The sequence below is a fragment of the Elephas maximus genome, chromosome 3 (assembly GCF_024166365.1).
Source record: "Elephas maximus indicus isolate mEleMax1 chromosome 3, mEleMax1 primary haplotype, whole genome shotgun sequence".
In the NCBI taxonomy this organism is placed as follows: Eukaryota; Metazoa; Chordata; class Mammalia; order Proboscidea; family Elephantidae; genus Elephas; species Elephas maximus.
Window position 1 is genome coordinate 15,009,673 of NC_064821.1, and position 144,179 is coordinate 15,153,851.

Genomic DNA, 144,179 nt, shown 5'->3' on the forward strand with positions numbered 1-144,179 from the left:
GTGATGAGGAACCTGTACACGTATAAGAGGCAGTAATTCAAACATTACAAGGGGATACTTCAAGTTTTAAAGTCAGGAAAGGTGGGCATCAGGGTTATATCTTTTCATTATACTTATTCGATCTGTATGCTCAGCAAATAATCCAGGAAGCTAGACTATATGAAGAACTGGGCATCAGGATTGGAGGAAGTCTCTTTAAGAGCCTGCGATATGCAGGGGTGACACAACCTTGTTTTTTTAAAGTGAAAAGGACTTGAAGCACTTACTGAGGGAGATCAAAGGCTACGGGCTTCAGTATGGATTACACCTCAACATAAAGAAAACAAAAATCCTCACAAATGTAACAATAAACAACATCATGACAAACGGAGAAAAGTTTGAGGTTGTCAAGGATTTCATTTTACTTGAATCCACAAGCAGTCAAGAAATCAACAGACATTTTGCATCGGGCAAATGTGCTGCAAAGGACCTCTTTAAACTGTTAAAAAGCAAAGATATCACTTTAAGGACTAAGGTGGACCTGACCCAAGCCATAGTGTTTTCAATCACCTCATAGACATGCAAAAGCTGAACAACGAATAAGGAAGACTGAAGAATTAATGCCTTTGAGTTATGGTGTTGGCGAGGAATGTTGAATATACTATGGACCGCCAAAAGAAGGAACAAATCTGTCTTGGAAGAAGTACAGCCAGAATGTTCCTTAGAATTGAGGATGGTGAGACTTCATCTCACATACTTTGTACACCTTATCGGCAAGGACATCATGGTTGGTAAAGTAGAGGGCCAGTGAAAGGGAGGAAGACCCTTAATGAGATGGATTGACACAGTGGCTGCAACAATGGCCTCAATCATAACAATGATCTTGAGGATGGCTCAGGACTGGGCAGTGTTTTGTTCTGTTGAACAGAGGGTTGCTATGAGTCAGAACCAACTCGAAGGTACCTAACAGAAACAACAACAAAATCTGAGTAACATAATCAAGTGAGTAGGGTAGGCATTGTAAAGTTTGATAATTTTTCTCTTGTACTTTTTTGCTTCAACTCCTTCTAGCTGATTTATTGATAAGACTACATCTGAATTTTTTCTTTTCTACTTAGTCATCACATCTTGCTGTGTTCTTACTCATGTGGAAGCTACACACAGAAACATAGTTGAATAATAACACATCGCTGATGTCTTAGAGGGTTGGCAAGAAAACCTTTCAATGTTTCTTCGGGAAGAAAACAGTTTTTCTTTGAAGAAGAACTTTACTTTGAAAAGGAGTTGTGAATGTGGTGGGAGAAAAGGGAAGTTGGCAGGGCTAGGGAGATCACATTTTCCACAAACGCACACACACAAAAAGGGGGGCCATCAGTGAGAATCATCTCTAAGGGTGTGGGAGAATAATGAAGGTCTCACAGGAGAATCAAGAAGCTCTTGAGAGCCTTCTATTCTGGTCATCACTGGGGCGAAAGAGGGAGATTGTTTTCAGCAAGCTGGAGGACTAATCCCCACCCTGACTCAAGGTATCTTCTAGTGTAGACCTTCTTCCATTGACATCCACAGAGCACCTTCAGGCATGCATCACCTGAGACCCTTGTTCATACTGCAGGGTCATGGACATTATCCAAAAAAATACTGACTTTGAATCTCTGGGGAGATGCCTGAAGGGTGAGATGATTAAATAAACACTTCTGGAAATTCTTATGAACTCTGAAGTCTGAGAAGGGAGGCACTAATATTAGAAGAACATGGGAGAATGTATTTATAATATAGAATATAAAAGGACTTTCCTCAACTTTACTTGGTATGATATCTATATAAACTGTACACCAAGGTTCATTGCAGCACTTTTCACGATAGCCGAAAGGTGGAAAAAACCAAAATGTCTATCAACAGATGAATGGATAAACCAAATGGGGTATACCCATAAAGTGGACTATGACTCAGCCATAAAGAGAAATGAAGTTTTGACGCATGCCATTACACGGATGAATCTTGAAAACATCACGTTGAGCAGAATGAGTCAGTTGTAAAAAGACAAATACTGTATGATCTCATGTATATGAAATAAGCAAATATACAGAAAAGGAAGAATTATTAGTTGATACCAGGCATGAAGGGGAAGGGGAAAGTTTTGCTTGCGGCCTGTTAAGTTTATGTTAAAGGTGGTGGAATAAACTGGAAAAGGATACGGAGAATGGTTGCACAACTTGAAAAATGTAATCAATGTCACTGAACTGTACATACAGAAATTATTGAGATGGTGTAAGTTTTGTCGTTTCTTTTAATAAAAAAAAACATTATATATAATGTAGTATATAAAATGTATCTGTAGTTCTTACAGTGTAGCAATCTAGTAAAAACACATATACTCATCACTAGGTTAAGAAAGAAAGCATTACCATCACGTAGATACCATTAGAACAGCTAATCACATCACCCTTCCTATATCTAGTGATAACTACTATCCTAAATTCTGTATTTATCATTTTCTTTGATGTTTTTCTATTAGGTTGGATTCTATGAAATTTCAAAGTTGATCATTTATACCTTATACTCTGGCATTTTCAAAGTATTCAATAGTATATTTTTATCACTGTTGTACCCCATTGTTCTTAAGTTCTGTAAAGTCGTTTCTGACTCATGGCAACCCTATGTACAACAGAATGAAAAACTGCCCAGCCCTGCGCCATCCTCACAATTGTTGCTAGGCTTGAGCCCACGGTTGCGGTCACTGTGTCAATCCATCTCATTGAGGGTCTTCCTCTTTTTCACTGGCCCTCTACTTGATCAAGCATGATGCCCTTCTCCAGGGTTCAGTCCCTCCTGATAAAATGTCCAAAGAATGTGAGAGAAAGCCTCACCATCGTTGCTTCTAAGAAGCACTCTGGTTGTGCTTCTTCCAAGACAGATTTTTTGTTGTTGTTGTTCTTTTGGCAGTCCATGGTATATTCAATATTCTTCTCCAACATCACAATTCAAAACTGTCATTTCTTCAGTCTTCCATATTCATTGTCCAGCTTTCGTATGCATATGAGGCAGTTGAGAACACCATGGCTTGAGTCAGGTGCACCTTAGTCCTCGAGGTGACATCTTTGCTTTTTAACACTTTAAAGAGGTCTCTGGCAGTCGATTTGCCCCATGCAATGCATCTTTTGATTTCTCGACTGCTACTTCCATGGCTGTTAATTATGGATCCAAGTAAAAAGAAATCATTGACAACGTCAATCTTTTATGCACTTATCATAATGTTGTTTATTGGTCCAGTTGTGAGGGTTTTTGTTTTCTTTATATTGAGGTGTAATCCATATTGAAGGCTGTAGTCTTTAACCTTCATCAGTAAGTGCTTCAAGTCCTCTTCACATTCAGCAAGCAAGGTTGTGCTATCTGCATAACACAGGTTGTTAATGAGTCTTCCTCTGATCCTGATGCTCCCTTCTTCTTCATATAGCCCAGCTTCTCAGATTATTTGTTCAGCATACAGATTGAATAGGTATGATAAAAGGATACCCTGACACACACCTTTTCTGACTTTAAACCATGCAGTATTCCCTTGTTCTGTTTGAATGACTGCCTCTTGATCCATGTACAGATTCCTCATGAGCACAATTAAGTGTTCCAGAATTCTCATTCTCCACAATGTTATCCATAATTTATGATCCACGTAGACAAATGCCTTAACATAGTCAATAAAACACAGGTAAACATCTATCTGGTATTCTCTGCTTTCAGCCAGGATTGAACTGACATCAGCAATGATATCGCTGGTTCCACATCCTCTTGTGAATTTGGCTTGAATTTCTGGCAGTACCCTGTCCATGTACTGCTCTAACTGCATTTGAATGAACTTCAGCAAAATTTTACTTGTGTGTTATATTAATGATATTGTTTGATAATGTCCACATTCTGTTGGATCATCCTTGTTGGGAAAGGGCACAAACATGCATCGCTTCCAGTCCATTGGTAGGGTAGCCGTCTTCCAAATTTCTTGACTTAGACGAGTGAGCACCTCTTGCACTATACCCCTTTGTTGAAATATTACTTGGTATTCCGTCAATTTCTGGAACCTGGTTTTTCACCAATGTCCTCAGTGCAGCTTGGACTTCTTCCTTCAGCACCATTGGTCCTTGATCATGCACTTCCTCCTGAAATATTCGAATGTCAATTTGTTTTTTTTTTGGTTACACCGACTCTGTGTATTCCTTCCATCTTCTTTAGACACTTCCTGCGTCATTTAATATTTTCCCCATCGTTGTTGTTGTTAGGTGCTGTCAAGTCAGTTCTGACTCTTAGCGACCCTATGTACAATGGAACAAAACACTGCCCAGTTCTGCACCTTCTTCACAATTGTTGTTATGCTTGAGCGAATTGTTGCAGCCACTATTTCAAAACCATCTCATTGAGGATCTTGTCTTTTTCACTGACTCTCTACAAAGCATGATGTCCTTCTCCAGGGACTGATCTATCCTGATAACAAGTCCAAAGTATGTAAAACATAGTCTCCCATCGTTGCTTCTATTTTACCCATAGAATCCTTCAATATTGCAAGTCAAGACTTGGATTTTTTCTTCACTTCTTTCAGCTTGAGAAAAGTAGAGTGTATTCTTCCCTTTCGGTTTTCTAACTCCAGGTCTTTGCATTTTTCCTTATAATGCTTTACTTTGTCTTTTGAGTCACCCTTTGAAATCTTCTGTTCAGCTCCTTTACTTCATCATTTCTTCCATTCATTTTAGCTATTCTACGCTCGAGAGTAAATTCAGAGTGTCCTCTGTCATCTATTTTGGTCTTTTCTTTTTTTCCTGTCTTTTTAATGACCTCTTGCTTTGTTCATGTATGATGTTCTTGATGTCATTCCACAACTCATCTGGTCTTCAGTCATTAGTGTTCAATGGATCAAATCTTTTCTTGAGATGGTCTCTAATTTCAGGTGACATATACTCAAGGTCATAATTTGTCTCTCACTGACCTGTTCTAATTTTCTTCAGCTTCAACTTGAACTTGTATATGAGTAATTGATGATCCATTCTGCTCTCAGTCCCCTGACGTTGGTCTGACTGATGATATTAGCTTTTCCATAGTGCCTTTCTACAGACGTAGACGATTTGATTCCTGTGTATTCCATCAGATGAGGTCCATGTGAATAGTCACCATTTATGTTGTTGAAAAAGGGTATTTGCAATGAAGAAGTTATTTGGTCTTGCAAAATTCTTTCACGCCTTCTCTGGCATCACTTTTACCACAAAGATCATATTTTGCAACTATGGATCTTTCTTTTTTGTTTCCAATTTTCACAGTCCATTAACAGTAATTATCAATGCATCTTGATTGCATGTTTGATCAATTTCAGACTGCAGAAATTGGTAAAAATCTTCAATTTCTCCAAGTTTGGCCTTAGAGGTTGATGGGTAAAATTAATAATAGTCATATTAACTGGAATTCCTTGTAGACATATGGATATTATCCTATCACTACCAGAATTGCACCTCAACATAGATCTTGAAATGTTCTTTTTGATGATGAATGCAATGCCATTCCTCTTCAATTTGTCATTCCTGACATGGTAGACCATATTATTTTCTGATTCAAAATGGCCAGTACCAGTTGATTTCCACCATCACAGTATGACAAAATTAACAGATGCATTGGGACATTATGTAGGATGATATAAAAAAAAATAGTTCCCTCTCTGATGTAAATGAAACTTTTGGTAACTAACATTTTGCTATTGTGAATAAAGTTGAGTATTTTTGCACACGTTCCTGGTGCAAATGAGCTAGAGTTTTATACTGGGATGGCCTTGTTGGCTATAACATTGAGCCTATTCTCCATGTAATTTCAAAGAGTTTTCCTAAGTCAATGAGCTGGTTTAAGCCCCCATTAGAAGTCCGTGTTGCTTCATGTCGTCACCAACACATGTTCATTTATTATGGCAATTTAGAGGGAATAAATTATTATTACATAATACTATTTATTATGAGGTTTAGAGTTCTTTCACACCCTATATTCCATTTATTTTCCCTTCTTTGGGAAGTATATGTTTATGGTATTTCTAATGAGGTCTTTATTTTTATTGAATATGGACCCATTCTCTGTAATACAACTTATTTATAAATAAAACTGTCCATGATTTGGGGGCCAAGAAGGTGGAGTAGTCAGAACCTCTGGTGAACCTCTGACAACAAAGACCTGAAAAAGCAAGTGAAACAATTATATTTTTGACAAGCTAGGAGCCCTGAACATCAAAAGCAAAGTTAGAAAATGGACTGAGTGGCAGGGGGAGGGAGAGATGGTTCAGAAGCGGGAGGAGTTGCAAGACTTGAATTACTGGGAACCCACAGACACCATTCCCAGGAGTGACAGCACCAGGCTGGTGGTAGGGTACCAGCAGCAGTTTCCTCAGGAAGAAACAGGCAGCCTCAGAGCCTACTCGCATGTCCGCAACCAGAGAATAATGGTGTTCTCAGCAAAAGCTAAGTACTTGCATATATTTTACCATCCCCCCAGGCTCCAAGCCTCCTTCAGCGGCTGTTGATTTCCCTGGGCCTGAGATAGGCTCTGCTGAGTGACCTGAGCCATTCTCTCAGCCTTGGAAAAGGAATAAATTCCCAACTGGGAAAAAAGATAATCTGCCAGCTCCACTAACCTGGGGAACTCAGGACAGCAGCAGCTCCTGTCCAAGCATAAATGATCCATGGACTTTGAACACCTTTCCACCCTGCATAGACTTGTGTGGGGCTATTTCAGGAGAACAGGCCCTTGTTGGCAGGTTGCAACTCTTTCAGCTTTGTCGTGGACAGGTGGGTGTTTGATGTTTGACACCACTTTGCCTATTAAACAGCCTCCTCACCTACCCACATCAGGGGCTTAAGGACAGGTGGCTCCACTCAGGAAATCCAGCCACCCATGACAGGGGTCCAAAGATAATTGGTACCTCCCAGTTCTTATAACCAAAAGCACTGGGTGCCCGTGGTCCTTCTGCAGACCCCACCCACATATGTGCTTTAGGGAACAGGGATGCACTTTCCTCACAGACCCTCAGGGGATGGTTGTCAGCCCTCTGCCTTATTTAGAGTGTCCCCCTGCTGCAACCAGATACTGGTAAATACACCAACCACCCCTTCCCCTGTAAGACTGTAGGAGAGAGCCTGTACCACACACTTGATGATCAGCTGCCTGGACACATGAGCTGAATCCATACAAGAAGGGTGCATGGACTCCTAGACTGATAAAAAAAAAAAAAAAGCTCTAGCCATCTGGTGACAGGACGTTAGAGCTTCAAAGGCAAAAACAATCAAGGTAGCTCACTCAAGCAACTTATTTGGGCACAACAAAACAAAACAAAGCAAGAAGCTAGGAGACAGTAAGCAAACATAAAAGAAACTAATACAATAACTTATAGAAGGCTCAGAGACAACAGTCAATACCAAATCACATAAAGAGGCAGACCGTGATTGCTTCAACAAGCTCTCAAAACAAAAAATCAAGGGATTTTGTGGATGAAGGGTGCCTTCCTGGAATTACCAGATGCAGAATACAAATGATTCATATACAGAGCTCTTCAAGATATCGGGAACGAGATCAGGAAGGAGATCAGGCAATATCCAGAACAAGCCACGGAACACACAGGTAAAACACTTGAAGAAATTAAAAAGGTTATTCAGGAAAATAATGAAAAATTTAATAAGCTGCAAGAATCCATAGAGAGAAAGCAATCAGAAATTCAGAAGGTTAACAATAAAATTACAGAATGAGACAACTCAATAGAAAGACTGAGGAGCAGAACTGAGCAACTGGAAGGCAGAATTGGTGAGATTGAAGATAAAGCACTTGGCACCAATATATTTGGAGGAAAATCAGATAAAAGAATTAAAAAAAAAAAAAACGAAGAAACCCTAAGAATCATGTGGGACTCTATCAGGAGACATAGACTATGAGTGACTGCAGTACCAGAACAGAAAGGGATAATAGAAAAAACAGAGAGAATTGTTGAAGATTTTTTGGCAGAAAGCTTCACCGATATCATGAAAGATTTCTGTCCAAGATGCTCATTGAACAGCACATAAGGCAGATCTCAAAAAAAGGTCACCAAGGCATACTATAACCAAACTTGCCAAAACCAAAGATAAAGAGAGAACTTTAAGAGCAGCTAGAGATAAACAAAAAGTCACCTACAAAGGAGAGTACATAAGAATAAAATTAGACTCCTCGGCAGAAACCACGCAGGCAAGAAAGCAGTGGGATGTCTTACAACTGCCAGCCAAAAATCATATACCCAGCAAAACTGTCTCTCAGGTATGAAGGTGAAGTTAAGACATTTCCAGATAAACAGAAGTTTAGGGAATTTGTAAAAGCCAAACCGAAACTACAAGAAATACTAAAGGGACTTCTTTGGTTGGAAAATAATATCAGATCTCAACCCAAGACTAGAAAACTGGGCGGAGCAATCAGATGTCCATCCCGACAGGGAAAGGACAGGAGTAAATCAGGATTAAAGACAATGTTCAAAACAAGGCAACAGCGATGTCATTGTGTAAAAGAGGACAACAATACAACAATAAAGAGGGACTAAGAAATGTAGTCATAGATCTTTCACATGGAGAGGAAGACAAGGCGATATAAGGAAAGAAAAGTCAGGTTTAAACTTTAAAAAATAGGGGTAAATATTAAGGTAACCACAAAGGTGACTAACTATCACATTCATCAAAATAAAATGCAAGAAAAAAATAGAGACTCAGCAGAAACAAAATCAACAACGAATAACAGGAAAAGACAATACATAAAGATAAACTACTCGGCACAAAAAAATAAGTGGAAAATAGAAACTGTCAACAACACACAAAAAAAGACATCAAAATGACAGCACATACCTATCCATAATTATGCTGAATGTAAATGGACTAAATGCACCAATAAAGAGACAGAGAGTTGCAGACTGAATTAAAAAAAAATCTGTCTATATTCTGAGTACAAGAGACACACCTTAGACTTAGTGACACAGACAAACTAAAATTCAAAGGATGGAAAAGAATATATCAGTGTATCAAGCAAACAACAATCAAAAAAGAGCAGGGGTGGTAATATTAATTTCTGACAAAATAGAATTCAAAGTTAAATCCACAACAAAGGATAAGGAAGGACACTAAATAATGATTAAAGGGACAATATGCCAGGAGGATATAACCATATTAAATATTTATGCATCCAATGACAGGACTGCGAGATACATAAAACAGACTCTAACAGAATTGGAAAGTGAGATAGGCAGCTCCACAATTATAGAAGGAGACTTCAAAACACCACTTTTGGTGAAGAACAGGACATCCAGAAAGAAGCTCACTAGAGACATGGAAGATCTAAATGCCACAACAAAAAACTTGACCTCATAGACACATACAGAACACTCCACCCAACAGCAGCCAAGTATACTTTCTTTTCTAGTGCACACAGAACATTCTCTAGAATAGACCATGTGTTAAGTCATAAAGCAAGCCTTAGCAGAATCCAAAACACTGAAATATTACAAAGTATCTTCTCTGACCATAGAGTCATAGAAGTAGAAATCAGTAACAGAAAAAGCAGGGAAAAGAAATCAAATACTTGGAAACTGAATAATATCCTGCTCAAAAATGGCTGGGTCATAGAAGACATGAAGGATGGAATAAAGAAATTCATAGAATCCAACGAGAATGAAAACACTTCCTATGATATCCTTTGGGACACAGTGAAAGCAGTGGCCAGAGGTCACTTTATGTCAACAAACGCACATATACAAAAAGAAGAGAGGGTCAAAATCAAAGAATAATCCTTACAACTTGAACAAATAGAAAAAGAAAAAAAAAGAAACCCTCAGGCACTAGAAGAAAGGAAATAATAAAAATTAGAGCAGAATTAAATGAAATAGAAAACAGAAAAACAACCAAAAGAGTTAAGAAGACCAAAAGCTGTTTTTGTGAAAAAGCCAACAAAATTGATAAACCATTGGCCAAACTGACAAAAGAAAAACAGGAGAGGAAGCAAATAACACAAATAAGAAATGAGATGGCGATATTAGAACAGACGCAACTGAAATTAAAAGAATCATATCAGATTACTAGAAAAAATTGTACTCTAACAAATTTGAAAACCTAGAAGAAATGAATGAATTTCTAGAAACACACTACCTACCTAATCTAATACAAACAGAGGTAGAACAACTAAATAAACCCATAACAAAAGAAGAGATTGAAAAGGTAATCAAAAAACTCCCAACAACAACAACAACAAAAAGCCCTAGGCTGGACAGCTTCTCTGCAGAGTTCTACCAAACTTTCAGAGAAGAGTTCACACCACTTCTGCTAAAGGTATTTCAGAGCATAGAAAAGGATGGAATACTCCCAAACTTATTCTATGCAGTCAGCATATCCCTGATACCAAAACCAGGTGAAGACACCACAAAAAAAGAAAATTACAGAAATATATCCCTCATGAACTTAGATGCAAAAATCCTCAAAAAACTTCTAGTCAATAGAATTCAACACATCAAAAATAATAATAATAACTCACCATGACCAAGTGGGATTCATACCAAGTATGCAGGAATGGTTCAACATTAGAAAAACAATTAATGTAATCCATCATATAAATAAAAAAAAGACAAGAACCACATGATCTTATCAACTGATACAGAAAAGGCATTTGACAAAGTTCAACACCCATTCATGATAAGAACTCTCAGCAAAATAGGAACAGAAGGAGAATTCCTCAACATAATAGAGGGAATTTATACAAAGCCAACAGGCAACGGCCAACATCATCCTAAATGGAGAGAGTCTGAAAGTATTCCCCTTGAGATCAGGAACCAGACAAGGATGCCCTTTATTACCACTCTATTCAACATCGTGCTGGAGTTCCTAGCCCGAGCAATTAGGCTTGATAAAGAAATAAAGTGCCTCCAGATTGGTAAGGAAGAAATAAAAGTACCTCTATTTGCAGATGACATGATCTTATACACAGAAAACCCTAAAGAATCCTCAAGAAAACTACTGAAACTAATAGAAGAGTTCAGCAGAGGATCAGGATACAAGATAAACATACAAAAATCAGATGGCTTCCTCTACACCAACAAAAAGAACATTGAAGAGGAAATCACCAAATCAATACGATTTCCAGTAGCCCCCAAGAAGATAAAATACTTAGGAATAAATCCTACCAGAGATGTAAAAGACCTATACATAGAAAACTGCAAGACTACTGCAAGAAACCAAAAGAGAACTATGTAAGTGGAGAAACAAAGCTTGCTCATGGATAGGAAGAAATAACATTGTAAAAATGTCTATTCTACCAAAACCTTTCTATAGATACAATGCAATTCTGATCCAAATACCAATGACAATTTTTTGATGAGATGGAGAAACAAATCACCAACTGCATATGGAAGTGAAAGAGGCCCTGGATAAGTAAAGCATTACTGAAAAAGGACAAGGTGGGAGGCCTCACTCTACCTGATTTTAGAACATATTATACCATCACAGTAGTAAAAACAGCCTGGTACTGGTACAACAACAGATACATAAACCAATGGAACAGAATTGAGAATCCAGACATAAATCCAAGCACATATGTGCAGCTGATAATTTGACAAAGGCTCAAAGTCAGTTAAACGGGGAAAAGACAGTGTTTTTAACAAATGCTGCTGGCATAACTGGGTATCAATCTGTAAAAAAAAAAAAAAAAGAAACAAGATCCATACCTTACACCATTGAAAAAACTAACTCAAAATGGATCAAAGACTTAAATATAAAATCTAAAACAATAGAGATCATGGAAGAAAAAATAGTAACAATGCTAGGAGCCCTAATACATGTCATAAACTGTATACAAAACATTATTAAAAATGGAGAAGAAAAACTAGATAACAGGGAGCTCCTAAAAATCAAACATCTATGCTCATTCTTTACGCACCTCAACATAAAGAAAACAAAAATCCTCACAACTGGACCAACAAGCAACATCATGAAAAACAGAGAAAAGATTGAACTTGTCAAGGATTTCATTTTACTTGGACCCACAATTAACAGCCATTCAAGCAGCAGTCAGGAAATCAAAAGATGCATTGCATTGGGTAAATCTGCTGCAAACGACCTCTTTAAAGTGTTGAAGAGTAAAGATGTCACCTTGAAGACCAAGGTGTGCCTGACCCAAGCCATGGTATTTTCAATCATATCATTTGCATGTGAAAGCAGGACAATGAATAAGGAAGACCGAAGAAGAATTGATGCCTTCGAATTGTGGTGTTGGTGAAGAATATTGAATATACCATCGACTGCCAAAAGAACAAACAAATCTGTCTTAGAAGTACAGCCAGAATGCTCCTTAGAAGCAAGGATGGTGAGACTGCATCTTTCATACTTTGGAGGTGGAGAGACACAGTGGCTGCAACAATGAGCTTAAGCATAACGACAATTGTGAGGATGGTTCAGGACTGGGGAGTGTTTCATTCTGTTTTGCATAGGGCCTCTATGAGTTGGAACCAAATCGACAGCACCTAACAACAGCAACATGGTCATCCAAAGACTTCACCAAAAGAGTAAAAAGATTATCTACAGACCGGGAAAAAGTTTTTAGCTATGACATTTCTGATCAGTGTCTTATGCCTAAAATCTACAGGATACTGCAAAAAATCAACTACGAAAAAACCCAATTAAAAGATACGCAAAAGATATGAACAGACACTTCACTGAAGAAGACATTCAGGTAGCTAACAGATACATAAGGAAATGGTCTTCTTCATTGGCCATTACAGAAATGCGAATCAAAACTACAATGAGATTCCATCTCACTCCAACAAGGCTGGCATTAATCCAAAAAACACAAAATAATAAATGTTGGAGAGGTTGTGGAGAGGTGGAAACACTTCTACACTGCTGGTGGGAATGTAAAATGGTACAACCACTTTGGAAATTGATTTGGCACTTCCTTAAAAAGCTAGAAATAGAACTACCATACGATCCAGCAATCCCACTCCTTGGAATATATCCTAGAGAAAAAAGAGCCTTTACACGGACAGATATATGCACACCCATGTTCATTGCAGTACTGTTTACAATAGCAAAAAGATGGAAGCAGTCAAGGTGCCCATCAGTGGATGAATGGATAAATTATGGTATATTTGCACAATGGAATACTATGCATCAATAAAGCAAAATGAGGAATCTGTGAAACCTTTCATAACATGGAGGAATCTGGATGGCATTATGCTGAGTGAAATTAGCCAGTTGCAAAAGGACAAATATTGTAAGAGACCACTATTATAAGAACTGAAAAAACAGTTTAAATAGAGAAGAAAATATTCTTTGATGGTTATGAGAAAGGGGGAGGAGGGAGGGAGAGGAGTTTTCACTAATTAGAAGATAAGAACTACTTTAGGTGAAGGGAACGATAACACATAATGCAGGTGAGGTCAACACAACTGGACTAAACCAAAGGAAAGAAGTTTCCTGAATGAACTGAATGCTTCAAAGTCCAGTGTGTCAAGGGCGGGGGTTTGGGGACCATGGTTTCAGGGGACATCTAAGTCCATTGGCATAATAAAATCTATTAAGAAAACATTTTGCATCCCACTTTGGAAAGTGGGATCTGGGGCCTTAAATGCTAGCAAGCAGCCATCCAATATGCATCAATTGATCATAACCCACCTGGACCAAAGGAGAATGAAGAACACCAAAGATAGAAGATAATTACTAGCCCAAAAGACAGAAAGGGCCACATAAACCAGAGGCTGCATCAGCCTGAGACGAGAAGAACTAGATCTTGCCCGGCTGCTACTGAGGACCGCCCTTACAGGCAACACAACAAAAAAACCCTGAGGTAGCAGGAAAAGCAGTGGGATGCGACCTCAAATTCTCATAAAAAGACCGGACTTAATGGTCTGACTGAGACTAGAAGGACCATTGAGGTCATGGTCCCCAGACCATTTCTTGGCCCAAGATAGGAACCATACCCAAAGCCAACTCTTCAGACAGGACTATGGGATAGGAAATGATATTGGTGAGGAGTGAGCTTCTTGGATCAAGTAGACACATGAGACTATGTGGGCAGCTCTTGTCCGGAGGGGAGAAGAGAGGGCAGAGGGGTCATAAGGTAGCCAAGTGGACATGAAAATAGAAAGTGGAGGGAAGTAGTATGCTGTTTCATTAGGGGGAGAGCAGCTAGCAGTATATAAGCGAGGTGTATATAAATTTTTATACGAGAGACTGACTTGATTTGTAAACTTTCACTTAAAGCACAAAAAAATTAAAAAGAAAATACACTGTCCATTCATGTTGCTATTTTTGAGGGGCTCTGTTTTCAGATAAAGTGGTCTGTTGTATCTATTCCTGCATCAGGATCACAGGTCTTTATTATTATAGCATATCTCTCACCTAAAAATAAGTTTGCTGTCTTAAGGAACATACCCCAAGCAACAGCCGGTTATAACCACCAAGGTACATTACATGAGAGGTAGACTGATTATTTGATTCTTTGTAATCTAATTCAACAATATTGGTAACAAAGAGCCATGATCTCAAACTATAGTGGAAAACAAATGTATATTGAACCTACTAATTTGAAATTGAGAAAATTTGGTAGAAAAATTTTAAAAAGCATGTAAAATGTCTGTTACATGTTCAGTCCATATTGATTACAGAAAATGTATTAGAAAGGGCTAAATATAATATGTACAAACCTGATAAACGTCTAATGAGTAATGTATAGAAATAGTCGTTAGTGTGCATTTTTAAGGATACATTCGCTATATTTGTATTTGTATTGGTAATTCATACACCCATATAAACGCACTGTACTTTTGAGCCTGCATGTGGTATCATTCTTCCTGATGTTGTTAGGACAGCAGTTCTTTTCAACGTACCTAATGAAAGAAGACTAGAGTCAATTACAGAAGGTAGGTGTGTCCATGTGTGTAAGGTACTTGAAATGGATGTGAGCAGAAGGAGATAGAGAAAAGAGGAAGTGATGGGTATCAATGCGTATTCCTGGCCTCTCAGAATGAGGGAGTCAGCCAAAGTGAAGCTCTTCCTTCTCTGAGACTTACTCCGTAAGGATTTGCAAAAGAATTTGACTAATGAGGAGCTTTGGATATTGAACGCTCTAAGGTTGCAGAGACTATAAATAGTCTGCCTGTGGCCATGCACGCAACAACCCTGACCAGGCCAGTAGGTAGCACATTTGAGCCTTGTCTCAGGGACCATCACTTTCCACAGGAGGCTTCCTGGCCCATCCCCTCTCCTCTGTGCTCCATCAATACAGAGCTTCCATTTTTATCCTTCAACTTCCTGGGAGAACTGAATGTCATTCCTTAGTGCTGGCACCAAGGTAATTTGACACCTAGTTTATCCTTTGAAAATAGGGAGAGGTCTTTGTCTATCAGCCTATTTGGGGCAGCAGTGAGTTGTGTTCTGGTAGAAGAGGAGCAGAGTGGAATCATAGGTGAGGTCCCTGCCTAATTGTTCATCACCTTATTGACATACTTCCTTGTACATTTGCAGCAGTACTTGAGCAGGTCTCATTCTGCTAATCATCTACTCTGACCCTCAAGCTCCATGAATTTTTTTCCAACCTCAAAAGAAACCTGTCCTTGCTCAATTTTTATAAATGTTTTAGATTCTTTAAAATTTTCCTTTATTTCTTTGGCAGGGGGCTGGGGCATGTGGTCAGCTTCTCCTTATCTTTCAGTACTTGGGTCTTGACACCCTTTCGTGGGGGGGATCTTTGGCCTTGGCCCCAGTACTGGGCTCTGAGGACTCAGAGTGGAGTTGGAGAACCAGGTTGACTCCACAAGCTACATCCCAAGTGTACCAGTGTTCTATTAAATATTTTAAAGAAAATACAGCACAGAGTAATAGGATAAACACCTATGTACCAACGCTTCCAGAATTAATGAATGTTGACATTTTGCCATTTTTTTTGTTAAAGTAACAAAATGGTACACATAAAGAAGACATACTCTTTATAGTCCCCTCCATTTCCCTTCTTTGCTTCCTAAGAGGCAACCACAGTCTCGAATTTGGTTGGTCTCCAGTGCAGTTTAAAGTGTGTGTGTGTGTGTGTGTATAAAAAATATATAATTTTTTATATATACCCCAGTAAAAATGCCCATCACCTGGAAAAAGCATAAATTGTGATGTGATCGAGTGGAATATCTTAAGGTAGTTAGAGTTAATGAATCAAAACAAAGAATACCAAGACTGATAAATTATTAAATGTATTATTTTTAAGGAGTAATTAGAGTATATAAATGTATTAAAGCAAAACAAAAACACTGCTTATGGATAGCATCATAATAAATATATTGAATACACAGGGGACTAATGCATACAAGTTCTGTGTTGTTCACCTGGAGGAGGGAAAAATATTGAGATGTGAAAAATAAAGGAGGATTTCAAATAAACATGCATTAGTTCATTTAAAAAAATAATGGAAACATGGCAACATATTTTTTAGATAATATTGTGTTTTTGATGAAGATTTACATAGCAGGTTAGGTTTCCATTCAATAATTTCTACACAAATTGTTCAGTGACATTGATTTTAATTTGATGGTGCAGAGTGGTGAAAAACCAGGATTTTATTATTTTTCTCTGTACTTCTCAGCATGCTTGAAATGTTTCGTGATAAAAAAAATGTAAATTTATATCTATGTTATTTTAAAACTTACTTAAATTTTCCCTTCCTATACCTGTCATTTTAGACAAGGTACTTTTTTCTTCTGAGTTTTCATTATTTGTGTTGATACATCTAGATCTAATTTATTCAATTTAATTGCTATATATTTTATAATATATCATTAGAGATGAACATTGATATCATTCATATTCATTGGGGTTCTTTCTTCCCTTTGCTTTTTTACATGAGGAAGAGTCCCAGTGGACTTTTACCATATCTATTCCTCCGTAAAATTTGTAATTATCTTGCTAGGTATGTCCTTTCTCTGTCTACTCTTCCCTGATTTTTGTGCAACAATTACTCAGTTCTATAATAAGCCATCAGGTTATGCCCATGCAGAACAAATCAGAACAGGAAATATTGAGACGATGTCATTTGTTGAACACCATACTTGATGGTTTTGTCTACTCATTTTCATCCTTACAAAATTGCAATAAGGTTTTATGATGGTTCCTATCATACAATGAGGTGATGGAAGATTCTCAAGGAGTTCTAAAAATATCTTTGTTGATAAAGCAAGTGCTACAGGCTGGATTAAAGTCAGGAGTGTCTGTGACCGAATGTTAAACCAACTGATTGATGCTATTAAGGTTGCTGGAAACCCTGGTGGCGTAGTGGTTAAGGGCTACGGCTGCTAACCAAAGGGTCGACAGTTCAAATCCACCAGGCGCTCCTTGGAAACTCTATGGGGCAGTTCCACTCTGTCCCATAGGGTCACTATGAGCCAGAATTGACTTGACAGCTCTGGGTTTCATGGTTTCTGGTTATTAAGGTTGCTTGTTGTCAGAACTTCATGCTTACAGCCAGAGCCTCTTTTCAAGCAGCCTGGATGTTTGTGTTGGGAGAGCAGAGTTTGTTTGCCTTGTGCCATTAAGCTAAAAAAACAAGGATCCTAATGAGTTGTTCATTTTTGAAATAGACACTTTCACAGACTTTTTCTACAGCATTGGTTTATAAGAATAAAGGGGAAATGTATCGAAGATGTAGTCGATCAACTGTTACCTGTTTTAGAGATCGAGATATCTTCAGGGGTCTCATCTTAATATTGGAAAAATGGGAGTGTCCTGGAGTTGATCTCAGTACACAGCCTCAGGATTCCCAAAAGAACCAGTGCCCATGCTTCCTGACCCAGGTTTGATGGGGCCAAGCCAGGAACAGAAGGAAAGAAGATTCAAAGTATCACAATTGATTTTCATATTACCTTTTCTAACATATGCTAATTATACAGTGTAGACTATGAGTCAAAACATAAAACGGAGAGGGAATGGATGAAGCTATTGAGCAGGGAGGGGTTATTCGAATACTCTGTCATAAAAAGGGAACGAGGAAGGGAGGAACAGATCCAACGTGCTATCTGGAAAGAGAGGAAAGGAATGAAAAAATAAATCTGAAAGTAATAATCTATTAATAGAGATTAATTATGAGTTCTATTCCATTTGAAATTTGAAATTCTATGGTTTCTTTTTCCATTGATTTACATGTAAAAATGTGAGTGGCAGTCAAACAGAAAAGAGTTTATATGTGTTTATTTCATACATTGTTGCATTTGGGAAGGTCAGGAATTTCTAAAAATAAGTTCCATTATCTTATTGAGTCATCGCTATAGCCTTAAATAGTACTTCACAACGACCAGATGTCAGGCTCCTTGCTGAACAACTTGTATTGATTGAATTTTTTAAGTCCCACAACTACATAAATATTTGAGGTGTCCAGCTGTACTTTGCTCAGTGTCTTTTTTCTCCTTTAAGGCTGACTTGACAATCTTTCTTCTTTTTCTACTACCATTGAGATCCTCCGGTAAGCAGCCTAGATGTTTGTGTTGGTAGAGTGTGTCTTTCTTATTCTTGGCTCTGCTCGTTGTTGTTGTTCGGTGCTAACAAGTCAGTTCTGACTCCTAGTGACCCTATGCACAATAGAACAAGTCACTGCGCCATCCTCATGATTCTTGTTATGCTTGAGCCCATTGCTTCAGCTGCTGTGTCAATCCACCTTGTTGAGGTTCTTTCTTGTTTTTACTGACCCTCTACATTACTAAGCATCATGTTCTTCTCCAGGGATTGGAGATAACATGTTCAATGTAAGTGTGACAAATTTTCACCTACCTCACTTCTAAGGACAATTCTGGCTGTATTCCCTCCAAGACATATTTGTTCATTCTTCTGGAAGTCCATGGTATTATAAATATTCTTTGCCAACACTATAATTCAAATGCATCGATTCTTCTTCAATCTTCCTTATTCACTGTCCATCTTTCCCATGCATATAAGATGATAGAAAATACCATGCTTTGAACCAGGTGAATCTTTGTCCTCAAAGTGACACTTTTCATTTTTAAGACTTTAAACACCAGTGACTGAAGACCAGATGAGTTGTGGATGACATCAAGGACATCATGCATTAAGAAAGAAAAAGGTCATTAAAAAGACAGGAAATGAAGTAAAGACCAAAATGGATGAAGAAAAGACTCTGAATCTTGCTCTTGAACTTCAGTAGCTAAAGCAAATGGAAGAAATGTTGAAGTAAAAGAGCTGAACAGAAGATTTCAAAGGTCAGCTAAAGAAGAAATATTAAAGTATTATAATGAAATGTGCAAAGACCAGGAAATATAAAACCAAAGTGGAAGAACATGCTTGGCATTTTTCAGGCTGAAAGAACTAGGAAAGAATTCAGACATAAAGTTGCAATTCTGAAGAATTCTATGGGCAAAATATTGAACAACACGGGAAGTCTCAAAAGAAGATGGAAGGAATACAGAGTCACAACACCAAAAAACATTGATCAATGTTCAACCATCTCAGGAGGTAGCAGATGATGCAGAACCAGTTGTACTGAAGGAAGAAGTCCAGGCTGCACTGAAGTCATAGGTTAAAAACAAGTCTCTGGAAATTGATAGAATACCAATTGAGATGTTTCAAATAACAGATTTAATGCTGAAAGCGGTTGCTTGTCTATGCCAAGAAATTTGGAAGATAAATTTCTGGACAACTGACTGGAAGAGATCCATATTTGTGCCCTTTGCAAAGAGAGTTGATTCAATGGAATACAGAAATTATTGAAAAATTTCATTAATATCACAAGTAAAATTTTGCTGAAGGTAATTAAAAAATGGTTGTAACATGTTCATCAATAGGGAACTGTCAGAAATTCAAACAGGATTCAGAAGAGGATGTGAAACGAAGAAGAGAATTTGAAATGAGGTACATCATTGCAGATGTCAGGCTGATATTGGCTAAAAGCAGAAAATACCAGAAAGATGTTTACCTGTGTTTTATTTACTATGCAAAGACATTCAGTTGTGTGGATCGTAACAAATTACGGATAACATTGTGAAAAATGGGAATTCCAGCACACTTAAGTGTGCTCATGCAGAACTTGTACATAGACTGAGAGGTAGCTGTACAAACAGAACAAGGACATACAGCATGGTTTAAAATCAAGAAAGGTGTGCATCAGGGTTTTATCTTTTCACCATGCTAATTCAATCTGTATTCTGAGGAAATAATCTTGGAAGCAGAACTTTATGAAGAAGAATGGGGCATCAGGATTGGAGGAAGACTCATCAACAAACTGCAATATGCAGATGATACACCCTTGCTTGCTGGAATTGAAGAGGACTTGAAGCACTTACAGATGGAGATCAAAGACTACAGCCTTCGGTATGCATTAGACCTCAACAAAGAGAAGACAAAAATCCTCACAACTGGACCAATAAGCAGCATGATGAATAGAGAAACTGTTGAAGTTATCAGGGATTTCATTTTACTTGTATCCACAATCAGTGCCCATGGAAGCAGCAGTCAGGAAATCAGATGACATTGCATTGGGCAAATCTGCTGCCAAAAACCTCTTTAAAGTGTTAAAAAGCAAAGATGTCAGGATTTTGCTTAGGACACACTAACAAATTGTTGCTTTTTTTATTTTCCAGTTTTTGAAGACTCATGCATTTCCTCTTTCCTCCCATTCTTCTGTTTTGGGAAAAAAGGATGTGCTACATATCAGCTTGTTGCCCTGGTGGTGCAGTGATTAAGAGCTCTGTTGCTAAATGAAAGGTTGGCTGTCCAACCCATCAGCTTCTCCATGGGGGAATGATGTGGCAGTCTATTTTCCCAAAGATTTCAGCCTTGGAAACTATATAGCAGTGTCACTCTGTTCTATAGGGATGCTGTAATTTGGAATCAACTCTGTAACAATGGGTATATACCATTTATGAAGATAATGTTTCCATCTTCAAATAAATGGAAGAAAAGAGTCTCATTGACATAATAGGATAACAGCTTGAGATTTCAGGTAGCACATTCTGTCTTGACTTCAGTTCCTGAGTGTGGGTCCTGTTTTGATGCTGTCACTACCTATGTGGTCAGAGTTTAGATAACCCTGAATACCAGGGAAAGCACTTGGGTTTTAATTCAGTTGGAACTTTTCAAAAGGCAAGTGATGGAATCTGTTGACCCTTCAGGATGCCTGGTCATCCCCTACACAGAGGTTGTATCATGTGGTGGTATGATGTATGCTCTAAGATCTCACAGCCTGAGTTCAAATCCTGTTAGTGCTGTTTTCCAGAGTACCATGTACTTTGTATCTGTAAATTCACCACACTTCTCCTTTACCTTCACTTGAGGTCATGGATATAATGTAGGAAAATAGAAGTTCCTAATTCACATCTCTGTTGTGAGAATAACTAACAGCAAATCCTGAAAACTTCCTGAAATAGTCAGGACTCAGTAAGTGTTAGTAGTAGTAATGGCAGCAGTTTTTGACAATTATGATATTTATTATTATACATTCTAATAATACTGCTATTAATTAGAACAATAATAACAAGGACTAAGAACTTAAATGATGGGACTTTAAATGGAAACAAAAAATTGAAAGGTATGATTTTGAGGAAGAACTGAAAATGATTGAGTCAAGGGCTTGAACTCCTAGCCAAGTCCCTCTGCAGAGCCTGGTGAGCCAGGTCCCCATCTCCTCATGAAGTGCACCACATCTGTTCCTCCCTGCAGATGAGCTGATTGTACATGGGCCATAATGGTTGATGTTCTAGAAGAGTGGCCCTCAAAGTGTGGCCCCAGGCCATTAGCAATAGCATTTGAGAATTTGTTAGAAAGAACAAATTTAGAGCCTTAGATTCCAAATTCAGAAGCCAATACTCTGTGGGGGCTCAAAAAGCCCTTCAGCTAATTCTGATGAAAAGCAGTTTGAGAACCATTGCTCTAAAACACAGATGTAGAATTTGTTTTTCTGCTAGTTTGAAGGCTTTGGAAAATTCCAAAGGTAAAACCATGTACTTTTTTCTATTTCATTCCTATTACTGGGCACAATGTTGATAAACAGTATTCAATAAACACATAGATATTACCTACGTGGTCAGAGACTTCAAGACTTTTAAAGCAAAGAGCCCTGGTAGCATAGCGTTTAAGAGCTTGGCTGCTAACTAAAAGGTCAGCAGTTGAAATCCACCAGCTCCTTCTTGAAAAACCCTAGGGGCCAGTTCTACTCTGTCCTGTAGGGCTGTTATTAGACTGATATCACTCAAGGCACACAACAAGAACAAAATCAAGGAGACCACTTGGGTATTTATTCAGATGGAAATGTTTTTGTTGATATGATAACAGAAGTGATAGAAAACAGAAGAAGGGAGGAAGGTAGAGAGGATGGGACAGAGGCAGATGAAAGGAAAGAGTGGGAGAGGGAAGGAGACAGAGAAAATATTTGTAGTGTTCACTTCATTTCACAATACAAATGTGAGGATTTCTCTAAAATAAGCAATCTTTGTAGATCTCTTTCCTATCACTTCCATCATCAGACTAATCAACAACATGACATCAGAAAACCAAACTGGTGTAGCAGCATTCTCCCTCCTGGGGCTCTCAGAGGATTCAGAACTGCAGCCCTTCCTCTTCGGGCTATTCCTGACCATGCACCTCGTCACTGTGTTGGGGAACCTACTCATTATCCTGGCCATCAGCTCAGACTCCCACCTCCACACCCCCATGTACTTTTTCCTCTCCAACCTGTCCTTCACTGACATCTGTTTCAGCAGCACCACGGTCCCCAAGATGCTGATGAACATCCAGACACAGAGCAAATCCATCAGTTACACAGGCTGCCTCACCCAGGTTTGCTTCCTCATGATATTCGCAGGCATGGAAAATTTTCTTCTTGCAGCAATGACCTATGACCGCTATGTGGCCATCTGCCAACCACTGAGGTACACAGTCATCATGAACTCTTACCTCTGTGGCCTGCTGATTCTCCTCTCCTTGTTCATTAGTTTGGTGGATGCCCTGCTCCACAGTCTGATGATACTAAGGCTGTCCTTCTGCACAGACGGGGAAATCCCTCACTTCTTCTGTGAGCTTGCTCTGGTCATCAAACTTGCCTGCTCCAATACTCTTGTCAATAACATCCTGACATATTTACTAAGTATACTGGGTGGTGTTACTTTCCTTGGGATTATTTTCTCTTACATTGAAATTGTTTCTTCCATTCTGAGAATACCATCAGCTGGTGGAATGTATAAAGCTTTCTCCACCTGTGGGTCTCACCTGTCAGTGGTTTTCTTATTCTATGGGACAGCTTTTGGGGTGTACATTAGTTCTGCAGTTACTCATTTTTCCAAGAAGACAGCAGTAGCCTCAGTGATGTACACTGTGGTCCCTCCAATGATAAACCCATTTATCTACAGCCTGAGGAACAGGGACATGAAGGGAGCCTTGAAGAATCTCCTGTGGAGAACATCTTTTTCATGATTGTATTATCTGCCTTAGCCTTGGGCTTCTAGATGAGTCATAGTGAAATTGTACTGGGGGAATCAGAATGTTACATTTTTGTGGTAATGAGAGTCTTTTTTTTTTTTTCATTTTGATGATAAAAAGCTTTATATGTTTATCAATTCAAATGCATTTTTACTTATGAGTATATTTATTTATTTATACATGCTTCTGTCTTGTGACAATTTTTACCTTATTAGCAAGGCGTGTTAAAGCATTTATTTATTTATGTTTATTTTGGTAACTATATACGTAATGAAACATTTGTCATTTCAACATTTTTTACATGTGCCATTTAGTGACATTAATTACCTTCTTCATGTTGTGCAATCATCACCACTATTCATGTTTAAATTTTTCCATCACTCTTAGCCAATGTCCCTAAGCAATGAGTCTCCCTTTCTTTTTTCTTACTCACTGACCCTGATAAGCAGTAATAAACTTTGGTCTCTATACACTCGCTTATTCTAGGTATTTCATTTATGTGGGATCATATAGTATTTGTCCTTTTGTAACTGACATTTCATTCAGCATATTGTTTTCAAGGTTCATCTATGTTGTAGGATGTATCAGGACTATTTCTGTTTATGGCAAGTAGTACTCCATTGCATTATGACATTTTGCTTATCCATTCATCTGTTGACGGGCATTTAGCCTGTTTCTGCCTTATGGCTATTGTGAATATGCTGCAATGAACATTGGTGTACGAGTATCTGTGTTCTTGCCTTCAATTCTTTTGCTACAATGGCTATATACCATAGTGACTAACAGTAGTGCAAAATAGGTATGGAAGCTGACTTTGCTCCTCTCTAGCTTTGTGATATTTGATTGACTGTGTGCTAGGACAGGTTTCCCTCCAGGTTACCAGATGGCTGCATCACTTACAGGCATTGTATACCGGAAAGCTGACCATGCCTTTTTTTCTTTTCTTTTTCTTTAATAAAGAGGTTACTTTTCCAATGACTCTTTTAGAAGACATCCTTTCACAGCTGATGTGCCTGAATTGGGACATACAAAACCCTTCATAAACCATTCTCTGGTTAAGGGAATGGAATTATTATGAGTGGATTTGACATATCACCTACAGCAGTTGTTCTCCAGCGTTAATGTGTATGAGAACTGGTGAAAAGAACTTGTTAATTCCCAGATTCCTGGGCTCATCCTCAGCGATTTTGGTAGCCCTGGTGGTGCAGTAGTTAAGCATTTGCCTGCTAACCAAAAGGTAGTGAGTTTGAATCCAACAAATGCTCCTTGTAAACCCTATGGGTGCAGTTCTACTCTACCCTATGGAGCTGCTATGAGTCAGAATTGACTCAACAGCAATGGGTTTGGCTTTGGTTATTGTGAAGTGGGCCTGTGAATGTGCATGTCTGACAAGCTCATAGCTGATTTCACTGTGGACAGTCCAAGTATTACAGTTGAAGTGACACTGATCAAGAATGCCATTACCGTTGGGAACGCAGTAGGCACCATGTCTGGCATACCGTAAGTACTCAATGAAATTTAGCTAATATTGTATTCCATATATAGCCATCTATTCTTGGACCTTGCAATCTTTTTGCTTTCGCACATTTTTTAACATTTGCTTTAGCAGTTAGTTTTCCTCATCTTTATTTAAATATGTATCAGTGTTTTGAGTGAATCCAGTAATATAATCAAAGACACAGTTATGGGTTTTGCAGGCTAAGATGAATTATGTTTCCCTGACAGTTAATTTGCTTTGATTCCTTCTCATTGATTACTTGCTAGCAATGAGTTTGACTTCTTTTTACCTCGTGTCACCCTTTCTGTTGTTTCTTATTCATTTCAGATGAAATCCACACATCAAATGTGCTTGAATAAAGCTAATAAGGCCACTGTAGTCTTTGAAGGACTCAACTGTATAGGGGAGGTGTTGGATGTGACACTATAGGGAAGCAAGGAGAAAGTTTGGTTTTATCGAGGATCTTTTTTGATCTAAGGAGATAATTCACAGTGAGAATGGATGACTCCCTGGAAAACTGAATGCCAGAGAGTCTTTTGTTCTCATCCTCACTGACTTCCATTATTTTCACCACCACTTCTGGGGACAGCTCTCGGACTGGCCTCCATGGCATTTGCTAGGGCAGAATTTCACCCAGTGATGGCCTTAGCCACCTGCAGCATCTTGGGTCTTTGTTAAATCTGCAGCTAGCTGCCCCTCATTCAAGGACCACTGACTCTGGACCCTGTGGATAGGCCCTTAGAGAAAACATGGTTAAAAAAACCCTTGTGAAATAGTGATGAGTTCTATATTCTGGAAACATATCTTTAATACTAGAATGTATTTAAAATATGATACATGAAAGATTACTTTTTGTGAAATATAGCACACGTATAAAATTTGTGTAATTTAACTATTTTTCTTATAGAATATTCATATAATATGAACATATATGTCCACCACTTAAATGGAAAAATAACATTTACAGTCATCTAGAATCCTCCTGTAAGACTCTCAGTCTAATCATCCTCCCTCTTGCCAAGAAATAACCACTATCCTGAATTTTGTATTTAACATTTTCTTAGCTATTCCTTATATTGGGTTGAATCCTATGAAATTCCCAGCGTTTCACTCTTTTTGACATATAAAAGGACTGTTTTCATGTATTTCAACATAATAGTCTTACTACCTCTACATATATCCCTTTCTTCCACTTCATAAATGGAATCTATGGAAAACCCACAGCTAACATTGTACTTCATGGACTGCATACTTTCCTTTTGGATCAGGAACAAAAAAAGCGTGTCCACTCATTCTATATCTATTCAACTTGTGGGGGAGGTTGTAGACAGGGCAGTTATGCAAAAAAGGAAGAATAAGAAGAGGAAGAAGAAGAAGTAAAAGGCACCAACTTGGAAAGGAAGAAATAAAACTCCCTCTATTTGCAGATGACATAGAGAAAATCCTAAAGAATCTGCTAAAATCCTATTTGGACTAATATACACTCTCAGCAAGGTTGCAGGATACAAGATCAATGTGCAAAAGCCAACTGAATTTTATATACTTGAAATAAACAATCCAAAAATTGAAACTAAGAGGAACGATTCACTTTGCAAAAGCATCAAGAAGAATACAATGAAATGCTTAGGGATAAATATAATAAAAGAAGTGTAAGACACATTTTTAAAAGTGCAAAATATTGTAGAAATAAATTTGAGAAGATCTAAATAATTAGAAAAAATACACCATATTCATGAATTGGAATGCTGCAAAAGGTCTCTTTAAAGCCCTGAAAAGCAAAGATGTCACTTTGAAGATTAAGGCATGCCTGTCCCAGACCATGGTGTTTTCAATTGCCTCATATGCATGGGAAAGCTGGATAATGAATGATGAAGACCAAAGAACTGACGCCTTTGAGTTATGGTGTTAGTGGAGAATATACCGTGGACCGCAAAAAAAATGAACAAATCTGTCTTGGAAAAAGTACAACCAGAATGCTCCTTGGAAGCAAGGATAGCAAGATTATGTCTCATCTATTTTGGACATGTTATCAGGTGGTATCAGTCCCTGGAGAAGGATGTCATGCTTGGTAAAGTGGAGGGTCAGCAAAAACGAGGATGACCCTCAACAAGATGAATTGACACAGTGGCTGCAACAATGAGTTCAAGCATAACAACGACTGTGAGGATGGTGCAGGACCATGCAGTGTTTAGTTCTGTAATTCATATGGTCACTATGAGTCGGAACTGACTTGATGGCACCTAACAACAACAACATGAAATACAGATGGCCTCTAGAGTGGGGACCCAGGATAGGGACTCCTTTTGTCTAGATCTAAGTGTATTACTGCCTCCAAATTATAAGATTAAATTTTAATGCTACCTAAAAGATTCTTTAAAAAGTGTTTTTTTTTAATTAAAAAAAAACCTAGTGGCATAGTGGTTAAGTGCTATGGCTGCTAACCAAAAGGTCGGCAGTTTGAATCCACCAGGTGCTCCTTGGAAACTCTACGTGGCAAAGAAATAATAGGTACCCAAATTAGAAAGAAAAACGTAAAGCTATTTATATTTGCAGGTGACATGAGAGATGATGTAGAGAAAATCTTAATCCGCTAAGACACTATTTGGACTAATAAATGCAAGGTTGTAAGATACAAGATCAATATACCAAAATCAATTTTATTTGTATATACTTGCAATGAATAATCTAAAAATGAAATTAAGCAAAAAATTCCATTTAGAAAAGCATCAAAAATTAAAGAATAAACTACTTAGGAATAAGTTTTAGAAAAGAAGTGTAAGACATGTATTGAAAAGTAAAAGCCATTGTTGACATAACTTTAAGATCTAAATAATTAGAAAAAATACATCATGTTCATGAGTTGGAAAAATTAGCATTTTTAAGATGGCAATATTCTCCAAACTGATCTACTGATTACACAATCCCTATAAGAATTCCCCCCACGTGTCTGTCAGTTTGTCGTACTGTGGGGGCTTGTGTGTTGCTGTGATGCTGGAAGCTATGCCACTGGTATTCAGATACCAGCAGGGTCACCCATAGAGGACAGGTTTCAGCTGAGCTTCCAGACTAAGAAAGACTAGGAAGAAGAACCCGGCAGTCTACTCCTGAAAAGCATTAGCCAGTGAAAACCTTATGAATAGCAGCAGAACATTGTCTAATATAGTGCTGGAACATGAGCCTCCCAGGTTTGAAAGCACTCAAAAGATGACTGGGGAAGAGCTGCCTCCTCAAAGTAGAGTCGATCTTAATGATGTGGATGGAGTAAAACTTTCAGAACCTTCATTTGCTGATGTGGTACAACGCAAAATGAGAAGAAACAGTTGTAAACCTCCATTAATAATCGGAACCTGGAATGTACAAAGTATGAATCTAGGAAAATTGGAAATTGTCAAAAATGAAATGAAACACATAAACATCGATATTCTAGGCATTAGTGAGCTGAAATAGACTGGCATTGGCCATTTTCAATCGGACAATCATATGGGCTACTATGCTGGGAAAGACAACTCGAAGAGCATAGTGTTGCATTCATCGTCAAAAAGAACGTTTCAAGATCTATCCTGAAGTACAACGCTGTCAGTGATAGGATAATATTCATATGCCTACAAGGAATACCAGTTAATACAACTATTATTCAAATTTATACACCAACCACTAGGGCCAAAGATGAAGAAATAGAAGATTTTTATCAGCTGCTACAGTCTGAAATCGATCAAACATGCAATCAAGATGCATTGATAATTACTGGCAATTGGAATGAGAAAGTTGGAAACAAAGAAGAAGGATAAGTAGTTGGAAAATATGGCCTTGGTGATAGAAACAATGCCGGAGATCGAATGATAGAATTTTGCAAGACCAACGACTTCATTGCAAATACCATCTTTCACCAACATAAACGGCGACGATACTTTTTTTTTTATACACATGGACTTCGCCAAATGGAACACGCAGAAATCAAATTGACAACATCTGTGGAAAGAGATGATGGAAAAGAGCAATATCATCAGTCAGAACAAGGCCAGGGGCCGACTGTGGAACAGACCATCAATAACTCATATGCAAGTTCAAGCTGAAACTGAAGAAAATCAGAGCAAGTCCATGAGAGCCAAAATATGACCTTGAGTGTATCCCACCTGAATTTAGAGACCATCTCAAGAATAGGTTTCACACGTTGAACACTAGTGACTGAAGACCAGATGAGTTGTGGAATGACATCGAGGACAGCATCCATGAAGAAAGCAAGAGGTCACTGAAAAGACAGGAAAGAAAGAAAAGACCAAGGTGGATGTCAGAGGAGACTCTGAAACTTGCTCTTGAGCGTCGAGCAGCAAAAGCAAAAGGAAGAATTGATGAAGTAAAAGACCTGAACAGAAGATTTCAAAGGCTTCTCGAGAAGACAAAGTAAAGTATTATAATGACATGTGCAAAGAGCTGGAAGTAGAAAACCAAAAGGGAAGAACATGCTGGGTGTTTCTCAAGCTGAAAGAACTGAAGAAAAAAATTCAAGCCTCAAGTTGCAATAGTGAAGGATTCCATGGGGAAAATATTAAAAGATGCAGGAAGCATCAAAAGAAGATGGAAAGAATACACAGAGTCATTATACCAAAAAGAATTAGTTGATATTCAACCATTTGAAGAGGTGGCATATGATTAGGAACCGATGGTACTGAAGGAAGAAGTCCAGGCTGCTCTGAAGGCATCGGCGAAAAACAAAGCTTCAGGAATTGACGGAATATCAATTGAAATGTTTCAGCAAACAGATGCAGTGCTGGAGGTGCTCACTCATCTATGCCAGGAAATATGGAAGACAGCTTCCTGGCCAACTGACTGGAAGAGATCCATATTTATGCCTAGTCCCAAGAAAAGTGATTGAACTGAATGTGGAAATTATAGAACAATATCATTAATATCACATGCAAGCAAAATTTTGCTGAAGATCATTCAAAAACGGCTGCAGCAATATATCGACAGGAAACTGCTAGAAATTCAGACCGGTTTCAGAAGAGGACGTGGAACCAGGGATATCATTGCTGATGTCAGGTGGATCCTGGCTGAAAGCAGAGAATACCAGAAGGATGTTTCCCTCTGTTTTATTGACTATGCAAAGGCATTCAACTATGTGGATCATAAACTATGGATAACGCTGTGAAGAGTGGGAATTCCAGAATACTTAATTGTGCTCACAAGGAACCTTTACATAGATCAAGAGGCAGTTGTTCAGACAGAACAAGGGGATACAGATTGGTTTAAAGTCAGGAAAGTTGTGCCTCAGGGTTGTATTCTTTCACCATACCTATTTAATCTGTATGTTGAGCAAATAATCCGAGAAGCTGGACTATACAAAGAAGAACAGGGCATCAGGATTGGAGGAAGACTCATTAACAACCTGCGTTATGCAAATGACACAACCTTGCTTGCTGAAAGTGAAGAGGACTTGAAGCACTTACTAATAGAAGATCAAAGACCACAGCCTTCAGTATGGATTACACCACAACAGAAAGGAAACAAAAATCCTCACAACTGGACCAATGAGCAACATCATGATAAATGGAGAAAAGATTGAAGTTGCCAAGGATTTCATTTTACTTGGATCCACAATCAGCACCCATGGAAGCAGCAGTCAAGAAATCAAAAGATGCATTGCATTGGACAAATCTGCTGCAACGGACCTCTTCAAAATGTTGAAGACCAAAGATGTCACCTTGAAGACTAAGGTGTGACTGAACCAAGTCATGGTATTTTCAATCACATCATATGCATGGGAAAGCTGGATAATGAATAAGGAAGACCAAAGAAGAGTTGACGCCTTTGAATTGTGGCATTGATGAAGAATATTGAATATACCATGCACTGCCAAAAGAAGGTACAAATCTGTCTTGAAAGAAGTGCGGCCAGTGTGCTCCTTAGAGGCAAGGATGGTGAGACTGCATTTTGTATACTTTGGACTTGATGTCAGGAGGGATTAGTTTCTGGAGGGCATCATGCTTGGCAGAGTACAGGGTCAGTGGAAAAGAGGAAGACCCTCAACGAGGTGGATTGACACAGTGGCTGCAACAATGCACTCAAGCATAACAATGATTGTAAGGATGGCGCAGGACAGGGCAGTGTTTCGTTCTGTTGTGCATAGGGTCGATATGAGTCAGGACTGACTCGACGGCACCTAACAACAATAACAACATAAGAATTCCAGATTATTTATTTACACAAATTGACAAACTGATTCTAAAATTCGTATGGAATTACTAGGGACATAGGATAACCAAAGCAATCTTGAAAAAGAAGGACAAAGTAGGAGAACTCACACTTCTTGATTTCAAACTTACTACAAAGCAACAGTAATCAAGATAATGTGCTACTAGTGCAAGAATAGACATATAGATCAATAGATTAGAATTGAAAGTTTAGAAATTAACCCATATATATATAATCTATATATATATATACACACACATGTACGTAGAACTCATCTCAACAAAGGTGCCAAGATCATCCAATGGGGAAAGAATAGTCTTTTTGATAAATGGTGCTAGGACAAATGGATAAAACCACATGCAAAATGATAAAATAGGATGATTACCTCAAATGAGATTTAAAAAAAAACTCAAAGTGAATCAAGGGCCTGAATGTAAGAACTAAAACTGTGAAATGCTTAGAAAACACACGGACAAATCTTGACCTTGGATTTGGCAAAAGATTCTTAAATGTAGACCAAAAGCACATGCAACCAAGGTATGAGGTCCCCCTGTCTCTCTGCTTGCTTCTCTGTTTTATATCCCAAAAGAAACATGCTCAAGACACAATCCAATCCCTAGATTTGAGTTCTGCCTCGTCAACGCAACTGCCGCCCATCCTGCCTCGTTAACATCATAGAGGCAGGATTTACAACACATAAGAAAATCACATCAGATGTCAAAACTGTGGACAATCATATAATACCGGGAATCATGGCCCATCTAAATTGATACACACATTTTTTGGGGGACACAATTGAATCCATGACAGTTGTTAAAAAATTAGAATCTATTCAGAGGAAACTTTCTGCTCAGATAGTGGTATTTGAAATTACCAATGAGAAGTTTTAAATCCATATTGTGACCCAGAAATTAGCTATGAATTGTGTATATTACGTGCAAACATTGTAATCGGATCGATTTAGGAAGTACTATTGGAATCATTATTCCCTTTTCTTGAGCACGCAGAATATGACCCAGCTGGACCTGGACACACAAGAACTCACAAGGGCACATCAACTGGGCCCTGAGTTAAAAAGACAATAGTTAAGACAATGTTGGAAAATATCTTTTAGGGATCCTTTCACATAAACCAATCAAACAGAACACAAAAGACTTTCCACTCTTTTTTTTTCTATTAGCATTTAGTGAATAGAAAATTGGTTGGACCAATGAAGACCCTCTGACTGTCATTACTGAAACCTGTACCAATGATTGTAGATCACATTTTCTAGCTAATTCCTGAAAAGAAGAAGCTTTTCCAATGGTTTTGACCATTTGTAATGTTAATATATACTGATGACTCTGTAATGTTCCTTGGACTCTGGCAGACATAGCTCTAGGAGCATGCTTCCCCGTTTTCCCATTCTTCCCTATTCTGTAATATTTCCTTGGACTCAGATAGACATGAGTCTAGCAACATTCTTGTTTGTTTTCCCTTCTTTCCTATTCTGCAATATTTCCTTGGATCTGGGTAGACATGAGCTCTGGCAGCATGCTTGTCCACTTCCCGCTCTTGCCTTTTTGAATATATGCTGAATAAAACTTTCATTTTGCTTTATTAAACTTTGTGATGTTTTTACCCTACAACAGGTTACATATGGTTTTATTGCAGAAAAAAATATAAACACTTTTACTTTTATCATACACCTTTTTTAAAGCACTGTATAGATTCTTAATGTAAACATAGTATCATGTTTCATGTATATTACATCCTGTATAGGTACAGATTTAAAAGTAATATAAATTGTAATATAAATATAATTTAATATATATTTTATGTTGAAATATAAATTTAAAAATGAATTGCAAAATGTGCAACAGTCACAAATATTGAGTTCGCTGTGATTACCACTGCAATGCCTTTTGGAACATGAAGAGAATACACAACAATACTGAGAAAAGAAACTTCATAAAAACTAAACATTAATGCTATCTGAGGAGAAGGATTTGATAAATTAGCTAATTTGTGTTTTTCTGATTAAGTACTTCCTCCATTCAAATTCAACCTGCTTTCTGGAGCTTAATCTCTCACTGATGTCATCAGCATCACAACCCATAGAGCTTCATGGCATTTAGATGTACTCACCTTTGTCTCAATGATTTAGGCCAAAAATGATGAAATATTCTTGCTGGGGCCCTGCATGGTATTGTAAATCTCAAGAGTGGAAGTTCAAGGTTATGAGTCATACAAGATTATAAGTGTTGGAAGTGCTCAAGGCTCATGTATTCTTTAATAAATCTATTTTTTGAATCTTTATGAAATATACAGAGCTTCTAGAGTGGGGCCAGGGTAGGGATTCCTTTTGCTTAAATCTAAATTTATTGTTGTTGTTGCTGGGTGCCACTGAGTTGATTCCAACTCATAGCGACCCTATGCACAACAGAACGAAGCACTGCCCGGTTCTGAGCCATCCTTATAATCGTTGTTATGCTTGAGCTCATTGTTGCAGCCACTGAGTCAATCCACCTCATTGAGGGTCTTCTTCATTTCCTCTGACTGTGTACTCTGCCAAGCATGATGTCCTTCTCCAGGGACTGATCCCTTCTGACAACATTTCCAAAGTATATAAGACACAGTCTCGCCATCCTTGCCTCTAAGGAGCATTTTGGCTGTTCTTCTAAGACAGATTTATTCATTCTTTTGGCAGTCCATGGTGTATTCAATATTCTTTGCCAACGCAATTCAAAGGCATGAATTCTTTTTTGGTCTTCCTTCTTCATTGCCCAGCTTTCACATGCATATGATGCGATTGAAAATACTATGGCTTGGGTCAGGCACACCTTAGTCTTCAAGGTGACATCTTTGCTCTTCAACACTTTAAAGAGGTCCTTTGCAGCAGATTTGTCCAATGCAACGCGTCTTTTGATTTCTTGACTGCTGCTTACATGGGTGTTGATTGTGGATCCAAGTAAAATGAAATCCTTGACAACTTCAATCTTTTCTCTGCTTATCATGATATTGCTCATTGGTCCAGTTGTGAGGATTTTTGTTTCCTTTCTGTTGAGGTGTAATCCATACTGAAGGCTGTGGTCTTTGATCTTCATTAGTAAGTGCTTCAAGTCCTCTTCACTTTCAGCAAGCAAGGTTGTGTCATCTGCATAATGCAGGTTGTTAAAGACTCTTCCTCCAATCCTGATGTCCCATTCTTCTTCATATGTTCCAGCTTCTCGGATTATTTGCTCAGCATACAGATTGAGTAGGTATGGTGAAAGAATACAACCCTGATGCACACCTTTCCTGACTTTAAGCCGATCAGTATCCCCTTGTTCTGTTTGAACAACTGACTCTTGATCTATGTAAGGGTTCCGCATGAGCACAATTAAGCGTTCTGGGATTCCCATTCTTTGCAATGTTATCCATAATATGTTATGATACACACATATTATTAATGATATTGTTCTATAATTTCCACATTTGGTTGAATCACCTTTCTTGGGAATAGGCATAAATATGGATCTCTTCCAGTCAGTTGGCCAGGAAGCTGTCTTCCATATTTCTTGGCATAGACGAGCGAGCACCTCCAGTGCTGCATCTGTTTGTTGAAACATCTCAATTGATATTCCATCAATTCCTGGAGCCTTGTTTTTCGCCAATGCTTTCAGAGCAGCTTGGACTTCTTCCTTCAATACCATCAGTTCCTGATCATATGCCACCTCTTGAAATGGTTGAATATCGACTAATTCTTTTTGGTATAATCACTCTATGTATCCCTTCCATCTTGTTTTGATGCTTACTGTGTCATTTAATATTTTCCCCATAGAATCCTTCACTATTGGAGCTTGAGGCTTGAATTTTTTCTTCGGTTCTTTCAGCTTGAGAAACCCCAAGCGTGTTCTTCCCTTTTGGTTTTCCATCTCCGGGTCTTTGCACATGTCATTATAAGACTTTACTTTTTACCCATCACTAGATTAAGACAAAAACATTACTATCACCATAGATTCCACTGGAACAGGCATCTAATCACATTACCCTCACCATTCCCCGTGACAACTATTACTAGGAATTCTGTATTTATATATATATATTTTGATGTTTTTCTATTAGGTTATATTCTATGAAATTTCTATCATTTGATTTTTTTTTTTTTTTTGCTTTACAATCTGTCATTTTCAAAGTATTCAATAGAATATATCACTGCTGTATGAATCCCTAGATGACTTATGAAAAAACGTGCCTCTTAGGGAACATATTAAAAGTTTAATTGTAACGGATAAATTTGGGGTCTTGATTGTTTTTCTCACCATTGTGCTTCTCAAGTTCAATTCTATTGTTGGGTGTAGCACTAATTCATTTATTTTCAATGCTGTATACTTTTATATTAAGCATGGAAAATTAAAGAAAAAAATCCTCTTCTCTGATGTCACTGAGACTGTTTTGAGATAGTTTTTTGCTATTGTGAATGAAATTGTTTCAGTATTTTTGTACACATCCCTGGTGCAAATTAGCAAGAGTTTTATATTTGGGATGATGTTTTTGGGTATTGAGGAGGGTCTCTTCACCTCCCTGTAGTTTCAAAGAGTTTTCCTAAGTGATTGAATCAATTAAAATTCCCATTAGAAGTCTCTGCTGTTTTGCATCTTCACCAAAATATTTTCATTTTTTGTGACTATTTAGTGGGTATAAACTACTGTTGTTGTTGTTAGGTGCCGTTGAGTTCATTCCGACTCATAGTGACCCTATTCACAACAGAACGAAACACTGCCCAGTCCTGTGCCATCCTCAAAATCGCTGTTATGCTCGAGCCCATTGTCGCAGCCACTGTGTCAATACACCTCGTTGAGGGTCTTCCTCTTTTCCACTGACCCTGTACTTTGCCAAGCATGATGTCCTTCTCCAGAGCATGATCCCTTCTGACAACATGTCCAAAGTATGTAAGATGCAGTCTCGCCATCCTTGCCTCTAAGGAGCATTCTGGTTGTACTTCTTCCAAGACAGATTTATTCGTTCTTCTGGCAGTCCATGGTATATTCAATATTCTTCGTCGATGCCACAATTCAAAGCCATCAATTCTTCTTCAGTCTTCCTTATTCATTGTCCAGCTTTCACATGCATATCATGTGATTGAAAATACTATGGCTTGGGTCAGGCACACCTTACTCTTCAAGGTGACATCTTTGCTCTTCAACACTTTAAAGAGGTCCTTTGCAGCAGATTTGCCCAGTGCAATTCGTCTTTTGATTTCTTGACTGCTGCTTCCATGGCTGTTGATTGTGGATCCAAGTAAAACGAAATCCTTGGCAACTTCAATCTTTTCTCTGTTTATCATGATGTTACTAATTGGTCCAGTTGTGAGGATTTTTGTTTTCTTTCTGTTGAAGTGCAATCCATACTGAAGGCTGTGGTCTTTGATCTTCATTAGTAAGTGCTTCAAGTCCTCTTCACTTTCAGCAAGCAAGGTTGTGTCATCTGCATAACGCAGGTTGTTAATGAGTCTTCCTCCAATCCTGATGCCCGATTCTGACTGGAAGAGATCTACGTTTATACCTATTCCCAAGAAAGATGATCCAACAAATGTGGAAATTATTGAACAATATCATTAGTATCACACAAAAGCAAAATTTTGCTGAAGATCATTCAAAAATGGTTGCAGTAGTATATGCACAGGGAACTGCCAGAAATTCAGGCCAGTTTCAGAAGACGACGTGGAACCAGGGATATCATTGCTGATGTCGGATGGACCCTGGCTAAAAGCAGAGAATACCAGAAGGATGTTTACCTGTGTTTTATTGACTATGCAAAGGCATTCGACTGTGTGGATCATAACAAATTATGGATAACATTGCATAGAATGGGAATTCCGGAACACTTAATAGTGGAGGAATCTTTCCATAGATCGAGAGGCAGTTGTTTGAACAGAACAAGGGGATACTGGTTGGTTTAAAGTCAGGAAAGGTGTGCACCAGGGTTGTATTCTTTCACCATAACTATTCAAAAAACTATTGTTACATAATTTTAATATATATTACGAGATTGAGAGCTCTTTCACATGCTAATATTTATTATGAGATTGAGAGCTCTTTTGGGAAGTATATGTTTATGGTATTTCTAGTGAGCTCTTTGTTTTTATTAAATAATGGATCCATTTTCTGTAACACCACTTCATACATTAACTCTCCATTTATATGTTGATCTTTTTGAGAGGGCTCTATTTTCAAACCAAGAGACCTGTTTTATCTATCCCCGTATCAGAATTGCTGGTCTTAATTATGGTAGCATACCAGTCAGAAAAAAATAAGTTTGCTGTCTTAAGGAACACACCCCAAATAACTGTTAGTTTACAACCACCAAGTTACACTGTATGACAGTGACTGGTTATCTGATCATCTGTAATCTACTTCAACATTATTGATAACGAAATGTGCTACACTCAACCCACTGTGGAAAAGAAACGTATATTGCAGCTACTACTTTGACATTGGGAAAAGTTGGTAGTAAAACTTTAAAAAAGGGAATCTGTTACATGTTCAGTCCATATTGATTCCTGAAAGTATTTTAGAAAATGCTGAATATAATGTGTAGAAACCAGATAAAACTTCAATGAGCAATATATACAGAAATAGTTGTTAGTATTTGCATTTTTAGGATACATTTGATATATTATCACTTGTATTTCTATTAGGAATTCATATCACTACATAAATACACTATATTTTTTAGCTTAAATGTGGTGTCAGTCTTCCCGATGTTGTAGTTAGCATAGCGATTACTTTCAATGTACATAATGGAACAAGACTAGCATCAGTTACAAATGGAGGTGTGTCCATGTGTGTGAGGTACTTGAGATGGATGTGAAAAGAAGGAGGTGGAGGGAAGAGGAAGTGATGCATACCAGCGCATCGTCCTGGCCTCTCAGAATGAAGGAGTCAGCCAAAGTGATGCTCTTGCTCCTTTTAGACTTGCTCCATAAGGATTTGCAAGCAAGTTTGACTAATGAGGAGCTTTGGATATTGAACCCTCAAGGGCCACAGAGACTACAAATAGTCTGCCTGTGACCACCCACTCAGCAGCTGGCCCAGGTCAGTAGGCAGCACACCTGGACCTCCTCCCAGGGGCCATCACTTTCCACAGGATCCTATCTGGTCCTTCCCCTGTCTTCTGTGCTCCCTCAATACAGAACTTCCATTTTTATCCTTCAACCTTCAAGGGAGAACTGAATGTCATTCCTTAGTGATGACACCCAGGTAATCTGGTATCCTCTAGTTTATCTTTTGCAAATAGGGAGAGGTGGTTGTCTATCAGCCTATTTGGGGCAGCAGTGAGTTAAGTACAGGTAGAAGAGGAGCCGAATGGAATCATCTGTGAGGTCCCTGCCTAACTGTTCATCATCTTCTTGACATAATTCCTTGTACTTTTGCACAAGTACTTCAGCAGCTCTCAGTCTCCCAATCACCTACTCTGACCCTGAAGTTGGAGAGATTTTTTTTTTTCATCCTCAAAACAAAACTGTCCTTGCTCAATTTTTATGAATGTTTTAGAATTCTCTAAAATATTCTCTTATTTATTTGGCAGGGGGCTGGGGCATATGGTCAGCTTCTCCAAATCTTTCAGTTCCTTGGCCTTGACACACTTTAGTAGGGGGGATCTTTGGTCTTGACCTGATTACAGTGATATGAGGACTCAGAAAGTAGACGGAGAACCAGGGAGACTGCACTAGCTACATCCCAAGTGAACCAGTGTTCTCTTAAATATTTTAAATGTAGCACAGCACAGAGTAATAGGGCAAACACCCATGTATCAATGTTTCCAGAATTAAAAGATGCTGATATTTTGCCATTAAAGTTCTTCTTGTAAAGTAACAAAATAATGTGCTTGAGTAAGACACATCCTTTATATTTCCTTTCATTTCTCTTCTTCCCTTCCTAAAAGACAACCATGGTCTTGAATTTCATTGGTCTCCGGTGCATTTTAAACTGTGTGTGTGTGTGTGTGTGTGTGTACCACAATAAAAATGCCCATCAGCTAGAGAAAGGATAAATTGTGATGTAAACAAAGAATGGAATATCTTAAGGTAGCTGGAGTTAATGAACCAACACAAAGTATACCAAGACTGATAAATCATTAAATGTATCATTTTAAGAAGCAATTACTGTATATAAAAGTATCAAAGCAAAACTAAAATATTATTTATGGATAGAATCATAATAGAGGTATTGGAAACACAGGAGATGAACACATGCAAATTCTGTGTTAGTTTTCCTGAAAGAGGGAAAAACATTGAGAATGTGAGAAATAAGGGAGTATTTCAAGTAAGTACACATTATTTTATTAAAAAAAAAAAAATAAAAGTGTGGCAACATATTTTTTAAAATAATATGTTATTGTGTTTTTGCTGAAGATTTACATGGTGGTTTAGGTTCCCATTCAATAATTTCTACAGAAATTATACAGTGACGTTGGTTTTAATTTGACGGTGGAGCGTGGTGAAAAAACAGGCATTTATTGGTTTTCTCCATACTGCTCAGATCCTTGAAATGTTTCAGAATAAAAAGTGTAAATTTATATGTACGTAATTTTAAAACTTATTTAAATTTTTCCTTACTATAGATGTCATTTTAGACAAGGTACTTTTCTCTTTTGGGTTTTCATTATTTGTGTTGATACATCTAAAAAGGTGTACTTTATTCATTTTAATTTCTATACGTTTTATATCATTAGAAATGAACACTGATATCATTCATATGCAGTTGGATTCTTTCTTTCCCATGCTTTTTTACATGAGGAAGAGTCCCAGGAGAGTTTTAGCATATCTATTCCTCCTTAAAATTTGCAGTTATCTTGCTAGGGATGTTTTTTCTCTCTTTATACTTCTTTTATTTTGGTGCACCAATTACTCACTTCTGTAATGAACCATCAGGTTGTGCCCATGCAGAACAAAACACAACAGGAAATACTGAGAGGGTGTCATATGCTAAACATCTTGTTTGAGGGTTTTACCTGTTCATTTTTCATCCTTGTAAAATTCCTGTAAGGTTTTGTGATGGTTCCCACTATACAATGAGGTAATGGAAGATTCTCAAAGAGTTCTAGAAATATTCTTGTTGATAAAGCAAGTGCTAGAGACTGGATGAAAGTCAGGTCTGTCTGAGTCCAAATATTACACCAATTAATTGATGCTGTTAAGGTTGCTTGTTGTCCAGACCCCAAGCTTAAGGTCAGACTCTCCTGTCAAGCTGCCTGGATATTTGTGTTGAGAGGGCAGAGTTTGTTTGCCTAGTACCATTAAGATACAAAAATAAGATTCCTAATGAGTTGTTCACCCTAGAAACAGGCACTTTCACAACTTTTTCTAAAGCATCCGTTCATTAGAAAAATGGGAAAATTCATCGAGATTGTAGTCAATCAACTCTTACCTGGTTTCAGGGATCCAGGTATTTTCAGAAGGCTCATTTTAACATCAGAAATGGAAGTGTACTAGAGTTTAACTAGGTACACAACCTCAGGATTCTCATAAGAGCCAGTGCCCATGTTTCCTACCCAAGGTTTGATGTGGCCCAGCCAGAAACAGAAGGAAAGAAGTGCCAAAATTCCACGACTGATTTTCACTATTTCTTTTCCTAACACCTGCTGCTTATACTATGGAGACTATGAGTCAAAACATAAAAGGAAAAGGGGATGAATGAAGCTACGGAGCAGTGAGGGATTATTCCAATCCTCTGGCATAAAATGGAAGAGAGGACGAGAAGGACAGATCACAGTGGGCTATCTGAAAAGAGAGGAAGAAGACAATAAATTTAGAAGTAAAAACCTATTAATAAGAGATTAATTATTCCATATGAAATTTGAAATTCTGTGGTTTCTTTTTCCATTGATTTACATGTAAAAATGTGAGTGGCAGTTAAACAGAAAAGAGTGTATATGTGTTTATTTCATACATTGCTGCATTTGAGAAGGTAAGGAATTACTAAAAAATAAGTTCCGTTATTGTATTCAATTATCGTGATGGTCTTAAATAGTACTTCACACTCACCAGATGCCAGGCTCCTTGCTAAGCAACTTGTATTGATTAAATTTTTTAAGTCCTGCAACTATATAAGTATTTAATGTGTCCTCTTATACTTTACTCAGTGTCTTTTTTCTCCTTTAAGGTGACTTGGCAATCATTCTTCTTTTTATACTACCATTGAGACCCTCTGTAAGAAGCCTAGATGGTTGTATTGATAGAGTATGTCTTTCTTATTCTCAATTCTGCTTGTTGTTCTTTTTGTTAGGTACTAGCGAGTCAGTTCTGACTCATAGTGACCCTATGTATAACAGAACAAAACACTGCCTGGTCCTGCACCATCCTCATGATCCTTGTTATGCTTAAGCCCATTGTTGTAGCCACTGTGTCAATCCATCTTGTTGACAGTCTTCCTAGTTTTTGCTGACCCTCTACATTACCAAGCATCATGTTCTTCTCCAGGGACTGGAGATAACATGTTCAATGGATCTGAGACAAATTCTCACATACCTTGCTTCTAAGGACCATTCTGGCTCTACTCCCTCTGAGACAGATTTGTTCGTTCTTCTGTAAGTCCATGGTATTGTAAATATTCTTTGCCGACACCATAATTCAAATGCATCAATTCTTCTTTAATCTTCCTTATTTTTTGTCCATCTTTCCCATGTGTATGAGACCATTGAAAATACCTTAGCATGAATCAGGTGCATTTTAATCCTCAAAGTGATATCTTTCATTTTTGACTTTAAACACCAGTGACTGAAGACCAGATGAGTTGTGGATGACATCAAAACGTCATACATTACAAAAGCACAGGGCCGTTAAAAAGATAGGAAAGAAATAAAAGATCAAAATGGATGTCAGAAGAGACTCTGAATCTTGCCCTTGAACACAGAGTAGCTAAAGCAAATGGAAGAAATGTTGAAGTAAAAGAGCTGAACAGAAGATTTCAAAGGTGAGCTTAAAGTATTATAATGAAATTATAAAGTATTATAAAAATTAAAGTATTATAATGAAATGTACAAAGACCTGGAAATATAAAACCAAAAGGGAAGAACATGCTTGGCATTTTTCAAGCTGAAAGGACTGAAGAAAGAATTCAAATCTTGAGTTGCAGTTCTGAAGAATTCTATGGGCAAAATATTGAACAATACAGGAAGCATCAAAAGAAGATGGAAGGAATACACAGAGTTACTACACCAAAAAAAAAAAAAAGATCTGTGTTCAGCCATTTCAGGAGGTATCATATGATGACAACCAGTTGTACTGAAGGAAGAAGTCCAGGCTGCATGGAAGTCATTGGTGAAAAACAAGTCTTCAGAAATTGATGGAATACCAATTGAGATATTTCAACTAACAGATTTAATGCTGAAAGTGGTCACTCGTCTATGCCAAGAAATTTGGAAGACAGCTACCTGGACAACTGACTGGAAGAGATCCATATTTGTGCCCATTGTGAAGAAAGGTGATTCAACGGAATACAGAAATCATTGAACAATTTCATTAATATCACAAGTAAGTAAAATTTTGCTGAAGATAATTCAGAAGAGGATGCAGAACAAAGGAGAGGATGTGATATGAGGGATATCATTGCAGATGTTAGATGGGTATTGGCTAAAAGCAGAGAATACCAGAAAGATGTTTACCTGTGTTTGATTTACTATGCAAAGACATTCAATTGTGTGTATCATAACAAATTATGGATAACATTGAGAAAGATTAAAATTCCAGAACAGTCAAGTGTGCTCATGCAGAGCCTGTACATAGGCTGAGAGGCAGTTGTTCAAACAGAACAAGGGGACACAGCATAGTTTAAAATCAGGAATAGTGTGTGTCAGAGTTGTATCTTTTCACCATGCTAATTCAGCATGTATGCTGAGGCAATAATCTTAGAGGCTGGACTTTATGAAGAAGAACAGGGTATCAGGACTGGAGGAAGATTCATTAACAACCTGCAATGTGCAGATGACACAGGTTTGCTTCCTGAAAATTAAAAGAGCTTGAAGCATTTGCAGATGAAGATCAAAGATTACAGCCTTCATCACCATGGATTACACTTAAATATAAAGAAAATGGAAATCTCACAACTCAGACATTAAGCAACATCATGATAAAGGGAGAAAATATTGAAGTTGTCAAGGATTTCATTTTACTGAGATCTACAATCAACGCCCACGGAAGCAGCAGGCAGGAAATCAGATGGCGTATTGCATTGGGCAAATCTGCTGCCAAAGACCTCTTTAAATTGTGAAAAAGCAAAGAGATCAGAATTCTGCTTAGGACACACTAACAAATTGTTGCTTTTTTTTTCTCCAGTTTTTGAAAAGCATGTATTTTCTTTTTCCCCCCATTCCTCTGTTTTTGGGGAAAAAAAGATGTACTACATATCACCTTGGTGCCCTTATGATGCAGTGATTAAGAGCTCTGTTGCTAACTGAAAGGTTGGCAGTTCCAATCTGCCAGCTTCTCCACCGGGGGATGATGTGGCAGTCTGTTTTTGCAAAGATTTCAGCCTTGGAAACTCTATACAGCAGTGTAACTCTGTTCTGTAGGGATGCTATGAGTTGGAATCACCTAGTGGCAATGGGTATATATCATTTATGGGAATAAAGTTTCCATCTTCAAATAATTGGAAGAAAAGAGTCTCATTGCCATAATTGGATAACAGCATGAACTTTCATATAGCACACTCTATCTTGACCTCAGCTCCTGACTGTGGGTCTTGTTTTGATGCTGTCACTACCTACGTGGTCAAAGTTTAGGTGACTTTGAATACCACGGAAAGCAACTGGGTTTTAATTCAGCTGGAACTTTTCAAGTGGCAAATGACGGAATCTGTAGCAAATCCTAAAAATGGCTTGGAATTGCTAGAGCTCAGTAAGTGTTAGTAGTGGTAATGGCAGCAGTTTTTGACAATTTTGACATTTATTATTATCAATTCTGATGATACAACTATTAATTAGAACAGTAACAACAAGGGATAAGAACCTAAATGATGGGACATTCCAATGGAAATAGAAAATTGAAAGGACAAATTTTGAGGAAAAAATGAAAATGAAGAAGCTTGATTGAGTCGAGGGCTTGAACTCCTCCCCAAGTCCCTCTGCAGAGCCTGGTGAGCCAGGTCCCCATCTCCTCATGAAGTGCACCACATGTTTTCCTCCCTGCAGATGAGTTGATTGTACATGAACCACAATGGTTGACGTTCTAGAAGAGTGGACCTCAAAGTATAGTCCCAGGCCATCAGCAATAGCACTTGAGAATTTGTTAGAAAGAACTATTTTAGAGCCTTAGACCCCAAATTCTGAAGCCAATAGTCTGAGTGTGGGGGCTCAACAAGTCCTTCAACTGATTCTGACAAAAAGCAGTTTGAGAACCATTGTTCTAAAACACGGATGTAGAGTTTGTTTTTCTGCTAGCTCGAAGGCTTGGGAAAATTCCCAAGGAAAAAGCTATGTATTTTTTTCTCTTTTATTCCTATTACGTGGCACAATGTGGATAAAGAATAGATATTCTATAAACACATAAATACTACCTATGTGGTCAGAGAGTTGAAGACTTTTAAAGCAAGGAGCACTAGTGTCATAGTGTCTAAGAGTTTGGCTGCTAACCAAAAGATCAGCAGTTCAAATCTACCAGCTGCTCATTGGAAACCCTAGGAGGCAGTTCTACTTTGTCTTACAGGATTGCTATGAGTCTGATTTGACTCAAGGCACAGAACAACAACAAGAAAAAAAAATCAAGGAGGCTATTTGGGTCTTTATTCAGGTGGATATTTTGGGGGAGATATGGTGCAGTGGTATGGTAATGGATAAGAGAAAAAGCAGAAGGAGGGGGGAAGGGAGGATGGGAGAAAGACAGATGAAGGAATAGAAAGGGGGGAGGGAGAAGGAGAGAGACAGAGAGTAGAAAGATTTGTAGTATTCACTTCATTTCACAATACAGATGCGAGAATTTCTTTGAAATAAGCAACACTTTTAGATCTCTTTCCTATCACTTCCATCATCAGACTCATCAACAACGTGACATCAGAAAACCAAACTGGTGTAGCAGCATTCTTCCTCCTTGGGCTCTCAGAGGATTCAGAACTGCAGCCCTTCCTCTTCGGACTATTCCTGACCATGTACCTCGTCACTGTGTTGGGGAACCTACTCATTATCCTGGCCATCAGCTCAGACTCCCACCTCCACACCCCCATGTACTTTTTCCTCTCCAACTTGTCCTTCACTGACATCTGTTTCAGCACCACCACGGTCCCCAAGATGCTGATGAACATCCAGACACAGAACAAATCCATCAGTTACACAGGCTGCCTCACCCAGGCTTGCTCTGTCATGGTGTTTGCAGGCATGGAAAATTTTCTCCTTGCAGTAATGGCCTATGACCGCTATGTGGCCATCTGCCAACCACTGAGGTACACAGTCATCATGAACTCTCACCTCTGTGGTCTGCTGATTCTACTCTCCTTGTTCATTAGTTTGGTGGATGCTCTGCTCCACAGGCTGATGATACTAAGGCTGTCCTTCTGCACAAACATGAAAATCCCTCACTTCTTCTGTGATCTTGCTCAGGTCATCAAACTTGCCTGCTCCAATACTCTTGTCAATAACATCCTGATATATTTACTAACTAGTATACTGGGTGGTGTTCCTCTCCTTGCGATTATTTGCTCTTATATTAAAATTATTTCTTCCATTCTGAGAATACCATCAGCTGGTGGAATGTATAAAGCTTTCTCCACCTGTGGGTCTCACCTGTCAGTGGTTTTCTTATTCTATGGGACAGCTTTTGGTGTGTACATTAGTTCTGCAGTTACTCATTTTTCCAAAAAGACAGCAGTAGCCTCAGTGATGTACAGTGTGGTCTCTCCAGTGATGAACCCATTTATCTACAGCCTGAGGAACAGGGACATGAAGGGAGCCTTGAAGAAACTCCTGTGGAGAACATTTTCTTTTTCATGATTGTGTTATCTGCTTTAGGTTTGGGCTTCTAGAATGAGTCATAGTGAAAGAATACTGGGTGAATCAGAATGTTAGAACCTTCTAGTAACAAGTTTTTGTTTTTTACATTTTGATAATAAAAATAATTTTATCTTTATATTTATTCTTATGCGTTTTTACCTATTTATGTATTTACTTACACATGCTTCTGCCTTGTGACAATTTTTACCTTGTTAGCAAGACATGTTAAAGCATTTATTTTTTTATGTTTAATTTGGTCAATATGTATGTAACAAAACATTTGTCATGTCAACATTTTTTGCTTGTACTATTCAGGGACATTAATTACATTCTTCATGTTGTTCAACTGCCATTACTACCCATTTTCAAATTTTTGCATCACTGTTAGTATAGTATCCCCTACACAATGAGTCTTCCTTTCTTTTTTCTTCCTCACCACCCCTGACAACCACTAGTAGAGTTTGGTCTCTATATACTTGCCTATTCTAGGTATTTCATACAATTGGGATCATAAAGTATTTATTCTTTTCTAACTGACATTTCACTTGGCATAAGGTTTTCAAGGTTCATCTATGCTGTAGCATGTGTCAGGGCTTTATTTATCTTTATGTCCAGCAGTATTCCATTGTATGGATGATATTTTGTTTATCCATTCATCTGTTGGTGGGCATTGAGCCTGTTTCCACCTTATGGTTATTGTGAATAATGCTGCAAGGAACATTGGTGTACAAGTATCTGTGTTCCTGCTTTCAATTCTTTTGCTACAATTATTATATACCATAATGACTAACAGCAGTGCAAAATAGGTATGGAAACTGATTTTGCTTTTCTCTAGCTTTGTGATATTTGATTGATTGCATACTAGGACAGGTTTTTCTGGCAGTCTCCAGTTGGCTGTATCACTTGCATGCATTATATCCCAGAAAGCTGACCATGACTTCTTCTTCTTTTTTTTTTTTAAATAATGAGGTGACTTTTCCAGTGAGTCACTCAGAAGACATCCTTTCACAACTTATAAGCCTGAACTGGGACATACAGACCTCTTCTTTATTCTCTGATGAGGGAAATGGAATTATTATGAGTTGATTTTACATATCGTCTAAAACAGTTGTTCTCCATCCTTAATGTGTATGAGAACTGGAGAACTTGTTAATACACAGGTTCTTGTGTCCTTTCTCTGCAATTTCGGCACCCTGGTGCCATAGTGGATAAGCATTTGACAAATCCAGCAGCTGCTCCTTGTAAACCCTATGGGGGCAGTTCTATCCTGTCCTATAGGGTCGCTATGAGTAGGAATTGCATCAACAGCAATGGGTTTGGTTTGGGTTTTGGTTAGTGTGAGGTGGGCCCATGAATGTGCACTTCTAACAAGCTCATATGTGATGCCTGTGTGCATAGTCCAAGTATTACACTTTGTGTGACACCGATCTAAAATGTAATTACTGTTGGAAACTCAATAGGCACAATATCTGGCACACAGTAAGTACTCATTGAAATTTAGCTAGTATCATTGTATTCCATATCTAGTCCCCTATCCTTGGTCCTTTCAATTCTTTTGCTTTCACACATTTTTTAACATTTTTTAGCACTTAGCTTTGCTTACCTTAATGTAAATATATATCAGCATTTCAGGTGAACCTAGTAATATAAACAAAGACATAATTATTGGGTTTGCAGGCTAAGGTGAATTATATTTTCCTGACAGTTGATTTGCTTTGATTCCTTCTCATTGATTACTTGCTAGCAATGACTTTCATTTTTTCATTTATTTCTTGTGTTACCATTATGATTGCTTCTTTTTCATTTCAGATAAAATCCACACATCAAATGTGTTTTAATAAAGCTAATAGAATCACTGCAGTCTTAGAAGGACTCTGCCATGTAGGGGAGGTGTTGTATGTGGTGCTATAGGCAACCAAGTAGAAAGTTTTCTTTTACTGGGGATCACTTTTAAACTAAGGAGATTATTCCTGGCGAGAATGGATGACTCCTTGGAGAATTTAGTGCCCAGAGAGCCTTCTGTTCTGGTTATAACTGAGTTCCATTGATTTCAGCACCACTTCTGGGGACAGCTCCCAGACTAGCACCAAAGGCCTTTGCTAGGGCAGTGGTTCACCCAATGATGGTCTTAAATCTCCTGCAGCATCTTGGGCCTTAGTTAAAGCTGCAGCTTCCTGGACCTCATTCAAGGACCAACGATTTTGGACCCTGGGGATTGATCCCTAGGGAAAGTATGGTTAACAAGACCCTTGTGAAATAGTGATGAGCTCTATGTTCTGGAACCATAGTTTTAATACTAGAATATATTTAGAATCTGGTGTATGAAAGACTTTTTTCAATTTTATTTGTGAAATATGTCATACGTAGAAAGTGTGTGTAATGTACCTGTAGTTCTTGTAGAATCTTCATATAATAAAAGCACATAACCATCACCTAAATTGAAAAGTAGATAATTATGGTCATCTTAGAATCGCCCTGTGAGGCCCTCCCTATCTCCCAGAAGTAAGTACTATCCTGAATTTTGTATTTATCTTTTTTTTTTGCTGTTCCTTATTTTGAGATGAAGCCTATGAAATTGCCAGCATTTCAATTTTTGATCTACTGAACTTCCAATTCCATGCATTTCAACAAAATAGTTTTACCACTTCTACATACATCCCTTTCCTCCATCTCATAAATGACATCTATGAAACACTCACAGCTAACATTGCACTTAATGGGCTGGGTGCCTCCCTCTAGGATCAGGAAAAAAAAAAAAAAAGAATGTCCATTCTTTCTACTTCTACCTGTGGTGGCAGTTCTAGCTAGGGGAATTATGCAAAAAATAAAAAAGTAAAAGAAAATAAATAATTAATAGGTACCCAAATTGAAAAGGAAAAAGTAAAGCTATCTGTATTTGCAGATGTTATGAGAGACAATGTAGTGAAAATCCTAAAGAGTCTACTAAATCACTATTTGGACTAATAAACACACTCAGCAGAGTTGCAGAATACAAGATCAATATGCATAAATCAACTGTATTTCTACATACTTGCAATTAATAAACCAAAAATATAATTAAGAAAAGAATTCCATTTACAAAAGCATCAAAAAGAATACAATACTTAGGAATAAATGTAAACAAAGAAGTATAAGACATATATTGAAAAGTATAAAACATTGTTTAAATAAACTTAAGAAGATCTAAATAATTAGAAAAAATACACCATGTACATGAATTGTTAAAAAAAATTTTTTTTGAATTGTTAAGATGGCAATATTTTCCAAGCTGATCTACAGATTAAACACAGTCCCTATCAGAATTCCAGATTTTTTTTTATATAAATTGATGAACTGATTCTAAAGTTCATATGGAATTGCAAGGACACAGAATAGCCAAAACAATCTTGAAAAGGAAGAACAAAGTAGGAAAACTCACACTTGTTGATTTCAAACTTACTACAAAGCAACAGTAATCAAGATAGTGTGGTACTGGTGCAAAGACAGACATATAAATAGATTAGAACTGAGAGCCTTGAAATATATATATATACATATATAAAACTCATCTCAACAAAGGTGCCAAGATCACCCAATGGGGCAAGACTAGTCTTTCTGACAAATGGTACTAGGACAAATGGATAGCCACAAGCAAAAGTATAAAGTAGAACTCTTACCTCAAATGAGATTTAAAAAAAAAAAAAAACTCAAAGTGAATCAAAGACCTAAATGAAAGCACCAAAAGTGTAAAACATTTAGAAAACATAGGGGCAAATCTTGATCTTGGGTTTGGCAAAGGATTCTTAGATATGGTACCAAAAGATGCAAAAAATAAAAAATAGATAAATTGAATTTGAAAACATTATGCTTCAAAGGGTACCATGAAAGAAATAAAAAGACAATCCATAGAATTAGTGAAAATATTTGCAAACCACATATATTACATTTTTAATCAAACATGAAAAGACAACCAACTAAAAAAAAAAAAAGGACTTGAATTGATGTTTCTTCAAAGAAGAAATGCATAAGAAAAAATACTCAACATCATTAATCTTCAGGAAAATGCAAAGCAAAACTTCAGTGAGATACCACCTCACATCCACTAGGATAAAAAAAATAGCACCTATTAAAATTTTTTTTTTAATAAAAGAAAAAAAAAACGTTGGCAAAGATGTGGAGAAATTGGAACTTTTACACATTGTTGAAGGGAATGTGAAATGGTACAGCCATTTTGGAAAATATTCTGGTAGTTCCTCAAATAATTAAACATAGTTGCCATATGACCCAGTAATCTCATCCTAGGAATATACAAAAAAAAGAAAACATAAGTCAACTCAAAAAATTGTACACAAATGTTTATCACAGCATCTCAAATGACCATCAAGTAATGGATGGATAAACAAAATGTGATATGTATGCAAATTGGAATATTATTTGGCCATAAAAACGTATGATGTAGTGCTACATGCTATAACATGGATGAAGTCTGAAACATTATACTAAGTGAAAGGAGCCAGTCACAAAAGACCACATATTACATACTCCTATTTAAATAAATTACCCAGAACAGGGAAATCTATAGAGAAAGAGAATAGCTTAGAGTTAGCTTAGGGCTAGGGGTGGGTGTGGAATGAGAGGATAGGGAGTGATAACTAAAGGGCACACAGATTCTTTTCCAAGTGATGAAAATGTTCTAAAATTGACTGTGGTGATGGTTGCATATATCTGTGAATAGACTAAAAACCATTGAATTGTGCACTTTGAATTAGTAAATTGTATGGCATTTGATTTATATCTCAAAGTTGTTAAAAAATTAAAATCAATTTGGAGGAACTTTGCTTAGATGGTGGTAATTGAAACTATCAATGAGAAGATTTAAAACCATATTGTGACCCAGAAATTAGGCATGAATTTATATATCACATGTGCACATTGTAATGGATTATAAATGGTAAGTTATTATTGCAGAAAAAGAATTATAAATGTTTTTAAGTTTATCATATACCTTTTTAAAAGCATTATCTAGATTATTACAGTAAACAAATAGTACCAAGTTTCATGTATATTACATCCTGTGTAGGTACAGATTTAGAAGTAAAATAGTATTGCAGAATGTGCAATGGTTGCAAATGTTAAGTTTGATGTGAGTACCCTTGCAACATCTATTGAAACATGAAGAGGATACTCAGCACTACTGGGAAAAGAAACTTTACAAAAACTAAACATTAATGTCATTTGAGAGGAAGGATTTGACAAACTAATTCGTGTTTGTTCTTACTTAACTAAATCCACCATTCAAATTCTCCCTGGTTTCTGGAACATAATCTCTCACTGCTGTCCTCAGCATCACAGCCCATAGAGCAGTGTGGCATTTAGGCACAGTCACCTTTGTCTCAATGACAGGCCAAAACTGATGAAAAATTCTTGTGAGGGGCCTGAGTGTTATTATAAATCTCAAGAGTGGAACTGTAAGATTATGAGTCATACAAGATTACAAGTGTTCGAAGTGCTCGAGGCTCCCATACTTTTTAATAATTTTTTTTTGAACGTTTATGACATCTAGAGGGCCTCTAGAGCTGAGGCCCAGCATAAGGACTCCTTTTGCCTAGATCTAAGTGTATTACCGCCTCCACATTATAAGCTTAAATTTTAATACTACCTAACCGATTTAAAATCCTAGTTTGCAACATAATTGGATTGTATTAATAACATCAAGAATTTCTTAACATTATGTTCATAATAAATTATCAATTTAATGTGAGTTTTGTGAAGACAAGAATTCACAGAGAGAGGGCACTTGGGCTCAATAATAAGCTGTTCTTTGATGTTAGATGTCATCGAGTCCATTCCAACTCATAGTAAGCTTATACACGACAGAGTGAAACACTGCCCAGTTTTGTGACATTCTCACAATCCTTTCTATGTATGAACCCATTGTTGTAGCCACTGTGTCAATCCATCTCGTCTAGGGTCTTTCTCTTTTATGCTGACCCTCTGTCATACCAAGCATGATATCCTTTTCCAGGGACTGGTCCCTCCTGATAACATGTCCAAAGTATGTGAGATGAAGTCTTGGCATGCTGGCTTCGAAGGAACACTCTGTACTTCTTCCAGGACACACTTGTCCGCTCTTATGGTAGTCCATGGTATATGCAATATTCTTTGCCCAAACCATAATTCAAATGTGTCAATTCTTTTTTGGTCTTCCTTATTCATTGTCCAGGCTTTGCTTTCATACGAGACAACTGAAAATGTGATGGGTTGTTTCATGTGCACCTTAATGTTCAAAGTAACATCTTTGCTTTCCAATGCTTGAAAGAGTTCTTTGCAGCAGATTTGCCCAATACAATGTCATTTGATTTCGTGACTGCCGCTTCCAAGGGTATTGATTGTGCATTCAAGTAAAATGAAATCCTTGACAACTTCAGTGTTTTTTTCATTTATTGGGATGTTACTTTTAGTCTGGTTGTGAGGATTTTTTTGTTTGTTTTGTTTATGTGGAGGTGTAGTCCATATTGAAGGCTGTAGTCTATGAACTTCATTAGTAAGTGCTTTAAGTCCTCTTCACTTTCAAGCAAACAAGGCTGTCATCTGCATGTAGCAGGTTGTTAAATCAGTCTTCCTTCCATCCTGATGCTGTGTTCTTTGTAGAGTCCAATTCTCACATTATTTGCTCAATATACAGATTGAATAAGAATTGTGAAAGGATATAACCCTGACACACACTTTTCCTTATTTTCAACCATGCAGTATTCCCTTGTTCTGTTTTTATGAGTGCTTCTTGGTCTATGTATAGGTTCCACATGAGACGATTATTTGTTCTGTAATTCCCATTCTTCAAAATGTTATTTGTATTATTTTATGATCCACACAGTAGAATGCCTTTGCATTGTCAATGAAACAAGGGTATTTCTGGAATACTCTGCTTTCATCCAAGATCCATCTGATACCACGTTCCACGTTCTCTTCTGAATCCAGCTTGAAAAAAGTTTTGATATCTTCACAAAATTTTACTTATGTGTGATAATAAAGATATTGTTCAGTAATTTCCACATTCTGTTGGGTCACCTTTCTTTGAAATGGGCACAAATAAGAATCTCTTCCACTCTGTTAGCCTAGTAGCTGTCTTCCAAATTTCTCGGCATAGACAAGTGAGCACCTCCAGCACTGCATCCATTTGTTGAAACATCACAATTGGTATTCTGTCAATTCCTGGAGCCTTGTCTTCATCAATACCTTCAGTGCAGGTTGAACTTCTTCCTTCAATACCATCAGTTCTTGATCATATGCTACCTCGTGAAGCCATTGAACATGGACAATTCTTTTTGGTACAATGAATCTGTGTATTTCTTCCATCTTCTTACAATGCTTCCTACGTCTTTCAATATTTTGCCCATAAAATACTTCAAAACTGAAACTCAAGTCGTGAATCTTTTCTCCAGTCCTTCCAGCTTGATAAATGCCAATCCTGTTCTATTTTGGTTTTCTAACTCCAGGTCTTTGCATATTTCTTTATAATACTTTGTCTTCTCAGGCTGCCCTTGGAAATCTTTTGTTCAATCCTTTTATGTGATTATTTCTCCCCTTTGTTTAGCTACTCTAAGTTCAAGAGCTAGTTTCAGAGCCTCTTCTAACAGCCATTTTGGTCTTTTCTGTATTTTTGATGACTGTTTTGTTTTCTTCATGAATGATGTTTTTGATGTCATCCTGCAACTTGTCTGATCTTGGGTCTTTAGTGTTCAATGTGTCAAATGTATTCTTGAAATAGTTTCCAAATCCAGGTGTGAGATACTTAGGGTTGTTCTTTGGCTCCCACTGACTTGTTTTAATTTTCTTCAGGTTCATCTTGAACTCCATATGAGCAATGGATGGTCTGTTCTGCAGTAGTCTTCTGGTCTTGTTCTGGCAGATGATATTGAGCTTTCTATTGTCTCTTCCCCCAGATGTACTCAATTTTATTCTTGTGTTTTCCATATTGTGATGTTCACATGTATAATCACCATTTATGTTGTTGAAAAAAAGATATTTTCAACGAATAAATCATTGGTCTTGCATAAATCTATCATGCAAGTTCCAGTATAGTTTCTATCATCAACGCCATATTTCCAATTATGGATCCATCTTCTTTGTTTCTAAATTTCACATTCCATTCAGCTCTAATTATCAATGTATCTTGATTGCATGTTTGATCAATTTTAGACTGCAGAAGTTGGTAAAAAATCTTCAATTTCCTCATCTTTGCATTAGTGGTTGGTGCATAAATTTGAATAATAGTCATATGAACTGATCTTCCTTATAGGTCTATGGATATTATGTTCTCACTGACAGCGCTGTACTTCAGAATAGGTCTTGGAATGTTATATTTGATGATGAATGTGATGCCATTCCTCTTCAATTTGTCATTCCCAGCATAGAAGACCATGTGATTGTTGAATTCAAAATGGCCAATACTAGTCCATTTCAGCTCATTAATGCACGGGATATCAACCCTCATGCTTTCCTTTTCATTTTGATGACTCCAATTTTCCTTGATTAATACTTTGTACATTCCATTTTCTGATTATTAATGGATGTTTGCTACTGTTTCTTCTCATTTTGAATAGTGGCACACCAGCAAATGAAGGTCTCGAAAGCTTGACTCCATTCAAGTCATTAAGGTCAATTCTACTTTGAGGAGGCAGCTCTTCCCCAGTTGTATTTTGAGTGTCTTCTAACCTGAGGGGCTCATCTGCCAGCACTATATCAGACAATGTCCCACTGCTTTTCATGAGGTTTCACTGGCTATTTGTTTTTTAGAAGTAGATCACAAGGTCCTTCTTCCTAATCTGTATTAGTCTGGAAGCTCTGCTCAAACCTGTCAATCATGGGTGACCCTCCTGATATTTGAAATATTAGTTGCATAGCTTCAAGCATCACAGCAACACACAAGCCACCACAGCACAACAAACTGACTGATGTGTGGTGGGCGTCATCTATAGAATTGGCTAATTAGGTGATCTCAATTGGCTTGAGATGATTTTGAGGTATTTGAGCTTCCCGTATGTGGAAGTCTTCAATTCTAGTAAAACAAAAACTATACCAAACCTGTTGCTGTCAAGTCAATTCTGACTCATGTCGACCCTCTAGTACAGACTAGAACTGCCCCATAAGGATGCCAAGGAGTGGCTGGTGGATTTGAACTGCTGACCTTTTCTTTAGCAGCCAAGCTCTTAACCACTGCCTCACCAGATCCAATAAGGATATATAAATCCTGACTCTAATGTGCTTGAACAATACAAAGAATTAATTTTCATTAAAAGGAAAAGACTTCACAGATAGAGAATGCACAAGAACAGGACACAAGCACTTTATTTAGTCTCCCATGAAGTGGTTCCATCCTAGAACTTGTTCCCCTCGTCATCTGATTGCTGCAGCAGATGCAGGTGTTATACCCACACATGTTGCCCAGAGAGAAAACTTACTGGGCTTTACTGGGTGTATTGGTAATAGACCTTCCCATGGAATCATCTAGAGATATTCCTTCCCATCTCATGACTGAGAGTAGGATCATATGCCCCTTCTCAGTCTAATACCCGGTGTGGGGAAAAATGGTTAGTATGAAAATCTTAGACTGACCTTCTGAAGTGTAATTCCTGTTGGGACATTAATCCCCATAACCATAACGAGTACTTACAAAAAATGTCTGGCACAATAGTAAATATTCAATAAAACTTAAATAGTATTATTGTGTTCCAGGTATGGCCTATATTCATAAGTCTTCTAATAATTTGGGTCTCACATATTTTTAACACTTGCTTCAGTGGTTATATTTGTTCATCCTCATTGTAATAATTATCAGTAGTTTTTAATCAAGCTAGAGGACAGCTCCCCACCATGCACTCAAGGTATTTTCTAGTGTAGACCTTCGTACACTGATGTCCACAGAACACCTGAAGACCCTAGTCACCTGAGACACTTGTCCATACTGCAGGGTCCTGGACCTTATCCAAAAATTACTGACTTTGAATCTCTGGGGAGACACCTAAAGGAAGAGACTCCTGAAGCACTTTTTGAAAATTCTCATGTACCATGAAATCTGACAATCAGGCATTAATATTAGAAGAACATGGGAGAATATATTTATAATCTGGAATATAAAAGCCCTTTCCTCAACTTGTTAAAATGTCTATATAACCTATACATCAATGTTTGTTGAGCACTTCTCACAATAGCCAAAGGGTAGAAATGTCCATCAACAGATTAATAGATAAATGAAATGTGGTATATGCATAAAATGGAAAATGACTCCAGCCATAAAGACAAATGAAGTCTTGATGCATGCTGCTATATGGATGAACCTTGAAAACATCATATTGAGTGAAATGGGTCAGTGACAAAAGGAAAAATAATGTATGATCTCACTTATATGAAATAAGCAAATATATAGAAAGGAAAGATTATTAGTTGTTACCAGGGGAAGGGGAAGTTTTTGCTTAGGGGGCATTGAGGTTATGTTAAAAGTGGTGGAATGCATTGGAAAATGGTCATAATGGTTGTACAACTTGAAAAAAGTAATCAGTGTCACTGAACTGTACACATAGAAATAGTTGAGATGGTGAATTTTATGTTTATTTTCACCACAATAAAAAAATATCATATCCAAAGTAATGTATAAAATGTATCTGTAGTTCTTACAGAATAGTAGTATAATGAAAACACATATACCCATCACTGAATTAAGAAAAAAAAATTACTACCCCCATAGATTCCACTTGCATTCATCTAATCACATCACCCTCCCAATTCCCAATGATAACTATTATCCTGAATTCTGTTTTTATATTTTTTTGTGTGTGTGTGATTTTTTCTATCAGGTTGTATTTTATGAAATTTCCAGTATTTAATCATTTTTTGATTTACAATCTCACATTTTCAAAGTATTCAATAGCATCTTTATATCACTGCTGTATGAATCTGTAGATGATTTATTAAATAAATGTGCCTCTTATAAAACTTATTAAAAATTTAATCATAATAGATAAATATGGGGTCTTGATAGTCTGTCTCGCCATTGTGCTTCTGAAGTTCAACCCTATTGTCGGGTGTAGCACTAATTCATTTATTTCCAATACTGTATATTTTTACATTATGCATGGTGATTTAAAAAAAAATAGCCTCCTTCTGATGTCAATGGAACTGCTGGTAGCTAGTTTTTTGCTGTTATGAATGATGTTGTTTGAATATTTTCGTACATGTCCTTGTGCAAATGAGCAAGAGTTTTATACTTGGGGTAATGTTGTTGGGTATAGTGAAGGTCTGTTTGCCTCCATGTAGTTCCAAAGGGTTTTCCTAAATGATTGAATCAATTTAAACTCCCTTTAGAAGTCCCAGAAACCCTGGTGGTGTAGTGGTTAAGTGCTATGGCTGCTAACCAAACGGTCGACAGTTTGAATCCGCCAGGTGCTCCTTGGAAATTCTACGGGGCAGTTCTACTCTGTCCTATAGGGTTGCTGTGAGTTGGAATCGACTCCACTGCACTGAGTTTGGTTTTTTTTTTTTTTTTGGTTTTAGAAGTCCCTGGTGTTTGACTTCTTCAACAATACATTTTCATTTATTGTGATGATTTAGTGGGTATAAAATATTATTACATAATATTAAATAATAATATTCATTATGAGGTTGAGACTCTTTCACATGCTATAGCCCATTATTTTTCTTCTTTTGGGAAGTATATATTTATGATATATCTGGAGAGCCCTTTGTTTTTATTAAAGAATAGAGCCACTCTTTGTAATACCATTTTAGACATAAACTGCCCATTTATGTGTTGGTCTTTTTTGAGGGGCTCTCTTTTCAGATCAAGAGCTCTGTTGTATCTACCCCTGCATCAGAATTGCAGGTCTTAATTATGGTAGCATAGCAGTCAGCAAAAAACAAGTTTACTGTCTTAAGGAACGCACCCCAAACAACAGTTAGTTACAATCACCAAGGTACATTGTATGTCATGTTGACTGGGTATCTGATCATTCATAATCTACTTCAACATTGTTGATAACAAAGAGCAATAGTCTCAACCCATAGTGGAAAATAAATGTATATTGAAGTTACTAATTTGAAATTGAAAACATTGGTAGTAAAACTTTCAAAAGGTAATAAAATGTCTGTTACGTGTTCAGCTGATTTTGATTACAGAAAATAGAAAGTGCTGTAATAATATGTAGAAATTGGATAAACCTCCAATGAACAATATACATAGAAATAGTTGTTGGTGCTTTCATTTTTTAGGATACATTCACTGTATTATCACTTGTATGTATATCAGGAATTCATATCACTTTATAAATACACTATTTTTTTTTAGCCTAAATGAGGTGTTAGTCTTCCTGACATTGAAGTTAGGGTAGCAGTTTCTTTCAACACATATTGTGGAAGAAGACTAGCATCAATTACAGAATAGAGGTGTGCCCATGTTTGTAAGTTATCTGAAGTGGATGTGAGAAGAAGGAGGTGGAGGGAAGAAAAAGTAATGCATACCAATGCATATTCCGGACCTCTCTGAATGAGAAAGTCAGCCAACATGAAGCTCTTCCCTCTCTGAGACTTGCTCCATAAGGATTTGCAAGAGTTTGACTAATGAGATGCTTTGAATATTGAACCCTCAAGGGCGGCAGAGACTATAAATAGTCTACCTGTGACCACCCACTCTACAGCCCTGCCCTGGTAAGTAGCAGCACACCTGAACCTTGTCCCAAGGACCAACACTTTCCACAGGAGCCTGCCTGGCCCTTCTCTTTGCCTCTTGTGCTTCCTCAATACAGAGCTTCCATTTTTATCCTTCAACCTCCAGAGGCGAACTGAATGTCATTCTTTAGTTCTGGCACCAAGGTAATCTAACATCCCCTAGTTTATCTTTTGCAAATAGGGAGGGGTCTTTTTCTATCAGCCTATTTTGGACAGCAGTGAGTTGAGTACAGATAGAAGAGGAGCAGAATAGAATCATCTGTGAGGTCCCTGCCTAATTGGTCATCATATTCTTGACATGCTTCCTTGTACCTTTGCTCCAGTACTTGATCAGCTCTCATTCTGCTAACAATCTACTCTGACCCTGAAGTTTCAGGGATTTTTTTCTTCCTCAAGAGAAAACTGTCCTTGCTCAGTTTTTATGAATGCTTTAGAATTCTCTAAAATTTTCTTTTAGTTCTTTGGTAGGGGGCAAGGGCATGTGGTCAGCTTCTCCTTATGTTTCAGTATCTGAGTCTTAACACCCTTTAGTAGGGAAAACCTTTGGTCTTGACCCAATTCCTGAGCTATGAGGACTCAGATAGGATGTGGAGAATGAGGGTGACCCCACAAGCTATATTCCAAGTCTACTAGTGTTCTACTAAATATTTTAAAGACAACACAGCACAGAATAATAGGACAAATACCCATGTATCAATGTTTCCAGAATTAATAAATGTTGACCTTTGCTATTAGAGTTTTTTTTTTTTTGAAGTAACTAAGTAGAATGCATAAAGACACCCTTTATATTACCCTCCATTTCCCTTCTTCCATTCCTAACAGGCAACCACATTCTTGAATTTGGTTGGTCTCTGGTATATTTTAACTGTACATGTGCATGTATACCACAACGACAATGCCCATCAGCCAGAAAAAGGTTAAGTTGTGATGTAATCAAAGAGTGGAGTATCTGAAGGTAGCTGGGGTTAATGAACCAAAGCAATACTGACACATCATCACATGTATTATTTTAAAGAAACAATCGTATTGTAAAAAGTTATCAAAGGTGAAACAAAAACATTCTTTATGGATAGAATCATAATATATGTACTGAAAACACAGGCGACTAATGCATCCCAAGTTCTGTGTAGCAGTTTCCCTGGGGGAGGTAAAAATATTGAGAATGTGTAAAAATAAAAGAGGATTTCAAATAAGTACACATTATTTTATTTTAAAAAATTCTCAATGGAAGCATGGCAGCATTTTTTTTAAAATAATATTTTATTGTATTTTTGGTAAAGATTTAAATAGCAATTTAGGTTTCCTGTCAACAATTTCTACATGAATTGTTCGGCGAAGTTGGCTTTAATTAGATGGTGCAAACTGGTGCGAAAATAGGCTTTTATTATTTTTCTCTGTGCTTCTCGGTATGCTTGAAATGTTTCATAATTAAAAGTGTAAATTTATGTATATGTAATTTTAAAACTTGTTTAAATTTTCCATTACTATAGATGTCATTTTATACGAGGTGCTTTTCTCTTCTGAGTTTTTATTATTTGGGTTGGTGTATCTAATTTATTCATTTTAATTGCTATATATTTTATAATATGTCCATTACAAATGAACATTGATATCATTCATATTCATTTGGGCCCTTTCTTTTCCATGCTTTTTTACACGAGGAGGAGTCCCGGTGAAGTTTTAGCATGTCTGTTCCCCCTAAAATTTGCAGTTATCTTGGTAGGGATGTTCTTTCTCTACTCTTCCCCGATTTTGATGCACCAATTACTCCCTTCTGTAATGAACCATCATGCTGTGCCCATGCAGAACAAATCACAATGGGAAATACTGAGTGGTTGTTATATTTTGAACACTGTGCTTGACACTTTTGTCTGTTCGTTTTTCATCCTTGCCAACTGCTAAGGTTTTATGATGGTTCCCATTATACAATGAGGTGATGGAAGATTCTCAGAGTTCTAAAAAATCCTTTTTGATAGAAAAAAAAAAACACTGGATTAAAAAAAGATACTGGATTAAAATCAGTTGTGTGTGAGTCCAAACCTTACACCAATTAATTGATGCTATTATGGTTTTTTATTTTCATTCTCAGGGCCCAGAACTTCCTGTCAAACAGCCTGGATGTTTGTGTTGGGGGAGAATTTTTTGCCTTGCTCAGTTAAGCTAAAAAAATAAGAATCTTAATGAGTTGTTCACCCTTGAAATAGACACTTTCTCAGACTTTTTTTTTTTTAATGTCCCCCTTTATTACTATGTTAGCAATGTTTCGTTTTTTCTTATGGCAAGTGATGCTGGTTTTCTACTTTATCAACATTTAACATACATACAGAACAGTATACAAATTACAAATATATTAATGATTTTTGCAAAATAAACATGGTCATGTAACTACCACCCAGATCAAAAAATTCAACATTGACACTGCTTCAAAAGTCTTCTTGGTTTCCCTTCCCAGTCATTTCTTTCAAAAAGATAATGACTATTGAACTTCATCCTCATTGATTAATGAAAGCTTGGAGTGTTTACTAGAGTCCCTGCCTGTGAAGGCTGAGAAAGCTCAGGGTTTATTTTTAGCCTTTGTGTGTCCTTTTCAACTTGGGTGTCTTAACTCTGTGCAGCTAGGAAATAAAACACATTCCTGAAAGAAAACAGCAGCACGTAATGGAGGCTCATTTCTCTGTGTTCCCTTTTTTCTAGGATTTTGGGCTCTTAAGTCCTGACTGCCTTGGTAGCCCTGAACTCTGATTGTGTCTCCCTCGTTCTGTCAGTCAGCTGATAGGTCTGACTTGTCACTTTTTTTTGTTGTTGTACTTTAGATGAGGGTTTACAGAACAAAGTAGTTTCTCATTAAACAGCTAGTACACATATTGTTTTATGACATTAACAACCCCACGACATGTCAACACTCTCCCTTCTCAAAATTGGATTTCCTATTACCAGCTTTCCTGTTCCCTCCTGCCTTCTAGTCCTTGCCCCTGGGCTACTGTGCCCCTTTAGTCTCATTTTGTTTTAGGGACTGTCTAATCTTTGGCTGAAGGGAGAACCTCAGGAATGACTTTATTACTGAGCTGAAAGTGTGTCCGGGAGCCATACTCTCAGGGTTTCTCCATTCTCTGTCAGGCCAGCAAGTCTGGTCTTTCTTTTTGAGTTAGAATTTTGTTCTACATTTTCCTCCAGCTTTGTCCGGGACTGTCTATTGTGATCCTTTTCATAACAGTCAGTGGTGGTAGCCAGGCACCATCTAGTTTTACGGGGCACAGTCTGGTGGAGGCCATGGTAGATGTGGTCCATTAGTCCTTTGGACTAATCTTTCCCTTGTATCTTTAGTTTTCTTCATTCTTTCTTGCTCCCGAAGGGGTGAGGCCAGTGGAGTATCCTAGATGGCTGCTCACAGGCTTTTAAGACTCCAGACACTACTCACCAAGTAGGATGTAGAACATTTTCTTTATAAACTATGTTATGCCAATTGAGCTAGATGTTCCCCAAGACCATGGTCCCCACAGCCCTCAGCCCAGCAATTCGACACCTCAGGGAGTTTGGATGTGTCTATGGAGCTTGATGATCTTGCCTTGTACAAGTTGTGCTGGCTTCCCCAGTATTTTGTACTGACTCAGCCTTCACCAAAGTTGCTGCTCATCTATTGCCTATTTAGTGTTTTTCCATCCCCATTCCTCCCCTCCCTCATAACCATCAAAGATTGTTTTTTTGTGTGTGTAAACCTTTTCATGAGTTTTTATACTAGTGGTCTCATACAGTATTTGTCCTTTTGTGATTGACTTATTTCACTCAGCATAATGTCCTTTAGATTTATCCATTTTATGAGATGCTTCATAGATTCATCATTGTTCTTTATTGTTGTGTAATATTCCATTGTGTGTATGTACCACAGTTTGATTATCCATTCATCTGTTGATGGGCATCTAGGTTGTTTCCATCTTTTTGCTGTTATGAACAATGCTGCAGTGAACATGGGTGTGCATATGTCTACTCATGTGACAACTCTTATTTCTCTAGGATATATTCCTGGGAGTAGGATTGCTGGATCATATGGTATTTCTATTTCTAGCTTTCTAAGGAAGAGCCATATTGTTTTTCAAAATGGTTGGATCACTTTGCATTCCCACCAGTACTGCATAAGAGTTCCGATCTCCCCACCACCTTTCCAACTTTTGTTATTTCCTGTGTTTTTTTTTTTTTTTAATTCATGCCAGTAATGCCAGGGTGAGATGGTATTTCATTGTGGTTTTGATTTGCATTTCTCTAATGGCTAGTGATCACGAGCATTTCCTCATGTGTCTGTTGGCCGCTTGAATGTCTTCTTTGGTGAAGTGTCTGTTCATTTCCTTTGCCCATTTTTTAATGGACAATTTTGTCTTTTTGTTTTAGAGGTGTTGGATTTTCTTGTAAATTTTAGAGATTAAAATTTTGTCTGATTTGTAATAGCCACATTTTGTCCCCCAGTTTGTAGATTCTGTTTTTACTCTTTTGGAGGATTATTTTGATGAGCATAAGTATTTAATTTTTAGAAGATCCCAGTTATCTAGCTTATCTTCTGGAGTTTGTGTGTTGTTGGTTGTGGTTTGTATCTTGTTAAGGCCATGTATTAGGGCCTCTAGTGTTGATCTTTTTTTTTTTTCTTTTATGAACTTCATGGTTTTAGGCTCCTTATTTAGGTCTTTGATCCATTTTGAGTTAGTTTTTATATATGGTGTGAGGTGTGAGTCCTGTTTCACTTTTTTGCAGATGGACATCCACCAATTTTGCCTGCACCATTGGTTAAAAAGACTGTCTTTTCCCCATTTGATGGGCTTTAGGCCCTTGTCAAAGATCAGGTGACCGTAGGTGGATGAATTTACATCTGGGTACTCAATTCTGTTCCATTGGTCAGTGCATCTGTCATTATACCAGTACCAGTACCAGGCTGTTTTGACAACCAGTACCTAGCTGGTTGTGCTTTATGGGGTTTCTTCCCTTTCCATATGAAGTTAATGATAAGTTTTTTCCACCTCTTTAAAGAATGTTGTTGGTATTTGGATTGGTATTGTATTGTATTTGTAAATAACTTTGGGTAGAATTGTCCTTTTCAGAATGTTGAGTCTACCTATCCATGAGCATTATATATCTTTCCATTTATGTAGGTCTCCTTTGGTTTCTTGCAGTAGTGTTTTGTAGTTTTCCTTCACAGAATTTTTCTAAAGCATTGGTTCATAAGAATAATTGGCAAATGCATCAAGGACATAGTCAGTTAACTCTTACCTGGTTTTAGGGATCCAGATATTCTTGAGAGTCTCATCTTAACATAGGAAATGGAAGTGTCCTAGAGTTGATCTTAGTACACAACCTTGAGATTCCCACACAAGGCAGTGGCCAATATTTCCTGACTCAGGCTTTCATAGGACCCAACCAGCTACAGAAGGAAAGAAGATCCAAAATTCCATGATTGATTTTCAATATTTCTTTTTCTAACATCTACTAATTTTACAATGGAGATGCTGAGTCAAAACATAAAAAGAATAGGGAATCAATGAAGCTACTGAGCAGCATGGGATTTTTTCCACCGTCTGCCATAAAAAGGGAGAGAGGAAGGGAGGAACAGATCACTGTGGGCTATATGGGAAGGGAGTAAAGAAATGAGAAAATAAATTTAGGAGTAATAACCTATTAATAGATATTAATTGTGACATTACTTTTGAAATTGAATGGTTCCCTTTTCCACTGATTTATGTGTACAAATGTGAGCGGCAGTTAAACAGAAAAGAGCATATATGTGTTTATTTCATACATTGTTGTGTGTGACAAGGTAAGAAATTTCTAAAACAATAAAGTTACATTATCTTATTCAATTATCATGATAATCTTAATACTTCACACTCACCAGGTTCCAGGCTTCCTGCTAAGCAATTTGTATTGATTACATTTTTTAAGTACCACAATTATACAAGTATCTGAAGTGTCCAGGTGTACTTTGCTCTGTGTTTTTTTCTCCTTTAAGGCTGACTTGACAATGTTCCTCAATTTTCTACTACTGTTGGGACCCTCCTGTCAAGCAGCCTAGATGTTTGTGTTGTTAGATTGTGTCTTTCTCATTTTAGGATTCTGCTTGCTGTTGTTATCAGATGCCATGGGCTCAGTTCTGGCTCAGCAACCCTGTGTACTACACAGAACAAAACACTGTCCACTCCCACACATTTCTCAAGATTGTTGCTATTGTTTGAGCCCATTGTTGCAGTCACCATGTCAATCCATCTCACTGAGTGTCTTCCACTTTTTTGCTGATCTTCTACTTTACCAAGCATTATGTACTTCTGCAGGGACTGGTCCCTCCTGATAACATGTCCAAAGTACTTGAGACAAAGTCTTGCCATCCTTGCTTCTAAGGAGCATTCTGGCTGTATGTCTTTCAAGATAGATTTGTTCTTCTTCTGGCAGTCCATGGTATATTCAATATTATTTCCTAACACTGTAATTTAAACACACCAATTCTTCTTTGGCCTTCTGTTTTCATTGTCCAGCTTTCTCATGCACATGAGGCCATTGAAAATAACATGGCTTGAGTCAGGCACACTTTAGTCCTCCAAGTGGCACCTTTCCTTTTTAAGATTTCAAACACTAATAACTGAAGACCAGATGAGTTGTGGAAGGACATCATAATTGAAGAGAGCAAAAGGTCATTAAAAAAGACAGGAATGAAAGAAAAGACCAAAACTTGCTCTTGACTCTTAAACTTGCTCTTGAACTTAGAGTAGCTAAGCAAATGGAAGAAACAATAAAGTAAAAGAGCTGGACAAAACATTCCAAAGGGAAGCTTGAGACAACAAAGTATAATATTATAATGAAATGTGCACAGACCTGGAGTTAGAAAACCAAAAGGGAAGAACAGGATTGACATTTTTCAGGCTGAAAGAACTAAAGAAAAAATTCAATCCTCAAGTTGCAATATCGAAGAATTCTATGGGCATAATATTGAACGATGCAGGAACCATAAGAAGAAGATGGAAGATATACACAGAGTCACTGTACAAAAAGAATTGGTTGATGTTGAACTATTTCAAGAGGTAGCATATAATCAAGAACTGATAGTATTAAAGGAAGATGTCCAAGGTACACTGAGGCATTGGTGAAAAACAAGGCTCTAGGAATTGAGGGAAGACCAACGGAGATGTTTCAACAAATGTACCCAATGCTGGAAGTACTCATCTTTGCCAAGAAATTTGGAAGACAGCTACCTGAAGATATCCATATTTGTGCCCATTCCAAAGAAAGGTGACATAACAATGTGGAAATTATCAAATAATATGATTAACATCACACACAAGTAAAATTTTGCTGAAGATAATTAAAAAAAAAACATTACAGGAGTACATCGACAAGGAATTGCCAGAAATTCAAGCTGGATACAGAAGAGAATGTGGAACCAGGGATATCATTGTCGATGTTGCATAGATCTTGACTGAAAGCAAAGAAAACGAGAAAGATGTTTACCATCTTTTATTATTATTATTATTATTGACAATGCAAACACATTCAAATAAACATGTGGATCATAAGAAATCACGGATAACACTGGGAAGAACGGGAATTCCAGAACACTTAACTGTGCTTTTGTGGAACTGTACATAGACCAAGAGACTTTTGTTCGGATACAACGAGGGAATACTTGATGGTTTAAAATCTGAAAAGGTGTGTGTCAGAATTGTATCCTTTCACCATACCTGTTCAATCTGTGTGTTGATCATTTAATCTGAGAAGGTGACTTTGTGAAGACGAACGCAGCATCAGGTTTGGAGGAAGACGAATTAATAATCAGCAATGTACAGATGACACAACCTTGCTTACTGGAAGTGAAGAGGGCTGAAACATCTACAGATGAAGACCAAAGACTACAGCACTCAGTATGGATTACTCCTCAACATAAAGAAAACAAAAATTTTCACATTGGGTCGAAAAGCAACATGATGATAAGTGGAGAAAAGATTGAAGTTGTCAAGGATTTCATTTTACTTGGAACCACAATCAACATTCATGGAAGTAGCAGTCAAGAAATCAAATGATGTATTTCTTTGGAGAAATCTGCTGCAAAAGATCTTTTAAAATTGTTAATAAGTAGAGATGTCAAGATTCTGCTTTGAACACACTAAAAAAATTGTTGCTTTTTTTCTTCAGTTTTTTCAAGGCTCATGCATTTCCTCCTTCCTCCCATTCTTGAGCTTTGGGTAAAAAAAGATAAGCTGCATATCACCTGGGTGCCCTGTTAGCGCAGTGATTAAGCACTCAGCTCCTAATCAAAAGTTGGCAGTTTGAACACACCAGCTTCCCCACAGGAGAAAGACATGGCAGTCAGCTTCTATTAAGTTTTCAGCCTTGGAAATTCTATGTGGCAGTTCTGTCATATAGGGTCACAATGAGTGGAAATCAACTCACCTGCAATGGGTATATATCAACTTATGAGAATAGTATTTCAATCTTCAAATAACTGGAAGAAAAGGAAATCTCATTTCATAATAGCTGTTAAGCTTAAGGTTTCAGCTAGTACATTGTAGGTTGACATCACGTCCTGAGTTTGGGTCCTGTTTTGATTCTGTCACCTGTTGGATACTACCTATGTGGTCAGAGAGCAAGTGACCTCAACTACCAGGGAAAGCACTTGGTTTTAATTCAGGTGAAAGGTTTCAAGAGGCAAGTAATAGAATTTGTTGCCCTTTCAGGATGCCTTGTCCTGCCCTACTCAGAGATTATATCACCCCAAAACAGTGGTCATATAAGGTCAGCTCCAAGTTCTGGCAGCCAAAATTCAAATCCTGTTTTTACCTCTTTGCAGAGTACCATGTACTTTGTATCTGCAACTTCACTTTTCTTTTACCTTTACACGAGGTCATGGATAAAATGTGAGATAATAGGAGCACCTTATTCATATGTCCATTGTGAGAATAAAAACAGGTAGTATAGTAAATCCTGAAAACTATGCCTGCCAATAATCAGAGATCAGTAAGTGTTAGTGTTGGTAATGAGAGCGGTTTATAATAATTATGATGTTTATTACTATGCTTTCTGATAATATTATTAATTAAAACAATAATAACAAGGGACGTCCTAGTCATCTAGTGCTGTTATAACAGAATAGCACACGTGGATGGCTTCAGCAGACAGAAGTTTATTCTCTCACAGTCTAGTAAGCTAGAAGTCCAAATTCGGGGTGTCAGCTCCAGCGTAAGGTTTTCTCTTACTGTTGGCTCTGGAGGGAGGCCCTTGTCATCAATCTTATTCTGGACTAGGAGCTTCTCAGTGCAGAAACCCCAGATACAAAGGATGTGCTATTCTCCTGGCTCTTGCTTCTTGGTAGTATGAGGTCCCCACATCTCTCTCTTCATTTCTCTCTTTTATATCTCAAAAGAGACCGGCTTAAGACAATCTAATCTTGTAGATCTCATCAACATAACTGCTGCTGATCCATCTCATTAACATCATAATGATAGGATATTTGCAATACATGGGAAAATCACATCAGATAACAAAATGGTGGACATTCACATAATACTGGGAATCATGGCATAGCCAAATTGATACATATTTTGGGGAGACACAATTGAATCCATGACAAGGAATAAGAACCTAAATGATGGAACATTTAAATGGAAATAAGAATATAAAGGACAGATTTTGAGGAACAACTGAAAATGAAAAAGCTTAGTTGAGTCATGAGATTGAACTCCTGGCCAGCTCCCTCAGCAGAGCATGGTGAGCCAGGTCCCCATCTCCTCTTGAGGTACATCAAATCTGTTCTTCCCTGAATATAAATCTATTATACATGGGCCACAATGGTTGATGCTCTAGAACAGTGAACCTCAAAGTGTGATCCCCAGACCAGCAACAGTAGCATTTGAGAAATGGTTAGAAAGAAAAATTTTAGAGCCTTAGACCCCAAATTCTGAATTCAATACTCTGAGGGTGGGGCTTAACAAGTTCTTCAGCTGATTCTGATGAAAGGAGGAGTTTGAGAACCACTGCTCTAAAAACATAGGTGTAGAGTTTGTGTTTATGCTAGTTTGAAGGCTTAGGAAAATTCCCAAGGAAAAAGCCATGTATTTTTTTCTACTTTATGGCTGTTAGTTGGCACAACGTGAAAAAATAGTAGATATACAATAAACACAAAGATACTACCTATTTGCTCAGAGAGTAAAGGATCTTTAAAACCAGGGAGAGCACTTGTGTCTTTATTCAGGTGAAAGATTTTTGGAAGATGTGGTGATGGAAGAGGGAGAAGAATAGAGAGAAAACAGGAGGGAGGAAGGGAGAGAGGATGGGACAGAGACAGGTGAAGGGAGAGAAAGACAAAGAGGGAAAGGGAAAAGGAAAAGAAAAGGGAAGAGAGGGACAGAGAGAGGAAAAATCTGTAGTATTCACTTAGTTTCACAATATAGATGCTAGAATTTCTCTGAAATACACTATTCTTCTAAATCTGTTATATGTTCTATCACTTCTATCATCAGACTCATCAACAGCATGGCATCAGAAAACCAAACTGGTGTAGCAGCATTCTTCCTCCTGGGGCTCTCAGAGGATTCAGAACTGCAGCCCTTCCTCTTCGGACTATTCCTGACCATGTACCTAGTCACTGTGTTGGGGAACCTACTTATTATCCTGGCCATCAGCTCAGACTCCCACCTCCACACCCCCATGTACTTTTTCCTCTCCAACTTGTCCTTCGCTGACATCTGTTTCAGCACCACCACAGTCCCCAAGATGCTGGTGAACATCCAGACTCAAAGCAAATCCATCAGTTACACAGGCTGCCTCACCCAGGCTTGCTTTGTTCTAATGTTTGCAGGTGTAGAAAATTTTCTCCTTGCAGCAATGGCCTATGACCGCTATGTGGCCATCTGCCATCCACTGAGGTACACAGTCATCATGAACTCTTACCTCTGTGGCCTGCTGATTCTCCTCTCCTTGTTTATTAGTTTGGTGGATGCCCTGCTTCACAGTCTGATGGTGCTGCGTCTGTCCTTCTGTGCAGAGCTGGAAATCCCTCACTTCTTCTGCGAACTTGATCAGGTCATCAAACTTGCCTGCTCCAATACCCTCATCAATGACATCCTGGTATATTTAATAACTAGCATATTGGGTACTGTTCCTCTCCTTGGGATTATTTTCTCTTACATTAAAATTGTCTCTTCCATTCTGAGCATGCCATCAGCTGGGGGAATGTATAAAGCTTTCTCCACCTGTGGGTCTCACCTGTCAGTGGTTTTCTTATTCTATGGGACAGTTTTTGGAGTCTACATTAGTTCTGCAGTTACTCATTCTTCCAAGAATTTAGCAGTAGCCTCAGTGATGTACGCTGTGGTCCCTCCAATGATGAACCCCTTTATCTACAGCCTGAGGAACAGAGACATGCAGGGGGCCTTGCAGAAACTCTTCTGGAGAATATCTTCTTTTTCTTAGTTGTATCATCTGCCTTAGGCTTGTGCTTCTATAATGAGTCAAAGTGAAAGAATACTTGGTGAATCAGAAGGTTAGAATCTTCCAGTAACAAGTTTTTTTACATTGTGATAATTTTTTGTTTATTATTAATTTAAAGTAATTTTTACATATGTGTATGCATATTTACTTGCATACTTCTGTCATCACAATTTTTACTTTGATAATTTAGTATGTTAAAATGTTGATTTATTGTTTTTATTTTTGGTAGATATATATTTATCAAAACATTTGCCATTTATACATTTTTTTTATTGTACCTTTCAGTGACATTTATCACATTCTTCATGTTATTCAACCATCACTACTATCCATTTTCACAGTTTTTTCATCACCCTTAACTCGGTGTCCCCTAAACAATGAGTCTCCATTTCTTTTTTCGTCCTTAATGGCCCTGGTAACCACTAATAAACTTCGGAGTTTATACACTTGCTTATTCTAGGTATTTCATATAAGTGGAGCTGACATTTCACTCAGCATAATGTTTTCAAGGTTCATCTATGTTGTAGTATGTATTAGGACTTTATTTCTCTTTATGGCTGAGAAGTATTTCATAGTATGTATGATATTTTGTGTATCCATTCATCAGTTGATGGACATTTAGCCTGTTTCCACCTTATAGGTATTACGAATAGTGCAGCAACGAACATTGGTATACAAGTATCTGTGTTTCTGCTTTCAAATCTTTTGCTACAACCATTGTATACCACAGTGAATAACAGTATTTCAACATGGAATCTAAATTTGCTCTCCTCTAGCTTTGTGATATTTGATTGGTTGCATACTATGACTGGTTTCCCTCAAGGTCACCGATGGCTTCGTCACTTACAGGCATAATATCCCAGAAAGCTGACTATGACTTCATGTTTTTTGTTTTTTAATAAAGAGGTGGTGTTTCTAATGAGTCATTAAGAATACATCATTTTGTAGCTTATACACCTGAATTAGGATGTACAAGCCCCTTATTAAACTCTTCTTTTGTGAGGAGAATGGGATTATTATGAGTGCATTTGACCAATCATCTAGAAAAGCTGTCCTCCAACCTTAATGAGTATAAGAACTGGAGAACTTGTTAAATAACAGATTCCTTAGCCTATTCTAAGAGATTTGGGCTCAGTAGTGTGAGGGGAGCCCATTGGGTACAGGAAGCATTCAATGAAATTAGACTAGTATCATTGTATTCCTTATCTTGTCCTGTATTCTTTGCTATTAAAACCTTTTGCTTTCACACGTTTTATAAGACTTGCTTTAGCAGTTATCATTGCTTACCTTAATTTAAGTATGTATCAGCATTCTAAGTGAATCTAGCAATATAATCTAATACATAATTATTGGACATTCAAGCTAAGGTGAATTATCTTTTCTTGACAGTTGATTTCTTATGATTCCTTCTCACTGATTACTTGCTAGCAATGACTGACTTCTTCCTTTTTTCCTTGAGTCACCCTTTCTGTTTCTTATTCTTTTTCAGATGAAATACAGACATTAAGTGTGTTTGAATAAAGCAAATAGAATCACTGCAGTCTTAGAAGGGGTCTGCCATGTATCGGAGGAGTCAATTGTGATACTATAGAGAAGCTAGGAGAAAGTTTGCTTTTATTGGGGATCATTATTACACTAAGGAGATAATTCATGTTGAGAATGGATGACTTCCTGGAAAATTAAGTGAATGCCCAGAGAGCCCCCTTCTCTGCTCATCACTGAGTTCCATTATGTTCAGCACCACTTCTAGGGACAGCTGCCAAACTGGCATCCAAGGCCTCTGCTAGTGAGTGGTTCACCCAATGATGTCCTTAAATTACCTGCAGCATTTTGGGCCTTTGTTAAAGCTGCAGGTTCCTGGACCTCATTCAAGGACTACTGTCTCCGAACTGTGGGGCTAGGTCCCTAGGAAAAGTATTGTTAACAAGATCTTTGTGAAATAATGATGAGCTCTACATTTTGAAACTATACTTTTAATGCTAGAAGGTATTTAAAATACGGCTTATGAAATATATTCTTTCAATTTTATTTGTAAAAATGTGTGTAATGTATCTGAAGTTCTTATAGAACATTCATACAATAAAAACACATATACTCAGCACCTAAATTGGAAAATGGACATTTACAATGATCTTAGAGTCCCCCTGTAGGCCCTCCCAGTCTAATCACCCTCTCTCTGTCCCAGAAGTAACCAGTATCTTGAATTTCACATTTATTATTTTCTTTGCTGTTCCTTATATTGGTTTGGACTCTATGAAATTGCCAGCATTTCACTGTTTTTGATCTACATAACCGTCATTTTCATGTGTTTCAACATATTAGTTTTACTGCCTCTATATGTATCCCTTTCTTCAACCTCATAAATGGCGTCTATGAAAAACTCACAGCTAACATTGTACTTAATGGACTGGGTGCTTTCCTCTAAGATCAGGAACAAAAAAGGATGTTCACTCTTTCTACTTCTATTCCATTTGTGGTGGAGGTTTGAGTTAGTGCAAATATGGAAAAAATAATAAGAAGAAAAGAAAATAAATACAAGTTACCCAAACAGGAAAGGAAGAACTAAAACTATGTTTGCAGATGACATGAGAGATGACCTACAGAAAATTCTAAAGAATCCATCAAAAAAACTATTTGGACTAATAAACATGCTCAGCAAGATTGCAGGATACACAATCACTATGTAAAAATCAGTTGTATTTCTATATCCTTGAAATGAATAACCTAGAAACAAAATTAAGGGAAAAATTCAATTTATAAAAGCATCAAAAAGAATAAAATACTTAGAAATAAATTAATAAAAGAAGTGGAAGACATATATTGAAAAGTTAAAACATTGTTGAAATGAATCTAAGATGATCTAAATAATTAGAAAAAAAATCTATGTTCATGAGTTGGAAAACTTAACATTGTTAAAATGGCAATATTCTCCAAAGTGATCTACAGATGAAACATAATCCCTATTAGAATACCAGATTATTTCTTTATACAAATTGACAAACTGATTCTAAATTTATGCGGAATTACAGGGGACCCAAAACAGCCAAAAGAATCTTGAAAAAGAAGAACAAAGTAGGAAAACTCACATTTTCAACACAAAACTTATCACAAATGCAACAATAATTAAGATAGTGTGGTACTGGCACAAGGATAGACGTATAGATCAATGGACGAAAATTGGGAGCCTAGAAAAAAACCCATATATACCTGGTCAGTTTATTTCAACAAATGTGCCAAGATATCCAACGGGGATATAATAATCTTTTTGACAAATGGTACTAGGACAAATGTGTAGCCACATGCAAAAGCATAAAGTAGGATTCTTACCTCAAATGACATTAAAAAAAAAAAAAGAACCCAAAGTGGATCAAAGACCTAAATGTAAGAACTAAAACTGTAAAATGCTTAGAAAACACAGGGGTAAATCTTGACCTAGGATTTGGCAAAGAATTCTTAGATATGACACCAAAAGTACATGCATCAAAAGAAAAAAAAAGATAAATTGGATTTAAAATGCTTTACTTCAAAGGATACCATCAAAGACGTGAAAAGACAACACATAGAATTAGAGAAAAAATTTGCAAATTGTATGTGTTCATATATTTTTATTCAAGCTAAAAAGACAAATGACTAATTAAAAAATGAACAAAGCACTTGAATAGACACTTCTGCAAAGAAGAAATGCACAGGAAAAGATGCTCAGCATCATTAGTCATCAGGGAACTGCAAACCAAAACTTCGATGTGATGCCACTTCAAATCCATTAGGATATAGTCTATTCGGAAACCCTAGTAGCATAGTGGTTAAGAGCTACAACTGCTAACCAAAAGTTTGGCAGTTCAAATCCACCAGGTGCTCCCTGGAAACCCTATGGGGCAGTTCTACTCTGTCCTATAGGGTTGCTATGAGTCGGAATCAACTCGATGGCAATGGGCTTTTTTTTATAGTCTATATTTTTAAAAAAGAAAATATGCACAAGAATTGGCAAAGATGTAGAGAAATCAGAACTCTTGTACATTGTGGATGGGAAAGTGAAATGGTCCAGCAATTTTGGAAAATATTCTGGTAGTTCCTCAAATCATTAAACATAGAATTACCACATGACCAGTAATTTCACTCCTAGGTATTTGTGGGCCAAGATTTTCAGGGGTTTGGCAGTCGTAAGATGTTATGATCACCTCCGTGGTGGGATCTGCTGTGAGTAGCCAATCAGTTGGAAGGGAGTTTCCTTGGGTGTGTGGCCTGCATTGAATATAAGTGGACATTCTGGCAAGGCTCATGAGATTTTTGCTCCTGCTGGATCCTTCAGCTTCTTCTGTTCGTCTGATCCCTGGTTCTTGGGACTTGAGCTGGCAGCTTACCTGCAGCCTTGCCTGCTGATCTTGGAATTCATTGGTATTTGCAGCCTGTCAACAATAACCCTGCCCCCTGACCTACTGATCTTGGGTTCGCCAGGCCCTGTGGCTACGTGAATCAGGAGAAAGCTCTATCCTGACCCAAGGACTTGGGATGTTCCAGCCTCTACAACTGTGTGAGCCATTTCCTTGATATAAGTCTCTCTGTGAATGGATAGAGTTGCAGCAACGGCACAGGACCAGCAGCAGCAGAGAACTTGCAGTGGCGGATTGGGGTGCCTCCGGGCACTTATCGGTGGAGCTAGGCTTGCCGACCCATGGAGTAAGAAAGCTGAGTGCCTGTGTGCAGGAGGCTTCCTGGCAGAGTGGGGAGCCTCCAGGAACTTATCGGTGGAGCTACCAAGCTTTGGAACACTTGCCCCAGCAGGGCAGATGCAGACGTGAGGCCTGAGGAGCCAAGAGGCCAAGAAACCAGAAACAGAAGCTGAAGAGACAAAAAACACAAGAAACTGAGCTGCCTCAGTCTCAAAATGTATGGCCATGACCTCAGGGGTTTCAAAGGATGGAGCCATGGCCTCTGGTGTTTCTAAGGGTGGAGTCACCACTCAGATGGACTAGGAGAATGGTGTGCCTAAAGCTGAGGGAGCAGAGGTTCGGTCCCAGTGAGCCTGGAAGGCGGAGCTGAAGCCCAGGGCCAAGGAGCCTCCACACAGAATCCGGAGAGTGTGGCCAATACCTAGAGGCTGGAGGGCAGGGTTATTGTGCAAATTGTCTCAGGGAACAGAGGATTATTTTCAAAGCTTTGAGAGCTAATGTAATGTGTTCTGCTGACTTGCTTATGCCTTTTTTCCCTTCAGTTTCTCCCATTTGTAATGGAAATGTCTACCTTATGCCTGTTCTGCCATCGTGCCAGTGGAAGCAGATAAATCGTATTCTAGATTTCACAGATGAAGAGGAATTTTGGGGTTTTGGACTTGGAGTTAAGACTTTTGCTATGATATAATGGGGTTAATATGTTTTGCATGTTGCAAGGATGTGATTTTGGGGGTGGGCAAAAGATGGAATGTCATGGATTGAATTATGAATTATGCTCCCCCAAAAATGTGTTTATCAACTTGATTAGGCCACAATTCCCAGTATTGTGTGGTTGCCCTCCATTTTGTGATTGTAATTTTATGTTGAGAGAATTAGAGTGGGATTGTAGCACCAACCTTACTCAGGTCGCATCCCTGATCCAAGGTAAAGGGAGTTTCCCTGGGGTGTGACTTGCACCACCTTTAATCTCTCAAGAGATAAAAGGAAATGGAAGCAAGCAAAGAGTGGGGAGCTCATATCACCAAGAAAGCAGCACCAGGAGCAAAGCACATCCTTTAGACACAGGGTCCCTGTGACTGAGAAGCTCCTCGACCACGGGAAGATTGAGGACAAGGACCTTCCTCCAGAAATGACAGAGAAAGAAAATGTTCCCCTGGAAGCGACACCCTGAGTTTGGACTTGTAACCTACTAGACTGTAAGAGAATAAATTTCTCTTTGTTAAAGCCATCCACTTATATTTCTGTTATAACACCCACCCACTGCTGTCAAGTTGATTCCGACTCATAGTGACCCTATAGGACAGAGTAGAACTGCCCGATAGAGTTTCCAAGGAGCGTCTGGCAGATTCGAACTGCTGATCTCTTGGTTAGCAGCCATAGTACCCAACCACTATGCCACCAGAGTTACCTCTGTTATAGCAGCACTAGATAACTAAGACAATAGATTTAGTCTTTTTTTTTTTTTTTTGGCAGGGAGGTTCCCAAGGACAGTAGGTCCCTCTGTAAATGGATAAAAATCACCCACAAACCAGTCATGTCCCAGAGTTTATTGCTCTAGTGTGCCTGCACCCACAGTTCGAATACCACTTGCCTGTAGTGAACATTGTAGTCACACTATAGGTCTTGCCCCAGCACAGAGCAGATGAACCATTTGCATGGGAAAACACAGCTCTTCCCCACATTATATCTGACTCATAATTATTTGTGTCTAATGGAATCTCTTTCTCATCCAAAGAAAAGAAAGAGGCATAGGTACTCAGAATGAGTTAAGTTTAGGTAAGTCAAGACCTCAGTCAAGAAAAAGGAAATCAGTTTTCCCTTCATGGAATAGGAGGGTAACACTAAGCCATTGAGCCTGGGAATTTCTTATTAAACAAAAACTATATCTGATTTTTTACCCCATAAGAGACAGTGCTTCCCCACTGCCTTTTTCACTCTTTATTTTTGAATAATTTATTCACACATAGAAGTTGCAAAAATAGTACCAAGATTATCTGGGTACCCTTTACCCAGCGTCCTCCAATGGTGACACAATCTTTCACAATAAACCTTTGCCATTGAGTCGATTTGAACTCAGACTGGCCTTTTAGGACAGAGTAGAATTGCCCCAAAGGGTTTCTGAGGAGTGGCTGGTGGATTCAAACTGCCAACCTTTTAGTTAGCAGCTAAGCTCTAAACCAGTGGGCTACCAGGGCTCTTAATCTTTCATAATTATAGTATATATTGGAGCAATACTATTAACTAAACTGCAGACTTTATTGGGGTTTAACCTGAGTTCCCTTTTGAGGAAGGACAGACACCAGCCTTCCTATTTGCCTCGTTTGTTGTCTGGGAAAGCCCTCCTGTGAAGTGGCTTTATTCCTCAATGGACCCAGGGAAGACAAAGTTCACTCATTCACACTGAATCGGATGAATCCCTTAGTCTGATGAAAGCCTCAACGCATTAAAAAAGGAACTAACAGCTGCTGCGGCAGCGGCCAGTCCTCACGCACTGCCTCAGCGGACTGCCATTTAGGTGGCTGAGCCGCTGGGCAGCAGGCCTCTTTGCAGCCCTCTCGCACTGCTGGTGGTAGCTGTAGCTGGCCGGCCTTTTGCCAGCATTCTTGCAGCTTGGGCGCTGCGAGGGCTGCACAAGCTAAGGGCAGCCAGGGTGCACCGAGATAACCTGCACACTATGAGGGAGTGGTGGGTCCAGGTGGGGTTGCTGGCCGTGTTCCTGCTGGCGGCCTACCTGCACATCCCACCCCCTCAGCTTTCCCCTGCTCTTCACTCATGAAAGTCCACAGGCAAATTTTTCACCTATCAGGGACTGCGCATCTTTTACCAAGACTCCGTGGGTGTGGTTGGAAGTCCAGAAATAGTTGTGCTCCTATATGGCTTTCCAACATCCAGCTAGGATTGGTACAAGATTTGGGAAGGTCTGACCCTCAGGTTTCATGAGTAATTGCTCTTGATTTCTTAGGCTTTGGCTTCAGTGACAAATGGAGACCACACCACTACTCCATATTTGAACAGGCCGGCATGCGGAGGCATGCTTGAGAGGCTTCTGGTTCTCCAGAACTGTAGGATCAACCACCTATCTCATGACTATGGAGACATCGTGGCTCAGGAGCTGCTCCATAGGTACAAGCAGAATCCGTCTGGGCAGCTTACCATAAAGTCTCTGCCTGTCAAATGGAGGTATCTTTTCCGAGACTCATCATCCTCTCCTTCTCCAGAAGCTTCTTAAAGATGGAGGCATGCTGTCAACCATCCTCACACGTTTGATGAACTTCTTTGTTATTCTCTTGAGGTCTCATCCCGGTCTTTGGGCCCTACACTTGGCCTCTGAGAGAGAGCTGTGGGACATGTGGGCAGAGATAGCAACAATGACAGAGACTTAGTCAATGATAGTCTTCTACAGTATGTTAACCAGAGGGAGAAGTTTAGAAGATGCTGGGTGGGAGCCCTTGCCTCTGTATCTTTTCCCATTCATTTTATCTGTGGGCCATTGGATCCCATAAATCCTTACCTGGAGTTTTTGGAGCTGTATAGGTTTTTTTTTTTATATAGGAAAATGCTGCCAAGGTCCAGAGCGTCAATTCTGGATGACCACATTTGCCGCTACCCCACAGCTAGAGGATCCCATGGGCTTCTTGAATGCATATATGGGCTTCATCAACTCCTTCTGAGCTGGAAAGTGTAGCTTCCCTGTATTACCTTCCCTATTCCCTATCTGTTGTGTATTCCACTTAGGAAGAAATTCCCAAAAGAGGTCCTACTCACTGAACACTATTCTCTCACAAAAGTCCACTTTACTCACATCGCGGAACACAGTATAGTAAAAAATCAGCAGAAACTCCGACTAAGAGTTGACCTAACAATTCACTTCCCCTTCCTTTGACACCTGATCAAGTGTATGAATTTGCCTTTGTCTTTTGTGTTATTAGGAAATTCTGATGAGCACCACTACTCCCTGATGCAGTAGGAGAGGCACGCATTCCTTTTCATGAAAGACTTTTTAACACATCTATGTGCTTTTCTGACATATTTAGAAATGCTGATTTCTGGTCCAACCCCAATTGGAATCAGAGAGTAAAGGATGAGGAGGGGGCCTTACCCCTCCTTGAACAGCTTTAAGGGTATGTGCTTTTAAGTTCTCTAAGCCATACCACTTCAATAAGAGTGATTCTCCCTTGTCATAACTTTGAATTCAGTTTCATTCATTTTGTTAAAAAAAGATTTCTTCCTGAAAAGGCAGGAATTAAGACTTCTTAGTTTACTCCTGCTTTTATTTATTAAGCACACATGCAGAGTGAGTCTGCTATGTGCCAAGGAGTTCTAAGGGCTTTACATGGCCCATTATGAGGTGGGTCCTTTCTTATCATCATTGGTAGGTGAGGACACTGAGGCTCAGATAGGCTGTGTAACTTGTCCATTCACTCATTCATTCCTTATTCAAGTATTTATTCATTCAGCAAACATATTCTAAAACACTAGATGCTGGACATAAACAATAAGACACTGCCTCTATAAGACTGCAATCTTCCTCTTCTATCCCCGTTTCTGTGTTTCTCTCCCTCTTACTCTCTCGTCTTCAGTCACAGACTGGAGTCCTTGCTGTACGAAAACTGCGCCAGGCACAGTCCCACCTCAGTTCCTTTTCATTTCCTGTTCCCTGCAATGTTTTTTTCTTCCCCCAGCATTATTAAAATATTTATCATCTGGACCTATTATTCCCTCAGATCCTTCCCTGACCACCTTGTCTAAAATGCCCCTTTGTGACCCATCTTGATTTGATTCCTGCTTTGACTGTTGGGAAGTCAACCCCATAACCACTGCAAGCACTTAGTTCAATGCCTGGCGCATAATAAGTACTCAGTGAAGTTTAACTAATGCATTGTTTTCCATATCTTGCCTATATTCATAAACCTTATAATTCTTTAGCTCTCAGGCTTTATGAATATAAATATATATTATTATATTTTACCACTTGCTTCAGTAGTTATATTTGTTTAGCTTTGTCAAAAGAAACTGAGTCAATAATAAAATTAACCTATTAGATGAGGTTTATTTGGGCAGAAGATTCATCAATCAGGTAGCACCAAACCACATGTAGAAAGGGACTTGGCTTATATTGACAAAATACTGAAAGAAAAGTTTATTTCTGATTGGCTTATACAATTCACTATTGAAGCACAGTCAGAATCTCATTGGTCAACAATAGTGGCCTGATTTACAGGAAAAAAAAAAATCTGTTGCTGTAGAGTTCTGAATTATCAACCCTATGGGACAGAGTAGAACTGTCCCATAGGGTTTCCAAGGCTGTAAACTTTACTGCTACTCATACAGTTTTCACTGGCTAATTTTTTCAGAAGTAGACCACTGGGTCCTTCTTCCTAGTCTAAGTCTGGAGGCTCTGCTGAAACCTGTCCTCCATGGGTGGCCCTGCTGGCATTTGAAATACTGGTGGCATAGCTTCCAGCTTTACAGCAACATACAGGCCACCACAGTGTGACAAACTGACAGATGTGTGGGGAACCTACAGACAGAAGTGTTAAAGAGTGTTAAAAAGCAAAGGTGTCACTTTCAGTACTATGGTGCACCTGACACAAGCCACGGTGTTTTCGTTTGCCTTGTATGCATGTGAAAGCTGGACACTGAATAAGGAAGACTGAAGAAAAATTGATGCCTTAGAATTATGGTGTTGGTAGAGAATGTTGAGTATACCATGGAGTGCCAGAAAAACTAACAAATCTGTCTTGGAAGAAGTATAGCCAGAATTCTTATTAGAATCAGGAATGGCAAAACTTCGTCTCACACACTTTGGACATGTTGTCAGGAGGGACCAGTCCCTGGAAGGACATCATGCTTGGTAAAGTAGAGGGTCAGGAAAAAGAGGAAGGCCCTTGATGAGATGTATTGACGCAGTGGCTACAACAATGGGCTCAAGTATAACAAGGACTGGGAGGATGGCACAGGGCGTGGTCATGTTTCATTCCCTTGTGCGTAGGATCACTAGGAGTTGGAACCAACTCCATGGCACCTAACAACAATTGAGCTCTCTTTTTCTAGTAATTCATGAGTCATTTATTTAATTAGGATAATTGTCCTTTGTCAGTTATATGCACTGCAAATTTCTTCATTAGCTGTGTGGCTTGTTTTGCATATCTTTTATAGTGTTCTCTGGATGAACACAAGTGCTTAGTTTAAATATAGTTAAATTTGTCAGTTTTTTTGTTTGTGCTCAAAAAGTCTTGTTTATGAAATCCTTACCTATCTCAATGCACAGGATTTGTAGTGTTACCTTTATATTTGAGGCCTGAACCCACCTGAGGTTTGCTTTTGCCTTCGATGTGAGGTAAGAACAAAAATTCATTTTTATATCTTTGAACTTTTTGTTAAATAGTTCATCTGTTCACTGTAAGTACACTGCTGCAATGGCTAAGCTGCCCATTTATGTGTTGGTTTTTATCTGGGCTCTATCTTCTAATCAGTCTCTAAGTGGTGCAAATGGTTAATACATTCAGCCACTGCCCAAAATTTAGAGGTTTAAGTCCACCCAGAGGCAACTCAGAAGAAAGAACTCATTGTCTAGTTTTGAAAAATCACCTGTTGAAAACCCTACACAGCACGGTTCTACTCTGACACACATGAGGTCACCGCAAGTCGGAGTTGACTCAGTGGCAATTGGATGTTTTTTTTTTATCTTCTGATCAATAGGTCTGTTGTATCCCTGCATCAATATCATGTCTTACTTATTCTGTCATACCATTCAGCTAAAAATAAATAGTTACAAATAATTCCCAAACCACAAATGTGCATTATATCACAGGTTGACTGCTTCTCTGATCCTTTGCATTTTACTGCAGCAGTATAATAAATGAGAGCCATAATTCCAACCCATGGTCCCCTGGTGGAAAAAAAAAAGTATATTGAAGCTACTGCTTGTATTGGGAAAAGGTGGCACTGCAATTCTTACAAGGAAATAAAATGTCTATTATATGTTCATTTCATATTGATGAGAGAAAATATATTTATAAATGCTGACTATAATATGCAGAAACAGGATCGACCTTCAATGAACCAAGCATAGAATTAGTCCTTAGTATTTGCATTTTTTGCATGCGAGAGCTGAACAACGAATAAGGAAAACTAAAGAAGAATTGATGCCTTTGAATTATGGTGTTGGCGAAGAGTACTGAATATACCATGGACTGCCAAAAGAATGAACAAATCTATCCTGGAGGAAGTACAGCCAGAATGCTCCTTAGAAACAAGGGTGACAAGACTATGTCTCACATACTTTGGAGATGTTATCAGGAGACATCAGTCCCTGGTGAAGGACATCATGCTTGGTAAAGTAGAGGGTCAGTGAAAAAGAGGAAGACCCTCAAGAAGATAGATTGATACAGTGGCTGCAACAATGGGCTCAAGCATAATAAAGATTGTGAGGATGGCGCAGGATTGGGCAGCATTTCATTCTGTTGTGCATAGGGTCACTATGAGTTGGAACCTACTCGACGGCACCTAACAACAACAATATTTGCATTTTGGGGGTACATCTTCTATATTACCTTTTGTATTTATGCAGGTTATATATATATGCATATATATATAAATTACACTTGTTAACCTAAATGTGATGTCATTTTTTCTGACATTGGTGTTAGGGTTTCCTTTCAATGCACCTAAAGAAAGAAGACTAGAATCAATTATAGAAGGGACGTGTGTCCCTGTGTATATTGTACTTGAAATGGATTTGTGCAGAAAGAGACGGAGGAAAGGGGCTGGCATATCCCTGGCCTCTCTGAGTGTGAAAATCAGCTAAAAATAAGTTCCTCCTTCTCTGAGCCTTGCTCCTTAAGGATTTGTACTGTCCTGAGATCAAAATGACAGCAAAAGGTTTTGATTAATGAGGAGCTTTGGATACTGAACCCCCAAGGATCACAGAGACTGAAAATTTTCTGCCTGTGCAAATTACTCAATAGCCCTGCCCAGGTCAGGAGGCAGCACCCCTGAGCCTCATCCCAGGGATCATCATTTCTGCACAGGAGCCTGGTCCTTCTCTCTGACTTCCTGTGTTCCCTGAGCCCAGAGCTTCCGTTTTACCATTCAACCTCCAGGACAGAACTGAATGTCATTCCTTAGTGGTGGTACCCAGGTAATCTGAAGTTCCCCAGTTTATTCTTGACAAATAAGGAGAGGTCTTTTTCTATCAGTCCATCTGGGAGTAGCTGTGAGGTGAGTACATGAAGAAGAGGGGCAAAATGGAGTCACCCGTGAGGTGTCTGCTTGATATTCCATCACCTACTTGCCATGTTTCCTTGTACCTTTGCACTATACTTGAGCAGCTTTCATTCTGCTTTTACTCTAATCATAATTTACAGGGACTTTTTCCATCTTAGCAGAAACCATCTCTTACAGTGGTATCACTAAGGAGGTGCAGGTGACACTTGCAGAGGGGGTGACACCGAAATGACTGTCTATAAAATTTTTGTGCAGTGTTTCAGCAGAAATTTATAATTTTTAATAAAAATATCCCTGTAGTTAGCTATAACAACAAAAACATTTTTCATAAGCCCAGCTTACGTGCATCAATATACCTACAAGGCTAAAACTCTATACTAATTTATTTTTTGAACCTTCTAATGTGTTCCAGTCAGAGCTGTCTGTTATTACCCAATTACAGTGATGCTTCGAAGCACGTGGTTTCATCTGCCGGCACTACAAGCGCACAGTGCTGCTTTTGTTTTTGCTGTGTTTTCATTTTGCTGATTTTGTCAAATTTTCTGGTGTTTTAGCTAAAACACTGAGGTAACTCCTATTTGTGAACCTATGTTGATAATTTTTTTTAGAATGAAATACTAATTAAAGGAAAAGAAAGAGAAAAACAAAAAAGCCTTCCGCTCTGTTACTAATAATGTCATTTATTGTAGAAATAGACTACAAAACAATTTTGTTAGTATTCATGTAACCTAAGAACTGTTACATTTAATCAATTCACAATTATATTTGTCACACATTATTCTATGATAAAAATTAGTAACAGTACAAAAAATATTGCTAAGGATTCTTTATGGTCTGGTATGGGAGGAGGTCCGTGGGGGGGTACACCATGAGTTATTGACACCATGAGACCCCAGCCCTATATATGCCACCAATCCTAGTGACACACAGTCCTAGAGATGTCACCAATCCTAGTGATTCTCTAAAATTTTCTTTAATTTCTTTGGCAGAGGGCAGGGATGTATAGTCAGCTTCTTATCTTTCAGTACCTGGTTCCTGATGGCTCTTTGTAGGGAAGATCTTGGTCTCAACCCTGTTACCAGGTGTAAGGATTCAAGGGGAAGAGACGAAGGATCAGGCAGAGCCCATAAGCTATATCCATAGTCTATTGTTCTGTTTTTATTAACCTGGACAATACATTACAAGGCAGTGCTGTGCAAAGAAAAAAAGAAAGAAAGAAAGAAAAAAAAAACAAATACCTATCTATCCATGTCTTCAGAGTTAGTAAATGTTGATAGCTTGTTATTAGAGTTCTTTTCTCAAAGGAACAAAGTAGTATGCATAAAGCTAGTATAACTCCTCAATTCCTTTTCTTCCCTTCCCAGAGGCAACCACAGTCTTGAATATGGTTGGTCAGCAAGCATTATTTTAAACTGTTTCTGTGTGTGTGTGTGTTTATGTGTGTGTGTGTGTATGTGTGCATACCACAGTGAAAATGCCCATCAGTTGGGAGAGGGTTAAACAGTGATAGAATAAGACAGTGGAATGCCTTAAGGTATTTAAAGCTAATGGACCACAGCAAAATGTACCAAGATCTCTAAGTCATTTAAAGTATTATTTAAAGAAATAGTCAAATGACATGTATAGTTATACATTTTTAAGATACAGAACAAAAACATTGTGCATAGATAGAATTATAATAAATGTATTGATATTGCAGGAAAATTTCCACTTAAGTTCAGTGCAATGGTTCCCCCATAGGAAACAAAAAAAAATTGATAATGTGGAAAAATAAAAGAGAGGATTTCAAATAAATACTCATTGTTTCTTTAAAAATAGCTAGTGCGAGTATGGCAGTATATTTTAATTTGATGTTGCTGAGTGGTGGATAAAGAGGTCTTTATTGTTTTTTCCCTGTACTTTTTTGGTATTTATAAAGTCTGCATAATTTTAGAATCTATTAAAATTTTCTCATACTATAGATGTTTTGTTAGACAGATTACTTTTCTATTTTGAGTTTTTATTATCCATGTAGATGAATCTATGTCTAATTTATTCATCTTAACTGCTATATATTTATGTCAAACAAACTTTGATATTAGTGATCAGTGATTTGAGGTCTTCCTTCTGCTTGCTTCTCTATATGAGCAAGATTCCCAGTGGAGTTTCAGCACATCCATCCTTCCTTGAAATTACTCTTTTTCTCCTCCTCATTCATCTTGCCCCACCTATCACTTCCCTCCCTGTAATGAATCAGGCCGTGTGATCAGATTGTGTTCATGGCAAAAACAAATCACAGTACGAAATACTGAGAGGGTCTCTTATGTCAAGATTTTGTCTATTCTCATCTTTGCAATATTCCTATAAAGATTCATGATCTCTCCCATTATACAAATGGGAAGATAGAAGCTTCTTAAAGAGCTATAAAAATGTCCTTGTTCACAAACCAAGTTTGTCTGGTTCCACTATTTACTTGTGTGTGTGTGTGTGTGTGTGTGTGTGTGTGTGTGTGATACAGTGATTTACAAGAATAATGAGCAAATACATTGACTTGCCCAGGACTTACCAATCAACACTTGCCTGTTTGGGGGATCCAATGATCATATACCCAGGGGTGGCATTTTAACACTGGAAGTGTGAGTGTCCTGGACTTGATCCTCGTACACAAGCTCAGGATCCCTATAGGAACAAGTGCCCAAGACTGCCTGATCCAGGCTTTGATGGGGACCAGCCAGAAACACAAGGAGGAGGACATCAACTTTCATGATTGATTTTCAATATATCCTCCTCTAGTATACTATCTGCTAATTCCTTGTGTAATTTTTTTTTTTTAATTACACAAGGAAGATAGATATAGGAAAACATAAAAGGAATAGGGAATGGATCAAGCTACCTCATAGTGAGAAAACAATTATTTCCATGTTATTAAAAGGAGGAAATGAAGGGAGGAGCAGATTCCAGTGGGCTCCTTGGGAAAGAAATAAAGAAAAGGGAAAACAAATCTAGAAACAATAGCCTATTAATGGCGATAAATTATAACTACAATAAAATTGAAATTGTATGGTGTCTTTTTGCTATTGTTTTTCATAAAAAAATAGGAGTGTCAGTTAAACAGAAGAATGTGCATGTGTGTATTTTTTACATTGGTGGGGTCTGGAGGAGGTAAGAAATTTCTCATTTTCTTAGCCAATTTTCCTGATAACCTTAAAAACAAGTACTTCACTCCAGGGGTGAGGCTTCTTGCTAAACAATTTATATTGATTCTATTTTTTAAGCCCCACAAGTATAAAGGCTTTTCAGGTGTTCAGGTGTACTTTGCTCAATGTCTGGTCACCTCCTAAGATTGACTTGCCAATCTCCTACTCCCAATATTAAATTCAGGGCACTTGGGCATTTGTGTGGGCAGTATTCATCTTTCTCATCCTAGAATTCAGTAAGTCAACAAATCGTTGCTTTTTTATTGCCTTTTTGTCAAGACCCCATGTGTTTCAATATTCCTTCCAGTCTTCTGATTTGGAAAAAGAAAAAAAAAATGCTACATGTCACCTCAGGAGAAAAATGTTTTAATCTTCTATCATTTGAGAGAAAAGAAAGTCTTCCAGACATAATAGCCTTAACAACTTAAGGTTTCAGGTAGCATATTCTCTCTTGACCTCAAGTCCTGAGTGTGAGTGGTCCTGTTTAATGCCATTACCTGCTAGATACTACTTATGTGGTCAGAGAGTAGAAGATCTTCATGACCAGCTAAAACACTTGGGTCTTTATTCAGGTGGAATTCTTCAAGAGGCAAGTGATGAAATCTGATTGACCTTTCAGGATATCTAGTTCTATCCTACTTAGGGGTCATATCACGTGATGTTATGGAGTCGGCTCTGAAGTCTGACATCCTGAGTTCAAATCTCACATCATCTGTTACCAGAGAGCCAGGTACTTTGTACTGTAATTTAACCTTATCTCAGCTACATGAGATCATGGGGAAGATGTAGAATGATAGAAGTACCTAACTCACAGGTCTGTTGAAATAATAAAATCATTTAATATAGGTGAAGAGCCTGGCAATCCGTGTTCGTGGTGGTGATAATAGCAGTGTATAATAATTACTACATTTACTGTGGTGATAATATTACAATTAATTCTGAAAAGGACAATGTGAAATAATCAGATATTGAAATAGAAATGGGAAGTGAAAAGGGCAGATTTTGAGGACTCACTGACAATTAAGATGCTAAGTGGAGTCACGGACTTGAACGCTCAGACAGCCCACTGTACGGTGCACTAATGAGCTGGACCTTCATTTTCCTCATTAATCATTCCAGGTCTGCTCCAATCACAAATGAGTTGGTTGTCCATGCTCTAGAACAGTGTTCTTTAAAGTATGGACTCCAGACCATCAGTAGAACATTTGAGAATTTGTTAGAAAGGCAAACCCTTGATTGACCCCATACCCAACCTTCTGAATCCAATACTCTGAGGATGGGGCCAAACATCTGGGTTTTAACAAGCCCTCCAGCTGATTGTGATGCAATACCAACTTTTAAAACCACTGCTCTAACATTTAACTGATGTAACATTTTAAAATTTTTATTTTATTTTTGCTGATAGTTTGAAGGAGGGTAAAAAATTCTCAGGGAGAAATTATATATCATTCCCTACTTTATTTCTGTTAGTTGGCAAATGTGGAAATGTGTAGACACTTGAATAAAATGTGGTAGATGGGTATTGAAAAAAGAAATGAGAAGAGGGAAAAAGAAGAGCAACAGAGAGAGGTAGAGAGGAACAGGGAGAGAGAGATATTTCTAATATTCACTTTGTTTCACAATATAGATCCTACAGTTTCTCTAAAAGAAGGGATCTGTTATCTGTCTCATTTCCTCTACTTTTTTTTTTTCAGACTTAACAACAACATGAAATTAGAAAACAAAACAGATATAGCAGAATTCCTCCTCCTGGGCCTCTCAGAGAATCCAGAACTGCAGCCCCTCCTCTTTGGGCTGTTCCTGACCATATACCTGGTCACCGTGCTTGGAAATCTGTTCATCATCCTGGCTGTCAGCTCAGACTCCCACCTCCACACCTCCATGTACTTCTTCCTCTCCAACCTGTCCTTCAATGACATCTGTTTCAGCAGCACCACGGTCCCCAAGATGCTGGTGAACATTCAGACACAGAGCAAATCGATCAGTTACGCAGGCTGCCTCACCCAGATCTGCTTTGGTTTGGCTTTTGCTGGTTTGGAAAATTGTCTCCTTGCAGCAATGGCCTATGACTGCTATGTGGCCATATGTCAGCCACTCAGGTACACGGTCATCATGAATCCCTGCTTCCGTGGCCTGCTGATTCTACCGTCCTTGTTCATTAGCATCATGAATGCCCTGCTCCATAGTCTGATGGTGTTGCATCTGTCCTTCTGCATAGACCTGGAAATCCCTCACTTCTTCTGTGAACCTGGTCAAGTCCTCAGGCTGGCCTGTTCGGATACCCTCATCAATAATATCCTAGAATTTTTTGTGACTAGTGGTTGGGGTGGTGTTACTCTCCTTGGGATCATTTTCTTACATTCAAATTTCCTCCTCCATTACTCCTCCATCAGCTGGAGGAAAGTATAAAGCTTTTTCTACATGTGGGTCTCACCTCTCTATTGTTTCCTTGTTCTATGGGGCAGTTTTTGGGGTCTACCTTAGCTCTGCAGCTACTCTTTCTGGCAGGAAGAGTGCAATAGCATCAGTGATGTACATTATAGTCATGCCTATGCTCAACCCCTTTATCTACAGTCTGAGGAACAAGGACATGATGGGGGCTTTGAGGAAACTCTTCTCAAGAATATCTTCTTTCCACTGATGTGAGTGTGATGAAGAATTAATTTTACACAAAGATAGACCTGGCTATTGTTGCTAGTCTTTGGGCGGTATGAGTTTTTGGACTGCCTTTTTATTCATAGTGGGCCTGGGGCCACACCTGATAGTTTGTGATAACAAAGTGACTTATGGTTGACCTCTTCACAAGTAATGCTAAAGGGATGACTCAGCATAGGGTTATCATGCCAGAAAGGCTGTCTTCATGATTAGGTGGTTGAAATTTTGAGCCGCTTGATATCAGCCTGACCTCCAAAGAGGGTGACAGGTGAAGATTGAGTTCAAACACATGACTATTGATTCAATCAATCATGTCTATGTAATCCCATACTCATTGCCAGCAAGTTGCTTCCAACACATGGTGACCACATGTGTTACAGAATAGAACTGCTCCATAAGATTTTCTAGGCTGTGATTTTTACAGAAACAGATCTCCAGGCCTTTCATTCACGGCACTGCTGGTAGGTTTGAACAGCCAACCTTTCAGTTAGTAGTCAAGTCCAAACTGTTTGCACAACTTAGGGACCTACCTATATAATAAAACTGCAATAAAAACTCAGGACACTGAAGCTTAGGTGAGCTTGGCTTCTCTGGCTGTCCATGTTTTGTGAACTGTCACACATTGATGTTCCAGGAGGGTAAGTGTTCCTGGAGACACAGAAGTTTCATGTTTGTGACCATCCCAGACCTCATACTATGCATCTCTGCCTTTGGCTGGTTCTGTTTTGTATCCTTCTACTATAATAAAATTGTAATCATAAGCATATTGCTTTCCTGAGTTCTGTGAGTTGTTCTAGTGACCTACAGAACCTGAGGGGGCCAGGGGAACCACTGAATTTTTAGCTAATGGGTCAGAAATGAGGGTGTCCTGAGGAGTCTGAACTTTAAGCTAGTGTCAGAAGTGAGGGCAGCCTTACGGCCTGTTAAAATAAAAAGAATGTTAAGCTGATAATAGACATTTATCAAAGATTTTTTAAAATATATGATTTATATATCAGGACAACACTTCTGACTAGAGAGTGAAAAATGTTCCCAAGAAGAAAAATCTTTCACAGGTTATATACCATAGTTTGTCACTAGAAATTATGCATTACCTCAGAAGCAGAACCAGAACAGTGTTTACAGAATAACCTGTAGACATGCAGAATTTCATCAGCATTTTCTTGAAGAACAATCGAAATAATTACTGATTAATTAAGGTTGAAAGATTATCTCAGGGCAATAGTTTGTCAGATGTGTCATTTTCAATCTCAGTAACTCCAGAAAGTCTGGATGCTACAAGTATTAAAAATTCTGTCCACAGCCCTTAACCTGAGAAGGTTTCCCTAACTCCAGAATAGCTGGGGTCGGAAGTTATTTGTAACATTTCACCTGCTTTGGACTTAAACTGTGGGAATTTGACAAAGAGATATAAATAATGAGTAACCCAAAAACACTGGCAGAGTTCTTTGAATACAGAAGACCAGAAATCATAGTGATTAAGAGTGAAAATTTTGAAATCAGACCACTAGTGTTTGAATTCTACCTCTGCTCTGTGATAGCTGTATAGCGTTTGATATTCTATTGCATTTCTCTAAGTTCAGGTTCTTCATCCATAAATTTAGCAAAATTATATTAGTTCACATTATTTTACATATATTCCATCACTCATCTGTCAGTTTTTGTCCTGTGGTGGCAGTAGACAGGTCACAGCAGAGCTTCCAGGTGAAGACAGAGAAAACCTTATGATTATCAACAGAACACCGTCTAATACAGTACTGGAAGACGAGTCCCCCAGGTTGGAAGACACACAAAATATGACTGGGGAAGATCTGCCTCCTCAAAGTAGAGTTTACCTTAATGATGAGGATGGAATAAGGTTTTCAAGACCTTCTGTCTTAGTCATCTAGTGCTGCTCTAACAGAAATACTGGGTGGCTTTAACAAAGAGAAATTTATTTCTTCACAGTAGAGTAGGCTAAAAGTCCAAATTCAGGGTATCAGCTCCAGGGAAAGACTTTCTCTCTCTATCGGCCCTCTCATCAAACTTCACCCAGACTGGGAGCTTCTCCACACAGGGACCCCAGGTCCAAAGGACGAGCTCCACTCCTGGCACTTCTTTCTTGGTAGTATAAGGTCCTCCATCTCTCTGCCCACTTCCCTCTTTTATATCTCAAGAGATTGCCTAAAGACACAAACCAGTGTTGTAGACTGAGTCCTGCTTCACTAACACAACTGCTGCCCATTCTCCCTTATTAGCATCATGGAGGCAGGATTTATAACATACTGGAAAATCACACAATACCGGGAATCACGGCCCAGCTAAACTGATACACACTTTTTTAGGGAGACATATTTCAATCCATGACACCTTTATTTACTAATGAGGCATGACTCAAAATGAGAAGAAATAGCTGCAAACATCCATTAATAATCCGAATGTGAAATGTATGAAGCATGAGTCTAGGAAAACTGGAAGTCATCCAAAATGAAATGGAAAACACTAGATTGATATCCTAGGCATTAATGCCCTAAAACGGACCAGTATTGGCCATTTTGAATGGGACAATCATATACTCTACTATGCCGGAAATAGCAAGTTGAAGAGGAACAGTGTTGCATTCATTGTCAAAGAGAACATTTCAAGATCTATCCTGAAGTACATCACTGTTAGTGAAAGGATAATATCCCTATGCCTACAAGGAAGACCAGTTAATACAACTACTATTCAAATTTACACACCAACCACTAAGGCCAAAGATGAAGAAATTGAAGATTTTTACCAACTTCCACAGTATGAAACTGATCAAATATGCAGTGAAGATGCGTTGGTAATTACTGGCAATTGAAATGCCAAAGTTGGAAACCAAGAAGGATCAGGAGTTGGAAAATATGGCCTGGGTGATAGTAAAGTTGCCAGATATCACATGACAGAATTTTGCAAGACCAGCAACTTATTCAGGCAGAATGTTCATTGGAAGAAAGGATGGCGAAACTTCGTCTCACATACTTTAGACATGGTATCAGAAGGGACCAGTCCCTGGAGAAGGACATCATGTTTGGTAAAGTAAAAAAGTCAGTGAAAAAGAGGAAGATCTTTAACAAGTTGGATTGACACAGTGGCTGCAACAATCAGCTCAAGCATAACAATTGTGAGGTTTTGTTCTGCTATACATAGGGTCGCTAGGAGTCAAAACTGACTCAACAATACCTAACAACATCTTTTTGCAACAACATAAATGGCTACTACACATGTGGAAGTTGTCAGATGGCAGGAACATTTGTGGAAATAGAAGATGAAGAAGCTCAATACCATCAGCCAGAACAAGGCCATCAGCCAATTGCAGAAAAGACCATCAATCGCTCATAAACAAGTTTAAGTTGAAGCTGAAGAAAATTCAAACAAGTCCAGAAAAGCCAAAGTATGACCTTGAGTATATTCCACCTGACTTTAGAGACCCCCTCAAGAAGAGATTTGATCTACTGAACATTAATGACTGAAGAGAAGACAAGTAGTGGAATGACATCAAGGTCATCATACATGAATACAGTAAAAGGCCTTTTAAAAGACAGAAAAGAAAGAAAGGACCAAAATGGCTGTCAGAAATGAATCTGAAACTTGCATTTGAACATGGAGTAGCTAAAGTGAATGGAGTAAATGAGGAAGTAACAGAGCTGAACAGAAGATTTAAAAGGGCAGCTCGAGAAGACAAAGTATTATAACGAGATGTGCAGAGACCTGGAATTAGAAAACGAAAAGCAAAGAACATGCTCTACATCTCAAGATGAAAGAGCTAAATAAAAATTCAAGCCTCAAATTGTAATATTGAAGTGTTCTATGACTATAATATTGAATGACACAGGAAGCATCAAAAGCAGAGGGAAGGAATACACAGAGTCGTTGTACCACAGAGTCACTGCACCAGTTACCGGTCTTCCTCTTTTTCACTGACCCTCTGTTTTATGAAGCATGATATGCCCTTCTCCAGGGACTGATCCCTCCTGGTGACATGTCCAAAGTATGTGAGACGCAGTCTCGCCATCCTTGCTTCTAAGGAGCATTCTGGCTGTACTTTCCCCAAGACAGACTTGTTCATTCTTTTGGCAGTCCATGGTATATTCAATATTCTTTGCCAACACCACAATTCAAAGGCATCAGTTCTTCTGTCTTCTTTTTTCACTGTCCAGTTTTCACAGGTGTATGAGGCGATTGAAAATACCATGGCTTGGGTCAGATACACCTTAGTCCTCAAGGCGATATCTTTGCTTTTCAACACTTTAAAGAGGTCTTGTGAAGCCAATTTGCACAATGCAATGCGTCTTTTGATTTCTTGACTGCTGCTTCTATGGGTGTTGATTATGGATCCAAGCAAAATGAAATCCTTGACAACCTCAATCTTTTCTGCATTTATCATGATGTTGTTTATTTGTCCAGTTGTGAGGGATTTTGTTTTCTTTATGTTAAGGTGTAATCCATCCTGAAGGCTGTGGTCTTTGATCTTCATCAGTAAGTGCTTCAAGTCCTCTTCACTTTCAGCAAGGTTGTGTCATCTGCATAACGAAGGTTATGAGTCTTCCTCAATCTTAATGCTCCATTCTTCTTCATATAGTCCAGGTTTTCAGAAGATTTGCTCAGCATACGGATTGAATAGTTATGGTGAAAGGATCCAACCCTGACGCACTCCCTTCCTGACTTTAAACCATGCAGTGTCCCCTTGTTCTGTTCAAATGACTGTCTCTTGATCCAGGTACAGAGTCCTCCTGAGCACAAATAAGTGTTCTGGAATTTCCATTCTCCACAATTTTATCCATAGTGTGTTATGATCCATGCAGTCAAATTCCTTAACATAGTCAATAAAACATAGGTAAACTTCTTTCTGGTATTCTCTGCTTTCAGCCAGCATCCATCTGACATCAGCAATGATGTCATGCCCTCCTCTGAAACCAGCTTGAATTTCTGACAATTCTCTGTCAATATACTGTTGCAGCCTCTTTTGAATGATTTTCAGCAAAACTTCCCTTGCAGGTGTGGCCAAGATGGCAGGGTAGTCAGACACTTCTTGTGGTCCCTCTTACAACAAAGATTAAAAAAAAAAAAGTGTATCAATTATATATGCCAGTCTAGGAGCTTTGAACATCAAACTCAAAGTTGAGGAATCAGGCTGAGCAGCAGGGGGAGGGAGAGATGGTTCAGAAGCAGCAAGTAGTTGTCAGACCTGACCAAGCGAGAACCGGCATCCTGCAGGCTGAATCTACTGGCATGAGTATGGTGACACAAGGAGAGGCATTCAGGATGCATTTTTCACATCTGTTCATGCGTCCAGAATCAGTTAAAAGTGGTGCTTAATTGGCAAAAAATAAGTTCATGTGTCTAACCTACCTTGCAGATCAAACAATACCCTTTTGGGAGAAACCTCTCTCCCACTTAACTGCTCGGTCCCCACTCTGCTCTGGGTCCAAGCTGGCTGCATCCTCTGGGCTGGAAGTAGAAACTGTCATATAGCCAGAGCCATTCTCCTGGCCTTGGAAAGGGAACAAATTAACAAAGAGGGAAGTAATAATCTGCCTGCTCCCCTAAAGCCGAGAACTCAGGGCAGAAACAGCTCCTTTGCTTAGGCACAGACATATGGGGTCCATGGACTTGGAATGCCTTTCACCCCTGCAGAGAGCTGCGTGGGCCCCTTGCAACAACATAGGCCCTCATTAGCACAGTGCAACAGGGTATATACCTGAAGTCTAACTTCAACTGTTTCAGCTATGTGGTGGACAGACACGTTCATATTTGACATTGCTCTGCCTGTTAAGCAGGGTCCTCACCTACCTACATCAGGGGCTTGACGACTGGTGGCTCCAACCACACCACTTAGCCACCCATTACAGGGATCCAAGAGTAAGTGGTGCCTCTTAGCTCTTACAGCCAACAGCACTGGGTGCCCATATTCCAGCTGCAAAGCTCACCTACCTACACGCTCTAGGGAATAGGGACAGGCTTTCCTCACAGACACTGAGGGATGGTTGTCAGTCCCCTGCCTTGTTTACCCATTCATCCATTGATGGGCACCTTGGTTGTTTCCATCTTTTTGCTATTGTAAACAGTGATGCAATAAACATGGCTGTACATGTATCTATTCATGTGAGGACTCATTTCTCCAGGATATATGCCAAAGAGTAAGATTGCTGGATTGTACGGTAGTTGTATTTCAACTTTTTAAGGAAGCACCAAATCGATTTCCAAAGTGGTTGTACCACTTTACATTCCCACCAGCAGTGTTTAAATGTTCCAATCTCTCTACAACCTCTCCAACATTTATTTATTTATTTATGCATTAATGCTAACCTTGATGGGATGAGATGCCATTTCATTGTAGTTTTGATTTGCATTTCTCAAATTGATAATGAGTATGAGAATTTCCTCATGTATCTGTTAGCTGCCTGAATGCCTTCTTTGGAAGTGCTGGTTCATATCCTTTGCGATTTTTTAGTTGGGTTATTTGTCTTTTCGTTTTTGAGGTTTTGTAGTATCTTATAGATTTTGTGATTAGATGCCGATCTGACGTGTCATAGCCAAATTTTTTTTCCCAGTCTGTAGGTTGTTTTTTTACTCTTTTGGTGAAGTCTTTGGATGAGCATAAGTGTTTGATTTTTAGGCACTCTCAGTTATCGAGTTTCTCTTCTGGTGTTTGTGCATTGTTACCAGTGTTTTGTATACTGTTATGCCACGTATTAGGGCTCCTAGTCTTGTCTCTATTTTTTTCTTCCATGATCTTTAATGTTTTAGATTTGACGAAGTCCATTTTGAGTTAGTTTTTGTGCATGATGTGAGGTATGAGTCTTGTTTCATTTTTTTGCAGATGGATATCCAGTTATGCCAGCACCATTTGTTAAAAAGACTGTCTTTTCCCCATTTACCTGTTTTGGGGCCTTTGTCAAATATCAACAGCTTATATGTGTGGATGGACTTATGTCTGGATTCTCAATTCTGTTCCATTGGTCTCTGTATCTGTTGTTGTACCAGTACCAGCCGTTTTGAGTACTGTGGCAGTATAATAGGTTCTAAAATCAGGTAGAGTAAGGCTTCCCACTTTGTTCTTCTTTTTCAGTGATGCTTTATTTATCTGAGGCCTCTTTTCCTTCCATATGAAGTTGGTGATTTGTTTCTCCATCTCATTAAAAAATGTCATTGGAATTTGGATCGGAATTGCATTAAATGTATAGATCACTTTTGGTAGAATAGACGTTTTTATAATGTTAAGTTTTCCTGTCCATGAGCAAGGTATGTTTTCCTACTTATGTAGGTCTCTTTTGGTTTTTTGCAGAACTGTATTGTAGTTTTCTTTGTGTAGGTCTTTTACATCCCTGGAAAGATTTATTCCTAAGTATTTTATCTCCTTGGGGGCTATTGTAAATGGTGTTGATTTGGTGATTTACTCTTCAATGTTCTTTTTGTTGGTGTGGGGGAATCCAACTGATTTTTGTATGTGTATCTTGTATCCCAATACTCTGCTGAACTCTTCTTTTAGTTTCAGTAGTTTTCTTGAGGATTCCTTAGGGTTTTTCGTGTATAAAATCATGTCATCTGCAAATAGAGATACTTTTACTTCTTCCTTGCCACTCTGGATGCCCTTTATTTCTTTATCTTGCCTAATTGCTCCGGCTAGGACTTCCAGCACAATGTTGAATAAGAGTGGTGATAAAGGGCATCCTTGTCTGGTTCCCGATCTCAAGGGGAATGCTTTCAGGCTCCCTCTATTTAGGATGATGTTGGCTATTGGCTCTGTATAAGTGCCCTTTATTATGTTGAGGAATTTTCCTTCTATTCCTATTTTGCTGAGAGTTTTTTTTTTTTTTATCATGAATGGGTGTTGAACTTTGTCAAATGCCTTTTCTGCATCAATTGAGAAAATCATGTGATTCTTCTCTTTTATTTATATGATGGATTACATTAATTGTTTTTCTAATGTTGAACCATCCCTGCATACCTGGTTTGAATCCCTCTTGGTCATGGTGAATTATTTTTTTGATATGTTGCTGAATTCTATTGGCTAGAATTTTGTTGAGGATTTTTGCATATAAGTTCATGAGGGATATAGGTCTATAATTTTCTTTTCCTGTGATATCTTTACCTGGTTTTGGTATCAGGGCTTTGCTGGCTTCATAGAATGAGTTAGGGAGTATTTCGTCCTTTTCTATGCTCTGAAATACCTTTACTAGTAGGGGTGTTAACTGTTCTCTGAAAGCTTGGTTGAACTCTGCAGTGAAGCCGTCTGGGCCAAGGCTTTTTTTTTTGCTGAGAGTTTTTTGATTACCTTTTCAATCTCTTCTTTTGTTACGGGTCTATTTAGTTGTTCTACCTCTGTTCGTGTCAGTTTAGGTAGGTAATGTGTTTCTAGGAATTCATCCATTTCCTCTAGGTTTTCAAATTTGTTAGAGTGCAATGTTTCATACTAATCTGGTATGATTCTTTTAATTCCAGTTGGGTCTGTTGTAATATAGCCCATCTCATTTCTTATTCGGGTTATTTGCTTCCTCTCCTGTTTTTCTTTTGTCAGTTTGGCCAATGGTTTTTCAATTTTGTTGATATTTTCAAAGAACCAGCTTTTGATCTTATTAATTCTTTCAATTGTTTTTCTGTTTTCTGTTTCATTTAGCCCTACTCTAAATTTTTTTATTTGTTTTCTTGTGGTGCCTGATGGTTTCTTTTGTTGCTCTCTTTCTATTTGTTCAAGCTGTACAGATAATTCTTTGATTTTGGCCCTTTCTTCTTTTTTCTATGTGTGCATTTATTGATATGAATTAACCTCTAAGCACTGCTTTCCCTGTGTCCCAAAGGTTCTGATAGGAGGTATTTTCATCTTATTGGATTCTATGCATTACTTTATTCCATCCCTAATATCTTCTATAATCCAGTCTTTTTTGAGCAGGGTATTTTTCAGTTTCCAAGTGTTTGATTTCTTTTCCCTGTTCTTTCTGTTACTGATTTGCACTTGTGACCTTATGGTAAGAGAAGATGCTTTGTAATATTTCAGCGTTTTGCATTCTGCTATGGCTTGCTTTATGACCTAATATGTGGTCTATTCTAGAGAATGTTCCATGCGCACTAGAAAAGAAAGTATACTTGGTTGCTGTTGGGTGGAGTGTTCTGTACATGTCTATGAGGTCAAGTTGGTTTACCGTGGCATGTAGATCTTCCATGTCTTTATTGGAAACCCTGGTGGCATAGTGGTTATGTGCTACGACTGCCAACCAAGAGGTTGGCAGTTCAAATCCGCCAGGCACTCCTTGGAATTTCTATGGGGTAGTTCTACTCTGTCCTTTAAGGTCACTATGAGTCGGAATCGACTCGATGGCAGTGGGTTTGGTTTTGGTTTGGGTGTCTTTTTGAGCTTCTTTCTGGATGTCCTGTCCTTCACTGATAATGGTGTGTTGAAGTCTTCTATTATTGTGGAGCTGTGTATCTCACTTTTCAGTGTTGATAGAGTTTGTCTTATGTATCCTGCAGTCCTGTCATTGCATAAATATTTAATATGGTTTTATCTTCTTGGTATAAAATTAAAAAAAATAATTTTATATTGTCCCTTTAATCATTATCCTTTATGATGGAATTTACTTTAAAGTCTATTTTGTCAGAAATTAGTATTGCCACTCCTGGTCTGTTTTGATTGTTGTTTGCTTGATATATTTTTTCCCATCCTTTGAGTTTTAGTTTGTTTGTGTCTCTAAGTCTAAGGTGTGTCTCTTGTAGGCAGCATAGAGACAGATCCTGTTTCTTGATCCATTCTGCCACTCTGTCTCTTTATTGGTGCATTTAGTCCATTTACATTCAGCATAATTATGGATAGGTATGAATTTAATGCTATCATTTTGATGTCTTTTTTTTTGTGTGTTGCTGACAGTTTCTTCTTCCCACATAATTTTATGTGCTGAGTAGATTGTCTTTATATATGGTCCTTTGCTTATATTCATTGTTGTTGATTTTGTTTCTTCTGAGTCTTTGTTTTTTCCTTGTATTTTATTTTGATGTGTAGGATAGTTTGTCTCCTTTGTAGTTACCTAATTATCTACCCCTATTTTTCTAAATTTAAACCTAAATTTTATTTCTTTGTATTGCCTTATCTTCCTCTTCATATGGAAGATCTATGACAACATTTCTTAGTCCCTCTTTATTGTTTTAATGTTGTCTTCTTTTATGTAATAACATTGCTGTTACACTGTTTTGAGCATTTTTTTTTTAATCTTGATTTATTTTTGTGATTTCCCTGTCTGGGTTGACTTCTGATTGCTCTGCCCAGTGTCCTAGTCTTGGGTTGATAATAACATTGCTGTTACACTGTTTTGAGCATTTTTTTTTTAATCTTGATTTATTTTTGTGATTTCCCTGTCTGGGTTGACTTCTGATTGCTCTGCCCAGTGTCCTAGTCTTGGGTTGATACCTGATGTTATTGATTTTCTAACCAAAGAAATCCCTTTAGTATTTCTTGTAGTTTTGGTTTGGATTTTACCAATTCCCTAACCTTCTGTTTATCTGGAAATGTCCTAATTTCAGCTTCATATTTGAGAGAGCATTTTGCTGGATATATAATTCTTGGCAGGCATTTTTTTCCCTTCTATTTTTTATGTAAGTAAGCCCATTCCCTTCTTGCCTGCATGGCTTCTGCCAAGTAGTCTGAGATTTTTCCTTTTGGCTCTCCTTTGTAGGTGACTTTTTTATTGATCCCTAGCTGTTCTTAAAATTCTCTCTTTATCTTTGGTTTTGGCAAGTTTGATTACAATATGTCTTGATGACTTTCTTTTAAGATCTACCTTAAGTGGAGTTCAAAGAGCATCTCGGATAGATATCTTCTCATCTTTCATGATATCAGGGAAGTCTTCTGCCAACAAATCTTCAACAACTCTCTTTGTATTTTCTGTTATCCCTCCCTGTTCTGGTACTCCAATCACTTGTAGGTTGTTTCTCTTGATAGAGTCACACATGATTCTAAAGGTTTTTTCATTTTTTTTTTAAATTCTTTTATCTGTTTTTCTTCATATAGATTGGTGCCAAGTGCTTTATCTTCAAGTTCACAAATTCTGCTTTCCACTTGCTCAAATCTGCTTCTCTGACTTTCTATCGAGTTGTCTACTTCTGTAATTTTGTTATTAATCTACTGAATTCCTGATTGTTGTCTATGGATTTTTCCAGCTTATTACATGTTTCATTAGGTTCCTGAATAGCCTTTTTAATTTCTTCAGCTGCTTTATCTGTGTGTTCCTTGGCTTGTTCTGCATATTGCCTCATTTCCTTCCTGATGTCATGAAGGGCTCTGTATATTAATCTTTTGTATTCTGCCTCTGGTAATTGCAGGAATGCACTTTCATCTAGAAGATCCCTTGATTCTTTGTTTTGAGAGCTTGTTGAGAGGATCATGGTCTGTTTCTTTATGTGACTTGATACTAACTGTTGTCTCTGAGCCATCTATAAGTTATTGCATTAGTTTATTTTCTGTTTGCTTACTGTATCATAGCTTCTTGCTTTGTTTTGTTTTGATATGCCCAATGGGTTGCTTGAGTGAGCTAGCTCGATTATTTTTGCATTTGGGGCTCTGACCTCCTGTTCTCAGATGGCTGGAGGTGTTATCAGGTATATCAGTCTAGGAGTCCATTCACTTTTCTTGTATGAATTCAGTTCAGGTGTCCAGGTAGCTGCTCATCAAGTGCGTGGTACAGGCTCTGTCCCATAGTGTCAGAGGGCAGGGGTGATTGGTGTAGGTACCAGTATCTGGTTGCAGCAGGGGCTCATGCTCTGAACAAGGCAAGGGGCTGAGCATCATCCCCCAAGTGTCTCTGAGGAAAGAGTGTCCCTGTTCCCTAGAGTGTACAGGTGGGTTTGTTCTGCAGATGGACTGTGGGAACCCAGTGTATTTGGTCGTAAGGACTGGGAGGTACCAGTTATCCTTGGACCCTTGTTGTGGGTGGCTGGGTGACCTGAATGGAGCCCCCAGTCCTTAGGCCCCTGATGTGGGTATGTGAGGACCCTGTTTAATAAGCAAAGCAATGTCCATCACCAAACACCCACCTCTCCACTGCATAGCTGAAACAGCTGTAGTCTGCCAACAAGAGCTTATTCTCCTGAAATAGGCCACACAGGCACATGCAGAGAGGAAAGGTACTCAAAGTCCATGCACTGTTTATGCCTGGACAGGAGCTGCTTCTGCCTGAGCTCCCCAGGATAGCGGAGCTGGCTACTTATCTTCTCCCCCAGTTGTGAATTTATTCCTTCTCCAGGGCCTGGAGGATGGCTATAGGTGCTCAACATGGCCTATCTCAGGCCCAGGTAAATCAACAGCCACTGAAGCTGGCTTGGTGGCAGGGGCGCAATAAAATATACCCAAGTACTTAGTACTTAGCTTTTGCCAAAAGCTCAGTTCTTCTCAGGTTCCAGAGGTGTGAGTAGGCTGCGTGGCTGGCTACCTCTCCCTGAGGAAACTGCCTCAGCCACTTCTGGGGATGGTGCCTGAGACCTCTTGGCATTTCAGGTCCAGTAACTCCTCTCCACTTCTGAACTGTCTTTTTCTCCCCCTTCCCCCTTTTTTTTTTTTTAGTTAATTTTCTAACCTTGCCTTTGATGTTCAGGGCTCCTAGTTTGTCATAAATATACTCATTTCACTTTTTTTTTTTTTTTGTAAGAGGGCTCACTGGAAGGATCTGTCTATACTGCCATCTTGGCCCACCTCCTGACCTACGATCTTAGTGGAGCAGTGGTGATTGGTGTATGCACAGGTTTCTGGTTGCAGCAGGAGGTCACACTCTGTGGAAGGCAGGGCCTGACAACCTTCCTCCAAGTTTCTTTGAGAAAGTCTAGTCTCTGTTCTGTAGAGTGCACTGGTTGGTGGGCTCAGCAGCCATACCATAGGCACCCAATTATTTTAACTGTAAGAACTGGGAGGCACCACTTATCCATGGACCCCCTGTCAAGAGTGACTTGGTGGTATGGGTGGAGCCACCAGTCCTTAGGTCCCTGCTATGAGTAGGTGAGGTCCCTGTTTAATATGCAGAGCAGTGTCAAACATCAAAAACCGGCCTCTCCACTGCACAGCTGAAACAGTTATAGTCAAACCTCAAGGACATTCACCCTTGAAATATATTTACGAGATCCTTTCTGCTGTACTGGGGCCACCTGGGTCCATGCAGGGATGAAAGACTTTCAAAATCTGTGGACTGCTTGTGCCTGGACAGGAGCTGCTTCTGCTCTAAGTTTTCAGATTAGGGAAGCCGGCAGATTATTATTCCCCCTTTTTGTCAATTTGTTCCTTCTCCCAGGCCAGGTGAATGGCTCAGGGAGTGCAGCAGGATGTAACTCAGGCCCAGGGAAATCAACTGTCGCTGAAGCTGGCTGCGGCAAAGGGAGGAGGGATCAGATAGATGGGGGAGAATTCTTTCACAAGGAGGAGCTATTAGATCTGCACTGTAAATTAGACAAAATCACTTATCTTGTTCCGAGAGTGCTCTTATATCTCAGATTCCAAAGGCGTACATGGGTTCTACATGCTGACTTCGACCGCCAGGGGTCTTGCTAGGGAATTGGGGCTGCACCCCACAGAGTCAGGTCCGACAACTTCTCGCTGCTTCTGCACTGTCTCTCCCTCCCCTTGTCACTCAGTCCGATTTCTTAACTTTGCCTTTGATATTCAGGGTTCCTAGCTTGTCATATATATAATTGAATCACTTGTTTTAGGGGGTCTTTGTTGTAAGAGGGGCCACTGGAGGCATCGGGCTCCTCTGCCAACTTGGCCGTGCCTACTCTCTGAGCCCAGGTATATCTTATTATGTTTTATCTATTATTGCACATATTTGAAGTGAATGGAGTTAAGATGGCAACGGGTAACACTACAATGCCAACTTGTCTCAAGTTGATTTTAATATATCAAATAACCATAGATTAAATTTCTTTACCTATAGAAATAGTGGTAAAATAAGTTCATAAACACATGAAAATATTGAATTAAAAAAAAACGACAAGTTTCTAAGTGAATATTCACTTAAAACACAATCTTCATCTGTTAAATTTTGGTTAAAATCTAACAAAATTTACTGAATATGGATAAACCACATTTTTAATGTTGTTCGTGTCACATTATAATTTCTCACAACTCTATTAAAAATCAAAAGCCCTGATTCCAACCCACGGCCTCCCAATATAAAGAAAAATGTATGTTAAACTAATGTAAGGAAGTTGGAAAAGGTGGTTATAGAATTCTAAACAGGGAGTAACAGATCTAGATCTGCTTATATTGATCAGGGGCAAAACTGATCAGGGGATAGGCTAGAATATCCTTTTAAAATACACAAAAGATAGGCTAAGTTTCAGGAAACAGTCATTATTCTTAGAAGAAACACTCCTGAGTTTGCATTTCTACATTATATTAGCTATATTTATATATTTTCATATTCACGCATATAAAAAAAAACTGTACTTAACCAAAACCAAACCAAACCCACTGCCATCGAGTCGATTCCGACTCATACACACCTAATATTGAATTTGGTTTTCCTGATACCGTTGATTAGATAGAGATGTCCTTTGTTGTACCTAAGAAGAAAAGATCGGAATCCAATTGGAAAATGATGATGGGTCCGCGTATACAATGTATGTGACATGGAGGTGAGCACAACAGGTGCAGTGAAGTGAATGGCATGAAGCTGGTCTCATAGGAAATCAACAATCCTGAACTCCACCTTCTAAAGTCTTGGTCTTCTAGGATTTTTACTGCCTTGCAATCAGAATGACAATAAATGTGTTGGGCTAATGAGGAGCTTTGGATATTGAGCCTCCAGGGATAGAGAGACTCCAAATAGGCTGCCTGGAACATCTCACTTTAGAGTTCTTCCCCTGTAAGGACACATGACCCTCTTCTCAGAGATGACCCTTTTTGCCCAGGAGTCTATTGCTTCACTCAGACTCTCTGTCCTTCCTGAGGACATATCTTCTGTCTTCTGCATCCAGAGCAGATGTCAGGTATCATTCCTCAGCCAGCCAGGTGACCTAAAGTCCCCTAGTTAAAATTTGGAAAGTTAGTGTTTGAAAAGGGCATCCAGGAGAATGATGCATGTGAAGAGAGTACATGCAGGAAATGACTGGAACCAAGTCTTCCATGGGAATCTTGCTTGTCTGTCTTTTACTTGCCAGGTTTTCTTAGAACTTTGCACCAATATCAAAGAGTTCTCATTCTGCTAGTCTCTTGCTCTGTCTCTACAACTGCAAGGATGATTTTCCTGTTGAGCGGAAGCCTAACCTTTGTCAAACAAGATGACCGTTACAAAATTTTCTGACATTTACTTGCGATCTTGTGGTGGTAATGGCAGAGGAGGGTTTGTCAGCTCCATCTTATTTTCCTGGTTCTTAGTACATGTTTGTATTATCTCCATTGCCCTTTCTGATCTTTGGGGAAGGAGATGGAGACCCAGATTGACTTATCAGGCTGCCTTCTAAGTCTATCTATTTCTATTTATAAAATTACTAAATATTTAAAATGATCATAAAAGCACGGATAGTGTAATAAGAAAATAACCATTCACACCCCTTTCCAGAAGAAATTAATGTTGACATTCTGCTAGATTAGCTTCAGGTCTTTTTTTTTTATTATTATTTTTGAATAACCAAATAATACGCATACAGAATTTACCACTTTTGTATCCCCCTCCATTCCTCTTCTTCCTTCCCCAAGATAATGTTTGCCTCTGGTGATGCTGCTACTGCTGCTGTTGGTCCAGTGACCACACATTTGATTGTCTTGTCACCCAGTCATCCCATCAGATTCATCAACAATATGGAACCCAGGAACCAAACAAGTGTTTCAAAATTTCTTCTCCTGGGACTGACAGAAGATCCAGAACTGCAGCTTCTCCTCTTTAGCCTATTCCTGACCATGTACATGGTCACTGTCCTTGGAAATCTGCTCATTGTCCTTACTGTCAGCTCTGACTCCTACCTGCACACTCCCATGTACTTCTTTGTCTCCAATCTGTCCATTACTGACATCTGTTTAAGTACAACTACCATCCCAAAGACACTGGTGAATATCAAGACGCAGAATCAGAGCATCACTTATACAGGCTGCCTCAATCAGATTTTCTTTGTCCAGGTTTTTTGTGGTTTTGAAAATTTTCTTCTTGCAGCTATGGCCTATGATCGCTATGTGGCCATTTGTCACCCACTGAAGTACACAGTCGTCATGAACCCCTGCTTCTGCAGACTGCTAGTTCTACTTTCTTTGTTCATCAGTATGGTGGATGCACTGCTCCACAGTCTGATGGTTTTGCAGCTGTCCTTTTGCACAGATCTTGAAATCCCTCAGTTCTTCTGTGAACTTCCTCAGGTCCTCAAGCTCGCCTGCTCCAGTACCCTCATCAATAACATCCTGATATATTTTGTGGCTTGCATATTGGGTGGTGTTCCTCTCTCTGGGATCATATTCTCTTACACTCGAATTATCTCCTCCGTTTTAAGAATGCCTTCAGCTGATGGAAAGCATAAAGCTTTTTCCACCTGTGGGTCTCACCTCTCCATTGTTTCTTTATTTTATGGGACATCTGTTGGTGTGTACCTCAGTTCTGCATTTGCACTCTTTCCCAAGAGGACTGCAGTAGCCTCAGTGATGTACATTGTGATCCCTCAAATGATGAATCCTTTTATCTACAGCCTAAGGAACAGGGACATAAAAGTAAGCTTGAGAAAACTCATTGGTAGGATGCCTTCTATTTAGTGATGTGTCATCTGTGCCAATTCACTAATTATACTAAGACCTATCACTGATAAACTCTCCCTGCTGGTCAGCATCAGCATCAACAGCACATAGTTTCATCATCTACAAAATGGTAATTATATTTTCTCAGGGGTTTTAGATGATTGTAAAATATTTGAACATCACCAGTGAAAAAGACTTTGGTGCTAATAATTAAAAGAATCTCAGGCACTAATATGCTCAAAAAATGAAAAGGGCTATCTTTCATTAGAAAGACTTCAGAGATAGGGAATGTACAGGAATAGGACAGTAGGGCTTCATTAGTCCTACATGTGGTGGCTTCATCCCAGGACTAATTTCCTTCATGGTCTCTGGATTTTTGTAGCAGATGCAGATATAATACCACACACAATACTCAGAGAGAGAACTTACTGTCCTTCCTAGGCCTATTGTTAATAGACTTTTTGATGCAGTCATCAGAAGACATGCCTCCTGTAGTAGGTTAGGTGGTTGCCCCCAAAATGGTATTTCCACGTCCTCATTCTTGGATCCTGTGAATATTACTGACATGATAAGAGGGTTACTGTTACCTTAATTGGACCAAGGGTCTTGGCAGAGAGGGAGATTAAGCCTGGATTATCCTCATGGGCCTAATTGCAATCACACATAGTCTTATAACATAGTGCAGAAGACACAGAGAAAAGCAGGAGGCAATGCGACCATAGAAGTAGAGGTTGGAGTGATATGGTCACAGGCCAAGGAACACCTGGAGCCACCAAGCTCTTTCTGGAACTGGAAGAGGCAATGAATGGATTCTCCACTAGACTCTTCTAAGTAGTATGCCTCTGCTGACACCTTTGTTTCTGACTTCCAGCCTTCAGAACCGTGAGATAATAAATTTCTCTTTTTAAGCAATCAACTTTTTGGTAATTTTTTATGGCAGCCAAAGGAAACTAATATACTCTCCCATCACCAATGAGAATAGGAGCATATGCCCCTTCTTAATCTAATTCCCAATACTGGGGAAAATGGTCATTATATGAGACTTAAGCTGACCGTTTGGAGTGCAATTCCATTGGGAAGTCAACCCAAACCACTACAAGCACTTAATACAGCACCTCCCACATAGTAAGTACTCAGTAAAACTGAACTAGTATCATTGTGTTCCATTTCTTGCCAATATTCACAAGTTATGCAATCCTTTTGCTCTCACATATTTTTGCACTTGCATCAGTAATTATATTTGCTTGCCTTTATTTTAACATCTATCACAGGCTTTTTCTAGTCTTAATTATATAGTCAAATGAATAATTCTTGGGTAGGCATGATAAAAGCTGGTAATATTTTTCTGGCACCTTGTTTGGTTTGACTTCTCCTAACTAATTTATTGAAAAGAACTGATGTGAGTTCTACATTTCTCCTTAGTCACCTTGTCTTGCTGTGCTTCTTACTCTTCTCTGGCGCAGTCTACAGACTCCATTTGAGTAAAATTAATCAAATCACTAGAGTTTTAGAGTATTGGCTACTATCTTGGACCTCTTGTCCAAAACGTTTTAATCTTTTGGTGATCCTATTATTTTCTGCTCTGAATTTTATTTTTTCTTGATATCCTGTGTTTTCATTAATGGAAGTATGCTGAGTCATGGAGTGTGTTTAAATTTTTGGTTGATAATATGGATTTTGACAAATATTATCTGGCACTACATGGTTATAATAATAAACCTGTTGCATTCTCAAGCCTACTGATTGATGGGTGACTGTCTGTCCCAGTGAGTTTTGGTTGCTGAAAATACGGTGGGGCACCTTCCATTGCATGGGGGAACTTCTGGTTTTCCAAAGGCGACACTCAAAAAAAGTAATACAATTCCCACCCTCTCCCCAACCAAAAAAAAAAAAATTCAGGAAACCAGAAATATTCTTACAAGGCTTATCTAGGAGGTACAAAGGCCAAAAGACATAAAATTTTAATCCAATCACACTTCCTGATTGCACTTCCTTACTTGCAAGCCTCGTACTCCAGGTATTTTGCTTCAACTAGGTTTCTTTCACCTTTTGCTATTAGGCAAGACCTCACTGAAGGGCAGCAAATACTTGCAGTGAGAAAACCATACTCCCAAAGAACTCCAGAGGCATAAAAAGTAGTTGGGATATCGTATGTCCATAGGGCAGCAAAAGGGTGATGTCTCTTTATGAGGGAAATAGTTTTTCTATGAACAAGATCTTTACTTTGAGGAAGATATGTTGAGTGTAAAATAGGACAGGAGAAAAGGTAAATTGGCAAGATTAAGGAGACGACTTTTCCCACAACTACAAAAAAGCTGGACTAGAAGTCATAATCCTCTCTATGCATGTGGAGGCGAGAGCAACAGGGGCCTCAGAGGAGAGCCAAGGGAGTGCAAGAAAGTCTTCTGTTCATCAAAGAGGGTAGAAGGTTCAGGGGAGGGGTTATGTTTAGTAACATTCCTGGAGGACAGACACCTAACGTATCTTCTAGTGCTGAGCTTCCTCCATTGATGTCCGCAGAACTCCTGCAGTGATGAGCCACCTGAGACCCTGTTCATATGGCAGATTTCTGGACCTCACCCAAGAACTACTACCTTATAATCTCTGGGGAGACAGATGAAGGATGATTGTTTTTAATAAGTTCTTTTTGGGATCCTGATGTGCTCAAGTCTGAGAAGCATGACTTTCATATTAGAAGACCATAGGAGAATGTGTTTAGAATCTGGAGTATGAAAGACCTTTCCTCAGTTTTACTTGTTAAAATATCATATACAAATTAGTGTGTGAAATGTGTCTGTAGTTCTTAAAAAGTAGCAAGATAATGACAAAATATATATCTGTCAGGGATTGAAGTATAAAGAAAAAAATCCCCCCAAAAATGTGTGTATCAGTTGGACTGGGCCATGATTTCTGGTATTGTGTGATTTTCCTACACGTTGTAAATCCTGTCTCTATGATGTTAATGAGAGAGGATGGGCAGCAGTTGTGTTAGACAGGACTCAACCTATAAGATTAGATTGTGTCTTGAGGCAATCTCTTGGGATATAAAAGAGAGATGCAAACAGAGAGACAGGGGAACCTCATACCACCAAGAAAGCAGTGCCAGGAGCAGAGCATGTCCTTTGGACACAGGTTTCCTGTGCAGAGAAACTCCTAGCCCAAGGGAAGATTGACGAGAAGGCCAACCCAGAGAGAAAACTTTCCCCTGGTGCTGACACCCCGAAATTGGACTTTGAGCCTACTTTACTGTGAAGAAATAAATTTCTCTTTGTTAAAGCCATCCACTTGCGGTATTTCTGTTATAGCAGCACTAGATGACTAAGACAATACTTATCACCAGATGAATAAATAAAGCATTATCGTCACCACAGCATGCACTTGAGCAGTCTCCCAATCATATCACACTCCTCACCTCCTGAACTCTGTATCATTTCTTTGATGTTCTTTTATTAGGTGAGTCCTATGAAATTGCCAGGATTTGAGAGTATTTGTCCTACACATACTGACATTTTCATAGGATATAACTGCACCTTTTTATCACCCCCGTATATATCTATTAAACAAATCTGACTCTTTTTGAACTTGTTAGAAATCTAGCCATTTTTTCTTTCTTTTTTTTTTTTAGCTGTAATAAAATACTCATCACATAAATTACCATTGAAAACATTAAAAAAACTACAATTCAACAGCACTAAGTAAATTCCAATTTTGTGCAACAATCACCACTACCCGGCTCCAGAACTTTTTCATCCCCTAAAAGGAAACCCTGTTATCTATTAGTCAGTCACTCTCCAATCCTTTCTCTCCCCAACTCTGGCAACCACTTATCTTCTTTCTGTCTCTATAGCTTTCTCTAATCTGTTATTCCATACAAATAAAATTTTATAATATGTGGACTTTTGTGTCTGGTAGCATAATTTCAAGGCTCTTTTATGTTATAGCATGCATCAGTACTTCATTCCTTTTTGTAGTTGAGTAATATACCATTGTATGGTTTTCTCACATTTTGTTTATCCATTCATCTGTTGATGGGCATTTGAGTTGTTTTTACTTTTTATATTTTATGAATAATAAAGCTATAAATATTTCTGTATGTTTTTGTGTAGACATATGTTTTCATATCTCTTGGATGTATACCTAGGAATGGAATTGCTGTGTCAAATGATAACTTTATATTTATCCATTTGGGAAACTGCCAGATTATTTTTCAAAATAGCTGTACCATTTTAAAATCCCCCAAGCATTTTATGAGGTTTCCCATTTCTTTGCAACCTTACCAACACTTGTTATTTTCACTTATCATTATTTATTGTTATTATTATTTTTATAAGCCCTCTATGTGGCCCAATTTGTTCATAGCTGTTAACCTAAAGGTTGGCAGTTCAAATCCACTCATTGGCACCACAGAAGAAAGGCCTGTCAATCTGCTTTAATGCCATTCTACTCTGTAACACATGAGGTCATCATGAGTGCAAACTGAGAAATTATTATTCTTATTACTATTATTATTACCATACAAGTGGGTGTGACGTGGTATCTCATTGTGAATTTTATTTTCATTTTCCTGATGACTACTGATGTTGAGCATTATTTTAGGTGCTTGTTGGCAATATGTATAACTTCTTTGGAAAAATATTTGTTCAAATTCTTTTCTCATATTTTTATAGGGTTTATCTTTTTGTTGTTGAATTTTAAAAATTCATGACATACTCTTGATATTAAACTCTTATCAGATATATGATTTGTAAATATTTTTCCCATTTTATGGTTGCCTCTTCACTCTCTTGATAATGTAAGTGGATGAACAAACATATTTAATGTTCATGAATTCCAATATAACTACCTTTTTGTTTGTGATCTGTGCTTTCTTAAGAAATTATTTCTTAATCCAAGTTCATGAAAATTTGTCTCTATGTTGTCTTCGAAGAGGTTTTCAGTTTTAGGCCTTATATTTTTTGATCCACTTTGACTTAACTTTTCTGTATGGTATGAGGCAAGGATTCACCTTTATTTTGATTTATTTATTTTGTGTGTGGCTATCCAGTTGTCTTAATACCATTTATTGAAGAGATTTTTGTTTCCCTATTGAATGGATCTGGTCCTAAATACTTAATCTGCATGTATGAATTCTCCACGTTAGTTGTTTTTCCCATCACTGTGTTTTTGAAATTCAAACCTGTGATTGGGAGTAACACTATCTCTTTTATTTTCAATGCTTCATACTTTCACATTATGTAAAGTAACATCACAAAAGTTCTCCTTTTTTGATGTTGACAGAAATTTTGCTAGTTAGTTTTTTGCTTTTATGAATAAAGCTATTTCAATATTCTCGTACATGTCTCCTGGTGGAAATAAGCAAGAATATTATACTTGAGGAGAAGTAGGTTATTGGACACAGGGGAACACCATTTTTATTTGGGTAACTTTAAAGAGTTTTCACAAGCGGCAGAGCTAATTTACACTCTGACCAGATGTGCCTTGCATCCACATAATCAACACATATTCTTGTAGTCTAATAATCTGGTGGATGTAGACTATTATTCAACTGACAAACATTTCTCTTATTATGAAGGTGAGAGTCGTCTCACATGCTATGGGGCATTACCTTTCCCCTTTTGGAATATCTGTTTATGATATTTCTACCGAATAGCTTTTTTCTTATTAATTTATAAGATTTCTTTATTTAATTGGGATGTTAATGCTTTATCAGTTATATGCCTTGCAAACTTCTTTAGGTGTGTGGCTTGTTTTGCATACCCTTTAGTGCTTTGGTGATGAACACAAGTGTTTTCACTCTATTTCTCTCCAGCCTTTTCTCTTGTTCTGCTCAAGAATGTCCTGGAGGGTCAGTGGAGGCTCTCTTTTGGATTGTATCACAACTCACTTTCTCCCTCTGCCCAGTCCTACCTTCTTCAGTTTTCTTTCAAGATGCTAATCTCAGCAGCACTAACAAAGCATTGGCATGCTAATTGTGCTTCCCAAGAGAACACAACTTGATGCAATAGAAAAACATGGAAAGTTAGATGGTGATAAGTGCTGTGGAAAATATAAATCAGGAAAGAGAGGAAGAAAATAAGGTGGCATTGCAATTTAGATAGTGGGCCAGTAGAAACTTCACAGAGAAGCTGACTTGTGAGTAAAGACCTAAAGAAGAGTGGAAGTAAACGCTGTTATATGGACAAAGGACCAACTATGCATTCCTGGAATTAAACCAAATTTGACAGAAAGCATTATCTTTTTTCAACTTTGCTGGATTTGATTTTTTGAAATTTTGTTAGTAATTTTGCAGTAATAATAGTTGTTGTTGTCATTAGGTGCCATAGACTCAGTTCCAACTCACGGTGATCCCATGTATAACAGAACAAAACACTGCCTAATCCTACACCATCCTCACAATCATTGCTGTGTTTGAGCCCACTGTTGCAGCCACTGTGTCAATTCATCTCGTTGAGGTCTTCCTCTTTCTCTCTGACCCTCTACATTACCAAGTATGATGTCCTTCTCCAGGGACTGGTCCCTACTGATAACATTTCCAAAGTGGGTGAGAAGTCTTGCCATTCTTGCTTCTAAGGAGCATTCTGGCTGTACTCCCTCCCAGACAGATTTGATTGTTCTTCTGCAAGACCATGTTGTTGTTCCGTTAGGTGCCGTCGAGTCGGTTCCGACTCACAGTAACCCTACGCACAACAGAAGGAAACACTACCCGGTCCTGTGCCATCCTCACAGTTGCTGCTATGCTTGAACCCATTGTTGCAGCCACTGTGTCAATCCATCTCATTGAGGGTCTTCTTCTTTTTCACTGACCCTCTACTTAGCCAAGCATGATGTCCTTCTCCAGGGGCTGATCCCTCCTGACAACATGTGCTAAGTATGTGAGATGTAGTCGCGTCATCCTTGCTTCTAAGGGGTATTCTGTTTGTACTTCTTCCAAGACAAAGTCCATGGCATATTCAACATTCTTCACCACATCCATAATTCAAAGGCATCAATTCTTCTTCTGTCTTCCTTATTCATTGCCCAGCTTTTGCATGTATATGAGGTGATTGAAAATACCACGGCTGTGTCAGGCCCACCTAAGTCCTCAAAGAGATTTCTTTGGTTTTTAACAATTCAAAGAGGTCTTTTGCAGCAGATTTGTCCAATGAAATATGTCCTTTGATTTCTTGACTGTTGCTTCCATGGGCACTGATTGTAGATCCAAGTAAAATGAAATTCTTAACAACCAATTCTTTTCAGTACAGTGACTCTGTGTATTCCTTTCATCTTCTTTTGATGCTTCCTGTGTCGTTCAATATTTTGTCCAAAGAATCCTTCAATATAGCAACTTGAGGCTTGAATTTTTTCTTCAGTTCTTTCAGCTTGAGAAATGTTAACCATGTTCTTCCCTTTTGGTTTTGTAACTCCTGGTCTTTGCGTATGTCATTATAATACTTAACTTTGTTTTCTCAATATTTTCTCAGTTTATCATGATGTTGTTTATTGGTCCAGTTGTGAGGATTTTTGCTTTCTTTATATTGAGGTGTAGTCCATACTAAGGTGATGATACTCTTTGATCTTCATTAGTAAGTGCTTCACGTCGGCTTCACTTTCAGCAAGGAAGGTTATGTCCTTGGGATATCGTAGGTTGTTAATGAGCCTTCCACCAATCCTAATGTTAAATTCTTCATATAGTGCAGCTTCTTGGATTATTTGTTCAGTTTACAGATTGAATAAGTATTGTGAAAGAATTCAACCATGACACACATCTTTCCTGATTTTAAACCATGCAGTATCCCCTTGTTCTGTTCAAATGACTGCCTCTTGATCTATTTACAGGCTTCTCATGAACATAAGTAAGTGTTCTAGAATTCCCATTTGTTTCAGGTTGGGTTCTATATAAGGAAAACCAGTGGAAAAAAAATATATATATGTATGTATATATGTACATATATACATGCATATATGCACATACGTATATGTACATGTATATGTGTGTATATATGTGTATATATATATACATTTAGAGAGAGAGAGGCTTAACTCAAGGAAATGTCTCACACGATTGGAGAGGCTGGCAAGTCCCAAGTCTGTGGGTCAGGATTTAGGCTAGAGGCTTATCCTGATTCACATTGCTGCAGGGGCTAGCAAACCCAAGATTGGCAGGTATGCTTCTACTTCAAGTCCTAAAAACCTGAGGTCAGATGATGAGGAGCCAGATGCAAGATCCAGAGTGAGAGCCTTGCTGGAACATCCATTTACATACTGGAGGCAAGCCACACCCTCAATGAAACTCCCTTTCCACATGTTGGCTGCTTATAGCAGATCTCATGATGGAGCTGATTACGTCATTACATAACTGTCAAACTACATCATAGCTGTGAACCCACTGAGAATTAAGGACCAGCCAAGTTGACACACCACTTTAACCATCACATCATTCTTCACAATGCTATCCATAATTTGTTATGATCCACACAGTCAAATGCTTTTGCATAGTCAATAAAACACAGGTAAACATTTTTTCTGGTATTCTCTGCTTTCAGCCAAGATCCATCCGACATCACCAATGATAACTTCTGTGCCTAGTCCTCTTCTGAATCAGGCTTGAATTTTTGGCAGTTCCCACATAATGTACTGCTACACCTGCTTTTGAATGATCTTCAACAAAATTTTACTTGTGTGCATTATTAACGATATTGTTTGAGAATGTCTGCATTCTGTTGTATCACCCTTCTTTGGAATGGATACAAATATGGACCTCTTCCAGTTAATTGGCCAAGTAGCTGTCTTCCAAATTTCTTGGCTTAGATGAGTGAGTGCTTCCAGCATTGAATCCGTTTGTTGAAACATCTCAATTGGTATTCCATCAATACCTGCGGCCTTTTTTTTTCAACAATGCCTCCAGCATAGCTTGGACTTCTTTCTTTGGTACCATTGGTTGCTGTTCATATGCTACCTCCTGAAATGGCTGAACATGAACCAATTCTTTTTGGTGTAGTGACTCTGTGTATTCCTTCTATCTTCTTTTGACGGTTCCTGCATCATTCAATATTTTGTCCACAGAATCCTTCAATATAGGAACTCGAGGCTTGAATTTTCCTTCAGTTCTTTCAGCTTGAGAAATGTTAACCATGTTTTTTCCTTCTGGTTTTCAAACTCCAGGTCTTTGCCCATGTCATTATAACGCTTAACTTTGTCCTCTTAAGCTGCCCTTTGAAAGCTTCTGTTCAGCTCTTTTACTTCAGCTTTTGCTTTAGCTACTTGACATTCAAGAGCAAGTTTCAGAGTCTGTTCTGAGACGAATTTTTTTCTTTTCTTTGTTTCCTACCTTTTTAATGACCTTTTGCTTTCTTCCTGCATGATGTCCTTGCACAAATTGTCTGGTCTTCAGTCATTGGAGTTCAATGCATGAAACCTATCTCAAGATGGTCTCTAAATTCAGGTGGGACATAAACAATGACGTACTTTGGCTCTCATAGACTTATTTTAATTTTCTTCAACTTCATTTTTAACTTGCATATGAGCAGTTGATGGTCTATCCTGCACTCTGCCCCTGGCCTTTTTCTGACTGATGATATTGAGCTTCTCCATCATCTCTTTCCACAGATGTAGTCAATTTGATTTCTATGCATTCCATCTGGTGTGGTCAATATGTTTATGTTGTTGTTGTTAAGTGCTGTCCAGTCAATTCCAACTCATAGTGACCCTATGCACAGTAGAATGAAACACTGCCTGGTCCTGCACCATCCTCACAGTCGTTGTTAGGCTTGAAAACATTGTTGCAGCCACTGTGTCAATCCATCTGTTGAGAGTCTTCCTCTGTTTCGCTGACCCTCTACTTTACCAAGCATGATGTCTTTCTCCAGGGACTGATCCTTCCTGACAACACGTCCAACGCATGTGAGACGCAGTCTCGCCATTCTCGCTTCTAAGGAGCACTCTGATTGTACGTCTTCCAAGTCAGATTTGTTCATTCTTTTGACAGTCCACGGTATATTCAATATTCTCCACCAACACCACAATTCAAAGGCATCAATTCTTCTTCTATCATCCTTATTCATTGTCCAGCTTTTGCATGCATATGATGCCATTGAAAAAATCATGGCTAGGGTCAGGAGCACATTAGTCTTTAAGGTGACATCTTTTTATAGTCCCCGTTGATGCTGTTGAAAAAGGTACTTGCAATGAAGAAGTCGTTGGCCTTGAAAAATTCTATCATGTGGTCTCTGATGCTGTTTCCATCAAGTTCATATTTTCCAACTACCAATCCTTCTTCTTTGTTTCCAAGTTTCACATTCCGATCACCAGTAATTACGAATGCATTGTGATTGCATGTTTGGTAGATTAAGACTGCAAAAGTTGGTAGAAATCATTTTTTTTTAATCTTTGTCATTAGTGGTTGGTGCATAAATTTGAATAATAGTTGTATTAACTGGCTCTCCTTGGAGGTATATGGATATTATGCCATCACTGACACTGTTGTACTTCAGGGTAGATGTCGAAATGTTTTTTTCCCAATGAATATGACACCATTCTCTTTAATTTTTCAGTTCTGTCATAGTAGACCATATGCCTGTCCTATTCAAAATGGAGTAAGAGTACTTGGAATTTTCTTTTCTTGTGATAACTATGTCTGCTATTGATATCAAAATTACTTTGGCATTATGAAAAGAAATAGATAATATTCCTTCCCTTAAATTTCCTGAAATTGTTCCTTCCTTTAAATTTGTCTGTACTCATGCTCACCAACTCTCTCTTCTCATTTCCATCTGAGGTTAGTCCAATCAGGCTCTTGCTCTGCATGCAACAGAAACTGCTCCTGAGGTGTTACCAAAGTCCTCTACCATGTTATGTACAGACTTCAATTCTCCATCTGTAGTCACCTCGCCTGTCAGCAACATTGGCTAAGTTTAGTCCTCATTGGAATAGCTTCTTCTCCTGGTATAATAGGCTGGATAATTGCCCCAAAGACAAATGGCCTAATCTGTGGGACCTGTAAATATTGCCTTATTAGGGAAAAGGTTCTTTGCAGATGTGATTAAATTATGGTCTTATCCTGGGTTATCTTGAGCTCTAAATGCAATCATGTATGTCTTCATAAGAGACATGAAGAGAGAGATTTGACATATTCAGAAGAGAAGGTAATGTGATGACAGAGGCAGGGATTGGTATGATGGGACCACAAATATAGGGAAGCCTGAAACCAACAGAAGCTCAAAGAGACAACAAATAGATCTGACTGTGGAGTCTCTGGAGGGAGCAATGCTCTGCAAACACCTTGATTTTGGCACAGTAAAAGTAATTTCAGACTTCTAGCCTCTAATGTCATTGTGGAATGACATCAAAGACATCATACATGAAGAAAGCAAGAGGTCATTAAAAAGACAGGAAACAAAGACCAAAATCACTGTCAGAAGAGACTCTGAAACCTGCTCTTGAATGTCAAGTAGCTAAAGCAAAAGAAAAAATAATGAAGTAAAAGAGCTGAACAGGAGATTTCAAAGGGCAGTTTGAGAAGACAAAGTGAAGTATTATAACGACAAGTGCAAAGACCTGAAGATGGAACAACAAAAGGAACGAGCATGTTCTGCATTTCTCAAGCTGAAAGAGATGAAGGAGAACCCAAGCCTTGTGTTGCAATACTGAAGAATTGTATGGGGAAACGTGGGAAACCCTGGTGGCATAATGGTTAAGTGCTACAGCTGCTAACTAAAATGTTGGCAGTTAGAATCCACCAGGCATTCCTTGGAAACTCTATGGGGCAGTTCTGCTCTGTCCTATAGGGTCGTTATGAGTCAGAGTCAATTCAATGGGAATGGGTTTGTTTTTTGATTTGTATGAGTAAAATGTCAAATGACTCAGGAAGCATCAAAAGAAGATGGAAGGAATACAGTCAGTATACCAAAAAAGAATTGGTCTACTTTCAACCCAGGAATCAATGGTACCGAAGAAAGAAGTCCAAGATGTACTGAAGGCATTGGTGAAAAACAAGGCTTCAAGAACTGATGGAATGCCAATTTAGATGTTTCAACAAACAGATGCAGCCTGGAAGTACTCAGTCATCTATGTCAAGAAATTTGAAGACAACTACCTGGCCAACTGACTGGAAGAGATCTATATTTATGCCTATTCCCAAGAAAGGTGATCCAACCGAACGCAGAAATTATTGAACAATATCGTTAATATCACATGCAAGCAAAATTTTCCTGAAGATCATTCAAAAGTAGCTTCAGCAGTGTATCGACAGGGAACTGACAGAAATTCAAACCTGATTCCAGAGAGGATGTGGAGCCAATGATATCATTGCTGATGTCATATGCATCCTGGATGAAAGCAGAGAATACCAGAAGGGTGTTTACCTGTGTTTTATTGACTATGCAAAGGCATTCGATTGTGTGAAACATAACAAATTATGGATAACATTGCAAAGAATGGGAATTTGAGAACACTTAATTGTGCTCACCGGGGACCCGTACATAGATCAAGGGGCAGTCAGTCAAACAGAACAAGGGAATACCGCATAGTGTAAAGTCAGGAAAATGTGTCAGGGTTGTTTCCTTTCACCATAGCTATTCAATCTGTATGCTGAAAAAATAATCCTAAAAGCTGGACTATATGAAGAAGAATGGGGCACAGGATCAGAGGAAGACTCATGTACAACCTGTGTTATGCAGATGACACAACCTTGCTTACTAAAAGTGAAGAGGACTTGAAGCACTTACTCAAGAAGATCAAAGACCACAGCTTTCAGTATGGATTACACATCAACATAAAAAAAAAAAAAATTAAGAAGGCAAAAATCCTCACAACTGGACCAATAAGCAACATCATGATAAACAGGGAAAAGGTTGATGTTGTCAAAGATTTCATTTTACTCGGATTTACAATCAACACCCACAGAGGCAGCAGTCAAGAAATCAAAAGACTCGTTGCATTGGGCAAATCTGCTGCAAAAGACCTCTTTAACGTGTTGAAAAGCAAAGATGTTACCTTGAAGACTAAGGTGCGCCTGACCCAAGCCATGGTGTTTTCAGTTGCCTCCTATGCATGTGAAAGCTGGACGATGAATGAGGAAGACCAAAGAAGAATTGACGCCTTTGAATTGTGGCCTTGGAGAAGAACATTGAATATATGGTGAACTGCTAAAAGAATAAACAAATCTGTCTTGGAAGAAGTACAAACAGAGCGCTCCTTAGAAGCAAGGGTGGTGAGACTACATCTCCCATACTTTGGACATGTTGTCGGGAGGGATCGGTCCCTGGAGAAGGACATAATGCTTGGTAAAATAGAAGTTCAGCAAAAAAGAGGAAGGCCCTCAGTGAGATGAACTGACACAGTGGCTGCAACAATGGGCTGAAGCATAGCAATGATTGTGAGTATGGTGTAGGCCTGGGCGGGGTTTTGTTCTGTTGGACATAGGGCCACTATGAGTCAGTATGGACTCGATGACACCTAACAACAACAACAACAACATGGGCAGTGATGTGAAAAAAAATGTGTATTGAAGCTACTACTATGAATTTGAGAAAGGTTAGTAGCAAATTCTAAAAAAAGAATAAAACTTTTGTGACATGCTAAGCCCATATTGATTACAGAGAATACTTTACAAAGAGCTGAATACAATATGCAGAAACCAGATCAACCTTTAGTGAACCATATTTAGAACCAGCTCTTACAGCTGGCATTTTTTAGGATTGAAGTTGATAAAGTTGAACTGATAAATATTATCACTTGTATTTGTACAGATATGTATACCAATATAATAAACTGTATTTTTGAGCCTAAACATGATGTCAGTCTCCCTGATATTTTTGTTGGAAGAGGGATGCCTTTGAATATACTGTAAAAAAAGAAGGCTAGAATCTAATTACAGAAATGTTCTGTGTCCCTGTGTGCATGGTACTTGCAATGGATGTGAACAGAAAGACTTGGAGGAAAAAGGATGCCATATCCCTGGTGCAGGAATCAGCCAATGCTAGGTTTTTCTTTCTCTGAGCCTTTCTCCTTAAGGATTTTCACTAGCCTGGGATCAGAATGGCAACAAAAGAATCTGACTAATGAGGAGCTTTGGACATTGCTCCCTCAATGGCTACAGAGATTACAAACTGTCTATGACACACAACAGCCTTGCCCAGGTCAGTAAGCAGCACACCTGAGAAAAACAGATCATTATTTTTGCACAAAAGCCGGGTATTTCTATCTTTCTGTGCTCCCTGAGCATGGCACTTTCATTTTTATCCTTCAGTCTCCAGAGGGGAACTTAATATCACTCTTTAGTGTTGGCACCGAAGTAATCTGAAGTTCCCTAGTTTATGCTTTGCAAATAGGGAGAGATCTTTGTCTACCAGTCCATCTGGGGGCAGCTGTGAGGTAGGTACTTGCAGAAGATGAGCAGAATGGAGTCATTTGTGAGGCGTTTGCCTAGTTGTCCATCCTCTTCACATGTTTCCTTTTACCTTTGCACCAATACTTGAACAGATCTTATTCTGCTAATGTCCTACTCTGACCCTAAAATTCCAGGAACTTTTCCCATCTCAACACATACTTGACCTTGCTCAATTTTGTTGAATGTTCTAGATTTTTCCAAAATTTTATTTAGTATTGTTTTGAGAGAACAGGGGTGTATGGTAATCTTCTCCTTACTTTTTTATATATGATTTTTAACATTCCTTTGTACGGAAAATCATTTGGCTTCACCCTGTTACCTGGTTATGAGAACTCTGTGGGAAGAGGTGGAAACCAGGCAGAACCCACAGGCTAAATCAGCCATATATCTGTTTCCGTTTATTAATCAATGAAGTATTTTAACCGGGACAACAGCACAGAGGAACAGGAGAAATACCCACGTATTTATGTTTCCAGAATTTAAAAATACTGAAATTTTGCCATAATGAGTATCTTCTTAAATTAACAAAATAGTAAGAAAAAAGAGGACATAGTCTTTTTATTTCTGTCCAACCCCTTCCTTTGCTTCCCAGAGGCAACTACAGTCTTAAATTTGATGACTTCCTAGGCAGTAGGATATTCAATAATTTAAACTTGAGGAACTGGTTAGTGGAGTCGAGAGCAGGACTGAGAGAAAAAAAGTAAAAGAGGAAGGGAAGAAAGAAGTGGAGGAAAAACAGAAACAGAGAGCATAGAGAAAGATTTGTAATTTTCATTTTGTTTCACAACATAGATATGCGACTTGCTCTAAAATGAGATACTTCGTACATCTATTATGTGTCTCATCATGTTTATTTTTTTCATCAGACTCATCAGCAACATGGAATTAGAAAACCAAACATGTGAAAACCAAGAAGGATTCCTCCCCCTCTCCTCTCAGACAATCCAGAACTACAGCCCCTCTTCTTTAGGCTGTTTCCATCCATGTACCCATTCATGTACCTGGTCTCAGGAACCTGGTCTTCATCCTGGACGTCAAGTTGAATCCCACCTCTGCTCTGTAGTAGCTGTCTGACCTTTGACAACTTGCTTCCAAGCTCAGTATCCTCATCTATAAAGTTGGCATAAATACATTAGATACCTCAACTTTTACCAATGACACAAACAGGGTCAAACATTAAAAACAATTATCACTCCTAACAAAGGTTTCAGAGATGGAGTAGGTTCAGGCACAGAACTACAGTGTTGCATTTTCACTCTTCATATGTTTGTTTCTTCCTAAGGTTATTCTCTTTATGGTCACCAAAGGCACATAGGTCATTTCAGAAATAATAATAGAAACAGAAAACTGACTGCTTCTATTTGGTCTCTTTGTAATGGAGAGATAATTTTCCCAAGGAATCGTTTAGAAGATAGCCTATACTATCAGCCTGGTATGGGATATATGTCCCTTTCAACACTAATTACCAGCAAGAGAAATTTCATTAACATGGGAGGCTTACACTAAGCCTCGTGCTGGGAAAGTCTGATGTAGAGTCAAGCACCATAGTAACTGCACGTGCTCACTATAATGCCACTACCTGTCTGTCAGTGTGTTGTACGGTGGTGGCTTGCATGTTGCTACAATGCTGGAAGCTATGGCACAAGTATTTCAAACATCAGCAGGTCACCCATAGTGGGCAGGCTTCAGTGAAACTTCCAGAGTAATACAGACAAGGAAGAAAGGCCTGGTAATCTACTTCTAAAAATCAGCCAGTGAAAACCCAATGGAGAACAAAATATTGTCTGAGTTTTCAACTCACTTACTTTGGATGCATCATCAGAAGGGATTAATCACTAGAAGGACTTCATGTCTGAGAAAGTTGAGGGACAGCAAAGGCCTGGGAAACCTTCAAGGTGATGGATTAACAATGGCCACTACAATGGTCTCAAATATAACCACCATGAAGATGCCACAAGATTGCAATGCATTTCATTGGGTTATACATGAGATCCCAAATAGTGAGTGCTGACTCAATAGAAATTAACGACAATAAATATAATGCTTGCCAGCTAATAAGTACTCAAATAAAGTACTCAGTGAATGTGAGCCAGCACAACTTTCTTCCAGGTCTGGCATCCTCATTCTGGTCCTTTCTTTCCTGCTGCTTTCACATATTTTTAAGCACTTGCTTCAGCACTTAGCTAAGCAGAGTGCCTTTAACTGTTAGCACCATTTGAGAATGACTCACTAGAAGAGAACCTCTGCACCCAAGGGCCCACCTCCTCACAGTGTTGCATCCAATGCATGATCTACACACCTTTTAAAGGCCTGATTCTCTTACCCCAACTGGCATAACCCTGAAGGGCCATTCCAGCTCCAGAGCTCCCTGCTGATCTCAAGACTTCATCACAACTCAGTTTCTTCCTCTGCCCAATCCTTCCTCCTTCCCTTTCCTTTCACAGGTGCTGGTCCAAGGAGCACTCCCTAACAAACCTTTGACATCCTAATCTCTGCTTAAGTGGAGTAGACAGGAAGCCATGAAACCCAACCTGATGCAATAAGAACAGCATGACTTAGGTGCTGATAAGTGCTATGGAGATCACACATGAGGAGAGAGCGTAAGAAAACGTGAAGGTGCTGTGATTTAGATAGAGGGCCAGAGGATGCCTCACTGAGAAATTGACTTTCAAGAAAAGGAAGAGTGAGAGTGAACACTGTGGTTGTATGGAGAAAGAACCAACCTTGCATGCCAGGAATTAAACTAAATTCAGCAGAAGTATTATTTTTTTCCACTTTTTGCTAGATTTGATTTTTTGAAATTCCATTAGCATTTTGCCGATCACCAATTCTGTCCTCCCATTTCTACCTGAGTTCAGTTCAATCAGACCCTTGACCCTGCATGCAATAGAAAGGGCTCCTGAGAGTCATCAAGATTCTCTACCTTGTTAAATCCTGGCTTCAGTTCTGCATCTCTCACTTACTTTGCTTGTCACCAGCCTTGATTTAGCTTAGTACTTACTGGAATACTTTCTTCACTTGGTGTAATACATTACATAACAGCCCCAAAGATATCAGGTTCTAATCTGTGGAACTTGCAAATTTTACTGTGTTGGGGAAAAGGTTCTTTGCAGATGGGATAAAGGGTTATCTGAGTAGGCCGTAAATGCAATCAGAAATATCTTTATAAGAGAGATTAGAGAGAGATTTGACTCAGACAGAAGGAAAGGTAATATGCCCATTGAGGCAAGGATGGTGTGATGAGGCCAGAAGCCAAAGAAAAGCTGAAGCCACCAGAAGCTCAAAGAGGCAACAGATTTGCCTAGTGAATCTCTAGAGGAGCAGTACTCTGCATACACCTTCATTTCGGAACAGTGAAACTGATTGCAGACTTCTGTCCTCCAGAAGTGTGAGAGAATTTATTTCTGTTGTATTATGCCATCACGTTTGTGCTCATCTTTACAGAAGTCACAAGAAACTAATACACCTGGCTTTCAGCAAGTTACATTATCTTGGTTTTGCTCCTGCTTCCCTGGCTACTAGTTCTCAGTTTCCTTGGATGTGTCTTTCTCATGTTCCCAACCTCACACACTGGAGTGTCTGAAAGTTCAGTCCTAACTCTCTTTTCTTTAACTACGTTGACTCCTTGGCAGTAACATCCAGACTCAAGGCTTTAAAAGTTATCTAACTCTAATAACTCCCAAATTTATGTCTCCAGAGAGGATCAGTTCCCTAAATTCCAGACTTATATATAACGTTCCCGTATATAACATTCTAGACTTATACACACCTGCCCGCTTGGCCTCTCCAACAGACATCTTAAACTCAACTTACCCAAAACTACAACCCTGATATTAAACTCCTAGATATGCATTTCCCACAGTCTTTCCTATCACAGTGAATAATAACACATTTTTTTCAGGTGCTGAGCAGTTCTCTCCAACTGAGCTTCATCTTTTATTCCTCTCTCTTTCTTGCTCTCTGTGCCCAATTTTTCAGAAAACCCTGTTGCCTATACCACCAAAAGACATCCATAATACCACCAAATCTTAACACCTCTACAATTACCACCATACAATTACCACCATGGTGTAAGCCACCATCATTTAGGATTACTACAAAAGCACTACACATGGCCATCCTGCATTTGCCCTTTCCATCAGGATGCTCTTTGTATAATTTGCCTAACACTACCCCTTTGATTTTATCTTTTTCTTCTCCTCATCGCACACCAAGTACAATCAGAGAAAAAAATCAAGATTCAGAACTTGCCTGAATGTTCTGAATCTTGACTTTTTTTCTCTGATTATACTTGTTGTTGGTTCTTATTTTTGCATTGCTATTCTTTCCGGCTATGTAAATCACAAATTTCATATTCTCTTCAATTTTAAAGTTTTTTTTTTCTCCCTTTTCACCGATGTGGTCACTCTTTCTGTCTAACAGGTTCAGGGTAGCTCTCACTAATCACCAACACTCAACCCATGAGCTCCATTTCCTACCTCTTCCTGTTGGTAATAGTGAGAAAATCACAAATCCAGCCACAAAGACAGTAGGGAGCTTGGCTCAATTTCTTCCTGAAGGCTTTTAAGAAACTTTTAGTTGATCAAAATCCGCAGTCATGGGCCAAGCAACGTCCACAATTTTTGTGTTCACTCACACTTCTCAAATCAAGTAACACCACCTCTGACCTTGGCTTCAAATATCTAATCCTTTCTAGAGCATTTAGCCCTTATCACCTGGAAAGAGCAATCTTCCACCTAAAATTCTTTGCTAAGGCCATAAATTTGGAGGTGCAGCCTACTTATCATTTTGTGTTTGAGTTCTGATTATGGTACCTGAAAAGTTAATCTTGTTTTTTTGGTTATCATTTTTGTATTATTTTTCTTCCCGGCTATTAAAATAATGACTGGCAGATTCTATTTGAGTGGGAAGATTCCAGTAGAAATTTACATTTGTATTATGCCATATGCTTGAAATAAATGAGGTTAAGATGGTGAAGAGTGACACTATAATGCCATCTTGTCTCAAATTGTTTCTCAAATAACATATTGAGAATGCTATAGATTAGCAAGCAAAATTTATATGGAAACAATTAACATGTAGTAAAATAAATTGATAAATTCATGAGTATACTGAATTCATTAAAGACGAAGGTTTTTAAGTGAATATTCACATGGAATACCATCTTCATCTATTAAATAATGGTTTTCATCTAACTAAATCTACTGAGAATGTGGATAAACCTGCATACTAGTGCCTAGCCAGTGAAAATGTGATTTCTCACAACTCCATTAAAAATCAAGAGCCAAAATATCAACCCACATTCCACGAATATTGAGAAAAATGTGCATAAATATTTTTGGGACACAACTGGAAAAGTTGATTATGAAACTCTAGAAAAGGAGTAATAGGACTGTCTATACTAATCACAGTCAGAATTCACCAGACAGAATGACTTACAATATGCTCTATGAACATATACAGAATAAAGAGTAAGGATCAGGGAATATTCAATGACACTTAGAAAGAAACAAGACTATGTATTTGCATTTTAAAATAACTTACCTATATTTCTAAATATATTATTTGTACCCTCATACATAAATTATATTGTCACACCTAAAATTGGAATCAGGCTTTTTAACATCACTACTAAGGTGGATATGCTTTCAATTGTACCTAAAAAATGTTGTGATGCAATTAGAGAAGGATGGTGTATCCTTATGTAAAAGGTATGTGATGTGGAACTAAAAGAAACAGGTAGAGAGAGAGAAATGGCATACAGCTGGTCTCCCAGAGGCTGGGATTCAGCCACATTTAATTCTACCTTCTATTTTCTTGGTCTTTAAAGATTTGCTCTGTCCTGGGATCAGAATGACAAGAAAAGTGTTTAGTTAATGAGGAGCTTTGGATATTGAGCCCACAGGGACATAGAGACCTCAAATAGTCTACCTGTGGCCACCTCATTCAATAGTCCCCTTCCAGTGAGGAAGCAGCACACCCGAGACTCTAGCCACAGATGATTCTCTTGCCCAGGAGCCTGGTGCCTCACTTGGTCCCTCTGCCTTTCCGAAGGATAGATCTCCCATCTACATCATCCAACATCCAGGGCTGATGTCAATCATCATTCCTCAATGATGCCAGCCAGGTAACATAAATCCCTTAGTTAATATTTAGAAGTGAGGACAAATATTTTAATAGAGGAACATATAGAGGAATGATGCCTGTGAAAATAGTGTGTGCATGAAATGATTGGAATCAAGACATCTCAACTCCTGTCTAACTGTCTTCCATCTTCCTGACAACATGTTTCCTTGTATCTTTGCACCAATAGCAAGGAGCTGTCATTCTGCTACTGTCCTCCTGACCATTTTCCTCCTGAAAAGAAATCTGCCCCTTCTCAATCATGATGACTATTTTAAAATTCTCTGATATTTACTAGCATTCTTGTGGTGGCAAAAGTAGATTTATCAGCTTAACCTTATCTTCCCATTCCTAGTTGTTAGCACACATTTTTCTTACAGGTTTCCCCCACTATCTGAAAATAGAGTGTTCCTACAAAAGCTTTCATCAGTTGAAATGGCCTTAAGTGAAGAAGCCATTACCACTAATTTATATGGGAAAAAATTTTGAGCATTCTCAGACCCCAAAATAACACACCAAATCATACAAAATAACACATATAACCTAAAATAAAACTAACATACAGTGTTCACAGACGCAGTTCAAAGGTATGACAACCGCTGAGTGTAGTTTTCAGGAAAGGGGCTTGGGGATGGACTCTCATTGCTAGCAGGTGTGCAATACCTCTTTACAGAATCGTTGAAAAAAAAACACTGAAGGTGAGTTTTGTTTTTGATCTCTATTTTTTTAAGCAAAATACTCTTTGAACTTCTTTCAGTTAGTGAAGAAAACAGGTACTGATGTGAATCTTTCAAAAAGTAAAGTAGCATAACATGAACTTTCAAAAAGGAGGGAATACTTGTATTTCTGTTGCCCAGTTCTAATTTTGAAAGACAGCAATTGTGTCTGAGACAGTCTTATCAGGCTGCCTCCGGAATATGTTTCTCTTTCCACAATTACCAAATATTTAAAATGCTAATAAGAGCACAAAGAATGTAATAAAAAAATGACCACCCCCTCACTCCTTTCCAAAATAATAAATAAGTGTTGATACCCTGCTATATCAGCTTCTCCACTTTTTTTAAATAACCGAACAATATACATGCAGAAGGCAACACCTTTATATTCCCGCCCATTCCTCTTGTTTCCATCCTAAGATGCTGCTTCCTGACATTTGATTGTCAGTCGCCTCAATCTTTTCCACCAGATTCATCAACAATATGGAACCGAGAAACCAAACAGATGTTTCAGAATTCCTTCTCCTGGCACTGACAGAGGATCAGGAACTGCAACTTCTCCTTTTTAGCCTGTTTCTGTCCATATATTTGGTCACCGTCCTGGGAAACCTGCTCATCATCCTGGCCGTCAGCTCTGACCCCCACCTCCACACCCCCATGTACTTCTTTCTTTCCAATCTCTCATTTACTGACATCTGTCTCAGCACCACCACGCTCCCAAAGATGCTGGTAAACCTCCAAGCAAAAAATCAGAGCATCACTTATGCAGGATGCCTCACCCAGGTCTGCTTTGTCATGATTTTTAGTACTTTGGAAAATTTTTTCCTTGGAGTAATGGCCTATGACCGCTATGTGGCCATTTGTCACCCACTGAGGTACATGGTCATCATGGATGCCCACTTCTGTGGCCTGCTGATTCTAGTCTCCTTGCTCGTTAGCATTGTGGATGCCCTGCTCCACAGTCTGATATTGTTGAGTCTGTCCTTCTGCACAGATCTGGAAATGCTTTACTTATTTTGTGAAGTTTTTCAGGTCATCAAAGTTGCCTGTTCTGAAACTCTCACCAATAACATCAATCTTATATTTTACAGCTAGCATACTGGGTGTTCTTCCTTTCTCTGGAATCATTTTCTCTTATACTGAAATTGTCTCTTCCATTTTGAGAATGCCATCAGCAGGTGGAAAGTATAAAGCTTTTTCTACCTGTGGGTCTCACCTCTCAGTTGTTTTCTTATTCTATGGGACAGCTTTTGGTTCATATATAAGTACGACATTTACACTCTCTTCCAAGAAAACTGCAGTAGCTTCAATGCTGTACGCTATGGTAACTCCCATGATGAACCCCTTCATCTACAGCCTGAGAAACAGGGACATGAAGGCAGCCTTGAGGAGTGTTATCAGGGGCACAACTGCTTTTCAGTGATTATATTATGAGCTTTGGTTTGGGATTTCTAAATTTCATCAAAGTGACAGGATACTCTTGAGCCAGAATGCTTGATTTTGCCCCACCACGTTCTTCTAAAATGAAGAGATAACATAATGGCTAGGTGTAATTCAACTTGGGATTGAAACCTGACTTTGCTCTTTTTGTAGCTTTGTGGTGTCAGATAAATGATTTCAACTCCAAGGCTTTGTTTCTATTAAGAAAGCATAACCCTGACTCTGAGTGTCCAAACAACAGAGCGTTATCTTTCATTACAAGGATGTCAGAGATTCGAAATGCACAGGAACAGAACATTAAGACTTCATTCATTTCCTCATGAAATGCCCTCATCCTAGAAATCGTTCCACTTGTTGTGTGACTGCAACAGACTCAGGCGTCATATCCAGACATCATGCATACAGACACAAAACTGACATCTCTGGACCTATTGTTAATGTTGTTAGGTGCCATTGAGTCGATTGCAACTCATAGTGACCCTATGTACAACAGAAATTTTTTGATAAAAATTGTTAATAGAGTACATACTGTTAATAGACTTTCCCATAGAATCGTATAGGAGACATCTGCTCCCATCTGATCACTGAGAATAGCATATATCTGTTTCTAATCACGTATCTGTTTGGGAGATACTAGTTATTATGAGAGCCGTAGATTGACCATGTAGTGTATTTTTTGCTGTTGGGAAGTTAATTCTTATAACCACTACAAGCACTTAATATAATGCCTGGCACATAATACTCAATAAAATTTAACTAGGACCATTATGTTTTGTATTTGGCCATAATTTATAAGGCTTATTATACTTTGCTCTGACATATTTTTACCACTTCCTTCAGTACTTTTATTAGTTTACCATTATTGCAATAGCTATTAGTAGGTTTTACCTGTTTTAGCAATAAAGTCAAATGAATAATTATTGAGTTAGGCAGAGTAGAATTGGTCATCTTTTTTGGAAACATATTTGACTTGATCCTTACTCATTGATTTATTGACCAGAGTATCTATGATATTTTACTTTTCTCCTTAGCTACCTTATTTAGCAGTTTTTCTTTCTTATCTCTGGTGAGTCAACACAGAGATTGAGTAAAATTAATTGAACCATTGAAGCCTTAGAGGGTTGGCTGCTGTCTTAGGGATCTCATGGAAAATTCTGTAATGTGTAATTATGAGGAAAACAGTTTTTCTATGGACATGGACTTTATTTTGAGGAAGACATGTGGAGTGTAAAATGGAATGAGACAAAAGGGAAGTTGGCAGGCTTAGGGTGATCAGTTTTCCCACAACCACGAAGAATCAGGATTATCACTCAGAATCATCTCTGTGGTGTTGAGCTGAGAATAAAATAGACCTTGGAGGTGAATTAATGGAGTGTCTGGAGTGCCTTCTGGTCATCCTTGATGGTGGTGGTGGGATTGTGTTTGGCACTAAACCGGGAAGTCAGCTCATCACCAGGCACACCAGGTGTATTGTATTGCAAAGTTGTCTCCATTTATGTCCATAAAACACTTGCAGAGATGAGTCACCTGAGACCTTGTTCATACTGCTTGTTTCCATACCTCACCCACTACCTACTGGCTTTGATATCTGGGGAGATGTTTGTAGGATGAACATTCTAAATAATTACTTTTTTGACATTTTGATGTATGCTGAAGTTTGACGAGCATGACTTGAATATTAGAAGAATATGAGAGAATGGATTTAGAATCTAGAATATGAAAGAATCCAGAAAGTGGAATCTTTTCCATTTTACTTATTATTAATATATCATATGCAAATACTGTATAAAATGTATCAGTAGTTTTTAAAGAATTGTAATATAATGAGGAATCATATACCCATGACCTAGGTTATGAAATAATGACATCACCACATAATCCAATGAATAGTCTCCTAGTCTTATTGCCTTCTACCCTCCCAGTGGCAAACACTATCCTGAATTTGGTATTTATCACTTTCTCCTATGTTCTTCTATTTTGTTGAATTTTATTGTTATGGATTTAATTATGCCTCCTAAAAAGATAGGTTGTGGTCCTAACTCCTGGTACCTGCAAACGTGACTTTGTTTGGAAATAAGATCTTTGAAGATGTTACCTGTTAATATGAGGTCATGCTGGAGTAGGGAGAGTCCTAAACCAATATGAGTGTTATCTTTATAAAAGAGAAGATATTGAGACAGAGAGTCAAAGAGGGAGGATGTCTTGTGAAGACAAAGGAAGATATGGAGTGAAGCTGCGGCTGCAAGCCAAAGAATTCATAGGGATACCAGAAGTTGGGACAGACAAGAAAGGATCTTCCCCTGGAGATTCAGAGGGGACATAGTCCTGTTGACAACCTGAATTTGGAGTTCTAGCCTACAGAACTTGGAGACAATAATGTTTTTCTCATTTTAAACCACCCACTTCTGTGATAGTTTGATATTGCAGCCATATATAATTAATGTTGTTGTTGTTGTTGGATGTCGTCCAGTCAATTCCAACTCATAACAACCTGTAATCTTTATGAAAGCAAATTACCTCTTCTTCCTCTCAGAGGGCAGCAGTGTGGTTTTGAGCCACGAGCTTTTTGGCTAGCAGCCAAGCATTCAACCACTGAGCCAAGAAATGTCATTTGATAGACCTGTGAAATTGCCAGTTTTTGTATTTTTGCTACAATACTGGCAATGTGACTGAAGGGAAGTTTTTAGTCATTCCTAGGTGCATTCCTGTCTGATTTATAAATTTGCCTATTTCTAAATTTATTAGTAGTGAAATTTTAATGAATGAATTCTGTGTCCTGATTGTGCTTTTGAAATTTAATCATGTTGCTGCATGTAATCTTAATTCATTTATTTTCAATTCTGTATATTTTTACATTACGTATGTGACGTTACAAAATATGTATCCCTTCTGATGTTGATGAAATTTTTTTTATTGTACTTTAGATGAAAGTTTGCAGAACAAACTAGTTTCTCATAAAACAGTATACACATTGTTGTATGACATTGGTTAATAACCCCACAACATGTCAACACTCTCCCTTTTTAACCCTGGGTTCCCTAATACCAGCTTTCCTGTTCCCTCCTGCCTGCCAGTCCCTGCCTTAGAGCTGGTGTGCCCCTTTAGTCTTGTTTTGTTCCATGGGCCTATTCAACCTTTGGCTGAAGGGTAAACCTCAGGAGTGACCTCATTACTGAGCTGAATGGGTGTCCGGGGCCCATACTCTCAGGGTTTCTCCAGTTCCTGTCAGGCCAAGCAACTCTGGCCCTTCTTTCTGAGTTAGAATTTTTTTCTACATTTTTGTCCAGCTCTGGCTAGGGCCCTCTATTTTAATTCCTAACAGAGCAGTATAGTGGTGGTAGCCAAGCACCAACTAGTTGTACTGCTCTTAGTCTCAAGGAGATCATGGTAGATATGGTCTATTAGTCTTTTGGACTAACCTTTTCCTTATATCTTTATCTTTCTTCATTCCTTCTTGCTCCCGAAGGGCTGAGACCAGTGGAGTATCTAGACGCCCACTCACAGGCTTTTAAACCCCAGACGCTACTCACCAAAGTAGAATGCAGAAGGTTTTCTTTATAAACTATGTTATGTCAATTGAGCTAGATGTTCCCCAAGACCATGGTCCCCACAGCCCTCAGCCCAACAATTCCACCCCTCAGGTAGATTGGATGTGTCTGTGGAGCTACCATGAGCTTGACTTGCCCAGGTTGTGCTGGCTTCCCCAGTTTTGTGTACTGTCTTACCCTTCACCAAAGTTACCACTTATCTATTGTCCATTAAGTGTTTTTCCATCCCCACATATCCCCTCCCTCATAACCATCAAATATTGTTTCTTTTTGTATGCAAACCTTTTCATGACTTTTTACACTAGTGTTCTCATACAATACTTGTCCTTTTGTGATTGACTTATTTCACTCAGAATAACGCCCTCCAGATTCCTTCATGTTATGAGATGCTTCACAGATTCATCATTGTTCTTTAACATTGCGTAATGCTCCATTGTGTGAATGTACCACAGTTCGTTTATCCATTCATCTGTTGATGGGAATCTGGGTTGTTTCCATCTTTTTGCTATTGTGAACAATGCTGCAATAAACATGGGTGTGCATATGTCTATTCCCGTGACGGTTCTTATTTCTCTAGGATGTATTTCTAGGAGTGGGATTGCAGGATCATATGGTATTTCTCTTTCTAGCTTTCTAAGGAAGTACCATATCATTTTCCAAATTGGTTGCATCATTTTGCATGCCCACCAGCAGTGAATAAGTGTTTCAATCTACCTGCAGCCTCTCCAACATTTGTTATTTCCTGTTGTATTGATTTGCACCAATAATGTCAGAATGAGATGGTATATCATTGTGGTTTTGATTTACATTTCTCTAATGGCTAGCGACCACAAACATTTCCTCATGTGTCTGTTAGCTGCTTGAATGTCTTATTTGGAGAAGTGTCTATTCATTTCCTTTGCCCATTTTTTAATTGGATTATTTGTCTTTTTGTTGTAGAAGTGTTAGATTTTCTTGTAGATTTTAGAGATTGGACCTTTGTCTGATTTATAATAGCCAAAATTTTTTCCAGTCTGTAGGTTCTCTTTTTACTCTTTTGGTGAAAACTTTTGATAAGCAGAAGTCTTTAACTTTTAGAAGATTCCAGTTAACTAGCTTATCCTCTGGAGCTTGTGTGTTGTTTTTGTGGTTTGTATCCTGTTAATGCTGTCTATTAGGGCCTCTAGCACTGATCTTATTTTTTTCTTCTATGAGCTTCATAGTTTTTGGCTTTATATTTAGGTCTTGGATCCATTTTGAGTTAGTTTTTGTATGTGGTGTGAGATATGGGTCCTGTTTCTTCTTCTTTTTTTTTTTTTTGCAAATGGACATCCACTTTTGCCTCACCATTTGTTAAAAAGGCTGTTTTTTCCCCATTCGATGGACTCTGGGCCCTTGTTGAAGATCAGGTGAACACAGGTGGATGGATTCACATCTGTGTTCTCAATTCTGTTCCATTGGTGCATATATCTGTTGTTGTACCAGTACCAGGCTGTTTTGACTACCGTAGCTGTATAGTAGGTTCTGAGATCAGGTGGTGCATGTCCTCCTACTTTACTCTTTGTCTTCAGTAGTGCTTTACTTATCCAGGGCTTCTTCTCTTCTATATGAAGTTAATGATATGTTTTTCCATCTCTTTAAAGAATGTTGTTGGTATTTCAATCGGTATTGCATTGTATTTGTAAACCACTTTGGGTAGAATTGTCTTTTCACAATGTTGAGTCTACCTATCCATGAGCATGGTATGTTTTTCCATTTATGTAGACCTTTTTTGGTTTCTTACAGTAGTGTTTTGTAGTTTTCTTTGCATACGTCTTTTATATCCCTGGTTAGATTTATTCCAAAGTATTTTTTTTTTAGGAGCTATCATAAATGGTATTTTTTTTTCTTGATTTCCTTTTCATTGTTCTCTTTATTGGTGTGTAGGAATCCAAATGATTTTTGTTATGTTTGTCTTGTATCTTGCAACTCTGCTGAATTTGTTAGTTGCAGTAGTTTTCTGATGGAGTCTTTTGTGTTTTTGATGTATAGTATCATATCATCCACAAATAGGGACATAATATAATTTGTTTTTTGAAATTTTATCATGGTAAGATATATATATATGTAAGAAAACTTTGCTATTTAAACCATATTTAAGTATGCAATTCAGTAACAATAAGTACTTGCAACTAGTTGCACAACCATTACCATTATCTACTTCATAATGGTTTTTATCACCCAAAATAGAAACCACATTTTGTTTATACATTCATTTGTTGATTGACACTTGAGATGCTTACACATCTGGGCTACTGTAAAAAATGCCACAATCATCGTTGATGTAAAGCAACTTGAGTCCCTGCTTACAAGTCTTTTGGATATACATGTGGGAGTAGATTTGCTGGGGTCATATGATAATTCTATGTTTAACTTTTGAAGAAACACAGAAGTGTTTTCCAAAACAGTGTGGAATTTTACATTCCCACCAGCAAAGGATGGGCATTTCAATTTCCCCACACCCTCATCAATACTTATTAATTTCTATTTTTCTGATAACAGCTATCCTGGTGGGTGTGAGAGGGATATCTCATTGTGGTTTTGATTTGTATTTCCATTATGACTATTGATGTTGAGCATCTTTCTATGTCCTTATTGGTCATTTGTACATCTTTGGAGAAATATCTATTTAAGTTCTTAGCTCATTTTCAAATTGGGTTGTCTTTTTGTCATGGAGCTGTAGGAGATCTTTCTGTATACTGGACATGAAAGCCTTATCAGATACATTGTTCTCAAATACTTTCTTACATTTTATAGGTTATCTCTTTCCTTGATAAGGTGCTTTAATGCACAAAAGTTTAATTTATTTTTACTTCTAATAGCATTTATTTAAAATATAATTCACAGGTAGGACCAAGTGGCTGGAATAGTCAGATGTTCCTGAGGTCCCTCTTACAACACAGACCCAAAAGAAAAAAACAAGTGAATCAATTATATATGACAATCTAGGAGCCCTTAACATCAAAGACAAAGTTGAGGAGACAGACTGAGTGGCAGGGGGAGGAAGAGACAGTTTAAAAGCAGTGAAGAGGTGCCAGACTTGATCTAGCCAGCACACTGTAGGCTGGAACATTTGGAGCATCTGGAGCCAGGAGGAAGTGGCACTTGATTGGTGAAAGTTAAGTGCAAGTGTCTAACCTACCACATGGGATGGAAATAACCCTTTTTCCTATAGGACTTATGTAAGGGAAAAATGCCTCTCTTCCCCTCATCTGCACCCTCCCTGCTTTGTTCTGGTGCTGGTCCAGCAGTGTTCAGCAGTTTCATGCCCCCTAGGCTAGAAGTGGAACCTGTTGCACCCAACCCAGTTCCTCAGCTTTGGGGAGGGAACAAATAAACAAATGAACAAACAAACAAAGGTGGCCACCAGCTCCACTAAGCTGGGAGCTCAAGGCTAACTGCACCCACACCATTCTTGCAAATTAAAAAAATCACTATGCCCCTTAAGCCAGGGACTCAGGACAGGCACTGTCCCTTTGCCTATAAGGGGTCCATGGTCTTTGAATGCCTTTCACTCCTGCCTAGAACTGCATGGGCCATTTCAACAGTGTTGGCCCTCATTAGTATAGTACAACAGGGTGTGTACCAGAAGCCTATTTTCAACTGCAACAACTAAGAGGGAGTGGTGGATTTGTAAGTTTTGACACCACCCTACCCATTAAGCAGGATCTTCAACCGACAACATCAGGGGCCTGAGGACTGGTGGCTTCACCCAATCCACCTAGCCATCCCCTAGAGGGATCTGAGAATAAGTGGTGCTTCTCCGTCCTTACAGCAAACAAACAGCATTGCATGCCCAAAGTTTTCCTGCAAAACCCACCCACCTATGCACTCTTGAGGACAGGGACACACATCCCACCTAGGCACTCAGGGGCAGCTATCAGCCCCCTACCTTGCCCAGCACATAACCACCTACTGCAGCCAGCTACCTGTGCCTGTACTCCGATCACCCATATGTAGCCCTGCCCATCTGGGACTGTAGGTGAGAGCCTGAACCACCTACTCAGTGACCGATGACCTGAACAGTTGAGCTGAGTCTACCCAAAAAAGTAAACTGATTCCTGGGCTCACACACCTAGTAGCAGCCCTAACCCCCTGGTGACAGGATGTGAGAGCTTCAAAGATGCCTATAATCAGGGTAGCCCATATGCACAGCCTATTTGGGCATATCAAGACAAAACAAAATAAGAAGCTAGGACACAATAAACAAATATACAATAAATAAATATAATAAATTATTAATGGCTCAGAGACAACAGTCAATATCAAATCACATAAAAAGGCAGACCATGATGGCTCCAGCTAGCAACCAAAACAAAGAAGCAGGAAACTTCATGCAGGAAGAGAAGGTCTTGGAATTACCAGAGGTAGAATTCAAAAGACTAATATATGGAGCTCTTCAAGAGATCAGAAAGGAGATCAGGCAAAACTCAGACCAAGCCAAAGAGCACACAGACAGAGCAATAGAGGAATTCAGGAAAGCTATACAAGAGCAGAATGACAAATTTAACAGGCTGCTAGAATCCATAGAGAGACAGAAAATAGAAATTCAAAAAACTGACAATAAAATTTCAGAATTAAACAACTCAGTAGAAAGTCATATGAGCAGAATTGAGGAAATGGAAGTCAGAATTAGTGAGACTGAACATAAAGCACTTGATAGCTGTTTACTCGAGGAAAAATCAGAAAAAAGAAAGAAAGAAACCTTAGGAATTATGTGAGACTCTATCAAGGGGAATAACCTATGAGTGATTGAAGTACCAAAACAGTTGGGGATAACAGAAAACACAGAGAGAATTCTTGAAGATTTGCTGCAGAAAACTTCCCTGATATCATGAAAGATGAGAAGATACCTACCCAAGAAACTGATCAAACTCCGCACAGGATAAATCTCAAAAGAAATTCACTAAGACATAAAATCAAACTTGCCAAAACCAAAGATAAAGATAGAACTTTAAGAGCAGCTACAGATAAACAAAAAGTTACCTACAAAGACAAGTCAATAAGAATAAGCTCAGAATACTCAGCTGAAACCATGCAGGCAAGAAGGCAATAGGATAACATATATAAAACCTGGAAGGAAAATAAAATTACCAGCCAAGAATTATATATCCAGCAAAACTATCTCTCAAATATGAAGACAAAATTAGGGCATTTCCAGATAAAGAGAAGCTAATAGAATTTGTACAAACCAGGCCAAAATTACAAGAAATACTAAAGGGAGCCACCTGGCTAGAGAATCAATGATACCAGATAAAAACCCAAGACTAGAACACAGGACAGAATAAACAGATAGGGAAGTCACAAAAATAAGTCAAAGCTAAAACACTGGAAATCAGGAAACAGAGATGTCAATATGTGAAAGATGACAACATTAAAATAGAAAAGAGGGACTAATAGTGTAGTGACAGAAGTTTCATATGGAGAGGAAGTTAAGGAATAAAAGGTTGATTTAAACTTACAAAAATACAGGTTATTTTTAGGGTAACCACAAAAGAAACTAACAAATCTACACACCAAAAGAAAAAAAAATAAAGACTCAGCAAATACAAAATCAACAACAGTGAAAAAGATGAAAAGGAAATACATAAAGAAAAATGACTCAGCACAAAGTGGATCAAAGAAATGGACAATACCATTAAAAAAAATCAAAATGGCAGCACTAAGCACAAAGCAAATACCTATCAATAATTACCTTGAATGTAAATGAACTAAATGCACCAATAAAGAGACAGAGAGTGGCAGAATGGATAAAAAATATGATCCATCTATATGCTGTCTAAGAGAGACATGCCTTAGACTCAGAGACACAAACTAAAATTCAAAGGATGGAAAAAAATACATATATTAAGCAAACAACAACCAAAAAAGAGTAGGGGTGGCAATATTAATCTCTGCCAAAATAGGCTTTAAAGCAAAATCCACCACAAAGCATAAGGGAGGGTACTACATAATGATTAAAGGCCCAACACACCAGGAGAACATAACTGTAATAAGTTTATATCCACCCAACAACAGGGCTCTGAAATATATAAAACAAACTCTAACAGCAGTGAAAAAAGAATAGACAGCTCCACAATAGTAGTAGGACTCTAATACGCCACTTTTGGCAAAGGGCAGAACATCTAGAAAGAAGCTCAATAAAGACACAGAAGATCTAAATGTCGCAGTCAACCAACTTGATCTCATACACATATACAGAACACTCCACCCAACAGCAGTCAAGTATACTTTCTTTTCCAATGCACATGAAACATTGTCCAGAACAGACCTCATATTAGACCACAAAACAAGCCTTAACAGAATCCAAAACATCGAAATATTACAAAGCATCTTTTCTGACTATAAAACCAAAAAAAGTAGAAATCAGCAACAGAAAAAGCAAGAAAAAAACAAAATCAAATACATGAAAAATGAAAAATATCTTGCTCAAAAACTACTGGGTTATAGAAGAAAGCATGGACGGAATACAGAGATTCATAGAATCAAATGAGAATGAAAACACATCCTACCAGAATCTTCGGGAAACAGCAAAAGCAATGCTCAAGGGTCAATTTATTGTAATAAATGCACACATGCAAAAAGAAGAAAGGGCCAAAATCAAGACATTAACCCTACAACTTGAACAAATAGAGCAGCAAAAGAAGCCCTCGGGTACCAGATGAAAGGGAAGCGTATAAATATAGAGAGAGAGTTTTATATTAAGGAAATGGCTCATGGAGTTTTAGAGGCTGGAATGTGGGTCAGGCTGGAGGCTTCTCCTGATTCATGTAGCAGCAGGGTCTGCGGAACCCAAGATCAGCAAGCCAGGCAGCAGGGCTCTGGCTCACAGTCTAGGAAGATGTACCAATTCGAAGATCGGCAGGCAAACGGCAGGCAAGCTGCTAGCACAAGTCCCAAGAACCAGACGTCAGATGATCAGGAGCCAACTGAAGGATTCAGTGTGAGCAAACCCCCCAAGCCTTGCTAGAAAGTCTACTTATGTTGAATGCAGACCACACCCCCAAGGAAACTCCATTTCAACTGATTGGCTACTCAGAGCAGTTCCCATCACGGAGGTGATCACACTATATGAATTTTTATCATGGAGGTGATCACATCATCATAAGACTGCCAAACTAGATCATATCTGCCAAACCTCTGAGAATCATGGCCCAGCCAAATTGACACACAACCTTAATGATCACAACCATTGACCGCCAGAATAAATAAGCCTGTCTTGGAAGAAGTACAACCAGAGTGCTCCTTGGGAGCAAGGATGGTGAACTTTCTTCTCAAGTACTTTGGACATACTATCAGCAGGGACCAGTCCCTAGTAAGGGACATCATGCTTGGTAAGATAGAAGGTCAGTGTAAAGAGGGAGACTCAATGAGATGGATTGACACAGTGGCTGCAACAACGGGCTCAAACACAGCAACCTTATGAAGATGGTGCAGGACCCGGCAGTGTTTCATTCTGTTGTACATAGGGTTATTATGAGTCGGAACTCACTTGACGATACCTAACAATCTAGCAACAATTTAGCCACACTGTCATATAAGGGAGCTGGCCGTGGTTATACTCAAATTTGTTAATTAGTGATATCCATTTCTGTCTCTTCAGGGCAACATTAGCATCCACTATACTCAATTTCATCATCTACGAAATGGCATAAATACATTGTCTTCGTGGCTTGAGATGAGTATAAGGTATCTGAACTTCATCAGTGAGGAATTCTTTGATTTTAAGAAGAAAAAGAACTGACTCTAATATCCTCAAACAATAGAGTTATATCTCACTACAGGGAAAGGCCTTCCAGAGGTAGAGAATGTACAGGGACAGGAGAGTAGGCTTCATCATAGAACTGGTCTCCCTCATGGTCATATTCATTGCTTTAGCAGATGATAGTGTCATATCCAGACATGATGTCCAGAGAGAAAATTTACTGTTCTTCATTGGATATATTGTTGATAGACCTGTCCATGGAGTCTTCAGAAGACATCTCCCCTGTATGAGTTAAATACCGGTTCCCCCAAAACATATATTAAGCCCTGGAACCTATGAATATTACCTGTTATAGTAAAAAAGTGAATAGTGTTGCCTGTAATTTTGGTGTCATATTTAAGAAACCATTTCCAATTCAAGTTCTTGAAGATTTGCCTCTATGTTTCCTTCTAAGAAGTCTATATTTTAGTGCATATATTCAGGTCTTGATCCATTCTGAGTTAATTTTTATATAAGCTATGAGGTAAGAATTCACTTTTACTCTTTTGCATGTGGCTATCCAGTTGTCTCAGTACCATTTGTTGAAGAGATTTTTATTTTCCTATTGAATGGTACTGGCACTAATTCTTTAATCTTCATATAAGAATTCTCTGTCTCCCTTGTTTTTCTCATCATTGTGCTTTTGAGATTCAAACCTCTTGTTGAGTGTAGCACTACCTAATTTATTGTCAATGCTGTGTGTTTTCACATTATATATAGTAATATCACAAAATTTCTCCTTTTTGATGTTCATGGGAATTTTGCTTACTAGTTTTCTGCTATTATGAATAGGGCTGTTTCAATAGTTCCATACATATCTTCTGGCAGAAATGAGCAAGAGTTTTATACTTGGAGGAGGGTAGTTATTGGGTATGGAGGAGCACCTATTATCCTTTGAGTAGTTACAAGGAGTTTCCTGAGTGGTTGAACTAATTTACACTAATGTTCAATGTTCCTTATGTTCACCTAATCACCAACACATTTTCATTTATCAATCCGCTGGGTGTAAAACATTATTTAATTGATTTCTATTTCTCTTATTATGTGATTGACAGGTTTTTCACGTATTATGGGCTGTTTATTTTTCCCCTTTTGTGAAATATCTGTTCATGGTGTTTCTTTTGAGTGGTTTATCTTTTTTCTTATTAATTTATAAGCTTTGTTTAATTGGGATATTAATACTTTGTTGGTTATATGCATGGAAAATTTCTTCTTAAGGTGTATGCTTTGTTTTGGATATCCTTTAGTGTTTTTGGCTGAACAGAAGGGCTTAGTTTTAACATGGTTGAATTTGTCAATATTTTTCTTAATGGTTTGTCCTCAATAGGTCTTGTTTATGAAACCTCTACGTATCTATCTTTATCTGAAATATTTATAGTATTACCTTCTACATTTGAAGGGTGAACCCACTGGAATAATTTTTGCCTTTGATGTGAGGCAGGAATTCAAATTCATTTTTATGTCCCTGAAACTTTTATTAAATTGCCCATCCATTCGTTGTAATGCCACGTCTTCATAAATAGTTACTATTACATGCTGGTCCTCTTCTGGGTTCTCTCTTCCAATCAACAAGTCTCTTGTTTCTATCCCTACACCATTGTCATGAATTTTAATTATTGTAGCATACCAATCAACCAAAAATAAGTTTGTTGTGGTAGCAAGAAATCCCAAAATCATAGTATGTTACAACTATTGTATCACAGTTAATTCCTCTCTGGGTAATTTGTAATTTATTTCAACAATATTGATAACAAAAAGTCACAATTTCAATCTATGGTCAGTAATGTGGGAAACAAAAAAGGTGTATATTGAAGTTACTACTATGAATTTGAAAAAACTTAGTAGCAAAATTCTAAAAAATGAGTAATATCTCTGTTACATGCTAAGTCCACGTTGATTACAGAAAACATATTAGAAACAGCTGAATACAACATGCAACCTTCAGTGAACCATACGTAGAACTGGCTCTTATAGCTGGAATTTTTTAGAGCTGAAGTCCATAAAGTTGAACTGATAAAAATTATCACCTGTCTCTATACAGGTAATATGTATACCAGTATAATAAACTGTATTTGTGACCCTAAGCATGATGTCAGTCTCCCTGGTATTTTTGTTGGAAAAGGGATGCATTCGAATATATCTGAAAAAAGGACTAGAATCTAATTATGGAAGTGCTCTGTGTACATTTGTGCATGGTACTTGCAATGGATGTGAGCAGAAAGACTTGGAAGAAAGACGATGGCATATCCCTGGTGAAGGAATCAGTCAATGCTAAGTTCTTCTTTCTCTGAGCCTTGCTCCTTAAAGATTTTCACTAGCCTGGGATCAGAATGACAACAAAAGAGTTTGACCAATGATGAGCTTTGGATACTGAAACTTCAAGGGTCACAGAGACTACGAATAGTCTGTCTATGACCACACACTCAATAGCCTTGCCCAGGTCAGTAGGTAGCACACCTAAAAAGAAGAGATCATCATTTCTTCACAAAAGCCTGGTCTTTCTGCGCTCCTTGAGTACAGCACTTCCATTTTTATCCTTTAATCTCTGGAGAACTTAATCTCACTCCTTAGTGCTAGCACCCAGGTAATCTGAAGATCCCTAGTTTATGTTTTCCAAATTGGGAGAGATCTTTGTCTAACAGTCCGTTTGGGGGCAGCTGTAAGATAGGTATTTGCAGGAGATGAGCAGAATGGAGTCACTTGTGAGACACATGCCTAATTGTCCATCCTCTTTATATACTTCTTTGTACCTTTGCACCAGTACTTGAACAGCTCTCATTATGCTAATATCCTACCCTGACCCTAAAATTCCTGGAACTTGCCCTTGTTCAATTTTGAACGTTCTAGATTTTTCCAAAATTTCCTTTAATGTTTTTTGAGAGCAGAGTTGTACGCTGATCTTCTTCTTACTTTTTTATATATCATTCTTAATATTCCTTTTGGTTTTCTCTCTGTTACCTGGTTATGAGAACTATGAGAGAAGAAGTGTGTCTTAGACATCTAGTGCTGCTATAACAGAAATACCACAAGTAGATGGCTTTAACAAAGAGAAACTTATTGTCTCACAGTCTGATTGACTGAAGTCTGAATTCAGGGTGCTAACTCCAGGGGAAGGCTTTCTGTCTGTGATGCATCTGGAGGAAGGTCCTTGTCATCAGTCTTCCCTTGGTCTGGGAGAATCTCAGCACAGGAACTTCAGGTCCAAAGGACACACTCTGCTCTTGGTGCTACTTTCTTGGTGGTATGAGGTCCCCGGTTCTCTGCTTGCTTCCCTTTCCATTTACCTTTTGAGAGATAAAAAGTGGTGCAGACCACACCCCAGGGAAACTCCATTTACATTGGATCAGGGATGTGACCTGGTAAATGTGTTACAATCCCACTCTAATCCTTTTTGACATAAAATTGCAATCACAAAATGGAGAATACTGGGATTCATGGCCTAACCAAGTTAATACACACATTTTTTTGGTAGGGGGACATAATTCTATCCATGACAAAGTGGAAAACTACACAGATTAAAAAAAAAAAAACTTTTTTTTTATATTCAGATATCACAGGCTAAATCAGCCATTTACCTGTTTCCCTTTATTGATCAATGAACTATTTTAACAGGCACAAAAGCACAGAACAATAGGAGAAATACCCACATATATGTTTCCAGAATTTAAAAAATGCTGATATTTTGTCATAACAACTATCTTCTTAAATTAATACAATAGTATGCATAAAGAGGACTTTTTTTTTTATTCCTGCCCATTCTTCTCCTTTGCTTCCCAGAGGCAGCTATAGTCTTGAATTTGGTGATTTTCTAGGCAGTAGGATATTCAATAATTAAAATTTGAGGAATGAGGTAGTGGAGGAGAGAGGAGGCCTGAGAGAAAAAGAGTGAAAGAAGAAAGGAAGAAGGAAGTGGAGGAGAAAGAGAGAAAAACAGAGAAAGCATAGAGAAAGGTTTGTGATATTCATTTTGTTTCGCAAGATAGATGTGAGACTTCCTCTAAATGAGCACTCCTTGCATATCTATTACGTGTATCATCACCTCTATTTTTTTCCATCAGACTCATCAGCAACACGGAATCAGAACACTGAACATGGGAAAACCAAGCAAGATTCCTCCCACCTGGTTCTCTCAGAGAATCCAGTATGGCAGCCCCTCCTCTTTAGGCTGTTCCCATCCATGTACCTTGTCGTTGATCTTGAGAACCTGGTCTTCATCCTGGACATCAAGTTGAATCTTACCTCTGCTCAGTAGTAGCTGTTTGACATTCGACAATTTGCTTCCAAGCTCAGTATCATCATCTATAAAGTTGGCATAAACATATTAGTTCATGTGTTAGAGAAGGTTTGAGACACCTCAGCTTTATCAGTGGCACAAAAAGGGTCAAGCATTAAAAACAATTATCACTCCTAACAAGAGTCTCAGAGGTAGAATAGGTTCAGGCACAGAACTACAGGGTTGCATTTTCTCTCTTCACACGTTGGCTTCTTGCTGAGGTTGTTCTCCTCATGATCACCAAAGGCTGCAGCAGCACATAGGTCATCTCAGAAACAATAATAGGACAGAAAACT

At 38.4% G+C, this 144,179-nt stretch overlaps 6 protein-coding genes and 1 pseudogene across 6 annotated transcripts; all 7 read left to right on the top strand.

The window, feature by feature from the left end:
* The first annotated feature begins 22,502 nt into the window (after nt 1-22,502).
* LOC126070892 (olfactory receptor 7G2-like) lies at nt 22,503-23,435 on the top strand. Its single transcript, XM_049875227.1, has one exon. The coding sequence runs from the start codon at nt 22,503-22,505 to the stop codon at nt 23,433-23,435; it is 933 nt and encodes a 310-aa protein (XP_049731184.1).
* Nucleotides 23,436-24,822: 1,387 nt separating this feature from the next.
* Nucleotides 24,823-46,074, top strand: LOC126070894 (olfactory receptor 7G1-like). Its single transcript, XM_049875228.1, has 2 exons — nt 24,823-24,941; nt 45,123-46,074. Exons 1-2 carry the CDS (start codon nt 24,823-24,825, stop codon nt 46,072-46,074), a joined length of 1,071 nt encoding a protein of 356 aa, XP_049731185.1.
* Nucleotides 46,075-69,270: 23,196 nt separating this feature from the next.
* LOC126074039 (olfactory receptor 7G3-like) lies at nt 69,271-70,209 on the top strand. Its single transcript, XM_049881384.1, has one exon. The coding sequence runs from the start codon at nt 69,271-69,273 to the stop codon at nt 70,207-70,209; it is 939 nt and encodes a 312-aa protein (XP_049737341.1).
* A 7,362-nt stretch (nt 70,210-77,571) lies between these two features.
* LOC126074024 (mesoderm-specific transcript homolog protein-like) lies at nt 77,572-78,568 on the top strand (annotated as a pseudogene).
* Nucleotides 78,569-88,249: 9,681 nt separating this feature from the next.
* LOC126070895 (olfactory receptor 7G2-like) lies at nt 88,250-88,711 on the top strand. The gene has a single exon (XM_049875229.1). The coding sequence runs from the start codon at nt 88,250-88,252 to the stop codon at nt 88,709-88,711; it is 462 nt and encodes a 153-aa protein (XP_049731186.1).
* A 16,027-nt stretch (nt 88,712-104,738) lies between these two features.
* LOC126074062 (olfactory receptor 7G2-like) lies at nt 104,739-105,674 on the top strand. Its single transcript, XM_049881399.1, has one exon. It carries the CDS (start codon nt 104,739-104,741, stop codon nt 105,672-105,674), a length of 936 nt encoding a protein of 311 aa, XP_049737356.1.
* A 21,843-nt stretch (nt 105,675-127,517) lies between these two features.
* Nucleotides 127,518-127,955, top strand: LOC126070896 (olfactory receptor 7G2-like). Its single transcript, XM_049875230.1, has one exon. The coding sequence runs from the start codon at nt 127,518-127,520 to the stop codon at nt 127,953-127,955; it is 438 nt and encodes a 145-aa protein (XP_049731187.1).
* Nucleotides 127,956-144,179: the final 16,224 nt, after the last annotated feature.

What these genes read in the sequence shown, in the direction of transcription:
- LOC126070895 (XM_049875229.1), top strand. Translation starts at nt 88,250, where the DNA reads ATGCTGGTGAACATTCAGACACAGAGCAAATCGATCAGTTACGCAGGC.
- LOC126074062 (XM_049881399.1), top strand. Translation starts at nt 104,739, where the DNA reads ATGGAACCCAGGAACCAAACAAGTGTTTCAAAATTTCTTCTCCTGGGA.
- LOC126070894 (XM_049875228.1), top strand. Translation starts at nt 24,823, where the DNA reads ATGTCTGACAAGCTCATAGCTGATTTCACTGTGGACAGTCCAAGTATT. An exon ending in GGCACCATGTCTGGCATACC is followed by an intron (nt 24,942 to 45,122) that starts GTAAGTACTCAA and finishes TTCCATCATCAG; the next exon opens with ACTCATCAACAACGTGACAT.
- LOC126070892 (XM_049875227.1), top strand. Translation starts at nt 22,503, where the DNA reads ATGACATCAGAAAACCAAACTGGTGTAGCAGCATTCTCCCTCCTGGGG.
- LOC126070896 (XM_049875230.1), top strand. Translation starts at nt 127,518, where the DNA reads ATGTACTTCTTTCTTTCCAATCTCTCATTTACTGACATCTGTCTCAGC.
- LOC126074039 (XM_049881384.1), top strand. Translation starts at nt 69,271, where the DNA reads ATGGCATCAGAAAACCAAACTGGTGTAGCAGCATTCTTCCTCCTGGGG.